The sequence below is a fragment of the Macaca mulatta genome, chromosome 10 (genome assembly GCF_049350105.2).
Source record: "Macaca mulatta isolate MMU2019108-1 chromosome 10, T2T-MMU8v2.0, whole genome shotgun sequence".
NCBI lineage: Eukaryota > Metazoa > Chordata > Mammalia > Primates > Cercopithecidae > Macaca > Macaca mulatta.
The window spans coordinates 104,924,743-105,068,921 of record NC_133415.1 but is presented as its reverse complement, the minus strand read 5'-3'; the positions used below and the strand labels follow the sequence as shown (position 1 = coordinate 105,068,921).

The following is a 144,179-nucleotide window of genomic DNA, read 5'->3' as shown; positions in this document are numbered from 1 at the left end:
GGAATTACAGGCACATGCCACCACACCCAGCTAATTTTTTTGTATTTTTAATAGAGACGGGTTTTGCCATGTTGGCCAGGCTGGTCTCAAACTCCTGACCTCAGGTGATCCACCCACCTTGGCCTCCCAAAGTGCTGGGATTACAGGCATGAGCCACTGCACCCGGCCTTCAGGTAGTATTTTTATAGCAGTGTGAGAACGGACTAATATAGTAAATTGGTACCAGGAGTGCAGCACTGCTATAGAGATACCCAAAAATGTGGAAGCGACTTTGGAACTGGGTAACAGGCAGAGGGTGGAACAGTTTGAAGGGCTCAGAAGAAGACAGAAAGATGTGAGAAAGTTTGTAATTTCCTAGTCTTGTTGAATGGTTCTGACCAAAATGCTATTAGTGATATGGACAATGAAGTCCAGACTGAGATGGTCTCAGATGGAGATGAGGAAGTTGTTGGGAACTGGAGTAAAGGTCACTCTTGCTATGCTTTAGCAAAGAGACTGGTGGCATTTTGCCCCTGCCCTGGAGATCTGTGGAACTTTGAACTTGAGAGAAATGATCTGAGATTGGAACTTATGTTTAAAATGGAAGCAAAGCATAAAAGTTTAGAAAAATTGCAGCCTGGTGATGCAATAGAAAAGAAAAACTCATTTTCTGGGGAGAAATTCAAGCTGGCTGCAGAAATTTGCAAAAATAACAAGGAGCCAAATGTTACCTGCCAATACAATGGAGAAAACGTCTTCAAGGCATGTTAGAGGTCTTCATGGCAGACCCTCCCAGCACAGGCCTAAGATCTAGGAGGAAAAAATGGTTTTGTGGGCCAGGCCCAGGGCCTTGCTGCTTTGAGCATTCTCGGGACTCGGTGCCCTGCATCCCAGCTGTGGCTAAAAGGGCCAATGTAGAGCTCAGGCCATTGCTTCAGAGGGTGCAAACCCCAAGCCTTGGTGGCTTCCACATGGTATTGGACCTGTGAGTGCACAAAAGTCAAGAATTGAGGTTTGGGAACCTCTTAGATTTCAGAGGATGTATGGAAATGCCTGAATGTCCAGGCAGAAGTTTGCTGCAGGTGTGGAGCCCTCATGGAGAACCTCCACTAGAGTAATGAGGAAGGGAAATGTGAGGTTGGAGCCCTCACACAGAGTCCCCACTGGGGTACTGCCTAGTGGAGCTGTGAGAAGAGGGCCACTGTCCTACAGACCCCAGAATGGCAGATCCACTGACAGCTTGCACCATGCACCTGGAAAAGCCACAGACACTCAATGTCAGCCCATGAAAGCAGCTGGGAGGGGGACTGTACTCTGCAAAGCCACAGAGGTGGAGCTGCCCAAGACCATGGGAGCTTTAAGATGTAATGACTTCCCTGCTGGATTTCGGACTTGCATGCAGCCTGTAGCCCCTTTGTTTTGGCCAATGTATCCCCTTTGGAATGGGAACATTTATCCAATGCCTGTACCCCCATTGCTCTTGCAAGTAACTAACTTCCTTTTGATTATGCAGGCTCCAAGGTGAAAGGAACTTGCCTTGTCTCAGATGAGACTTTGGACTTGGACTTTTGGTTTAATGCTGGAATGAGTTAAGACTTTGGGGGACTGTTGGGAAAGCATGATTATGTTTTGAAATATGAGAACATGAGATTTGGGAGGAGCCAGGGCAAAACAATATGGTTTGGCTGTGTCCCCACCCAAATCTCATCTTGAATTGTAATCCCCATCATCCCCATACATCGAGGGAGGAAGCCGATGGGAGGTGATTGGATCATTGGAGCAGTTTCCCCCATGCTGTTCTTGTGATAGTGAGTGAGTTTTCACAAGACCTGATGGTTTTATAAGTGTTTGGCAAGTTCTTGCTTAGTTTCCCCCATGCTGTTCTTGTGATAGTGAGTGAGTTTTCACAAGACCTGATGGTTTTATAAGTGTTTGGCAAGTTCTTGCTTAGCTCACACTCTTCCCAGCCACCTTATGAAGAAGGTACTTGCTTCTCCTTCTGTCATGACTGGAAGTTTCCTGAGTTCTTCCCAGTCATGGGAAACTGTGAGTCAATCAAACCTCTTTCCTTTATAAATTACCCAGTCTCAGGTAGTAGTTTTATAGCAGAGTGAGAATGGACTAATACAATACCCAAATGATAGAATCAGATCCAGTAAGCTCCCTGAGACCTGGAGAAGAATGTAAAGTTTCCAAAGCAAAAACCTTTGGCTACACACAAAAATCATCTGGCCTAAACTGTTGCCCTCATTCTCACCAAATCATCTCCCACACGCTGTCCCAGAACCGTTTCATTGTGGCTGGTCAGGATCACCGTGGGTGTGCATTTAAAAGGCAGATTCCTCGGTCCCACTCTGACCTTCTCAATCAAAATTCAAGAGGAGCTCTGAGGCAGGAGAATTGCGTGACTGAGGCAGGAGAATCACTTGAACCCAGGAGGTGGAGGTTGCAGTGAGCCGAGATCGTGCCACTGCACTCCAGCCTGGATGACAGAGCAAAACTCCATGTCAAAAAAAAAAAAAAAAAAAAAAAAAAAAACGATAATCAAAAATAAGAGGAGTTGGCCAGGAGTCCTGATGTAGGTGGTTTGTGGGCTGCTCTGGACAGACTCAACAGCACGTTGTGCCTCTCTAGTTCACAGTCTGGGGAAAGGTCTATCCTATCGCCACTGGGTGTGGCTATATGTTTTTGCTGTGAAGATTAAATGAGTCAATGTATATAAAACCCTTATAACGGTGCGGGCCAGGTGCGGTGGCTCATGCCTATAATTCCAGCACTTTGGGAGACTGAAGAGGGCAGATCACCTGTGGTCAAGAGTTAGAGACCAGCATGGCCAACATGGTGAAACCCTGTCTCCACTAAAAATACAAAAATTAGCTGGGCACGGTGGCAGGTACCTGTAATCCCAGCTACTTGGGGGACTGAGGCAAGAGAATCACTTGAACCCGGGAGGCAGAGGTTGCAGTGAGCTGAGATCATGCCATTGCACTCCAGCCTGGGTGACAGGGTGAGACTCCATCTCAAAAAAATAAAAAGAAAAACAGTGGTGCAATTACTTCACTGTTGCATATCATCATCATCGTCATCATTGTTGTTGTCATCATTGTTAATCTCCATCATCACTGTCATCCAATATAGATAACATTCTCATTCTATTCCCATTAAAAGAGTATGCATGTACACAGTTGTAGAAACTAATAGGGTTTCCCATATGTCCTGGTTTGCCCAGGACTCAAGAGGTTTCCTGGACATGGAACTTTTCGTTTTAAAACCAGATCCATTGGGCTGCCCTCCTAAGCTTTGTAGATTTAATTTTTGGCCTCAGAGCTAAGGATGCACTCTTGCATCCAGTCTGACATTATAGACGAGGATACAGTTGCCATTATGAGAGAGGGCTGGAGGCACAGCCCCTGGGCTTGAATTTTCATTCAAAGTTATTCAGAGGCTATAAAGTACATGAAACAATACCTAATACTCACTATGTCTTCACCTTGAGCCAGGCTCTCAAATAAACACTTCAATTATGTTATCTTTTTAATTGCCACTTTAAACTTGGAAGAGAGGTAGCATCGTTTTCCCCCTTTTACAGTGGTTTGGAAAAGTTAGGCAACCTCCCTAAAGTTCCCCAGCAAGTCAGTGACAGGTCATGAAGAGGAGGTATTGACCACACTCTGAACTTTGAAGTCCAACTTGTCAGTTCCATATTCGAAGAAATTATTTCAGAGACTGACACTTAATAAAACCTCAGGATAAAACTCTAATAATTATCAGCTTTCATTTGTGTAAACATTTACCAGAGCTAGGTGAAACAATTCTGTGGGTTGTTTTAGCACGGTCAACTTTAAAGTATACTTATAACCCAGAAATTTGTCTTTAATATCCATGAATAGCAAAAATAACCACATTTAAATTCACAGTCATTTTTTAATGATATCAGCAAGATGGCAGATTAGGCAGCCCTAAACTTTATTCCCTACAAGGTACCGACTCAAAAACAATATATGGTCAACAATACCTTTATGAGAACTCTAGAAACCAATTCAGATGTCACAGTACCCCAGACAAGCTCAAAGCCAAGAACAGCCACACTGAAACAGGTAAGAACAGCTATTTCATGTTACCTGTGATTACCCTTTCCCCAAGCTGGCATAGCTCCATACAACTGGGAGAAAAAGTCCAAATTCTGACTTATCCCTTGGGAGGAACAAAAAGAGTGGAATATAATCCAACGTTCTGGCGTTTGGAGGGGATGCCACAGGGACTGGTTTCTGTCTTGCCTGATTCAGAGTACTGATGGGGAATCAGCATACTTGGGTTCTCTGAGTGCCACTGAAAACAAAGGAGGGCTCAATGGCTTTTTGTAGCAATAGAGAACCTGCAGTGTCACAGGCAGACACCAGACTGAGCAAGACAAGGTACTGAAACAGAAACCCACAAACCTCTCTAATTGGTAAATTGCATTCACATGCCTAGAAAAGACACACCCCAGAAAAAGTCTGTGAGGCAGCTGGGTTGATCAGTCAAAGTCTTTTACTATACATGGCCAATTCATAAAGCGTGGGAGTGGTGGCTTTTTTTCAAGTGCACAAATCACAGAGAAAAATAACAAGGCACATGAAGAAACAAGATAATGTGGTCTAATCAAAGAAACAAAATAAATATCTAGAAACCAACTCTAAAAAAAATTCATCTGTGAATTACTCGATAATTTATTCAAAATAATTGTCTTAAAAAGGCTCAGCGCACAACAGGAGAACCCAGACAACTAAACGAAAACAAGAAAATGATACCTGAACAAAATAAGAATATCCATAAGAACAGAAAAAGCATTTTTAAAAAGAACCAAACAATTCTGGAGCTGCATAATATAATAAATGAATCTGAAAATTCACTAGAGGGGTCAACAGCAGACTTGACCAAGCAGAAGAAAGAACCAGCAAACTCAAAAACTCATTTTGAAATTATCAAGTCAGAAGAACAAAACGAAAAAGAATGAAGAAAAGCGAAGAAAGCCTAAATAACTTACGCGACACCATTATGTGCACCAATATAGGTATTGCAGGAGTCTCAGAAGGATAATAGAAAGAGAAAGGGGCATTCATAGAGCTTATTTGAAAAAATAACAGCTAAAACCTTCCAAATCTGAGGAAGGAAATGGGTATCCAAATTCCAGAAGCTCAGAAGATTCCAACTAGGATGAACCCAAAGAGGCCTACTGAGATGTATTACAATGAAGATGTCAGAAGTTAGAGACAAGGAGAGACTCTTGAAAGAAGCAAGAGAAAAATAATTAGTCATGTACAAAGGAGCTTCTATAAGATTATCAATGGATTTCTCAGCAGAAACGCTGCAGGCCAAGACACAGTAGGGTAATATTTCCAAAGTGCTGAAAGGAAAAAACTGTCAATCAAGAATACTATATCCAGGGCCAGGAGTGGTGGCTCATGCCTGTAATCCCATCACTTTGGGAGGCCAAGGCGGATGGATCACTTGAGGTCAGGAGTTCAAGACCAGCCTGGCCAATATGGTGAAACCTCATCTCTACCAAAAACACAAAAATTAGCCGGGTGTGGTAGCACACTGCTGTAATCCCAGCTACTCAGGAAGGTGAGGTAGGAGAATCACTTAATCACTTGATCATGCAAGGTGGAGGCTGCCATGAGCCAAGGTCAGCCAATGCACTCCAGCCTGAGCAAGAGAGCCAGACTCCATCTCAAAAAAAAAAAAAAAAAAAAAAAAAGAATACTGTATCCAGGTAAACTGTTATTCAAAGGTGAGGGAGAAATTAAGATATTCCCAGATAAAAGCTGACAGAGTTCATCACCAGTAACCTACCTTATAAGAATTGCTAAAGGGAATTTTTCAAGCTGAAAGAATGCTAGACAGCAACACAAAACCACATGAAAATATAAAACTCACTGGTAAAGGCAAATATATAGACAATTACAGAATCACGTAATCCTGTAATGGTGGTATGTGAGTCAGTTTTAATTCTGGTATAGAATTTAGAAGATAAAACCATTAAAAAACCGTAACTATAAAACTATGCCAATGGATACAAATTATAAAAAGATTTATTTGTGAAATTGAGAACATAAATTGAGGGGGGCATAAAGTAGAGTTTGTATATGCAATTAAAGTTAAGGCTGGAAGCAGTGGCTCACACCTGTAATCCCAACACTTTGGGAGGCTGAGGCGGATCACCTGAGGTCAGGAATTCAAGACCAGCCTAGCCAACATGGTGAAACCCCATCTCTACTAAAATTGCAAAAGTTAACTAGGCGTGGTGGTGCATGCCTGTAATCCCAGCTACTCGGGAGGCTGAGGCAGGGGAATCACTTGAATCCTGGAGGTGGAGGTTGCAGTGAGCTGAGATCATGCCATTGCACTCCAGCCTGGGCAACAGAGTGAGACTCAGTCTCAAATTTTAAAAAAAAAAAAAAGTCTTTTAAATTTTTAATATATTTAAATGTTTTTTTTTTTAAATTTAGAATACAGATAACATGATCTTTAGGTGTACAGTTCATGTGGAGAAAATGTGCCTAAGAGCAAAGCCCACAGAAAGGAAAGCAGAACTGGGAGAAAGCTAGAAGCTGAATGCATTGATGATCTGTTCCTTTTTCCCCAATACCACTAAACATCAGAAAATAGTCTTTTCTTAAGGTATAAACCCACTAGGTTAAAGGAAATGGGAAAAGCAAAAGCAATGAAATGGTGGAATCTGGCATGGGAAGAAATGTATGTTTCCATGGAAAACTACTCACTGACCATAAGACACCCTCCACACAATGCCATTCTGATTTTATGGGACCTCTTACAACTCTGTAAGCTGTAGATCCATTAGCAATGCAAAATAATTCTTGTCTATAGACTTGCAAATGGATTCTGTCCAGTGAAGGGGCAATTCTCCTCCTATCTCCTGCTCCCACACCCATCCATGGAAAAACCAGTTTGCCTTCTATGGTAGATAGAATAATGCTCCCACCCCCTGCACATCATATCCACAGAAACCGTGAGTATGTTACCTAACGTAGCAAAAAGGACTTTGCAAATGTGAAGAAGTTAATGATCTTAAGATGGAGAAATCATCCTGGGTTATCTGGGTGGGTCCACTGTAGTCAGAGGGTCTCTAGAAGGCAGAAGCTGGTGTGTCAGAGTCAGAGTTGATGTGACAATGGAAGCAGTGGTCAGAGAGATTTGCAGAGGCTATGCTGTTGGCTTTGAAGATGGAAGGGGCCACAAACCAGGGAATGCAGGCCGCCTCCAGAAGCTGGAAAAGGCAAGGAAATGGATTCTTCTCTCGAGCCTCCAGAAGGAAAGCAGTCTTTGGTCTTAAGATTTTTTTTACCACAAGAACTGTAAGCTAATAAGCCATATGGAAGGAAAATAAATCCTGATCTTAGCCAAAAGGCTGAGAAGCAATAGAAAATAAATCTTGGCACTCCAAAATCACTAAGACAAGGGAAAAGTCAAGCTGGGAACTATGTCAGGCAAACCTGCCTCCCATTTTATTCCTAAATAGGATAGTTACAAAGATAAAAAGCTATATACCTCCCTCACAATTTGCCCACAAGGAAATTCCTTGTGGACAAAGGACAGACAGAACTCAGTCATCCCTCTGAGGCTCACCAGAGACAAATGCATATATGATTACTTCCTCTGCCTTATTTTTGTGTAAAAATGCAGACTTAATGAGCCAGACTAAATTGTGTATTGAGTGGAAGGCTGATCAAGGACTTAAAATAATGCAGCCTTTTGTCTCTTTTCTACTTATTACCTGGAAGCCCCCACCTCTAGTTGACCCACCTAACCAGACTGAACCAATGTAATCTTACACATACCAATCGATGTTTCATGTCTCCCTAAAATGTACAAAAGCAAGCTGTACCCCAACTCCCTTGGGTGCATGACGTCAGGACCTCCTGAGGCTGTGTCATGGGTGTGTCCTTAACCTTCAGAAAATAAACTTTCTAAACTGACTGAGACTTGTCTCAGATATTTGGGGTTCACAGCCACTTAGTATTTTAAGCCACTAAATTTGAAGCAATTTGTAACAGCAGCAGTAGGAAACTGATACTTCTCTATTTGCAAATTCATTTCAAATTTCTGATCAGTGAATTTCAAATTTCTGATCTGCTCTTTGCGTTCTCCTTTGAGCTAGTTCTAACACCTCACCAGCTTCCCCATTCATGAGTTCAATAGAATCTTTCATGTGTGTTCATTTTTTTTCCTGAGAGTCATAATTTTACCTTTTAAAAAAAAATCTTTTAACACTAGAAAGTAGATGAACAAGCGATAACTGGAGTAGCAGACTCAGGAAAACTGAATCCCAAGCTGGCAGTGGGAAAAGCCAAAAAAAACAAAAGAAGAAAAAGAACGAACCCAGGTATCCTGAAGGGCCTTGAAACATTCAGGAATTAGTAGCACCAGATACCTCTGCAGGTTGGAAGCATAAGTGGGGCAAAAAATAGAGTGTTTGAAAATCAAAGAAAGAGTTAGATCCCAGGTTTCCTCCCCTATGCCACGGGCATCTGACTGTCTCTGTCCTGTTCAGATGACTGCACTTTATTCTTTTGAGAGGATAAAAGAGAGAGTCTCTGGACAGGGAGCTTCAGGTACAGGGACTAAGCAGGGGGTACAGGGGGAAGCTTATATACTGATTGCTGAGACCTCTGCAACCTTCCTTCCCTACCATGTCCCAAAAGCAATGGCAGGAGGGATTATATCCTCTAGGCAGGCGAGTGATCCAGTCTTCTCTGAGAAATGCACCCGGTGTAGAAAAAGGAAAACCAAATACACTGATATTTTGGAGCAGGTAGGACACGGCCCACCCAGGTCACCCTACACTGATGCTTAGGCTTGACAAGCAACCCAACCCTACCCTGTGTTCTCAGAATATCAATCAGCTCTTCAGCACCTCCTTCTAAAATAAGATCAGACTCCTAGCACTTTGGGAGGCCGAGGCGGGCAGATCACCTGAGGTCAGGGGTTCAAGATCAGCCTGGCCAACATGGCGAAACCCCATCTCTACTAAAAATACAAAAATTAGCCAGGAGTGGTGGTGTGTGCCTGTAATCTCATCTACTTGGGAGGCTGAGGCAGGAATCTCTCTAGAACCCAAGAGGCAGAAGTTGCAGTGAGCTGAGACAGCGCCACTGCACTCCAGCCTGGGCAACAGTGAGACTCCATCTCAATAATAATAATAATAAATAATAATAATAATAAATAAGATCAGATAGCCAAGGAGCACAAGACCTTTGAGCAGGCCTGAAAGACAAAGGCCAAAACAACCAAAGGGAAAAAAGGCAGAAGCCACATGGGTGAAACCAAAACCGGGCAGGAGGAAAAAGGTCCCTCCTTCAAAACATTAACATTGTCAGAGACGTAAGAGAAAATACCACACTCACGAAATAAGAATAAGATGCCAATTTGTTTTCATTCAAATAATAGAAAAGGTTCTGAGAAATTAAAAATATGACAGCAGAAATGAAAAATTAAATAGAAAGCTTGAAAAATAAAATTAAGGAAATATTCCAGAAAGCTGAGCAGAAAGACCAACACACGCAAATTGGGGAGAAAAGATAAATTTAAAACTGAGAGGATTAGCGCAAGAGTTCCTATTCCAAACACCAGGAGTTCCAGACAGAGAACAAAGAAAACCAGAAGGGCAGAAAAAATGTTAACAAATTGTCCCAGAACCCGCAAAGAACAGGAGTTATTAGATGGTAGGCGTATCACAGGCAATACGTGGAAACAGACCCAACCGATAAATACTATCATTAAGTTTTAGATTACTAAGGAGCAAGGAAAGTAGCTAAAAGCTGGTGAAAAAAATGAAGTTTCCATTAAGAGATGAAACAATCAGAATGGCATCAGAGTTATATCACCAGCAACATGAGAAACTCAAGGAAAACAGAGTAATACCTTCGATTTTTTTTTTTTTTTTTGAGATCCAGTCGCCCCGGCTGGAGTGTAATGGTGCAATCTTGGCTCACTGCAAACTCTTCCTCCGAGGCTCAAGCAATCCTTTCGCCTCAGCCTCCTGACACCTGGGATTAAAGGCACACCCCAGCACAACTGGCTTTTTTTCTTTTTTTTTTTTTTTTTTTTTGGTAGAAATGGGTTTCACCATGTTACCCAGGCTGGTCTTGAACTCCTGGGCTCAAGAGATCCTCCTGGCCCTATTTTCAAATTTCTGAGGGTCAATTACAGTCAGTTCTCATTACCTGTAAGTTCAATATTTGCAAATTTGCTTACCTGAAAGATTCTCCCCGGGGCCTGAAAGCTTAAGGGAATGAATAACTCCTCCCTTCTCAGGCCCACGCTGAAGGCGCAAGACCACTTGCGTCAGCAGTGTGCGTCAGCAAGATAGCAGAAGCAGGAAGAGGGCTGGCGGGAAGACACGTACCCCCTGAAGACCAAGAGAGAGGCGGTTCTGGTAAGCGTCACAGCTACGTCAGACACTTCCTGTTTGCGGGAGACTATAAAACCCCTGCCCAGTCCTCATTTGGCGCTGGCGCCGTTTTAGGCCTCAGCTACCGTGCGGCCAGCGCTTTTTATTAAAGCAGCGTGTTGCTCCACACCGCCTCGTGTTGTCTGTTGGCGCATGTTCGGGGTTCGAACCAATACAAGAGCCTTGGATTACCCACTAAAATTAATTTGCAGTCTCAAAATCAATGATCCCGGTGCTTTCATGGACGTGCACAGAGCAAGAAAAAAATTGACTTGCCCAATGCAAACATTCCCAGCTGAGGTTGAAGGGGGCAGCACTCTGCCTTGTTGTTCCACGACCTTACTGCAAGCTAGGGTCCTCTTCACAGCCTATTTGGTGCTGTGCTGCATCTTTTTTTGCATTTTTGTGGCTTTTCTTGGTGAGTTCACCGTTTAAAACACCACCCAAGCTTAGAAAGGAAGTTCAGTCTAGTGTTCCTAAGTGCAAGAAAGTTGCAATGTGCCTTACAGAGAACACCAATGTGTTAGATGAGCTTACTTCAAGCATGCATTACAGTGCTGTTGGCTGTGAGTTTAACGATAATGGATCACACTACACATTAAATAAGGTTCCTTTAGAAACACACGTAAAATAAGGTTATGTATTGATTGGCTGCTGAAAATGTTGTACCTGGGGTTCACAGGAACCTAACCCTATATTTCCCCAGGAACAATGGTTCAGTATTCACGAATTCAGTGTTCATGATGACTTTCTAAGAAAGTAAGAATCAACTGCACCTTTATAATGTATAATTCTGTTTTATTTTTAAATTTATAACATACGTAATGACTTTTTTCAGTGTACAGTTCTACAAATTTTAGCATACATATAGATGTGTTTAACTGTTATGGGAGTTATTAAATTATCTTAGGCAGATAGAGAGGAAAAGGAGACCTTGGGAAGTTTTCGTTGCTTTTAAAGCAGCTCCAAAAACGTTTCTTGTTTAGCAGGAAAGTCCCATTTGTTAGAGTCAGGCCGGCAACCTTTGATATGCAAATGCAGGCCATAAGAAACTGGGTCCATCCAAACATGGCAATTCCCACCTTTGTCCTCTTGCCCTTGCCCTACATGTGCCTGGCAACATTGCCACCCCCACATATCCCAAGGTGTATAGAACATCGTGGCAACTTTAATTTGCATATTAAAAGACTAGGGTGGGAGGGCCAGTTTTTTTGTGGGCCACGTGAATGACATGCCTGGTCAAACCAGTCCCCTGAGCCCTCTTCTAATCAGACACCGCCTCCTCCAGCCTCCTCATATAACTGGCTGGTATCTGCCACACTTGGGATCTCCTCTCTTGGCTTTAGAGGCCCTTTCCCTCTGTCTCTGTACAGGGGAGCTTCCTCCTTTTTTCTTGCCTATTAAACTCTCTGCTCCTTAAAAACACTCCACGTAGGCCGGGCGCGGTGGCTCACGCCTGTAATCCCAGCACTTTGGGAGGCCAAGGCAGGCGGATCACGAGGTCAGGAGAACGAGACCATCCTGGCTAACACGGTGAAACCCCATCTCTACTAAAAATAAAAAAAATTAGCCGGGCGAGGTGGCGGGCGCCTGTAGTCCCAGCTACTCCGGAGGCTGAGGCAGGAGAATGGGGTGAACCCAGGAGGCGGAGCTTGCAGTGAGCCGAATCACACCACTGCACTGCAGCCTGGGCGACAGAGCGAGACTCCATCTCACCAAAAAAAAAAAAAAAAAAAAAAAAAAAAACACTCCACGCGTGTCCATGTCGTTTTATCCAATTCATGTGAGACAAGAGCCCTGGTGTCCCTCCACTCATCGGAACCATATCATAACCACCACCAACATCAGAATACAGAACATTTCCATCACCCCAAAAAACTCCCTCCTGTGGTCCATTTGTAGTCAGACCCTCCCTTCACCCTTAAACCTTAGCAACCACTGATCTGTTCTCCATCACCATTGTTTTGTCTTTTAGAGAACGTCATATAAATGGAATCACACAGTATGTAACCTTTTGAAACTGCCTCTTCTTATCAATGTAATGTCTTCAAGATTCGTCCAAGTTTTTACATGTATCAATAGTTTGCTCCTTTTTACTGCTGAGTAATATACTAACTAGCATAGAATTTTAAAAGCAAATTATCAAAAAAGTATGAAAATATACGTTAAATCTTAAAATGTACCTCACTTGTGCATTGTCACAGGAGTCTACTACACCAAAAACAGGGTAAAAAACTGAAAAAGTGAAGACATGAAGTCCATAAAACCAGAGGATCTCTCATTAGGAAGAAATATAAGAAATTCCAGGAAAACTATGAACAAAATAGCCTAAGACAACCACTGCTCAGCTGCCCCAATCCAGATTGAAGAATGCTCTTCAAAAAGACCAAACTGATAGAGACTGTAATGTGTCTGAGTACGTTGAGGGGAGATTTACACAACCAGTGGTAAATAATTCAGATGAGTTAGTGCATAGAAAAGTAAGCAAACAAACAGAAAAGAATTTTTTTAACTCTAATGAAAACAAAAAGTTGTGCAGAAGAGGAAAAGTAATCAGAATGTACGATGGCTCAGCTGTGACTACTATTTACATAATGTAAACATTGAATATTTGTCTAAACATAATTACACCATAATTCCTTTGAGGCCTGGGAAATAGGGATGAGAAGATCTTTTTCATAACAAGCCTGGTAGAGTATTTAACTCTTTTTTTTTTTTTTGAGATGGAGTCTCGCTGTGTCTCCCAGGCTGGGGTGCAGTGGCGCGATCTCAGCTCACTGCAACCTCCATCTCCCGGGTTCATGCCATTCTCCTGCCTCAACCTCCTGAATAGCTGGGACCACAGGCGCCCACGACCATGTCCAGCTAATTTTTTGTATTTTTAGTAGAGATGGGGTTTCACTGTGTCAGCCAGGATGGTCTTGATCTCCTGACCTCGTGATCCGCCCACCTCGGCCTCCCAAAGTCCTGGGATTACAGGTGTGAGCCACTGCACCCAGCTGAGTATTTAAGTCTTTAAACTATGTACCTTTATAATGTAGATAAAAGTTGAAACTACATTTTAAATTTTAGGCCAGGCGCAGTGGCTCACGCCTGTAATCCCAGCATTTGGGAGGCCGAGGCGGGTGGATCACTTGAGGTCAGGAGTTCAAGACCAGCCTGGCCAACATGGTGAAACCCGTCTCTATTAAAGATACAAAAATTAGCCAGCTGTGGTGGTGGGCACTTGTAATCCCAGCTACTTGGGAGGCTGAGGCAGGAGAATGGCTTGAACCCGGGAGACAGAGGTTGCCGTGAACCGAGATCGTGCCATTGGACTCCAGCCTGGGTGACAGAGCAAGACTATCTCCAAAAGAAAAAAATTTTAATTTCACATGATGAAGCAAAAATAAATCATGGCTAAGAAAGAGAGAGAGTCATCCCTGATGATGTCTTACCAGAAGCCATCTCTGAAGCTAAAGTCATGTTCCCTCCTTTGTTTAAAGTCAGTTCAAATTTGGGTTTTTCCCATTAGCAACCAGGTGAATCCTGACAAATACAATAGGTAGGGACCTTCCATGCCAAAAAGCAGTACCGGTCTTCAATTAGGTCCTCCACTGAACAGTGCTGACAGTGCTTGATGCATGCAGTGTGGTCAAAAGGTGTTCCACCAGCCAGACATCTGCCTTACTGGCCAGTTGCAAGCCTTGCTGCTGTGTACACTGCCCGAGGGGCAATGGGGCTGCTGGGGGGATTTGTGTTCCAAATGCCAAGGAACATGAGATCCAAGCTAACAAGGCATTGGTGGGAAGTCTGGCCAGAACTCTTGCTGAGTTCCTTTCCAGGTAGTTGTTCTGATTTCTGTCTTTATATAACCTAGTTACTTCTGTACTTTCTCATCTGTTCCCTTTTAGTGAATCCAGGCTAGCAGCAGGGAATTGATCTAACCAGGCTTGTGTGTTCTGCCCGTGCGCACTTTACACTATTGTGAAATAGACAGTATTCCATCTAGAAAAATTCACTGGACTTGCAAGCCATCTGCATTATCACAAGAAATCCCAAATACCAACATTTGTCAATGAAAGAAAAGAAGATACTTACTCGTAAAGCCTTTAAATAAAATGTTAGCAGTGGGAATTTCTGAAAAGGTGTTTTAAAAATTAATTTTGGCGAGGCGCAAAGACTCATGCCTGTAATCCCAGCGCTTTGAGAGGCCAAGGTGAGAGGACCACTTCAGTCCAGGAGTTTGAGTCCAGCCTGGGCAAGATACTACCGCTACAAAAATAAAAATAAAAAAAAAAAATTAAAACTTAGCCAGGCATGGTGGCATGCACCTGTAATCCCACCTACTTAGGAGGCCAAGGTGGGAGGACTGCTTGAGCCCAGGGATTCAAGGCTGCAGTGAGCAATGGTGGCACCATGGTACTCCAGCCTTGGTAACACATCAAGAACCTGTCTCGGCCGGGCGCGGTGGCTCACGCCTGTAATCCCTACACTTTGGGAGGCTGAGGCGGGTGGATCACCTGAAGTCAGGAGTTCAAGACCAGCCTGGCCAACATGATGAAACCCCATCTCTACTAAAAATACAAAAAAAAATTAGCCTGGTGTGGTGGTGAGTGCCTGCAGTCCCAGCTACTTGGGAGGCTGAGGCAGGAGAATCGCTTGAATTCAGGAGGTGGAAGTTGCAGTGAGCCAAGATCACGCCACTGCACTCCAACCTGGGCAAAAAAAAAAAAAAAAAAAAAAAGAAAAGAAAAAAAAGTGTTATATTTGTATGTAGCTTCTTTGTACTAATAAAGCTTTTAGTGGATAGTGCCTATCAAATATATGGCCAGGTCGTCATTAAAAAGGCTTGAACAGAAATTGCCTGTAGTTACTTTAAGCATAAAATCTGACACAGGAAAGTTCTATCCATGAAAGCAAATTCAAGTTTCTCATGTAAAAAAAAAAAAAAAAAAAAAAAAATAGTTTTTATAAAAATGCATTACTTATTTCTAAAACTTCCTATTTTATTTTTTGTATTTTTTATACTTCAAGAAAACAACATACAGAAATACGATTAATTTCTGTGAACAGTATCCATATCAAAGCCCCAAATATTCTGCCATTTAACCTTGTGCTATACAATTGTTATTTTAATTATGTGTCCCAGTGGGAATAAGGTTGGGGAGAACTGTCTTACATTCTAAGGCCATTTATTATGATATTTAATGAAAAATCAGAAGGTAGGCAGTGCTAGAGTGAATTCAGTGGCTCAGCACTGTCAGCAAGAACCCAGTTTCTTTTCATCCTTCTACTCCACCGACCTCAGCGTCCCAGCTTCCTCCCAAGCTGCACAGGATGTCTACCACATGGCTGCTGCCGCCTTGGAAAAAGGTCTACCATGGCAATGACCAGACTAGAAAGGATGGAGGTGGGGAAGAGGGCAGACAAGGGCTTTCTTCTCACATGCCTCTTTCTTTCCAGGAAGGAAAATCATTCTCAAAAGCCATCAGGAGATTTGCTCTGTGTCTTATTGAGCAGAACTTGGCCCACTGGGAGCCCAATCGCTGGCCAAAGGAAATGAGATTGTCATGTATAGTTTACAGTGAGACTGGGCACAGCCCCAGACAAAGGCTAGTCCTGACTGATGTAACCAGTCTTAAGAGTTCCAGTAAACCCAGTCCTCTTCAGCTACTGGAAGGACTGATGGCATATCCATCTTGAGGTATACCCAAGAAAAGCTTCATGTAAGATGCTTGCAGCCAAAGGTGTCTTAACTGAAACACACAAACAAATCAACCAATACGATACACTGTGGTGAGTACAGAACAACAAATCAACCAAATCGATACACTATGGTGAGTGCTGGAGTGTAGCCACACTTAGGGATCTAGGGAGGGGATCCCAAATCAGTCTAGGCGATTCTCGAAGAAGTTCCACATAAGGCAGTTCTTCAGCTCAAATGGAAGCAGTAGAAGTGGTCCCAGGAAATCAAATGGGAAACAGAATTTCAGATGGGAAATAGAACAAACTACATGGTACAGAAGCTGGGAGGAACTTCAAAATAATTCAGTACAGTAGGAGATATTGGCTATGTCTGGGTGACATGACCACATTTGTGACCACTGGGATGGGAGACTGTGATTAATGTTATGTGAAATAATGGGAAACTATTTCCCCCAATGGAAATCATAGAACAAAAATTCTGTTATCAGAAGTAGGAAGGGGATGCCAGGCTGACCAAATCAAAAAACAACAACAAAAAAAAGTCCACTAGAGGCTGGGCGTGGTGGCTCACACCTGTAATCTCAGCACTTCGGGAGGCCAGGGTGGGTGGATCACTTGAGCTCAGGAGTTCAAGACCAGCCTGGCCAACATGATAAAACCCTGTCTCTAGTAAAAATACAAAAATTAGCCAGGCGTGATAGTAAGTGCCTGTAATTCCAGCGACCTGGGAGGCTGAGGCACAAGAATCCCTTGAACCCAGGAGGCAGAGGGTGCAGTGAACCAAAATCACATCACTGCACTCCATCCTGGGCAACAGAGCAAGACTTTGTCTAAACAGAAAGAAAAAGAGAGAGAGAGAGAGAAAGAAGGAAAGAAAGAAAAAAGTCCAGTAGAGTTAGCTAAATAACAATTCTCTGAATTAAAACCTAGCTCCACAGATCTCTAGATGTGCAAAAGTGGAAAACCCTTTCTGTGGCAGAGACAACTATCTATCAAAATTTGCCCCACCTTTAGTGTAGTGTTGTAGCTGAGAAGCTGCTGCTCATCCAGAGGCTACATTTCCCAGCCCTGCCCACTTGCTTCCATGATGGACCATGTGACTGGATTCTGCCAATGGCACTTAAGCAGGAAATAGATGTGTGGCAGACAAAGCCTGTGGGAAGTGAGTGGCCTTCTCCAAGTCAAGCCCCAAAGGATGACAGAGCCATAAGATGGAAGGGGTCCGGGCCTTTGATGGCGAATGTCCTACTGATGGTAACATCTATCTCAGACTGTTGAGAATGAGAAATAGGTTTCTGTGACTTCGAGCCTTTCTACTTGGGGGACTATTGATTTTTAGTAACCAGTGTAGCCCTTACTAAAATCCTTCTTAGGATATTTTAAAGAAAATCAAACACAATTGTATCAAATACAATTGTATCAAGTACAATTGTAAGCTCACACTCAAAAGTATTACATTCTAACTTCTAACCCGTGGGGGCTCCCAACAAGTCCACTCCAACTTTCAAATGTGCTCTTTGGCATTCACACTTCGTAACAAAGTATCCCCTTTGCCATCTCTGCATTGTATTTGCACCTCTTCTGAGTCAATAATTACATATTGTTAGCAATTTTTTTGGAGGTGGGTGTTAAGTATGTGATTTTGTTTATTTAAATTCAGATATGCAAATTAACCCTATGGAAAACCATATTTTACCTGTCAGATTGATAAAAAATCTGAGGCTTTGTGTGAGTGAGGCTATAGGAAACAGGTCCTCTAATAAGTTCTGGGTGGGAGTTCTAAGCAGTACCCCGTTGAAAATGTCAAAATGTTAAATGCACCTTTGACCTAGCAATTCCATTTTAGCAAATTAGTCTGCAGATAGACTCTTTCATGTACAGATGCAATTATAGATATTCATTACAGCTATGTTTATAGTAACAAAAAACTAGAAACAGTGTCCATTAATGAGAGTTGCTTAAATTTTAGTATATGTGTACATGTACAGTGAAAAACTGAATTTTTCCTAAAGCAATAAGGCAAATCTAGATGCACTGATAAGCAATATTTTTCAAGATATATTGTTGTGCAAAAAAGCAGGGTATAGAATGCTATTTGCATTAGAATATAATTTGTTGTTTAAAAAAAAGCGGGGGCGATGAATATGTGTATGTCTTTTTGTATGTATGTCAGAAAGTTCTGAAGAACAACCAAGAAATTGGTAACAATGTTGCTTCCTAAAAGAAATTAGGGGCCGGGCGCGGCGGCTCATGCCTGTAATCCCAGCACTTTGGGAGGCTGAGGTGGGCAGATCACGAGGTCAGGAGCTGGAGACCATCCTGGCTAACACGGTGAAACCCCGTCTCTACTAAAAATACAAAAAGCATTAGCCAGGCGTGGTGGCGGGCGCCTGTAGTCCCAGCTACTCAGGAGGCTGAGGCAGGAGAATGGTGTGAACCTGGGAGGCGGAGTTTGCAGTGAACCGAGATCGCGCCACTGCACTCCAGCCTGGGCGACAGAGCGAGACTCCATCAGAGGGGAGGGCAGGGGAGGGGAGGGGAGGGGAAGTGAGGGGAGGGGAGGGGAGGGGGAAGAGGAAGGGGAAGGGAATTAGGGGGCTGGGGAAGATTGAAGGGACATCCACTTTTCACTATATACCCTTTCATGCCGTTTGAGAATTTCTGTGTTGATGCATTAACTATATGAAAGAACAACAAAAAAATCAGGCCTGTGCATGCTTGCTTGTGTGAAATTATCCGAGTGAGTATATCATTAAAACACAGGTGGGCACACTCAGTTATGTGCCAGGCAAGACTCAAAGCCAGCTCTCATCAAAATGATTGGTTGTGTAACTACCACTTAATGCCCAGCGGGTTTAGTCTGGATCATATCTCATTACAGAGAGTTTAGCACTTAGGTTAAATTTCAAGTGTTTCTTCATTGTCATTTATGTTTACATAAAGGATTGCAGGCAATTGCTAAATATTGTTAGTGAATCAATTTTTGGAAGAGAAATTTCCCTTAGTCCCCTTCCAACATTTGGGATCAGGATTCAGTGACAGTGACGTCAGGAGGAGCTCACTGGAGTCACCTGAGGCGTCTCTCCGTGCTGTGCATGTCTGGACCAGAGGCTCCAAGATTCTGACCCCAGGCCCCTGGATGGTGCCCAAGCATATGTGTCCTCAACAAGTTCCCTTAAAAGTCTGAGGCACTCTCCAGTCTAAGAATCACCCATGGGGTGTCCAGAAAAGCAAGAATGAAAGTATAATCCCTGCAAACTTTAATACAGCTATGTCAATCAGGGACTAACCAGAGAAAGAGAAGCAATTCTAAGAATTTCAGTAAATGTAACACAGGGAATTTGATATCCAAGTGATGCAAGAGCTGAGAGATCAAATGGGAATGGTTAGGCAACCCAGACATTAACACCTGGAAGCCACTGCCTTTTCTCCCCAGGGAAGGTGACAGGGAGAGAGACAGAGGAAGGAGGTGGTGTTTTCAGAGACCACAGTCACCTGGCAGAAGGTGAGGCCACAGTGGTCCCATCCGATAGGATCTAGGGCCATGGAGGAGACACAGCCACTGCCACCAAGACAGAGGGGAAAAGGAGAAATACTCTGCCTTCTCCCTTCCACCCCTTACCCAAACCCAGCAGGAAGCTAGAAGCCCCCAGAACCCTGGATACAAGAAACAAGGGTCAGCATCCCTGACGAATAGCGGGAGCAAGGGAAGAATCACAGAGCGACAGCCTCTGGACCAGCCCACCAGCCTTCGATAAATGTATCATTGAAACCTTAGCCACAATTTTCTGTAGTACTTTCTAAGTGGAGAGATTATCTACGTAAGTACTTTTGAAAATGCCAAGCCCCAGGATACCCATTGTTGTTAGCCCTTGTCGAGAAAAATAAAGGAGGTTTAAAAATACGAGTTATCATAAAGTCTAAATGGAATCTATAATTTGCTGTATTCTGTTATTATGTCACATTTTTTCTCCGTATGTTTACTAGAAAGGAAAAAAATGTTTTCCTGTAATAGTTAAATGTTTGCTTTAATAGTTATATTCTGAAGCCATCTTGACAAAAGGCACATTCATTCATTCATCAACATATCTATCCAACCTTTTCTAAATACCATGCACTGTTATAGGTGCTGGTATACAAGGAGGAAAATAAAATTTCCTGCCTTGAGAATTGACGTTTTACTAACTATGAATGATTACTATAGGAAACTACGTATGTTAAAATACTTAGTGTTGAAAAATTTTGGTCTCTTGAAATTATAAACTACAGACGATTCCTGATGTAAAATAGTACTGTTGATAATTGTTCAACTTTATCATGGGTGTGAAAGTGATACCCATTAAGTAGAAACCCATACTTTCCATTTTGATATTTGAATATTTTCCTAGGATAGAGATATTCAGTGTGATACTCTCTCATGCTGCTGAGCAGCACCAGTGAACCATTCTGTTTTTCACTTTCAGTACAGTATCAAATAAATTACACAAGGCATCCAACACTTTGTCATAAAACAGGCTTTTTTATTTTATGTATGTATATATTTATTTATTTATTTTTGAGGTGGAGTCTCACTCTGTCGCTCAGGCAGTGTCATGATCTCGGCTCACTGCAACCTCTGCCTCCCAGGTTCAAGTGATTCTTATGCCGCAGCCTCGCGAGTAGCTAGGACTATGGGTGCATGCCACCACGCTCCGCTAATCTTTCATATTTTTAGTAGAGACGAGGTTTCACCATGCTGGCCAGGCTGGTCTCAAACTCCTGACCTCAGGTGATCTGCCCACCTCAGCCTCCCAAAGAACTGGGATTATAGGCGTGAGCCACCACGTTTGGCCAAAATAGGCTTTTTTAGATGATTTTGCCCAACCATAGGCTAATGTAAGTGTTCTGGGCATGTTTAATTTAGGCTAGACTAAGGTACGGTATTTGGTAGGTTAGATCTATTAAATGAATTTTCAACTTAAAACATTTCCAGCTTAAAATGAGTTTATCAGGACATAGCGCATCATACATAAGTTGAACAAGCATCTGTATTTTGTTAGAAGGATATATTTGCTCGAAAAACTTACAGTAATTAATTCAGTTACTATGTCCTCATTATTCTTGTTATCAACATTAGCAGACACCCCCCCCAAAAAAAAACCTGTGTGTTCTCTTAATACTTTAAGATAGTATCTGAAAGTCTCTTGCCAGAAATAATTTAAGCAGGTAAATGATTCTAATAGATTGATTTTAAAATACTGTGAAAATCTGTTCTACGGTTTCTGTTACTTGCCATCAGTGATTCTTAATTAATTAATTAATTAATTATTTAAATTTAGAGGCAGGGGCTTGCTCTGTCATATGGGCTGGAGTGCAGTGGTGCCATCACAGCTCACCGCAGCCCCAACCTTCTGAGCTAAAGGAATCCTCCCATCTCAGCCTCTTGTGCAGCAGGGACTACAGGTGCATACCACCACCCAGCTAATTTTGATACTTTTTGTAGAGACAGGGTCTTGCCATGTTGCACAGGCTGGTCTTGAACTCCTGGCCTGCCTCTCAAAGTGCTGGGATTACAGGTGTGAGCCACCGTGCCTGGCCAAAGATTCTTAACTAGCGTAGTCTTTTATTGGTCTTTTGCCTGAAGAAAATTTATTTAGGCTTTCTGAGACTAAGTTTCTGCATCTATGAAATAGTGATAATAGTGTCTACCTCTTCACTATCGTTCTGACAGTCAAGAATAATAAATTACATGAGGCATCCAACACTTTGTTATAAAATAGGCTTTTTAAAAATTTTATTTATTTGGACATAGTGGAGGTAATGTAAGTAACTTAGTGAAGTCTTTTAGTTAACAGAAATATTGAAACCATGGGGAAGGAGAAGTTCTTTTTTTCTATCAGAAACATGTTACACATTTTGGTTAAATTCAACATGACTCACAGGGGCAATGAATGAGGGAAACTGATTCTCGGCCTTGTTATCAAGAATAACAGGGAGGAATGGGGACTGGGGTAAATCAGAGAGGCTGGACTTCATCCACCAGAGCTTCTCAGACCCAGCCAAGGGTTACCATTTGACAATCCAGGCCCGGATTTGCCAGATCCTTCCATTTTTGCAAAAAGCTATAAATCCCAATTCTTATGAGAAATACATCAACTTTTAAGCACTGGTAACAAATTCAAATTTATTTTAGTTGCCAGATTTAGAACATGGAGTAGGATTACCAATATGTCTGCACCCTGCAAGACATTTGCCATTTCTATATTATATTTTATCTATTAAATGAGAAGTGGTCAAAAACTTGAGAACAGAAGAAATCGTGAGCTTTCTAGTCAAACAAAGGCTGTTAACTTTTCAAGAACTGTGATTCTTACTGAGAAATAGATCTGGATAGAATCCACATTGAAAAAAAATAATCTGAAAAAAGAAAGAAAGAAAAAGCCCTTCCACATGGTGTTGAAACAAGTTATTCTGGCAGCTCTTCAGGATGGCTGGCATAGAGAAATAATGTGTTCGCATGGGCCAATTAAAAAAGCTACTATGATATATTATGATATCTAAAAGATCATTAACGGCAGGGTCGTGGCTCACGCCTGTAATCTCAGTACTTTGGAAGGCCGAGGTGGGCAGATCACAAGGTCAGGAGTTCGAGACCAGCCTGGCCAACATGGTGAAACCCCATCTCTGCTAAAAATATAAAAAATTAGCCGGGCGTGGTGGCACATGCCTGTAGTCCCAGCTACTCAGGAGGTTGAGGCAGGAGAATTGTTTGAACCTGGGAGGTGGAGGTTTCAATGAACCAAGATCATGCCGCTGTACTCAGCCTGGGTGACAGAGTAAGATTCTGTCTCAAAAAAAAAGAAAAAAGAAAAAAAAGAAAATCATTAACAAACATCCAGTAACATAGCAAATAAATTATGATGCAACCCTATAATGAAATATTATGTGACCATTAAAACTAATGGTAGGAGCCAGGCGCAGTGGCTCATACCTGTAATCCCAGCACTTTGGGAGGCCGAGGCGGGCGAATCACGAGGTCAGGAGATTGAGACCATCCTGGCTAACACGGTGAAACCCCGTCTCTACTGAAAAAAAAAATGCAAAAAATTACCCGGGTGTGGTGGCGGGCGCCTGTAGTCCCAGCCACTCAGGAGGCTGAGGCAGCAGAATGGTGTGACCCTAGGAGGCAGAGCTTGTAGTGAGCCGAGATCGCACCACTGCACTCCAGCCTGGGCGACAGAGGGAGACTCTAACTCAAAAAAAAAAATAAATAAATAAAATTTGAGAGAACAGACATTGGATACACAAACAGAGTTCTCTATCAGAGGTATAATATTAGGCCAGGCGCAGTGGCTCACACCTGTAATTCCAACCCTGGGAGGCTGAGGCAGGTGGATCACTTGAGGTCAGGAGTTCAAGACCAGCCTAGGCAACATGGTGAAACCCCATCTCTACTAAAAACACAAACTTATTCAGGCTGGTGGCAGGCACCTGTAATCCTAGCTATGCAGGTGGCTGAGGCAGAAGAATCTCATGAACTCAGGAGGTAGAGGTTGCAGTGAGCTGAGACTTTACCACTGCACTCCAGCCTGCGTGACAGAGTGAGACTCCATCTCAAGAAAAAAAAAAAAAAAGAAGTATAATATTAATATTATGAGTACATATTGGTTTGAACCATATAAAATTATCATTTTTCAGTAAAAAATAAATATATCAGCAATTCATATGGTTCATTCTGTTACATTTCTACAGAAAAAAGCCTATAAAGAAATAGATATGCAGTGCATAAAGATATAAGTATTTATCTCTGGTTGGTGAGATCTCAGATAGCTGTGTATATTTCATGTGGAAATGAAAAACATGTAAACTGTAATTACATTTTTATAAAATATATGAATATGATTTATATGTGTGTATGCACACATACACACACACACAAAGACTTTTAGGAACATTCATCAATCAAAATGTTACTTCTGGGTAGTGAATTATAAGTGGGTTTTATTTTCTTATGTTTTCCTATATATTTTTTTTCAAATTCTAACCAACAATTTCTAATACTTTTGCAATAAGAAAAACAAGTATAGGGCCAGTGCGGTGGCTCACACCTGTAATTCCAGCACTTTGGGAGGCCAAGGTAGGCAGATCACTTGAGGCCAGGAGTTTGAGAACAGCCTGGTCAACATGGTGAAACCCTGTCTCTATCAAAAATACAAAGAAATTAGCTGGGCGTGATGGCACACACCTATAATCCTAGCTACTCAGGAGGCTGAGGTGGGAGGATCACTTGAACCTGGGAAGTGGAGGTTGCGGGGAGCCAAGATCGCACCATTGCACTCCAGCCTGGGTAACAGAGCAAGACTCTGTCTCTAAATAAATAAATAAATAAATAAATAAATAAATAGGAGTGTGTTGACCTTGATGTAGCTTATGTTGAAAAATAACATTTTTAAAAAGTATAAAAAGAAAAATAAGAAATGAAAATAGGACATTTTCAGACCAGAAAAAGACTGTTGCAGTGGTCAAGAAATTAGGGGCCTGGGCTCCTTCTAGCTCACTATTCTGCCATACTTAGAGTATCGCCTCATTCTCATAGTCCAAAATGGCAGCTGGAGCTCCAGCCATCATATCCTTATCCCAAGGAAGGAAAAGAGGAAGAGATAAAGAAGAAGGGACAAACAGCATATGCCAATGGTTATTTTAGGATATTTACAGTAATAGAGAAGGTTGGCTGGACGTAGTAGCAAAAGGTTAAAATGGAGCTCACGGAAACATGCATGAAATAATTTCACAACAAAAAATGAACTGAGGATGCCTGTGTGCCAGGCTCTGTTCTAGGCCTCAGAGGATACAAGGTAAATAAAACAGGCCAGGTCCATGCCCTCCTGGAGCTTACATGGTAGGGACACAGATAATAACCAAAAATCAATAAAAGATAATAATAGCTAGGATTTATGCCGAGTTATATGAGTCAGGCACTATTCTAAGCACTTTACAGATATAGACTGGTTCCTCCTACAAAACAACTTAATGAACTAGGTGCTACTGCTATCTCCAAGCTACAGAAAACTGGGACACAGAGCAGTGGAATCTCCTACTCAAGGTTAAGCAACTAATTCTAGTTCAGCAACTCCAGGATTTGCATGGCAGTGGAATAGCCTGACTCCAGGACCTACACACTTAACCACCAAACCAGTAAGGCCCAGACTTACATCATGATAAGAATTAGCTGGGGCACTTTTGAGATATTTGCAGATTACCAGGTCTTACCCCAGAAAATTCTGATGCAGTAAGCGTGGGTCAGGACTCAAGAATTCATTCCTTAGCGAGCCCTCCAGATGCTGCTTCTCTTCAGGCAAATGTGAGATGTATTGCTCTCAACAAAAGGAATCGTGACAATAGAAGTTAAAATGGTGACCTCTGCAGGATTGGATAGTGGGAAGAGTATTATTTTTATTTATTTATTTGTTTGTTTATTTATTTATTTATATTTTTTTGAGACAGTCTCGCTCTTGTCAGCCAGGCTGGAGTGCAGTGGCTCCATCTCGGCTCATTGCAACCTCCGCCTCCTGGGATCAAGAAATTTTCCTGCCTCAGCCTCTGGAGTAGCTGGGATTACAGGTATGCACCACCAAGCCTGGCTAATTTTTGTAATGTAGAGATGGGGTTTCGCTATATCGGTCAGGCTGGTCTCGAACTCCTGACCTCAGGTGATCTGCCTGCCTTGGCCTCCCAAAGTGCTGGGATTACAGATGTGAACCACCTTGCCCGGCTGGAATAGTATTATTGGCTGGGAAGGTGCATGAGGGAGCCGACCAGGGTTGGAAATGTCTGTCTTGGATGGGGGCTCCCCAGGTGTGCACATATGTAAACATTCATCAAGCAATAAAAAATAAATATTGCCATAAGCTGCGGTGCCCTCCTGGGTCATGTTAGCTAGATAGGTATCATGAAGGTGATGTGGTAGAGTCACAGGGGGAGTGAATACTTTAGGTAAGACACAGGAAGCTCTCTCCGGGAAGGTGACATTTCATTTGATGCTGGATGACCTAAAATAGTCAGTCCTGCAAAGACCAGGAAGAGCAATCCAGGCAGAGGGAGGGCAGATGCAGAGTCCCTGGGTCAGGAAGGGTTGGGCTTGTTTAAACAACAGCAAGGAGCCTGGGGGAGCTGGCTTGGGCGATGCAGGGTGAGAGTGATGTGATCTGCAGTGGGACTGGCAGACCACAGCCAGTTACATCTAGCTCATTCCTGCTCCAGGGCTTTTGCTCCCACCAGTTCCTCAGGCTGGAATTGCTCCCACCTCATCCTCACATGGCTGCACCCTCCCCAGCTCCTCGTTCAGATATTACCTGCTCAGAAAGGACTACCATGACCACTTCTACAGCCACTATTACAGCCCCATTTTATGGTCTTTGGAGCCCTTTTCACTAGTAAAATATTGAGAACACATGGACACAGGGAGGGGAACATCACACACCGGGGCCTGTCGGGGAGTGGGGGGCAAGGGGAGGGAGAGCATTAGGACAAATACCTAATGCATATGGGGCTTAAAACCTGGGTGAGGGGTTGATAGTTGCAGCAAACCACCATGGCACATGTATACCTATGTAACAAACGTGCACATTCTGCATACGTATCCCAGAACTTAAGGTTTAAAAAACAGGAAGTACTATATATCTGCATCTATCTATCTATCTATCTATCTATCTATCTATCTATCTATCTATCTATCTATAATTACAGTACTGATTTGATTATTTCATGTTGACTGCATCCCTGGCCTACCTCCAGTGGCTAGTCCAGTGCCTGGCACATCACAAACACTTGAGAACAAACAGCCGCTGCAGGCAGAAACTAAGCCTTAGAGGAAGCAGCAGGGGAAATCCCATTCGTTATACAAGCCATATTTACCGAGAGCCTACTATGTGTCAGGCACCAGCCAAGTCACTGGACTACATCAGTGAAGCAAAGAGATTTTTTTAATCCCCATTTTTACAGGGACTTACTGAAAATAAGGGGGAGGAGAACACAGATAATATACAATTAAATTCTATCTGTATGTGAAGATAGATATACATATTCACAGAGATACATATTATGTTCCATGTAGTACCTTTTAAGGACAAAGCAGGCCAGGCATGGTGGCTCACACCTGTAGTCCCAGCACTGTGGGAGGCTGATGCAGGAGGATGGCTTGAGGCCAGGAGTTCGAAACCAGTCTGGGCAACATCTCTACAAAAATAAAAATTAAAGTGAGCCAAGGTGGTGGCCCACGCCTGTTGGGAGGATTGCTTGAGCCCAGGAGTTGGAGGCTGCAATGAGCTAGGATCCGACCACAGCACTCCAGCCTGAGAGATAGAGCAAGACCCACTCTCTAAAAAAAAGAAGAAAGAAGAGAAGAGAAGAGAAAAACAGGAAGGAGACAGGGAGTGGTTGGGTGGGGAGGAGGGAGCTGCAATATTTGAATGATAAGATTAGGCCAAGCCTGGTCTCCCTGAGTGTGAATTTGAATGCTGACCTTCAGAGGCAGGGCAGACTCTATGTGCAAATGCCTCGAGGCTGGAGAGGTCTGAGGCTTGGGAGGATAGGCAGAGACGATAGGGCTGACTCAGGAGCCCAGGGGAGAGAGTAGTAGTAAGACATGAGGGACAGAGCAGAGAGGGCAGTGTCCTCAGAGTGTGGCCGCCGACCAACACTAGGGACATCACCTGGGAACTTAGAAATGCTCGTTCTCAGGCCTCGCCCCAGACCTACAGAAGCAGAAACGCTCGGGTGGGCCCAGCAGCGTGTGTTCTAACAAGCTTTTCAGGCGACTGTGATGCACGATAAAGTTGGCAGCTCCGGGAGCAGAGGTCCCTTCGCGCTACGACCCCAGCTCATCGCGGTCCTCTCAGTCTCCCTAGCGGGGCAGGGGACCCGCCCAGAGCTTTGCTGATTTGCCTAGCACTGACGCCCAACCTGAGTTTCTCCGGAGCCCGCCGCGCCCCGCGCACCCACCCCGCAACGGCAGCCGCACGCGGGTCTCCCCGCAAACCACCCAGACGTCCCCGGAGCAGCGCTGCTGCACTGCCGCGCTGGGGCCCGAAGCCTGGGGCTGCAGGTGCAAAAGGCGCCCCGAGCCGGGGAGGCCAATCGCGTCCGCGGAGAAAGCAGAGTGCGGGCAGGGGAGCATCCCTCGCCACCCACGGTCTCCCAGCACGCCGGGACGCGCGTGGCCATCCAGCTCCCCCGGGACGTTGGGGGTCTCCGCGGGCCTGGGCCTCGGGATTCGCCCGCCGCTTCCCCGGGGAGCCGCTGCTGCAAAGCCAGGTTGGGGCTCCGGGCCCGGCCAGCGCCCTCTAGGCAGCGGAAGTGCAGCTTGCTTTACATCCGTCCTCCCCGCCTCGCAGAGTTGGGAGAAGGCAGGGTGGGGGGTGTGGAAAAATAAAAGGAAAAGTCCTTGCACCATGTAGATCAGCGTCCCCCACTTTGGCATCCCGGCCGGCCGGGGATCTCTTAGTCTGCGGCCATGAACGCGAGCAGCGAGGGCGAGAGCTTCGCGGGCTCCGTGCAAAGTAAGTGCTTTTCCGGGCGCAGTGCGCGCTCCGGGGCCCAGTGCGCGCTCCGGGGCCCGGGCCCAAGCACGTTTGCGACGCAGCCAGCAGGCCCGGGGCCCCGAAATCGGGGTGACGGCTGGGAGCCGCGTCTCGGGGACCGCGGCGGGCGCGCGGTGCAGGGGGCGCCGGAATGGGCTTGGGGTGGGGGCGCACCCGACCTGGCGCAAGAAGCGGGGCGCCCTCCAGCCTTGCGAGACCCCTTGGAAGGGAACGGTGGGGGAGGGCACGCCGTTCAGACAATCGCCACCCCCTAAGGGCATTCCCGCCCCACCAGGCGGAGTTTGGGGCGGGCAGGAGAGAGGAAGGAATCTGGGGTAAATGGGGCAACACTGATGGGAAAACTTCTGCCTCAGTGGCTCAAAATTAGAGCCTGGAGATTGGGGGAGTCTCCAGGTCTCACGAGGTCCTGCCGGCTCATTGCAAGCCTTTTCCACATTAAGGGTGGATCTGAATGGGAAACGGGGCCGTGATCGCTTTCTTTGGGTTTAGGGTTCAGTTTTTATTTAACCGATGAGGACATCAGCGTTTTTCAAGTCCCTGGTTTCTCCTGGTGCATTGTTTCCCAAAGTGTGGTCCAGAGACTGAGTGCAATCAGCCACCTGGGAGCGAGAGCGTGTATTTTAAAACAGCTTTCTGGGCCCCACCCATTCAATCTCGGGGGTGGGGCTGGGGATCCGCTGTCCTTCGTAGCTGCCTGGGCAACTCTGAAGCACATGAAGTTTGAGAACCTGTCTACCAGGGGTTTGCAGAAAACCTGGCACATATTAAGCTCCCAGCTTGTTAGCTGCTACTGTTAACGGTTTGGAAGACACTGGGTCCCAAACTTCGCGGGGTATTCCTTGCATGACTGTGAAAAGCACAGATTTTCCTAAACACCATCCTCTTCACCCCACCCTGTTATGACTCAGTATCTCCTAGGTGGGGCTCAGATATGTCCATGTTTAAATAGTGTACCTCAGTAATAACCCCAGCAGGTAACATGCTGGGGGACTGGCGGGAAGGGGGGACTGTGCTGGTATGAGCACCATCCCATTTAATTCTCATAACAAGCCCGTGTTTTTTCTTGGAGAAATTAAAAACAAACAAGCAAACGAAAACCATGAATTAGAAACCTCTCTTCTCCCATTTTTCAGATGAGAAAACCCAAGCTTATAGTCACTATTGTTAAGTGACAATGTCAAGATTCTAACGAAGGTCTATGTCATTACTTTTGCACTTTGCACATACCAGTGACATTATTTGTTATTAAAATTATTCCGTTCTGGATGTCAGTCCTGTTCCATCATTAAGGAATCGTCAGCAATGCAAGCTACTTCATGTCTCACTTCCTTGTTTCCTTGTTAGTTCCATGGATATCTCAGTAGCTGCCAAGAAGAAAAGGTTTGGTTCCTTCCATCCATTGATTGCAAAGTGCTTAAGTGTATCTCTGCAAGATGGCTTATCACAGTGCTCAGCCCATTCTCCTTAGCAAGTGAACCAAATTGTATTTCTGAACAGAGATTTCTTGTCTTAGTTAGACCTGGGGAAAATTGGACATAATGTAAATATCTTAGAAATTTTCAGAAAATTTTGATGCATAATTTTAACCATATATGCACAAAGGTAGTCTTGTATCATTTAACTTGGGAAAAATTGGAAATTATGAAAATACCTTATTGTTGCTGAGAAGATTATGATGCATGGACACCATGGAATAATGTATTGCCATTAAATAATGATATATATGAAGAGATTTTAATGATATAGCACAATGTTTATGCAATATTTAGGAAAAAGGGGCCAGGTGGAGTGGCACTTTGGGAGGCCAAGGCAGGTGGATCACATGAGGTTGGGAGTTCGAGACCAGCCTGACCAACATGAAGAAACCCCGTCTCTACTAAAAATACAAAATTAGCCGGGTGTGGTGGCACATGCCTGTAATCCCAGATACTCTGGAGTCTGAGGTAGGAGAACCGCTTGAACTCAGGAGGCAGAGGTTGCAGTGAGCCAAGATCGCGCCCTTGCACTCCAGCCTGGGCAACAAGAGCAAAACTCCATCTCAAAAAAAGATTTTAAAAATTAGGAAAAGGATTAGTTTTACACTATTATCTGAATATTTATAATACTATGATCTTATGCAACTTTTTTTTTTTTTTTTTGAGACGGAGTCTCGCTGTGTCACCAGGCTGGAGTGCAGTGGCATGATCTTGGCTCACTGCAACCTCCACCTCCTGGGTTCAAGCGATTCTCCTGCCTCAGCCTCCTGAGTAGCTGGGATTACTGGCACATGCCACCACACCCAGCTAATTTTTGTATTTTTAGTAGAGACAGGGTTTCACCATGTTGGCCAGGATGGTCTTGATCTCTTGACCTTGTGATCCACCCACCTCGGCTTCCCAAAGTGCTGGGATTACAGGCGTGAGCCATCTTATGCAACTTTTAAGGGTAAAGAAAATGAATGGAAAAAAAAAAATTTTATGATATTCATGGCAGGCAGAGATGGAAATATTGAGTGATTTTCCCCTTCTTTTTAAGCTTCTTCTAAATTTTCTTACAAACATGAGTTATTTATTTATTTATTTATTTTATGTGAGATGGAGTCTTGCTCTGTCGCCCAGGCTTAGAGTGCAGTGGCACAATCTCAGCTCACTGCAACCTCCGCCTCCCAGGTTCAAGCAATTCTCCTGCCTCAGCCTCCCTAGTAGCTGGGATTACAGGTGTGTGCCACCACACCCGGCTAATTTTTTTTTTTTTTTTTTTTTTTATTTTTAGTAGAGATGGTGTTTCACCATGTTAGCCAGGATGGTCTTGATCTCCTGACCTCATGATCCACCCGCTATGTCTTTATTGAACAAATATTTATATAGTACCTTCTAGTACAGTGCCAGTTACTATGCTTTGCAGGTATTAATATAGTATTAACTATTGATATGATTAGTATCAAGAAATAATGTCGGCCGGGCACGGTGGCTCATGCCTGTAATCCCAGCACTTTGGGAGGCCGAGGCAGGCAGATCACGAGGTCAGGAGATTGAGACCATCCTGGCTAACACGGTGAACCCCGTCTCTACTAAAAATACAAAAAATTAGCTGGGCATGGTGGCGGGCACCTGTAGCCCCAGCTACTCAGGAGGCTAAGGCAGGAGAATGGCGTGAACCCAGGAGGCAGAGCTTGCAGTGAGCCAAGATCGCGCCACTGCACTCCAGCCTGGGCAACAGAGAGAGACTCCGTCTCAAAACAAAACAAAACAAAACAAATAATGTCCCTGCCAGTTAGGAATGAATTTTGGCTACAAGTAACAGAAACCCAAATTATACTGGTCTAATGAAATCTGGAACTGATTGATTGCAGTGTTGAATCAGGGGAATCAGTGAAATAAAGGGCAGAGCCCATAGGGGTCTCGGCATTTTCCTCATAGTTACAAGATGGCTACAGAAGCCCCAGCATCACATTTGCATCCAAAGCCAGAAGAAAAGGGGCACAGTGCTAGCCACATCTCCTCCCTTTTTATCACGAACGCCAAACTCTTCCCAGAAACTCCTCCAGCTCTGTGCTGGAGAAGTTCACAAGTATGTAGGGGACCAAGATTATTTAGACTAGTGGTTCTCATAGTATGTGTGTTGGGTGAGTATGTTTGAAATGTGCGGGAGGATCAGTTTTCATAATTCTTTTAGTTAGGATAGGAGGTGGCTGCTGGTTCTGCAAAGTGCAGGACATCCCTGCATATCAAATAACTTTCTTGCAAACAACGCGACTAGTGTCCCATGAGTAACAATGCAGCATGAACCATCACGTGGTTGGTTGCTATACATTATTTCTAATTTTCCCCAAGTTAAATAATACAAGAATACCTTTGTGCCTATATGGTTGGATAAAATTATGCATCACAATTTTCTGAAAATTGTTTTTTTTTGAAACAGAGTTTCACTCTTGTCCCCCAGGCGGGGGTGCAATGGTGGGATCTCAGCTTGCTGCAACCTCCGCCTGCTGGGTTCAAGTGATTCTCCTGCCACAGCCTCCTGAGTAGCTGGGATTATAGGCACGCACCACCATGCCCAGCTAATTTTTGTATTTTTAGTAGAGACGGGATTTCACCATGTTGGCCAGGCTGGTCTTGAACTCCTGACCTCAGGTGATCCGCCTGCCTCAGCCTCCCAAAGTGCCAGGATTGCAGGTGTGAGCCACCGCGCCCAGCCAATTTTCTGAAGATTTCTAAGGTATTTACATTATGTCCAATTTTCCCCAGGTTTAACTAAGGCAAGAAATCTCTGTGTGGAAATATGATACCTTGCTGCTAGGACACAATTAGGAGAAGTGGAAGGTGGAGTAGATACTGGGCCACAATTGCAAGAAGTGGAAAGTGGAGTGGATACTGGACCACCACTCAGCCATGTCTGCCACCATGCCTTTTCTTCCTACTGTGAATCTGGTTTGCATTAGAATTCCAAGCTGTTTGGAATTAATCTGTTACTTTCCCTTTGTCCCATGGAGTTCCAGGTGGCACAACGGTGCTGGTGGAGCTGACTCCCGACATCCATATCTGCGGCATCTGCAAGCAGCAGTTTAACAACCTGGATGCCTTTGTAGCTCACAAGCAAAGTGGCTGCCAGCTGACGGGCACGTCCGCGGCAGCCCCCAGCACAGTCCAGTTTGTATCGGAGGAAACAGTGCCTGCCACCCAGACTCAGACCACCACCAGAACCATCACATCGGAGACCCAGACAATCACAGGTACCGCTGCAGCATGGGGGAGTCGGCCAGAGTTGGCCTGGCTATGTCTCAAACACCTCCATGGAACTTGTTAAAAATATAGATTCCCAGAGCCCACCCCCTAGGGTTGCTGATTCATTATTTTTAACAAGCTCCACCGGGAAGCCAGCTGCCCAGCCAGGTTTGGGAGCTACTAGGTTAAAACGTTAAATGTTAGCAGTTTTAAATGTTGTCACATGTTATAAAAAACAGACCAAAAAAAAAAAAGATTTCTGAAACAAAAATCTGTATACTAAGGGAAAAAAAAGACTAGCAGAAAATACATTGCAATAAAAAAAAAGTGGTTGTTTTGGGTGGTAGAAGTATGGCTACAATCCTTGGGTTTGCATTTACTTGTGTAAAGGGCCAAAAAGCCTGTTGTTGTTTTAAAAAAAATCTCTAAACAGGCATTGGTATCTCCTCCCCCTTGTGCTGCTGATGAGGAAAACATCCCCGTTCTCTGTTGTGTACACTCACTCCACCAAAAATAAATTACAGATGGGTCCAAAATGTAAATGTGCATAAGAAAACCATAAAAGTCCTAGAGGAGATATACCCACAAACACATATACACACAGTTATACCTGTGTAATTTGTCTTAAGGGGCAGGAAGATAACTTTAAAATTATGAAGTAGCCCATTTATGGGATAGTCCTGGATCTTGTGGGGAAACAGAGAATGCATTCCTTAGCTAAAGGCATTTGATTCTAAAAAACGTACTAATATGCCTACCAAAGAAAGCGGGTTATGGACCACCCCCTCAAAGAAAAAGAATCACATATGTGATTGCAAATGAAGTTACAAGTTTTCTAAAGTAAAATGCAAAATCTAAAGACAATCAACTTGGGGAAAATTTTGTGGCATATATAATTAAGGCCCAATATCCCTCTTATACAAAGAACTGCTAAAACCAGTAAAATATAAAAAGTGCAAAGTGGAGGCCAGGTGCAGTGGCTCACGCCTGTAATCCCAACACTTTGGGAGGCTGAGGCGGGCGGATCACCTGAGGTCAGTAGTTCTAGACCAGCCTGGCCAGCATGCTGAAACCCCGTCTCTACTAAAAATACAAAAATTAGCTGGGCGTGGTAGCAGTCGCCTGTAATCCCAGCTACTTGGGAGGCTGAGGCAGGAGAATCGCTTGAACCCGGGAGGCGGAGGTTGCAGTGAGCCGAGATCGTGCCTTTGCACTCCAGCCTGGGGGACAAGAGCGAGACTTCGTCTCAAAAAAAAAAAAAAAAAAAAAGTGCAAAGTGAAAAGGTCACTGGATGATATACAGGGGACAACTGGCCATAAAGGGAGGTTTGGTCACCTTAGTAATTACAAAAATGCAAATCTAAACAAGGCTTGGGGAAGGACACTGATTTCATTTTCTGGGGATGTAAATTCTTATAACCTGGACGATGTTGTGATAGCTTTCAAATCTTAAATTTAAAATTTCTTAGTTTTAAAATGTACATAAAGACATTTATCCAATAAGCCTGCAGCTAGGTATTCATCCTATAAAACTTCATGAACAGGCTAGGCACGGTGGCTCACGCCTGTAATCCCAGCACTTTGGGATGCCAAGGCAGGTGGATCACCTGAGGTCAGGAGTTTGTGACCAGTCTGGCCAATATGGCAAAACACCTTCTCTACAAAAAATATGAAAACTAGCCCAGCATGGTGCCACATGCCCGTAATCCCAGCTACTTGGGAGGCTAAGGCAGGAGAATTGCTTGAACCTGGGAGGTGGAGGTTGCAGTGAGCTGAGATCATGCCACTGCACTCCAACCTGGGCAACAGAGTGAGAGTCTGTCTCAAAAAAACAAAAACAAAAAACTTCATAAACAAATGTACAAGGATATTCATTTACAGCATGTACTATAGAGAAAGTGGAACCTTTGTATGTATACGTCAAGAGAGAGTTAGAGATGGCCAGGTGCGGTGGCTCACACCTGTAATCCCAGCCCTTTATGAGGGCAAGGCTGGAGGATCGCTTGAGGCCAGGCGTTCAAGACCAGTCTGGTCCACATAGCAAGACCCCACCTCTACATTAAATTTTAAAATTAGTCAGGCACGATAGCAGGTACTTGTAGTCCTAGCTGCTCAGGAGGTTAAGGCAGGAGGATCGCTTGAGCCCAGGAGTTTGAGGCTGCAGTGAGTTATGATTGTACCACTGCACTCCAGCCTGGGTGACAAGTGAAACCCTGTTTCTTAAATAAAATAAAAATAAAAAGAGGGATTTAAATAAATAAATAAATATCAAAGATTCCAACCACGGAATATGACTTAGCATTGGAAAGGAGGAGATTTAGATCTGTGTGTAGTCACAGAAAGATTCTCAAGGCATATATATATAAAAAAAAAGGAAGCCTACATATTATATGGTCTTATATTTCAGGAAAGTTTCTAGAACAGGGATGGGGCAGGTGATGTAAATGAGAGAAGTTGTCTTTGGGGGAGGTGTCAGAGAGTGGTGGGGACTGTGGTGAAGTGGAGAAATCACACATGCCTCATCCAAAAGTGCAGCTGTTCTTTGGATCCAGCCAGTTAGATATTTCAGTTTTTCAGAGAAGCTGAAAATGTGAAATTTTCCAAATATAAAACTTTGTTGCCAAACAATACATCTCTGAGCCTGACTGAGTCCATAAGTTTCTTCTAGCTTGTTCTCAGAGAATGTTTACCCAATAGTCTGGAACTGAAGAGTTAGGAGCACCAGAAGTCAGGGCCAGGCGCAGTGGCTCACGCCTGTGGTCCCAGCACTTTGGGAGACCAAGGCGGATCACTTGAGGTCAGGATTTCAAGACCAGCCTGGCCAACATGGTGAAACCTCATCTCTAGTAAAAATACAAAAATTGGCCAGGCATGGTGGCACACGCCTATAGTCCCTGTACTTTGGAGACCGAGGCACGAGAATCTCTTAAACCCAGGAGGCGGAGGCTGCAGTGATAGTGCCACTGCACTCCCCACTGGGCAACAGAGTGAGTGAGAGTCCATTTCAAAAAAAAAAAAAAGTCAGGAAACCAACTTTCCCCTTATGAGGTATCTACTGGGGTGAGGTTTGAATTTTTTTGGCAATAAGCAAAGTTTTGTGGTTGTTTTTTTTTTTTTTAATGCATCCAAAATAATGTTTCTGCTGAGTTTTTTAAACATTAGACATTTTGAAATACAATAAAACTGATCCCCTTACAAACCTTAACAAAAGAACACTGAGATCTTCCCACTGTCTCCTTCATTCCCATCTTAAAGGAAGTCACCAAGAAAAGGTGAATACCAGAAAACCCTTAAAGGTGGGCTTGGTAGGACCTAATTATTTTGCACCAGGATCAAGCAAAGCTGCCTTTGGGGAAGGGACATGGCCAAGGTCCCATCAGAACTTCGGGACAGTCCTGGGACATGTGTTTTGCCCCTTATCCTAGTGGCCTTCTTCATGAGGACAGTGTTTGCTTTCTTGTCCTCAAAAACCAAAATCCCGGTACCTCTCACATTGGGTGGGAGCCATATAAAAATGGATGCCCTGCCGTGTGGGAAGCTTCCAGGCCCACACTTTTTCCTTGGGGCCGTTGCTTCTTTCTGGGCTCTGAGCCTTCACTGATGCTTTTTCCTTTGCCTAAAATACCTTTCCCATGTTGGCCTGGCTGATGCCAACTCCACCTCAAGACCTTAAGTTTCATGACAATCTTCACAAAAAAGGGTCTGCCTTCCTCTTGGGGACACTCCCCTCCCCTCTATATTGCAGCAGCCATGATGAACTCCTTTCTGTTTCTGGAATGAGCCACATTTCCTCCAGGCTCAGACCTTGCCTGTGTTGTTCCTTCTGCCTGGAACTGCCTTAATTCTTACATCAGAGCTGGGCTTAAGGGCATTTTCTCAAAGACCCCTTCCCTGTACCACTCACTCTTTTCCCAGATCAGGTCATGTCCCATATTTAAATGATTAATAGAGGAATGACTTTAAAGTCTATCTGCATCCCTGAGCTGTAAGCCCTGCTCCTGTTCACTACTGGATCCCAACACCAAGGCACTTATTATTTTTTGGGTGTGAACAACTGCTCAAATCTCATATACATCAGTGAAGCTGACCTCACAACAAAATAATGGCTCCCTTCTTTGTCCTCCTAGTTTTTTTGTTTGTTTGTTTTGTTTTTTGAGACAGAGTCTTGCTCTGTTGCTCAGGCTGGAGTGCAGTAGTACAATCATGGCTCACTGCAGCCTTGATCTCCTGTGCTCAAGCAGTCCTCCCACCTCAGCCTCCCAAGAAGCTGGGGCTACAGGCATGCACCACCACATCCAGCCAATTTTTAAATTATTGATAGGGTTTTGCTACGTTGCACAGGCTGGTCTTGAACTCCTGGGCTAAAATGATCCTCCCATCTTGGGCTCCCAAAGTGCTAGGATTACAGGCATGAGCCACTGCACCCAGCACTTCTATTTCTTTGTTCGAAGAAGTTTGCCCTCCTCTTAGCATTTCCACAGCCCTGCGATCATTGGATCTTGCCATGCCTGAGTTTTGTTGACTGCCCTGAATGCTCAGGCCAGTCCCGGAGTCCTGTTTGTGCCTGGCACACAGAGCCCTCCCCTGCACAGTGCTGAAGGGAGCCACAAGCTCAGAGACAGACTGTTGGACTTGCATCCCAATCCACCACCTAACAGCCGTAGGCTGTGGGCAAATCATTTACTCTCCCTTTCACTTACCAGTCCTCATCTGTAAAAAGAGGTTATAATACCTAATCATCATTGGGTTATTGTGAGAATTCTGCGATAATCCACATAAAGGACCTGATATAGAGAAATTGGGTTCATGAGCAATCGCTTTTATTAATTTTAGAGACTAATAAACAGGTGGCAAAAGGATGGTGAGATCTGCAGCGTACGTTGTCTCTGCCTGACTCAGCTGCTCCTCCTGATGGTTCCTGCCTCTGTGCCAACTAAACAAGCAGAATTCTGCTTTCTTTTCTTTTTTACACTTATTAGATTGGTTTTCTGGGTGCAGTTCCCCCTATTGTGCTTCAAGTTTCCGTTGACTGGCAGTTCCCAGACCTGCCTATGGACCAAGATCCCCTGGGAGCTTGTTAAGGATACCAGTGCCTGGGCTCCACCTCCTGAATCTGAATGTCTGGAGCTGAGGCTCAGGTATCTGTATTTTTAACAAGCTCCTGGGGGATTCTGGGTCTCAGCCAGGTTGGACAGTTATTCACGCTCAAAACCACAGTCCAACCCCCCAAATAGTGGATTTCTGCAGATATCCTCATCTGGACATTTTCCAGACTCGTTTGTCCTTGATTAAGCCAAACTGTTTCTCGCTCTTCTCCTATGTCTCCTCTGCCTGATAATACTTGGGTTTAAAGTAAAATTTATTATCTGCCTGCTAGCTTTGAAAGCTGCCCGTTGTCTGGCATATGATTTAAGGATTTTCATATGGGAGCCGTAAAATTAGATGTGGATGCTGGTGGAAATACATCCCATGTGCATTTTGCATTTTCTAAGTCCACGGCTTCAAATCATGGGGCTTTGGAGTCAGGTCCCTGAGTTTGAATCCTGGCTGCATAAGGCCTTAGGAACCCCATGACCATGGCAAATTACATTACATTCATTTCAAAGTGAGGCTAAAAGTAAACAGAGAGGGCTGGGCGCGGTGGCTCACGCCTATAATCCCAACACTTTGGGAGGCTGAGGTGGGTGGATCACAAGGTCAGGAGTTTGAGACCAGCCTGGCCAATGTGGTGAAACCCCATCTCTACTAAAACTACAAAAATTAGTCAGGCATGGTGGTAGGTGCCTGTAATCCTAGCTACTCGGGAGGCTGAGGCAGGAGAATCGCTTGAACCCGGGAGGTAGAGGTTGCAGTGAGCAGAGATTGCGCCATTGCACTCCAGCCTGGGCAACAGAGCAAGAATCCATCTCAAATATAAATAAATAAATAAATAAATAAATAAATAAATAATTAAAAAACAAAAATAAAAAAATAAGCAGAGAGGGCACAGGGTTTGGTAATGAAGAGTCTGGGGTCCTGAGACAGACTGCTTGGGTTCACATCCTGGCTGTACCACTTGCTAACCATGTGACCTTGGGCAGATTACTTACACCGTGTTTCCATTTCCACAATAGTAAAATGAAAGTGATGCTAGAACTCATCTACGAGGGTTCGAGCCAGGCTTCAGTGGGCCTCAGTGGGCTTCAGTGGGTCCTACATGGAAGCCATTTTGAGCTGTCACTGTTAGCTCTCATTACCAAATCAGGAGGCTGTGAAAGTAAACAAAACAGCACATGGATAATGTTAGCACAGAGCTCATGGCAAGCCCTCAGTCAATATTAATTGAATTGATCACTTGGCCAAGAATGATTTTTTTTTTTTTTTTTTTTTTTGGCCATTACTGGCTAATTCCTACTCTTTAAGTCCCAGGTTAAAAGTCACCTCTACCTAGAAGCCAGCTCTGATTTCCCCTTTTCCCTACTCCCACAATTAGGTTTCTGTTTTCTCAGCTAGCATGTATCACAATTGTTAACTAATTAGTCTTTAATTAGAGAAGTGAATTCCGACGTGATTCCAAGGGCAGTCAGCGGTGGTGTTTGCAGCAGCAGATACTACCATAGAGAGGGAGAGGGCCTGTGGCCAACTAGCAGAGAAAGAGGACAGCAGCCCCTGACAGCTAGCAGCCGTGATCAGCTGGGTCTTGGTATTGCTAGGAACTGGGCTGGCCCACAGGTAGGCCATGCTGTTCTACTGTTGAACATACACAGTTGTTCACAGTTTCACAAAACACCAACATCAGACCAGGCCACTCTGATCTTGGTGGGCAAGACGAAAATAAAACCACATCTGTCATCATGTGTGAGCCCAGACAAAATGGGAACGCTGTCCAAGCCACAAAATACCAAACGTCCTCCTCTCCTCTGTCAATCTGAGTGACAGTTACTTCTTTGCCTATTAAAATTTGAGTCTTGCTCTATCTAGCCTTCTTTCTCTCTTGATAATATTTATTAAAATAACAAATCATAGAATGAGCCCCACTTACTGGTGCCTCTGATGCAGGTTTTCTTGAACCTCCTCCAAAAGCATCTAACATGAGCCCAAACCTAAAATAAAATAAGTTCTTTCTAACACCTTCTAAGGTTTCCCTTATTGCAATGAGTAATAAACTTATTCAGCGACAGGGGTGTCTCTGTTGGTCTTTGGCCAGAGGACAATGACACATTTTGATTTTGGTAATTGATTTTGAAAGCCTTAAAAAAGAATCTGAAAGTTCAGTTTGGCCTGTGAGCCCCAAATTAGTGAGTGGCTCAATTTCTAGGTTACTAGACTGTAAATCTCCCTGCATGCAGAGACCTAATCAGTCTTATTTTCCCACAACCCAACACCAGGTCTGGCACATCATAGGCACTCAATAAAACAGCTATTGAATGAGGGCGGAAAAGAGCGGCTGTGAGGATTAAATGTGTTCATGTGTCTGAAGCACATGGTGCATATGGCATGTGTCCCATCAATGAGGACTTGGTGACGGTGGCTTTTATTAATGTAGCGACTAATAAACAGGTGGTGAAAGGATGGTGAGATCTGCAGTTTTCATGCTCCTGATGAAGACATACCAGAGACTGAACAGTTTACAAAAGAAAGAGGCTTATTGGACTCACAGTTCCACATGGCTGGGGAGGTCTCACAGTCATGGCGGAAGGTGAAAGACACGTCTTGAAGAGCAGCAGACAAGAGATAAGAGCTTGTGCACCGACACCCCCCTTTTTAAAACCATCAGCTCTCATAAGACTCATTCACTATCACAAGAACAGAGCAGGAAGACCCGCCCCCAAACTTCAGTCACTTCCCACTGGGTTCCTCCCATGACACAGGGAATTGTAGGAGTTAAATTCAAGATGAGATTTGGGTGGGACACAGCCAAACTGTATCAGTGGCTTTAGGGCTGTTGTGTGGCAAATGATGGAACTCAGATAATAGAGATGCTTGCCATTGGAGAATTCCAAGCCCCTCGGGGAGGGGAAGAGGATTTAGTTGTAAGACATTGAAGTCCGGCAGTTTGTGACAAGTGCCGTCTTAAAGGTGCGAAGAATTCACAGAGTCTGTTGGTTCCAACTGGGAAAGTCAGGGAAGAGAATTGTGAATGAAAGCAAATGTATAACCGGCATTGAAAGACCCATTGGCTGTTGGGAGAAAGATGGTGGGAAAGGGGGCATTTCCTAATGGTGGTTTGGAGGGGGTGGGGGAAGATTGGGGCAAGGTTGGAAAACAGTGGTTAGAGATGGCACAGGGGAACGTGGTGGGGGTTGTGCTTCAGCTTTGGCCTTTATTCTGAAGGAGCTGGGGATCCATAAAGTTCGTGAGCACATGAGTGATTTAGTAAGACAAACTATGTAGTGATTGCCAGGCTCTGGAAACAATAATAGCAAATTCTTATACAGTGCTTATTCTATGCCATGCACTTTTCTAAGTACTCTGTATGAAGTAGTTTTTCATAACCAAAAGTTAGGTAGTAATAATTATTATCCCCATTTTACCAATGATGAAACCGAGGCACAGAGGGGTTAAATAACTTGGCCAGATGACAGAAACAGAAGGTGGCAGAACTGGGTCTCAAACCTAGGCTGTCTGGCTGCAGAACCTGTGCTCTTAATCAGTACTGCCACTTAGTAAATTCCTCATTGCAACGTTTCTCAAACTTGCTTGTGCATAAGAATCATCTGAGCTTTGGTGAAAAATGCAGATATCCAGACCCTTCCTGGGGATAATATATTAGGGGGTCTGAGCAGGGTCCTGGGAATCTCAACCAGCCAGGGAGTGGTTGGGTCAAGTCAGATGCTTTCGGTTGCTTTTTTTTTGAGACGGAGGCTCGCTCTGTCGCCCAGGCTGGAGTGCAGTGGTGCGATCTTGGCTCACTGCAACCTCTGCCTCCCAGGTTCAAGCGATTCTCCTGCCCCTGCTTCCTGAGTAGCTGGGATTACAGGCGCCCGCTGCCACGCCCACTAATTTTTGTATTTTTTAGTAGAGATGGGGTTTCACCATGTTGGTCAGGCTGGCCTCAAACTCCTGACCTCGTTATCTGCCTGCCTTGGCCTCCCAAAGTGTTGGGATTACAGGCATGAGCCATCGTGCCCGGCCTCTGTTGCTCTTAACAACAGCAAACTAAAAGTGCACAGAACAGTTAAGACACGTATTATCTCTCATAGCCGAACAGGCAAAGTCAGTTCGGCAGCTCAAAGGTGCGGAGTTCTTTGCATCTTCCCCCTGTTCTCTGTGGTGGGCTTTTATCCTTTGCCCTCCCACCCTCCCCATCTCCGGATAGTGGCGGCTAATGCCTTGGGCATCAGATCTGTCAGGCACACCCACAAATAGGGAAAGGAGCAACTTATCTGTATCAGGGAAGAAATGCTCCCTGATAAACTCCCAAAATCCAGATCCTGCTGGCCAAAATTGGGACACATGGCTTTGCCCAGTTGCACTGTAGTGGAGGCAGCTAGGCTGCCAAGGGACAAAGAGAAGGGTCCTACCAGTGGAACCCAATCCCAAGCCCCTTCTGCAGGGCCACGTTCCTACCACTGCCCCGTTAAAGGGACTAGAGTGGCAGTTCTCAGATGCTGCTGTGCAAAAAATCATCTGGAAAATGTGTTTAAAATACAGCTATAAAGATATCTAAGCTTTACCCCAAATCTCTGCATCAGAATCTGTGATGCATGATCAAGTATGAGAACCACTCAACCAGAAGGGGTTGAAGGGATGGAAACCCACGGGCACTAGAGTCTAGTTCACAATAGCTGCTCAACAGATTTGAGGAATGAATGAACGGCCCACTGTGGGAGGGAGCTCTGTTCCACTTACGGTTTTTTTCCTATTTGGTGAAGTCCCAGTGTAGGGCAAGTTAATTTTCTGTTACATAGGACTGTTCATTTGCTTAGAACAGACCCCCCACTTTGACTATAATTCAAGCCAGAGGGGAGACTTTGTTTAGAAGGATATAGGCATAAGGGAGAATTACAGGCAGGCACGCAGCTGGATCTCAAAAAGAGATTGAACCAGAAGCTAGAAATATTTTAAGGTTTTCTAGACCGTACAGCTCAAAGGGCTTGTTGGAAATGCTGGGAAGGCAGAATCTCGGCCCCATCCAGAACTGCTGATCAGAATCCGCGTTTTAGAGAGACTGTGGTTGGAGAAGCACTGCTGCCCCCGTGACCATTCCCAAAGTTTATGCCTTCTTTGTTCAGAAGGAAAGTCCACACCAAACCTGAGCGTCTTAGTCCCAGTTTGGGTTTTTTTAAGAGATTAGGCGGTGCGGGGGAAGGTCTCACTCTCTCGCCCAGGTTGGACTCGAACTCTTGGGCTCAAGCTATGCTCCCACCTCAGCCTGGGTCATAGTTGGTACTTAACGGCAGCCGCCAATACGCCTGGCTGCAGGATTCAATTTCAGAGCAAGAGAGTCGATTGGCCCAATTGCTGTCAGGTGTCTTCCACTGCACCAATCAGCGATGGCAGAGCAGGGGTGTGGTCAGGGTTTCCACCAGGGCTCACCCCTGGGGAGGGGCGTTTGGGCCGGTCTAACGCCCACTGTGGACGGTAAAGGCGCTTTGGGAACAGCGTAAGTGAAAAGGGTGAATTTTCTCTCAGAAAGTGAATTCTTTTGGGAGCGGGGGTGGGAAGGGAGGGGGACGGAGTCTCGCTCTGTCACCCAGGCTGGAGCGTAGTGGTGCGATCGCGGCTCACTGCAACCTCTGCCTCCCGGGTTCAAGAGATTCTCCTGCCTCAGCTTCCCAAGTAGCTGGGATAACAGGTGTGTGCCAGCACACCCAAGTCATTTTTGTATTTTTTGTAGAGACGGGGTTTCGCCATGTTGACCAACCTGGTCTTGAGCTCCCGGGCTCAAGCGATCCTTCGTCCTCGGCCTCCCTAAGTGCTGGGATTCCAGGCATGCGCCACTGCGCCCTGCAGGATATTATCATATATTCAGGTCTCTTGCTTTTTTTGTGTGTGTTGTTTTTTGCAGTGTTGTTCATGCTTAGGATTCTCATTTAGGGTTCTTGATCTCCAGGCAAGTATCCCAAATGTAAACTAAGAATTCCCTATCTGGTGGCTCACGCCTGTAATTCCAGCACTTTGGGAACCCTAGGCTCTCAGATCCCTTGAGGTCAGGAGTTTGAGACCAGCCTGGCCAACATGGTGAATCCCTGTCTCTACTAAAATACAAAAATTAGCCGGGCGTGGTGGCGGGTGCCTGGAATCCCTGGCACGCGGGAGGCACATGCCACTGCCCTCCAGCCTGGGAGATAGAGCCAGACTCTTTCTCAAAAACAAAACAAAACAAAACAAGACAGTATCCTTAATCTGTAAAAAGCATTTACAAATCAAGAAAAAAATAAAAATTCCAATAGAAAAAAAACGAGCTAATAGAATAAACAGGAAGTTCACCAAATAAGGCATGTTATTGGAAGAATAAATGTTGAAAGGGAGTTTAATCTCACTAATTACATATAAAGGAAATGCAAATTAAACTCAAGTGATCTCATTTTGTCCTGTCAAGTCTCTCTGTGACAGCCAAGGTTAAGGGGAAAATGCAAATTATTTCAGTTTTCTGAAAGGATGTTATATAATCACCAAGTAATAAAACATTCGTACCATTTTAACCCAACTCTTCAATTTCAAGGAATGTACTCAAAGAAACGAGGGATAAATTTAAACTTCTGGACAGGTTTTACTCATAAAAGTCAATTCCTAGATATCTCCTCCATGCCCAAGAAAGGGAAATGGTTAATTAAACTATTCAGCAACCAAAATGATGAAATATTATGTGGCCATTAGAGGTTGTGTTTTCGATGAATGACAACATGATGTTTTAACATGGCAAATGTTTCATTAAAAAAAATAAAATGATTTAAGCCATGATCCTAGTTTTATACTTTAAAGATAGATTTTATACTTTTAAAATATATTTTCTTTTTTATTTGTTTTGAGACGGAGTCTCGCTCTGTTGCCCAGGCTGGAGAGCAATGATGTGATCTTGGCTCGCTGTAACCTCCGCCTCCCAGGTTCAAGCAATTCTCCTGCCTCAGCCTCCCGAGTAGCTGGGATTACAGGTACCCGCCACCACACCCAGCTAATTTTTATATCTTTACAAAACACAGACGAGGTTTTGCCATGTTGACCAGGCTGGTCTCGAACTCCTGACCTCAGGTGATCTGCCTGCCTCAGCCTCCCAAAGTGCTGGGATTACAGGCGTGAGCCACCGAGCCCAGCCTTAAAATATATTTTCTATATATAAAAGAGGTTAGTCCTTTAGCTGATCATTAATTCAACAAATGTTCTTTGATCTCCTCCCCTTCACCTCGTTCTGTGGTGGGTGCACGGGGAACAGTAATGGAAAGAAACAAGGGTCTGTCCTCACTTCACTCCTCCAACCAAATAGAAGAGAGAATAGTCATTAAATAATTTCTCAAGTAAGTATTTAATCAAACAAGGGTCTGTCCTCACTTAACTCCTCCAACCAAATAGAAGAGAGAATAGTCATTAAATAATTTCTTAAGTAAGTATTTAATCACAGTAGCGATAGGAGCTTTGTATAAAAAGTAAGGATGTAGGCTGGGCACCGGTGGCTCACATCTGTAATCCCAGCACTTTGGGAGGTCGAGGCAGGCAGATTACTTGAGGTCAGGAGTTCAAGACGACCCTGGCCAACATGGTGAAACCCCCATCTCTGCTAAAAATACAAAAATTAGCCGGGCCTGGTGGCGTGCACCTTTAGTCCCAGCTATTTGGCAGACTGAGGCAGGAGAATCACTTGAATCTGGGTGGCGGAGGTTGCTGTGAGCCAAGACTACACCACTGCACTTCAGCCTAGGCAACAGAGCCAGACTCCATCTCAAAAAAAAGCAAGGATGTGTATTGCCATGTTTTGACAGCATTGGGAAGTTTTTTCTTTTGTTTTTCTAGAGACAGCCTTGCTTTGTCACCCAGGCTGGAGTGTACTGGTGCCATCCTAGCTCACTGCAGCCTAGAACTCCTGAGCTTAAGCCATCCTTCCACCTCAGCCCCACAATTAGCTGGGACTACAGGCACACACCATCACACCCAGCTATTTTTTTGTATGTTTTTGTGGAGACGGCATCTCCCTTTGTTGCTCAGGCTGATCTCAAACTCCTGGTCTCAAGTGATCATCCTGCCTCAGCCTCCCAAATTGCTGGGATTACAGGCAAGAGCCTGGACAACAACAACAAAAACTTAGCCTAGTTTTTTCTTCTCTGCACTTTTCTATGTAGAGAAGAAAATCCTAAAATTCGTGTTAACTTTTATTTTGCAAAAATTAACATTGTAAGTTAAAAAGAGAAAAGGATTTATTAAATGGAATTTTTAAGTTGAAGAAGGGAAGGAGGAAGCAAATCAGATAGGGAGATATCAAAGCTGTCTTGAGATGTCTGAAAGGCAATTTGGTAGAAAAGGAGCTACGGTTGATTCATGTGAGCCCTAAGACGCCACAGAGACAAACTTCAGAGAAATAGATTTGGATTATGTATGAAATTCATATAATAGTCATACATTTTAAGCAGCATCATGATCAGACAACTCAGTATGTCCCTGCTACAAACCGGAACTAAATACAATAAGCAATTCTCAGATGCACACCTGAACACGCAGGAAAGAAGGGAAATCCCCTGGAGCCAGAAAACAAAACTAAAAGCAGCAGCAGGTGTATGAGGCTGTGAGCTTCTTGTATCGGGGACAGGGTCTGATCTCACTAAACAGGAGACTTGATTTTAATGGCCATACCAGGGTAGGGGCTGAAGCCCTGAGCTCTTGTAAAAAGTTAGACATAAGACCCCTACATAAAGAGGTGGCCCTTGCTGCATTCTCGGTGAAAAGAGGGACTAGAGAATATTCTTAGGGGGTGGGCAAGTCACGCCTCTACTGGAAGCACTTCCCCCCAAGGTTATGAGTCATCCCGCCTCGGCAGATGTGGGGCATTTCACTTTCTTCTAGGGTGCTCTGAGATTCCCCAAGGCTCATGTCACTCATTATGCCAAACCTGAATAAAGATAAATAATAACCTATTGTGCATGGTTACCATAATGTCCACTGAGAACTCTCAAGAACTTGCAGTGTGCCCGGCTCGCAGTACGCCTTATCCTTCCCCTGAATCTTTACTAGAACAACAAGATCTAAGCTCTGAGATCAGTGCAATATCCCCATTTTACCAACAAAAGAACTGAAGAGCAGAGAAGTGACTTGGTCAAGGCTCTACAGCTATCGAGTGGAGACAGAGGTTGGTCCAGGGTCAATCTGACTGTACACACACACACAGATACACACACACACACACACACACCCCTGTCAATAAGTGGCGACTCCAGCATCAAATCACATGCACATACCCAAGTTGGTCCAAGTTCATTGTGACCCCACACACACACACACACACACACACACACACTCACCTGGCGATGAGTGGCTACTCTGGCATCAAATTGCATACAAACACCCAGTTGGTCAGGTGCGGTGGCTCACACCTGTAATCCCAACACTTTGGGAGGCCGATGCAGGCAGATCACTTGAGGTCAGGAGTGTGAGACCAACCTGGCCAACATGGTGAAACTCCATCTCTACTAAAGATACAGAAACTAACTGGGCATGGTGGCAGGCACCATGACTGGGACTGAGTAGTCCCAGCTACTCAGGAGGTTGAGGCAGGAGAATCGCTTGAACCCAGGAAGCAGAGGTTGCAGTGAGCCGAGATCATGCCATTGCACTCCAGCCTGGGTGACACAGCAAGACTCCACCTCAAAAAAAAAAAAAAGAAATTGGGGAGGCCGAGCAGGTGGATCACCTGAGGTCAGAAATTTGAGACCAGCCTGGCCAACATAGTGAAACTCTGTCTCTACTAAAAATACAAAAATTAGCCAGGTGTGGTGGTGCATGCCTGTAATCCCAGCCACTAGGGAGGCTGAAGCAGGAGAATCACTTGAACCCGGGAGAGGGAGGTTACAGTGAGCTGAGATGGTGCCGTTTTACTCCAGCCTGGGCAACAGAGCAAGACTCCATCTCAAAAAAAAAATAAAATAAAACACCCAAATTGGTCCACGGTCAGTCTGACCATGCATGTGCACACATACACAGAGACAGACACATACACACACACACACACACACACACACCCCGGGGATGAGTGGCTACTCCGCCATCAAATCACATGCGAACAACCGAAGGGAATGAGGAAGGCCTCTGGTCGCCAGCAGTCCCTCAGTGATTACCATAAGCCTTTCCCTGGGGTGTCTCTGCAGGTCCTGCTCTTCACAGCAGATTCTAGAAAGGCCATGTGTGTGGGAAGGGATGCCCTTGATAAATCCAGCCAGGAGGCGCCAGCAAGCCGACTACCTGGATGAGAGTCTTCAGCACCGATGCCCCTTTGTTGCTATTGAATTCCGGACACCTGCAACAGAATAGTATTAATATAATAATTATATGCTTCCATGTTTTATATTCATATGTTACCTTCTCACTGAGGCCTTCCTGGACCTGCTTAAAAGTGCATGCCCACTGGACGCGGTGGCTCACGCCTGTAATCCCAGCACTTTGGGAGGCCGAGGCGGGCGGATCACAAGGTCAGGAGATCAAGACCATCCTGGCTAACACAGTGAAACCCCAACTCCACTAAAAACACAAAAAATTAGCCAAGCGTGATGGCGGGTGCCTGTAGTCCCAGCTACTTGGGAGGCTGAGGCAGGAGAATGGCGTCAACCCGGGGGGGCGGAACTTGCAGTGAGCGGACATCATGCCACTGCGCAAAGCAATACTCTGTCTCAAAAAACAAAAAACAAGCAAACAAAAAAAGTGCATGCCCACCAGCATTTTCTGGTTCCCTTCCCTGCTTTCTTTTTCTTTTTTCTTTCTTTTTTTTTTTTGAGACGGAGTCTTGCTCTGTCGCCCGGGCTGGAGTGCAGTGGCCAGATCTCAGCTCACTGCAAGCTCCGCCTCCCGGGTTCACGCCATTCTCCTGCCTCAGCCTCCCGAGTAGCTGGGACTACAGGCGCCCGCCACCTCGCCCGGCTAGTTTTTTTGTATTTTTTAGTAGAGACGGGGTTTCACTGTGTTAGCCAGGATGGTCTCGATCTCCTGACCTTGTGATCCGCCCGTCTCAGCCTCCCAAAGTCTGCTTTATTTTTCTCCATAATATTTACACCACCTGATTTACACACTGTGTATTGAAATACTTATTGCCTGCACCACTCCTAACTAGAATGTCAGCTCCATGAGGGCAGGGATTTTTGTCTCTTTGGGTCAGGGCTCTGTTTCTAGTGCTTAGAACAGTTCCTGGCACACAGTCAGTACCGTACCTCATAAACATTTGCTGAATAAATTAGTGAATAAAGTCAACAGCAACAGCAACTTTACATGCCTGGTTTCTGATGGTCACAACGTCCTAGGAGACAGGAATGGAAATTGTCCCCATTCTCCAGGTAAAGAAACTGAGGATCAAGGAGGTAAGACCTCACAGCCTAAGCTCTGGAGCACACCCTTTCTGGTCTGTAGCCATCTACTTTGGGATGACTCAGGTTACATGGGATTAGCCCTGCCCCCAAAATAATCCCTGCACCTGGGTTCCTGAATCCCTTTGCTGTTTTTTGTTTTTTTGTTTGTTTGTTTGAGACGGTCTGCCTCTGTCACCCAGACTGGAGTGTAGTGGCATGATCTCAGCTCACTGCAACCTCTGTCTCCCAGGTCCAAGCGATCCTCCTGCCTCAGCCTCCTGAGTAGCTGGGACTACAGGTGCGCACCAGCACACCTGACTAATTTTTGTGTTTTTAGTAGAGACAGGGTCTCACCATGTTGGCCAGGCTGGTCTCAAACTCCTGACCTTAAATGAGCCGTCCGCCTCAGCCTCCCAAAGTGCCGGGATTACAGGCATGAGCCACCACACTCGGCCGTTTGCTGTGTTTAACCTACCCACTCATGATGCTTCCTGCTTCCTCTCCAAGACACCAGAGCACAGGCAACAAAAGTGAAAATAGACAAATGGGACTACATTAAATTTTTTTTTTTTGAGATGGAATTTTGCTCTTGTTGCCCAGGCTGGAGTGCAGTGGCGTGATCTGGGCTCACTGCAACCTCCGCCTCCCAGGTTCAAGCGATTCTCCTGCCTCAGCCTCCCAGGTAGCTGGTATTACAGGCATGTGCCACCACGCCTGGCTAATTTTGTATTTTTAGTAGAGACGGGGTTTCTCCATGTTAATCAGGCTAGTCTTGAACTCCCTACCTCACATGATCCACCTGCCTTGGGCTCCCAAAGTACTGGGATTGCAGGTGTGAGCCACTGTACCCAGCTGGGAGTACATTAAATCTTAAAACTTGTGTGCATCAAAGGAAACAGCAGAAATGAAAATGCAGCCTATGGAATGAGAAAATATTTGCAAATTATACATCTGAGAAGGGGTTGATATACAAAATACTCCTGCATTTCCCTCTGCTGGGGCTTGCCCAGGCTTATGGTAGAGGACAGTTAAGAGATGGAGCCCAGCCAATCCCTGGGGAGAGCAGAAAGTGGCAGGAGGGTGAAGGGCCTACCATCTACCTTTCAAGAGAGTGCCGAGGAGCCTGTGAGCTGACTTGTAGGGAGGGCCTGGCCATCCATACTCACCCCACAGTGAACACCTTCCAGCACAGGAGGTCACTTGTACAGGAAGTTGTAGAGCAGAAGGTTGGGAGGCCATGGGAGTATGACCATGACCCAGCACCCTGGTTTTAGCACCAAAAGTTCTTGAGAAACCCCAGTCCAAGGCAAACAGGGATGGTTGATCATCCTAGCTCATGAGCATTTCAGCTGAGAGTTTGATGCACAAGTGCCAGAGTCTGGTTCTATTGAACTGTAATATATCCCCTTTGACATTTGTTGAGATTCAACCATGGCCACATCCTGTGCTACTGAATTCTCGTGTTAAACTTTGCAACATCCTTATGAAGTGGGCATGGTGATTATCCCCATTTATAGTGAGAAAACAGTTCAATGAAGTTACATGACTGGCCTGAGGTCACATCCACAGTGAATGGTCAAACCTGAGCTTATATCAGTTGGAAGATGCATTTTAACATATCGGAAACAACAATGCATTTTAGAATCAGTGAGATTTCTGTCAACCAACAGGCAGTCCAAAAACATTACTTGGCTGTGCATGTGAACAAACCTGATTTCAGTGGGTCACATTTTTCTCACCTCAGCTGCGTTGTGTGCAATTTTGGAACTATATGTCTTGAGTTTAATTGCTGTTTAAAATGTCTTCCAAGATGTTGCATAATGAATCAAGTTGAAGATGAAAAGTAATTGCTTACCCAGAAATGCCTGAAAACAGTAACAGGGGTAAATTTGATATTAATGAAGCAAATCTTCATTGTTGGAGGAGTGACTGCAATTGCACGTTCTTGCAAAGCAACAACCGAGAAAGGTGGAATTCCTCATATAGACAGAGCTGGGTTAAGTTCTACTGTCAAGATAGATGGAAAAGGATGGTCTCTGCTAGTACTTCTTAAACTTGAGTGTGTATCAGGATCACCTGGAGGGCTTGTTAGAGCACAGATTGTTGGGTGCACCCCCAGAGTGTCTGATTCAGTAGGTCTGAGATGGGGCCCAAAAAATTTGCCTTGGTAACAAGTTCCCAGGCAGCTCCAATGCTGCTGGCTAGGGACCATGCTTTGAGAACCCAAGCAGAGCAAGAGAAACCGGGAGAAATAGCCAGATCCTACAGAGTAAATGAAAACATTTCAACAGGAGGCAGGTGCAACTGATTCATGCATCAGAGATACTTGGCGTGAAGACAGGAAACATCAGTTTGTCGGAATCTTTCAGCTGACTTTAAACCGAAGCCCTTGACTTCCCTACACATATTTCCATTGAGAAAAATGGAAACTATGGCCTTACCCAAATACCAAATGCTGACAGCACCAAGGTATCATTTGACATGTATCAGAGTGATATGGTCACTACTGAAGGTGCCAAAAAGATGGACATCAGGAACCTGAGTTTCCTGCCAAATGTCCAAAGAAGTCAAGAAAAGCCCATTTGATAAATATAAAATAAAATACCTCAAAAAAGAAAGCGGTGTCATCATGTGTTTAATTGGCAGCCTTTTCATCGTATATGAAATTATGATGCATTTTACAATCTAAAACATCCTAGATTCAAAGAAATACAGTGTTTGTTTTAAGAGAAAAACATAACTAGTGCCTGGAGCCCGTGGCATGGATATTAGTGCTTTGGACAAAGCTAAAATAAATAGTGATGTTAAGCCTGTGCTGACTTAAATCATCTGTAAATAAACTGTCAAAAATGTCAAAGATGGTGTCTGAGTGACTGAAGTTTGGGAAACAGAATATTACAGTGGCTTTCAAAATCATCACTAAGGCCTATTAGCCTGAAAGGTTCACTCATTGAACAAGCCTCCATTGGTCATATTTACTCCATATTTGAAGACAAATCTTCTTGTGACAAATTACATTCTAAGAAAGATAGAACCAAAAAGAGAAAGAGGAGGGAAGGGAAGAAGGAAGGAAGGGGAGGGGAAAGGAGGGGAGGGGAGGGGAAAGGAGGGGAGGGGAGGGGAGGGGAGGGAGGGAAGGGGAGAAGGAAAGAAGGAAGGGAAGGGAAGAGAAGGAGGAAGGGAAGGAGGGAGGGAGGAAGGAAGGAAAGGAAAAGAAAGGAGGGAAGAAGGGAAGGGAGGGAAGAGAGGAAAGAAACATGCTTAAGTCCAGACTATAAATGTAGTTAGCAAAGTAGTCACAGAATTTTTTATAACAAAAAAATTTGAGACTGCCTATCTTGTCTTTTAAAATTTATTTATTTATTTATTTTTTGAGATGGAGTTTCACTTTTGTCACCCAGGCTGGAGTGCAATGCCATGATCTCGGCTCACTGCAACCTCCACCTCCCATGTTCAAGCAGCTCTCTTGCCTCAGCCTCCAGAGTAGCTGGGATTTCAGGCACCTGCCACCACGCCTAGCTAATTTTTGTATTTTTAGTAGAGACGGGGTTTCACCATGTTGACCAGGCTAGTCTCGAACTCCTGACCTCAGGTGATCTACTCTCCTTGGCCCCCCAAATAATGGGATTACAGGTGTGAACCACCACACCTAGCCTACAATTATATTTTATATTAAGTCTGTGTTTTGCTATTTTTTTTTTCTTTTTGCGTCAGAACCTCAGTAAGAGTACAAGGAAATTTTTTGAGGGGGGAAATGCTGAGGAGAATGTCAATTAGACTAGTTTTGCCCCAAATCCCTTCTATCAGTTCCCGTTTGGTGTTTTATTAGGATTTTGTCCTATAGCTTATGAAAACACCTAAGGCATTTGGCTGCAGCTAACAGAAAACTTACCTGGCATAAATTATAGAGACATAAATTATAGGGACATTTCTTGTTCATTTAAGAAGTCTAGGGCAGGCATGGTGGCTAACACTTTGGGAGGCCGAGACAAGTAGATCGTTTGAGCTCAGGAGTTTGAGACCAGCCTGCGCAGCATGGCAAGACGCCAGTCTCTACAAAAAATACAAAAATTAGCCAGACATGGTGGTGCATGCCTATAGTCCCAGCTACTCGTGAGGCTGAGGTGGGAGAATTGCTTGAGCCTGGGAGGCCGAGGCTGCAGTGTGCTGTGATTGCACCACTGCACTCCAGCCTAGGTGACAAAGTGGGACCCTATCTCAGAAAAAAAAAAAAAAGAAAAAGAAAAAAGTATAGATTTGAGTGGTTTCGGAGTTCTGACTCAGCATCTGATTTTCATGTTTACCCTTACGGTTATAGAATGGCTGCCACAGATCCGGGCATCGCGTCATCATTCCAGCATGTAGAAAGATAGGAAGTACGGCAGCCAGGGTAACAAGATGAGCTTTTCTCAACTGCGTCTTTTTCCATCTGCCCTGCCTACACTTTCCCTCCATACTATTTTAAATCAGGGAGGAAAATATTTTACAGAAGCCTCCCAGCAAATGCTGTCTAGTGTCTCATTAGCTAGAACTGGGTCACATGATCACTCTGAAGCCACAAAGGAGGCTGGGAAAGCAAACTAGTATGTGCATTCACTCTACAAAGAAAAGTAGGCAGAGGGCATAGCTAGAGGGCATTTATATTAAGAAAATTAATAATCACCATATCTTTTAGTTTCAGCTCCAGAATTTGTTTTTGAACATGGCTATCAAACTTATCTGCCCACGGAAAGTAATGAAAACCAAACAGCCACTGTCATCTCTCTCCCTGCCAAGTCACGCACCAAAAAGCCCACAACGCCACCTGCTCAGAAAAGGCTTAACTGTTGCTATCCAGGTAAAGGCAGAATTATGTTCTACTTGCGTAGAAGGTGTGACATTTAACCAGGCTCCAGGGCTTTTCCTCATGAGTTCCTGACAAGTGCTCATGGAAGTGCCCCAAACTACCTGGCATAAAAATCAGGGCCCTCTGGCATTTGCATCAGCACATACAACCTGTCTCCCACTGTCTGTGGTCATTCTGCACCTGGGTTCTAAGACTTTTCTAGCCATAGGCCTTTGAAGTGGAACTCATGAAAATTTCAGGTTGCTGTAAATTTTTTTCCTATGCTATAGCTTAGGACGACATCCAGTAAAAAATTTTCTTTCCTTACCTTGGTTTTAATGTACTTGGAAATAATATCGGACATACAGAAAGTTTGCAAAAATTGTACCAAAAAAATCCCTGTGTGCTCTTCATCTAGATTCCCCAAATGTTACCATTTTATTATATTTGCTTTGTCATTCTTTGTATATATACAATGTATATACAAGTGTAGTTTTCCCCAAACCATTTGAAAGTTGCTGACAATGCAATGCCCTTTTGTTCCTAAATACTTCAGTGTGTATTTCCTAAAAACCAGAATATTCTTTTAAATAACCACAGGACAATCATCAAGATCAGAAAAGTAACATTTATAGGTACTATTATCTAACCTACTGACCTTAGTCAGATTTCATCATCAAGTGTCCCACTGATGTCCTCTCTACCATTATCAAAAGAATGACATTTTCCCCCTCTGATCCAGTTTCCAACCAATTATTACTGATTGCATTTAGATTTTATGTCTTTCATTTCCTCTAATCAGGAACAGTTAAGCATTTATCTTTCATAAGCTTGACATTTTTGAAAAGTATAGGCCAGTGATTTTGTCAAAAAGGCCGCAGTTTGGGTTTGTTTGATGTTTCCTTATGATTAGACTCAGGTTACGCAGTTTTGGCAGGAACCACAAAATGACATTGTGTCTTTCCTGGTCATCACATACGAAGGCACATGAGATCTCTTTTTCCCCGTACTGTGGTGTTAACTCTTGTCACTTGGGTAAGGACGTTTCTGCCAGTTTTCTCCCCACTAAAAGTTACTAAGTTTCCCTGTATGATTAATCTTTCCTTTTTTTGTTTTTTTTTAGGTTGCCAATTCAAGACTGCTTATGGCATGAAGGACATGGAGCGGCATTTAAAAATTCACACGGGTAAATAGCATTTCTTTAGCACATATGCCCTCAACACCTGCTCTGTGCTAGGAGCCGGGGACCCACATAGGTCAGATGAATGATACCACTCCAAACATCACTGGCTGTTACGGGAATACAAGTCCAGATTTCAAAAAATAAGGTGCCATTTGTACACATGATTTTGGCAGAAAAGTCTTTAACATAATAAAATCCAGCTCTGGAGAGGATGTGAGCAAACTTAGCTAAGTGGGAATATGAACTGCTACAGCCATTTTGAAAATGATTCTGCCAAAATTAATTAAAATTTGAATGCACATATTCTCATTTTGAGGAGATGATCCTACAAGTGCATGTGTGTGTGTAATGATTAGTAAAGAGAGGCATAATGGGAGAGAAAAGAAACTGTCTCTTTTTTTGTCTTTTTCTTTTATTTTTTGAGACAGGGTCTCACTCTGTCACCCAGGCTGGAGTGCAGTGGCACTCGACCTGCCCACCTCAGCCTCCGGAATAGCTGGGACTACAGGCAGGTGTCACCACACCTGGCTAATGTTTTGTATTTTTTATAGAGAGGGGGGTCTCACCATGTTGCCCAGGCTGGTCTTAAATGCCTAGACTCAAGCGATCCATCCACGTCGGCCTCCCAAAATGCTAGGATTATAGGTGTGAGCCACTGCACCTGGCCAAAACTTTCCTTTTATGTATCTTTACGTTATATCACTGAATACAGTGGGTGTGTGTTATTTTTGTAATTTAGAAAGGAGAATTTAATAAATACTTGTTTTAAAAGAAGAGGAAAAGATCAATGCATGGGAAAAGAAAAAAGTGATGATTTCTGGTGATTTTATTTTTCTTTAATATATTATTTTTATGTCTCCCAGACTTTCTGCATGGAAAAGGAATTGCCTTTAGACTCTTTTTAAACAAAGTGTTAGATGCTCATATTCAAATGATACAGATTTAAATTTAAAAAGTATAAATGTGTATAAGATGCAGTGACTTTTGGCTTTGGCTTCACTAATTGCCCAACACCTGCTATTTAGCTTCAGCCTTTGGAAGATGAGTAGCCAACAGTTATTTCTTATATTCCTTGGCCATGACCAGTAAGTGCCTTATTGCACTGGGGTCACCATCATATCTAATCAGCCTCACAGTGTCATGCCATCTGGATTTGTTCTAATGATCCAAATATTAAGTTTCAAGTATTGATTGGCAAGCATTCTAGTGTAATAAGCAATGAAACTCTCCATGTGGGTTTCATATGTTGAGGTTTCATCCATCAAGCCATAGCATATTTGTTATTGAAAGAATAAAGTACTATAATTTTTGTTTTGTTTTGTTTTTTGTTTTTTGTTTTTCTGAGACGGAGTTTCACTCTTGTTGCCCAGGCTGGAGTGCAATGGCACGATCTTGGCTCACCGCAACCTCCGCCTCCCAGGTTCAAGCGATTCTCCTGCCTCAGCCTCCCGAGTAGCTGGGATTACAGGCATACACCAACACACTCGGCTAATTTTTGTATTTTTAGTAGAGATGACATTTCTCCATGTTGGTCAGGCTGGTCTCAAACTCCCGACCTTAGGTGATCCACCTGCCTCGGCCTCCCAAAGTGCTGAGATTACAGGCGTGGGCTACCGCATCTGGCTGAGTACTATAATTATTAATGATGATAGGGAAAGCTTTGTAAAAGTACAAGTGAGGGCCACAACTTTGTCTATTTCTGCAAATCCACAGAAAATATCTTCTACACAGTTAGCCCACCTGGTGTTTGTAGGATAGTTTCTGCATAACTGAAGTGTCTCTGTCTACATTTTCAAGTTTAAATGTATCCTCACCTTAGTTACCTTCAGAGAGTGGGGGCATGCTTAATTACCCCTGGGGTTGGGGTTTGGGGGAGCAACAGCAACAGAGCTCTTTACCAGCTGAGTTGGCCAAAAACCATTGAGCTCTGCCAACATCCAGCATCTGCCCAGTGTTGCAAATACCCAGTGTAGTGACCACAGGAACTACTGAGCCACTGACAATGCTGGTAAATTATTGTTACTGGGCTTTTTAATTTGATGACTAAAATTTTTTTGTTTTTGTTTTTGTGTTTCTTTTTTTCTTTTATTTTTTTTTTGAGACAGAGTCTTGCTCTGTCACCCAGGCTAGAGTGCAGTGGCACGATCTCAGTTCACTGCAAGCTCCACCTCCCAGGTTCACGCCATTCTCCTGCCTCAGCCTCCCAAGTAGCTGGGACAACAGGCACCTGCCACCATGCCCAGCTAATTTTTTGTATTTTTAGTAGAGACGGGGGTTTCACCGTGCTAGCCAGGATGGTCTCGATCTCCTGACCTCATGATCCGCCCGCCTCGGCCTCCCAAAGTGCTGGGATTACAGGCGTGAGCCACTGCACCTGGCCTACTAAAATGTTTAATAATAAAAATGCTTTTTTTTTTTTCCTTTTGAGATGGAGTCTCACTCTGTCACCCAGGCTGTAGTGCAGTGGCACAATCTCGGCACACTGCAACCACCGCCTTCTGGGTTCAAGTGATTCTCCTGCTTCAGCCTCCCGAGTAGCTGAGATTACAGGCACCCGCCACAATGCCCAGCTAATTTTTTTATTTTTAGTTCAGACGGGGTTTCACCATGTTGGCCAGGCTGGTCTCGAACTCCTGACCTCAAGTGATCTGCCTGCCTCAGCCTCCCAAAGTGCTGGAATTACAGGCGACAGCCACCGTGCCCAGCCAAAATGCTGATCTTTAATAAACGTTTAGATGTATTCTTAAATCCCAAATATTTATTTTATGATGACAGTGATCAGCTTTGGCTGACTATTTTAGCACTTGGCTAGTTACGATTTGGTCAGGATAATATTTGATATATAAAGTAAAAAAAAGAAGATCCTGACTCACAGCCACCTCCTTCCATAACCAAAAGTCAGCTGTCCTAATATACCTCTATGTCTCATTCTGAAATATTTGCATGCCTAGACCAGGTCTAAAAACACACACATTTAATTTTTTCCATGTCTTATTAAGTTAATACAATACACGCTATCAGTGCAACTTGCTTTTTTTCAATTACTTTTGCACATCGTTTCACATCACTATGTCATATTGACTTACTCTTTTTCGTGACCAAGTAAGGAATGGATTCAATAATTTATGCATATCCATACAGTGAAATACTTCAGCCTTAACAACCATGTTGTGGATATGTAATGATATGAAACAGGTCATAGAAATTACTGTAAGTGCAAGAAAGTAGTCAATAGGGAGGCAGTGCAGTGTTTGCCAAAACACAGACACACACACACACACACACACACACGCACGCGCGCGCAAGACAGTCCTGGGTTCTAATCCCAGCTGTTGCAAGGATTAAATATAGTAATTCAAAGGCACAGTGCCATTCAAAAAGTGTTTAAATTGATGTTAGCCAGGAGTTTTTATGTACCAAAAACATACACACACACAGATTGGAAAAATATACACCAAAAAGTTAGCAGTTGTTCACAGATGTCAAGTTGACATATGCATTAGTGAGGTTCAGATTAAGCTGCTGTAAGAATGAAACTGAAACACCAGCTCTAACAAGCAAGATAGGGGTTTGTATCTGTCCCGTGTAACTGTCCGGAGGTGAGCAGGCAGGTCGGGACAGGTGGGCAGCTCTGTCCTAGGGACCATCCAGGCACTTAAGTTCCTCCCACCTCATTCTGTTACATGACTCCACCATCTGCAGGTATGCCACCCTCACACGCTCACTCACCTGCCCTCACCCGCTCACTCGCCTGCCCTCACCCACTCACTCACCTGCTTTCACCCACTCACTCGCCTGCCCTCACCCACTCACTCACCTGCCCGCACCTGCTGCCTTACCCCCATGCCATGGCTAGAAGCAGGAAAAGAGAAAATGTAAAAGGCAAGCAGTTTCCTCTCGTGAAAGAGACACACTTTACTTTCTCTGCCATCGCTTCGATAAAAACTTAGTCACAGATCACACCTAGCTGCGGGCGAGGCTGAGAAGTGTAGTCTTTCGCTGGTCAGCCATGAACTCTGCTGAAACTTAGGTGTTCTAAATTTTAGGGTGCATCTCTGTTGCGAAAAGGAAAAAGGAGAGAGTGAGTATAAGAGAAAATTAACACAACTGTTATTATTTTACTTACCTATGTTTTAAAATTTTATTTTAATTGCCTTCTATTTTTAATTTATACAAAATGTATAAGAAATTCATATTCATCATTTAAAAAATTCAAGTAATATCAATAAGGAAAATGGAAGAAAATTCCCCTCTCCCAAGATGTTAGCTCTTTGCCAATCATCCACACAGTGTTTCAGGGTTCTCTGGATATTCTTTGGTGGTTGTATATGACTTTTTTCGTAAGGCAGTGGGAAATAAGCCTTTTCCTTTTTTAATCTCATTTCCTGCTGCCATCTGTGTGTGTGTGTGTGTTTGAAGGAGACAAACCTCATAAGTGTGAAGTCTGTGGCAAGTGCTTTAGCCGGAAGGACAAGCTGAAAACTCACATGCGGTGCCACACGGGCGTGAAGCCCTACAAGTGTAAGACGTGTGACTACGCCGCTGCCGACAGCAGCAGCCTCAACAAGCACCTGCGGATCCACTCGGACGAGCGGCCCTTCAAATGCCAGATCTGCCCCTACGCCAGCCGGAACTCCAGCCAGCTCACCGTCCACCTGCGATCCCACACGGGTGAGTCCCGCCTGTTATTTGCTCTCTACACTTCCTATGGCATAAATCATAAGCACCTTAAAGCATTCAGCCACGATGGAAGAAATCGAGTTGGAACCTTTGCTCATCTCGTTGTTTGCAGTTTTGTTTTGTTGTTGTTGTTGTTGTTGTTTTGTCTTGCTCTGTTGCCCTGACTGGAGTGCAGTGGCGCTATCTCAGCTCACTGCAACCTCCACCTCCTAGGCTCAAGCAATTCTTATGCCTCAGCCTCCCAAGAAGCTGGGATTACAGGTGTGTTGCACCACACCCAGCTAATTTTTTGTATTTTTAGTAGAGATGGGGTTTTGCCATCTTGGTCAGGCTGGTCTTGAACCCCTGACCTCAAGTGGTCTGCCCACCACAACCTCCCAAAGTGCTGGGATTACAGGCATGTTGTACCATGCCCAGCTAACTTTTTCTGTTTTTAGTAGGGATGGGGTTTTGCCATATTGGTCAGGCTGGTCTTGAACCCCTGACCTCAAGTGGTCTGCCCACCTCAGCCTCCCAAAGTGCTGGGATTACAGGCATGAGCCACCGTGCTTGGCCCATTTGCAGTTTTGCTTTTCAGCTGCCTTGAAGAGCCTTTCTCAGTAAAATAGGAGAAAACCATGAAGTTTATAGCTTTATACATATGTATATCTCTTTATATAACTTTATAACTTATTCACTTGTAAAGTATGTAATTGAGGAGGTGCACGAAATAAAATACAGGTATAAGTCATGTATCTTTGATAAATTCTGCATAATGATTAGGCATTCCAGTCATTTTTGAAGCATCCTCTAGTTCAGCATGGAACAGCTTGACCAAAAAACATACAGCAAAATTAGCAGGGTAGGTAACTCAACAAATTACATACTTCTTTCTTTTGGTGTATCAGTTAGATAAAGATTCCATAATGCTGCGATAACAACCATGAAATCTCAGTGTTGTATTATAAACATTTGTTGCTAACATACTTTAGGTCAGCAGGAAGTTGACTGGACAACTCTGTTGATCTTGGCTTGGCTTAACCACATGTGTGGGGAAGGCTGGGTGCCTTCCAGATTTGCCCGGGGATCTGCTGACCGTGGGCTGGCTGGCTGTCCACTGGCCTTGCCTGAGGCAATCTGGCTGTGTTCTGTGCATCTCTCATCGTCCTCCCGGGACCATGGACTAACCCGGGCTTGTCCTTCTCATGAGGATGGCAGAGGTGCAAGCAAGGAAGCCCCAGTGTAAGCCCATTTCAAGTCTTTGCTTCTATAAGTTGTCAAGCATCACATTGGCTAAGGCAAGTCACATGTTTCATCCTGGTGTCAAGGGTGGAACTGAGCTCACTTACAGTGAGAGGTCGTCACAGTGTTACGTGGCAAAGATCAGGGATGCAGGGAAGGTGAAGACCTGGGACCTTTTTTTTACTTTTTTTTTTTTTGAGATGGAGTCTCGCTCTGTCACCCAGGCTGGAGTGCAGTGGCGTGATCTCAGCTCATTGCAACTTCCACTTCCTGGGTTCAAGTGATTCTCCTGCCTCAGCCTCCTGAGTAGCTGGGATTACAGGTGCATGCTGCCATGCCTGGCTAATTTTTTGTATTTTAGTAGAGATGGGGTTTCACCATGTTGCCCAGGCTGGTCTCAAACTCCTGAGCTCAGGCAATCCACCTGCCTCACCTCCCAAAGTGCTAGGATTACAGGCGTGAGCCACCTCGCTGGGCTGAATTGGGACCGTTTTTGCAAACAACCACAGTCCACCTTTAGCCTCACCATCATTCACATCTCTCTGACAGGCAAAATGCGTTCACACTTTCCGAAGAACCCCACAAGTCTCATCCAATCATAGGATCAGCCTTAAGGACCACAGTTGTGTGATCTCCCTTGGGTCTGGATATGGTTTCTCTTCATCTAGAGATGGTTGAAATAAAAAACAAGTTGTCTGTCCTGATACACCCAATATACAGTGGTAAAACAAAAAGCCAAAATAATTACCATAATTCTACCATTTGAAAGTAGTATAAGACACATGCACATGTATATTTATTGTGGCAGTATTCACAGTAGCAAAGACTTGGAACCAACCCAAATGCCCATCAATGATAGACTGGATAAAGAAAATGTGACACATATACACCATGGAATACTATGTGGCCATAAAACAGGTTGAGTTCATGTCCTTTACAGGGACATGCATGAAGCTGGAAACCATCATTCTTAGCAAACTAACACAGGAACAGAAAACCAAACACTACATGTTCTCACTCGTAAGTGGGAGTTGAATAATGAGAACACATGGACACAGGGAGGGGAACATCACACACTGGGGCCTGTCAAGGGGTTGGGGGCTAGGGGAGGGATAGCATTAGGAGAAATACCTAATGTAGATGACAGGTTGATGGGTGCAGCAAACCACCATGGCACGTGTATACCTGTGTAACAAACCTGCACATTCTGCACATGTATCCCAGAACTTAAAGTATAATTAAAAAGAAAGAGAAAGAAAAGAAAAAGAAAAAGAAAGAAAGAAAGAAAGAAAGAAAGAAAGAAAGAAAGAAAGAAAGAAAGAAAGAAAGAAAGAAAGAAAGAATAAAGAAAGAAAGAAAGGCAGAAAGGCATTTGTCAGTCCCTGGTCCATAGCATTTCTGAAATTCTTTTGGGCACATGTTCCCAGGTTCCCCCTACTCAGGGGATAGGGAATGTTTCTTGATTAGGCCTTGGCTCAGCTCTTTGGTTCTTAACCCTGCCCATTGGAGCATCCTTTCCATCACTTTCCTAAGCTACTTCTAAAAAAGATTGCAAAATGTACCTTTGAGAAACTTTCTCAGCTTGCTTCCTGTCTGCCAACAGCTGGAGGTCTTTTACCTTTTGTTTTAGTAAGGCTGGTGACAGTGTTGCTGGTAGAGCTGTCTTTAAAAACTGTGTGAGTTTCCTATGTATCCATTTGCCAAAAGCGATACCCACAATTCTTTTGGAATCTTGCCTCTTCTTCTAAACTCAATTATAGGTACTTTTGGCATTTAACCTTCTGTGGGTTTTAGGAGTCCTTTGTCCAGCTGAAAGAACATACTTGGCACCAACTTCATTCTCACCATTCTTAATTCCCTTTTGAAGATTTTAATAAAGAGTCTTACATTTAGACACCTTATTTCACATTTGGTCTTCACTCTGAGACTAGTTTCTTAGATTGATCTTTGTCCCAGGCTTTTGTCTTACCTGGGAAAGCTGGCTGGAGAAGCTGGCTGGAGATGAGAAACTATATCCAGTAAATCTTTGACTTTCTGTCTTCCCTCTAAATTCTGCTTAGTAAATGTCCAGTTCTTTTTTTGAGTTTGTCTCTTTCTTGTAGTCTTTTATCATATGCAGCTTATAAGACACTTTCACTGTTCTGCCTAGAATTTATCTCTTTATTCAAGTCCAAAACTCATTATGTACATTTTCTGTCTTCTAAGCTACCATGAGTGACAATCTTACCAAATGTTTGCCATTAAGTAGTGTGCATTGCCATTTTTCCAGCCTCCACATGCAACCCAATCTCAAAACCAATGCTCTGTATTTTGGTTCTCTGTTATGGCATCACCCTTTTTCTAGATACCTGTATCTGTATCCATTGTCTGTTGTCACAGCGATGCAGCGTAATAGCCCACAAAACCTCAATAGATGCAATATGCTTTTTCTGTTCACCTGTGAGGATCAGCTGGGCAAAACCAGCTGACCTTGGCTGGGCTCTCTTATTAGTCTGAGGATCTGCTGGTTATGGACTGGCTATCCACTGGCCTTGGCTGAGGAAATCAGCTCTGCTCCATATGTCTCTTGGTCTTCTCCTGAGACCAGCAGTAGGTAGGCCAGGATTGACCTCATGGTCATGACCGAGGTGTAAGCAAGCAAGCCCCAGTGCACAAGTCCATTTCAAGCCATTATTTGTTTCAAGTGACTAAATATACCTTTGGCTAAATCCAATGACATGGTTGAGGCTTTTATCATGGATCATGGGAGAACATCCTAATGACAGGGCAGAGGCCGTGCTACTAGGAGGGGTGGGAGGTGGGGAGATGTGGGAACATTTTAGTAATCTACAGCAAGTTAAGACATTGGCATAATCGATGCCCCACTGATTTGCTTCAGAAATTTCCCCCAGCCTAAGTTAGAGAAGCTGAACAATTCATGTATGAAAATGGTTCATTTTTATTTACAAGGATGAAGTTACTATTTATAGCAGCATCTTTAAATTGGTCTAGAAAACGTGTGTTTTTCAAAAATTTAAATGTGTGCCATTTATGCATGGTCTTCGTGGAATGTTCATTTTCCCTTTTATAAATCTGTGGCACTTGTAAAACTGTAAATTAATAGGATTTTGTTTTTACCCTTTCGGTGATTTGATAGACTACATCAACACTTGTTTGAGTAGCAACCCAAACTCAAGGAAGATCTGTCAGCTTAAATATATGTCGCTTATTCATCCAACATTCTTTAAACCTCACTATGTGCCAGACACAGTGGGAATCAGGTAGTAGGCAAGAATGAACATAGTCATTAGGTTTGAAGACCTTAGTGTCCAGTGGGACTATTTGCCCAGTATACTTCATTAAAGTAATGTTTATGGTTAAATTTAAAAAAAAAAAAAAAAGACAAAGGAATTTATAACCTTTGCTTTCATGCCAAAGGGTGTTGTTAAGCTCTGCAACTTAGCTGTGAGATTTGGTTTTCTGGATTTTCTGGGTCTCACCTCTGCAGATTGCTAAAGAAGTGAAAAAAGACTGTCGCTATAATTTTGGCAGGGATGTAACTGGAAAACCTAGTAAAACATTCTGGAGCAAGGATTCTGACTTTGAGTCTACAGACGTCTGCCCCTGAGAAATCCATGAGTAGATTTGGGAGGGAGGTCCTTGGATGGGAAAAAAAAAAGTCTTCATTTTCACTAGCCTGTATTGAAATTTGACATGTCCTTCGATTATGAAAACAGGCAACCAATCTGATAACAGTGCATGTAAAGTTGTCGCCAGTGGAAATCAAAAATCTCTTCATAATGATTGCTGCAGATAGAGTAAAATATCTTTTACACTCCTCTTTATTTAGAAATGACTGTAGTTACTAGACCTGCCACTAGGTCTGATTCTTGAACACATTAATGAAACACACACATTGGCATATCACAATTTTTTTTTAATAACTATTTTAATATAATTGGTTTCTTTTATATTCCTATTGGTTCTTCTTTTAGTTTTTTTTGGTACATTTAAAATATTATCTAAGAAGGGTTCCATGGACTTCACTAAACTGCCAAAAAGGGGTAATGGCATAAAAAAGGTTAAGAACAACATTCTAAGGCAGCAAAAGGCCCTTTTTCTGAAAAGGGCCAGATAGTAAATATTTTAGACTTTGTGGGCCATGCAGTATCTGTCACAAATACTCACCTCTACCATTATGGCAGGCAAGTAACCATATGTAAACAAATATGCGTGGCTGTGTTTCAGTAAAACTTTATTAATAGAAACAGGCTATGGGTAGGATCTAGCCCAGAGGCTGTAGCTTACTGTTCCTTGTTCTGGAGTTTAATATGCATGATCTTGGTGGTATTCAGTCATACAAAGCATTTTTTTAGGTTTATGTTTAGGCCTCTCAGTGTTCTAGAAGCTTGTTCAATTGCCCCCTGCCATCTTTGTTTGCATTCTTTAAGCAGCTCATGGTGAAGTAGCAGATCCTATGTCAAAAAGCTGGAACACCATCCCAGTCTTGTGGGTTTATGTCCTAAGAAAGCAAACATCTGTTATATGTACAGATAATTACCTAGCATCTAAAGATACCAGATTTGGAGTCAGCCTGGATTGGAATCCAAGCCCTGCTTTGCACTACTGGGTGACCGAGAACAAGTTATATAGTCTCTCTGGGTCTCAGCCTTCTCCTCTGTGTAACTGTGTTGAAAAACAATATTAATAATAGTACCCACCACAGGGCCATCTTCCCAGCATCAAGCGAGACCACGCTTGTGGAGTGCTCAGCATAGCGCCTGCCATCCCGGAAGCCATTGAAGAATATTAGCTGCTATTTTGCTTACTTAAACAATATTGAAATGAGGGGTCGCCAATTTGCTTGAATTGTCATTGCCTCAGATAATTTGGACTTGGCATTCATTGAGGAAGTAAATTTGGAATATGATATCCATTCAGATGTTTGCAGTTTCACTTGCCTTGCTCATCTTTCAGCGAATATGAATTTTTTTAAAAAAAATCAAGCAGCTGGATTTTGTAACTTCACAAATAAAGAACGCAGCTGGCAATATGGGATAAATAAATTTTGTGCAATAAACACATCTTTATTAATAAAGATCTGCATGAAATAGAAGCTGGGTGTTTCCATCATTGTAAAACCATACTCCAATGAGTGCAGCACGGAGCTGACCCGTTCGAAAATGTATTGTTGAATCTGTTACAACATGTAACTCAGTCAAACTCAGCGGGTTGTGCCAAAGTCTTCAACTGTGAACCGTTAACTAGCAGAGTGGGCACATTAACAGTATGAAAGATAGTTTGAGTGTTCTAAAGTATATAACAAGTATACTTGTAAATCTTATTTTATCTGGGACAATTAAATTGCTCTTTTCGATCTCCCATTTTTCTTCTGGGTTTGATACCGGTGGTGGTGGTTTGGGTCTGGGGAAAGAAAAAGAAACCCTGCCCCTGTTCCCCCACTCCCAGGGGCTGCTAGAAGCTGCAGTTAGAAGGTCTGCACCCACCCACCTTGTATAAGCGATTTTCTGGTGTGTGCTTCGGGGGGATCCGCTGTGGTTGTTGCCTGCCTGTTCTTATCGAAACTCACCTTGTGTTGACAGGGGACGCCCCCTTCCAGTGCTGGCTCTGTAGCGCCAAGTTCAAAATCAGCTCGGACTTGAAAAGGCACATGCGGGTGCACTCAGGGGAGAAGCCTTTCAAGTGCGAGTTCTGCAACGTCCGCTGCACCATGAAGGGGAACCTCAAGTCGCACATCCGCATCAAGCACAGCGGGAATAACTTCAAGTGTCCGCACTGCGACTTCCTGGGTGACAGCAAAGCCACCCTCCGGAAGCACAGCCGCGTGCACCAGTCGGAGCATCCCGAGAAGTGCTCGGAATGCAGCTACTCCTGCTCCAGCAAGGCCGCCCTGCGCATCCACGAGCGCATCCACTGCACCGACCGCCCTTTCAAATGCAACTACTGCAGCTTCGACACCAAACAGCCTAGCAACCTCAGCAAGCACATGAAGAAGTTCCATGCGGACATGGTTAAGACTGAGGCTCTGGAGAGGAAGGACACGGGCAGGCAGAGCAGCCGGCAGGTGGCCAAGCTCGATGCCAAGAAGACTTTCCACTGCGATATATGCGACGCCTCCTTCATGCGGGAGGACTCGCTCCGCAGCCACAAGAGACAGCACAGTGAGTACAATGAGAGTAAGAACTCGGACGTGACCGTCCTCCAGTTTCAGATCGACCCCAGCAAGCAGCCCGCCACGCCCCTCACTGTGGGACACCTCCAGGTACCCCTCCAGCCCAGCCAAGTGCCCCAGTTCAGCGAGGGAAGAGTCAAAATCATCGTCGGGCATCAGGTGCCACAGGCGAACACCATCGTCCAGGCTGCCGCCGCTGCAGTGAACATCGTCCCGCCTGCTTTGGTGGCCCAGAACCCAGAGGAACTCCCGGGGAACAGCCGGCTGCAGATCCTGCGCCAGGTCAGTCTGATCGCCCCTCCTCAGTCCTCGCGGTGTCCGAGCGAGGCGGGCGCAATGACCCAGCCGGCTGTCCTGCTGACCACTCACGACCAGACGGACGGAGCCACTCTGCACCAGACTCTCATCCCCACGGCCCCAGGTGGTCCCCAGGAAGGCTCTGGCAATCAGACTTTCATTACCAGTTCGGGTATTACTTGCACGGACTTTGAAGGCCTAAACGCCTTGATTCAGGAGGGGACAGCAGAAGTGACAGTGGTGAGCGATGGAGGCCAGAACATCGCAGTGGCCACCACTGCGCCGCCGGTGTTCTCCTCCTCTTCCCAGCAAGAACTACCCAAGCAGACCTACTCCATCATTCAAGGGGCAGCCCATCCAGCTTTGCTCTGTCCTGCTGACTCCATACCAGATTAGTGCTTAAAAAACAAAAGGAGTGGGGGAAAGGAATTGAGAAAAAGAAATCATAAGTAGAATTCTCTAAAAGGTTTGCTCTTCATGTTTTCTTTGTTTTGTTTTGTTTTTGAGACGGAGTCTCGCTCTGTTTCCCAGGCTGGAGTGCAGTGGCGCAATCTTGGCTCACTGCAAGTCAGCCTCCCAGGTTCAAGCGATTCTGGTGCCTCAGCCTCCCAAGTAGCTGGGACCACAGGTGTACGACACCATGACTGGCTAATTTTTGTATATTTGATAGAGACGGGGTTTCATCATGTTGAACTCCTGACCTCAAGTGATCTGCCCACCTCAGCCTCCCAAAAGTGCTGGGATTACAGGTGTGAGCCACCATGCCTGGCCGTGGTTTGCTCTTAATATTTTTAAGGATGGCTGTGAATCCCCCTGGCCCCATAATAAATTGTAATTTTATACTGCTTACTATAATTTTTTTAACACTGTAACAACTTTGAGACCACCTCTGAATCGTCACATCATACTGTTGTAGAATCTTAAATGTTACCAAGGTGATTCCAATGAGGGGTTGGAATTAAATGCATTAAGTAGTGAATATATGTGTTTGTTTCCAACTTGATTTTCCAACTCTGGTAAAGGTTTTTGTCCATCTTATTAAATTTGTGTAGTAAATGGTACTTCCCAGCCTCTCTTTTGCCCCATTCTGGAATACTCCCCAGAGTTTGGGGGGATTCATGTTTTCCACATGTAAGCCTGTTGGCATGAAGGACCATTTTCTACATAATGTGACATGGATACTTGACCCCCCAAAAACAAATGTTTAGTGCTAATGCGCAGCAAATGAACGGTTCCCTAATAAATTGATATCTGATTAAAATATACCGAATGTTAATGATTCTTTAGAGCCAAGGTCGGATTTGGGAATGATGGGGTGTGAGTCATTAGTCAAAAACAACCTGAAGCAGCAAAGGTTTTTAATCCTCTCATAAATATCACACAGTCATCTTACCTCCTCCACAGTCACATTAAATAGATGTGGTACCTAACGTGATAAAGTGATCCATCCCACTGTCGTTTTCATTTTGAAACCTCAGACTGACAATCCTGGCATTTCTGTTTAGATGCAAAAATGATCAAAGTTTCTACTAACAAGACAGAATTTTCTAGAATAGCATTTTTGAGATGTTAATATCTGTGCAGAACCCAGATGAGTGGACTGAGAGCGTACCTAGATTTTTTCCAGAGCATAGGTTGTATTGAGAAGAGGAAAATTCAAATTGTGCGGTTTTCCGTTGAGATGCTGTTTGATCAGTAGGTGGTGCCAGAGAGCAAGCTAGAATCACCCATGCTTGTACCTTAAGCCATTCTCTAGTGGTGTAATACCACTCATTTCTGCTGTCAGCAAGGATTGGTGAGAAGAGGTTACTCTTGCGACAGAAGCATATTTAGAATATTATGAGAATACTTAGATACATTTTTGCCACTTTTATTCTTCTTTCTTTGATCCATAATATTTGAACACAATTTTGATGACTTGCTATATTATATTTGCCATAATTTCTTTATTTTCCTATCATCAATGATAATAGTGAGTTATTAGCTATGGTTTTTGGTAAGAAACAGAAAAGGCTTACAGTATACAATGTTAGTGATTTAAATAATTTTGTCACTTCAAACTCACTGCTTACAACCCTTTAGAAAACTGTTCTGCTTTTGAATTTCAGCTGGGAAACTTCCATTGTCCTGGTCCTATTTTCTACATCTTTCTTTTTTCCCACTTTTTTCAACTGTAAAGGATTTTTTCCTGATTATAATGTGTATTCAAGATAGAAAATATGAAAAACAGAATATTACTAGAAAAAAATAGAAGTTACTAATAATCTTACTGTCCAGATACAAACTATACAGACTGTAACCATTTTGATGGACTTCCTATCAATCTTTTTTTTTTTTTTTTTGAGACAGTCTCTCACTTCGCCCAGGCTGGAGTGCGGTGGTGCGATCTGGGCTCACTACAAGCTCCACCTCCCGGGTTCACACCATTCTCCTGCCTCAGCCTCCCGAGTAGCTGGGACTATAGGCGCCCACCACCATGCCCGGCTAATGTTTTGTATTTTTAGTAGAGACAGGGTTTCACCATAGCCAGGATGGTCTCGATCTCCAGACCTCATGATCTGCCCACCTCGGCCTCCCAAAGTGCTGGGTTTACAGGTGTGAGCCACCGCGCCCAGACCCTATCACTCTTTTTTTATGCTTATGTATATATGTTTTCTACTCCAGTTATAAAGTTGTAGTTTAATTAAGCATAATATTTTTATATTCTATATTTCTTTTTGCATCCTTAGATCTCTACCTACCAGCTGCCTTCCATATATATACATACACAAACATACATACACATGCATGGACATGTACACACATGCATATTTGATTTGTTGGTTGTTTTGTCTCTTTACAAACTACAACAGTAAAACTTATTCTTTGGAATAAATTACACACAGAATTGTACAAACACCAAGCCAACAACTTCCAGCCCCTCCATATTCTCACCCCATCCAAGGTAAGTAATGTTAGGTGCTCTGTATTCTTACCAATATACGTGGACTCAAAAGATAACATAGAAAACGTTTTCCTAGTTCTACAGTAATTGTATCATACTCTGCACATTTCTCTGCAACTTGCTTTGATTATTCCATCTATAGACCTAGTTTTTTTAAACAAACGTTACAGACATGCCAGGGTTTAGTCCGTCATCTTGCTATTATGATTATTAAGGTTGTTTGAGGAATAGTTTTGTCATTACAAACTGCCCCAGTAAACTTTCATATTCTGCTCTTTTTTTTTTTTTTTCTGTAAGTAGATTCGAAACAGTAAGTTTCATGGAGCTTGCATAGTTTGTACTTACATAAATATGGATTAATTTTCACAATGATAGTCTCATCCATGATGTGGGCCTAACTACCTTTGGAAGTTTTGTCAATCTGCTGTGTGAAAATGGTTATCTGGCCTTCATGCACTCCCCTAGCTGGTGGTGTGGTCTGCGTTTTCTGAGACATCTCTGCATAGGCTGGTTGACCATGTGTGCTACTCTCTTCTGTGAACTTAGAACTCTTACTGCCTCCTTTTTCTCCTTGGCTGTTGGGAAGTTGGGAACACTAACCCGACGTCAGTCACACATTGCTGAGTTTCTTCCCCTCCTGTCATTGTGTTTTGACTTTACTTGTGGGGCTGTCACCATATAAAAATGACTGTCTTTTTCTGTGGTTAGATGCTCCTGTCGCTTCATTTGTGGCACCTGTATTTTCTAAGAACATCCATCCTTCCCCTGAGATTAAATTGGTTTTCCCTTTGGTGTTTTTCCTGCTTGCTTGTTTGTTTTTCAATGGCTCCTTGCTGCAGCCAGAATTCTTTTTTTTTTTTTCCTTCTTTTTTTTTTTTTTTCTTGTTTTGAGACAGAGTCTGGCTCTGTCTCCCAGCCTGGAGTACAGTGGCACGATCTCAGCTCACTGCCCGCTCTGCCTCCCAGGCTCAGGCAATTCTCCTGCCTCAGCCTCCCAAGTAGCTGGGATCACAGGTGTGTGCCACCATGCCTGGCTAATTTTTATATTTTTAGTAGAGACGAGATTTCACCATGTTGGCCATGCTGGTCTCAAACTCCTGGCCTCCTGTGATCTGCCCACCTCAGCCTCCCAGAGTGCTGGGATTACAGCTCATGCCCAGAACTCATATTTATATGTTATGATGAACAAGTTTGACTGTCTGCTTATGCCAGAACCATTTGTTAAATATTATTTTCCTGAAAACTGAAATCCTAATTTAACTCATGTAGATAAAGTTCACAAATATACTTCCAGAACTTCTTTATTCTGGAATATTAGAGATCTGAGATTCCAGAAGATGATCTGGCTTGCTAACGTCACTTATTTGATCATATTAGCATTAAGGTAAGCTTAATCTTTTAGACTTACAAACTTCCCCCAGCTATTATTTTCCAAAATTTTCTTAGCAATTCTTAGATATTTATTCTTCCAAAGGAACTGTTATTTTATCCAGTACCTAAACCACCCCCACCAAAAAAGAAAACCTTTTGGAATTTTTTATTGAAATTGCATCAGTATTTTATATGAACTTATCAAAAGAATGACTATGAAAATATTAAGTCTTCTACCCAAAAACCTTTATTTAACTCCTATTGTAAACATTATTCAGTCAAATTATGTAGTCTATTTTTATTATATAAGGTCTGTGTTTCTTTTTTTTGAGATGGAGTCTCGCTATGTCATCCAGGCTGGAGTGCAGTGGCGCAATTTTGGCTCACAGGGTTCAAGTGATTCTCCCACTTCAGCCTCTTGAGTAGCTGGGATTATAGGCGCCTGCCACCATTCCTGGCTAATTTTTGTGTGTGTATTTTTACTAGAGATGGGGTTTCGCCATGTTGGCCAGGCTGGTCTTGCACTCCTGGCCTCAAGTGATCCGCCTGCCTCAGCCTCCCAAAGTGCTGGGATTACAGGAGTGAGCCACCGTGCCCGGCCCTGTGTTTTTTTATTATTCCATAATTTTATCATAATTGTGAATAGGAATTTTTGTATTTGTTGCAGACATCAAGAAAAGCCAAAATAGACTATATTTGTCTATATTAAAGAAAAATTCTCAGTAATGAATTGTATTTATTAGAAATCCTTGGTCTCTGATAAATATGATTTATAATTATCTGATGTAGTCTTTTATTTTCATATTGTTTTATCTCTTCCCTTAGAATATTTTTACTACTTATTTTGTTTTCTTGTCCTGTTGCTTTAGCCAGAACCTCCAAACAACGCTGATACAGCTGGCATCCTTGCTGTGATTCCTAATTCTAACTTTAGAATTTTCCAATGTAATATACACCACTCCTTTGGATAATGGTTTTTATATACTTAGGTCATTTTCTTCTGCTCCAGTTTTCACTTAGAGTGAAATCGCTTGAACCCAGGAGGTGGAGGCAGCAGTGAGCCAAAATTGCGCTGCTGCACTCCAGCCTGGGCGACAGAGCGCAACTCCATCTCAAAAAAAAGAAACACAGACCTTATATAATAAAAATAGACTAAATAATTTGACTGAATAATGTTTACAATGGAGTTGAATAAAGGTTTTTGAGTACAAGACTTAATATTTTCATAGTAATTCTTTTGATAAGTTCATATAAAATACTGATACAATTTCACTTATCAGGGTAGCTTGCTGAATTTTATCAAATATCGCCTTAAAATCGTTAGCCATAAGTATTTAGGTTTTGCACTTAAATATGTTGACACAGTGAATTCGTATAGCATATACCCTGGTATGTTAAGTCACCTTGCATTCCTGGAACAAATCCTCTTGGTCATGTTGAATTATTCTTCCAAAACACTGCTGGATTTCATTTTCTAATATCTTACCTGGAAGTTTTACAACTCTAGCCATTTGCTGCGTAATGGCATTTTGGTCAACAGATTGCATATTACAGTGGTGATCTCATAATAATAATGGAGCTGAAACATTTCTATTGCCTACTGATATCTTGATGATCCTGACCCTGCATAGGCTGAGGCTAGTGTGCATGTTTGTGTCTTAGTTTTTTTTTTTTTTTTAAGTTGAAAAAGTAAAAGAGAAAAAAATAGAAAAGGCTTGTAGAATCAGGATATAAAGAAATAATATTTTTGTATGGTTATATAATGCTTGTGTTTTCAGCTGAGTGTTATTACAAAAGACTGATAAGAGTCAAAATCTTTAGAATTAATACATGTATAAAGTAAAAAAGTTACAATAAGCTATACTTAATTTACTACTGAAGAAAGAATTTTTTAATAAATGTAGAGTAGTCTAAGTGTACAGTGTTTATAAGGTCTACAGTAGTACATGGTCCTGACCTAAGCCTTCACATTCACTCACCGCTCACCCACTGACTCACCCAGAGCAACTTCCAATCCTGCAAGCTCCATTCATGATAAGTGTCCTAAACAGGTGTACCATATTTTTATCTTTTATACCATATTTTTACTGTACTTTTGTTTTGTTTTGTTTTTGAGATAGGGTCTTACTCTGTCACGCAGGCTGGAGTACAGTGGCACAATCACAGCTCACCTCACTGCAGTCTTTACCTCCCCAGGCTCAGGTGATCCTCCCACCTCAGCCTCCCAAGTAGCTGGGACCACAGGCATGTACCATGACGTATTTTTTTGTAGAGATGGGTGTTGGCATGCTGCCCAGGCTGGTCTTGAACTCCTGGGCTCAAGTGATCTACCCACCTCAGCCTCCCAAAGTGCTAGGATTACAGGCACGAGCCACCACGCCTGGGCTGCAGTACCTTTTCTATGTTTAGTTATATTTAGATAGACAAGTACTTACCATTGTGTTACCATTACCTACAGTACTCAGCACATTCACGTGCTGTATGGATTTCTAGCCTAGGAACCATAGACTACGCCGTATTTCTCAGAATGGATCCCTGTTGATAAGTGGCAATGACTTGTATACACATACATGCAGCTGGTCTCTAGTTTTCTTTTTTAGTGCTATCTCTGATTTTTGCTTGTTTCTTACAGAACTCTAAAAATAAATTGGAGCTTGTGCAACTCTAAAAATACACTGGAGCTCTTCTCTTCTTTTTCGGTGACCTGCTATAGGTTGACTATCTCAGAAATTACCTGTTCTATTATCTTGGCTGATAGTCTTTTTCATTGTAACGTTCTTAACAAACTTCCCAATTATTTTCTGTAATTAGTGATCTGTTCAGGTCGTATATCTTATCTGGATCAGTTTTAGTAGTTTATATTTAGCAAAAGAAAAAAAAATCATTTACTCTGCTCTAAATTTTCAATTTTGCGGCCCTATGATTCCATTTAACTTTCTTTTTAAAATATTTTAATAACTTTGGCATTTGGGGGTCCATCACCTTTCTTGTTGCTACTGGTTTTGGGGTTTCCTTTTTTATTGTTGTATTTTTAGTCTTCTACTTAGCATGCTAAGGGTTTACTTATTTAGTCATTTGTATTAAAGTAAAAGTAGCACTTTTGCTTTTATTTATTTCTCTACCCTCTCCCATTTCATTCATTTCAGCTTTCAGCTTTTTTTTTTTTTTTTGAGACGGAGTCTCGCTCTGTCACCCAGGCTGGAGTGCAGTGGCGCAATCTCAGCTCACTGCAAGCTCCGCCTCCTGGGTTCAAGTGATTCTCCTGCCTCAGCCTCCTGAGTAGCTGGGACTACAGGTGTGCACCACCACACCCAGCTAGTTTTTTTGTATTTTTTGTAGAAATGGGGTTTCACCATATTGACCAGGATGGTCTCGATCTCTTGACCTCGTGATCCGCCTGCCTTGGCCTCCCAAAGTGCTGGGATTACAGGTGTGAGCCACTGCTCCCGGCCTCAGCTTTTAGTTTAATAATTCTTTCCCCTGCTTTTCTTTCATTTTATTTTGTTATTCTAGTTTCATATATTAAGTTCACTTATTCAGTCTTTAGCAATAACAATATTTAAAGCTATATATTTTCCATTATGCATTCACCTGTGTTAAAAGATAATTTTTTGAGTTAAAATCATGACTGTCATACAAATATAAGATTAGCACATGTCAAGTATTCATTAATTAAAGGAGGAATCTGTAAGATACAACAGGCTCAAAGGAGAATCAACAAATGCATGATTACATAGGCAATCAGGAATGCTGAAATAAATTCACCAACAGATGCAAAACTGGTCACTATCTCCAGAGTAGTAATCAGTTGCGTTCCATCAAAAGAAATCTGTTTGCAGTGCTGTGGATGAGTTATTTGCAACACTATCTGTTTCTGTAACCTGCAAAGTTGTAAAATGGTCAGGCACGGTGGTTCACGCCTATAATCTCAGCACTTTGGGAGGCCAAGGCAAAAGGATCACATGAGTCCAAGCATTCCAGACCAGCCTGAGCAACATAGGGGAGACCCTCTCTCTACAAATACTATCCAAAAAAAAAATTGGCTGGGCGTGGTGGTGTGCACCTGTAGTCCCAGCTACTCTAGAGGCTGAGATTGGAGGATCACTTGATCTGGGGAGATTGAGGTTTCAGTGAGCTGTGATCATGCACCACCACTCTCTAGCCTTGGTGGCAGAGTGAGACCATGTCTAAAAAAAAAAAAAAAACCTAAGGTGTAAAATAGCTCAAAACCATTAAAGGGCACTAACCTCTATAGAAGCAGATAATCCAGAACCAGGAACTGACAGGATACCCTGTCATCTTTTTTTTTTGTTTTGAGACGGAGTCTCACTCTGTCACCCAGGCTGGAGTGCCGTGGCGTGATCTCGGCTCACTGCAAGCTCCGCCTCCCGGGTTCACGCCATTCTCCTGCCTCAGCCTCCTGAGTAGCTGGGGCTACAGGCGCCCGCCACCACGCCCAGTTAATTTTTTTGTATTTTTAGTACAGACGGGATTTCACTGTGTTAGTGAGGATGGTCTCGATCTCCTGACCTCATGATCGGCCCGCTCTGGCCTCCCAAAGTGCTAGGATTACAGGCGTGAGCCACCGTGCTCGGCTGATATCCTGTGATCTTTATTGCCTACAAAATCATTCAAAAATTTTCCTTATATCCATCCCCATAAACTTTTGTATGACATGCCCTTCTTTCCATAAACTTCTAGACTTTGTTATTTCAGTTTTGGGAATGGTTAGTTGGTTGCTTTGAAGGGGATAGGACCAGAATCCAGGGGTTCTGTAAAGGTACGTTTCCTATTTTGCAAGTACGGGCATATTTCGGAGATATTGTGAGTCTGGTTCCAGACCACCACAATAAAGCAAATATCACAGTGAAGTGAGTCACACATATTTTTTAATTTCCCAGTGCATATAAAAGTTATGTTTATTCTATACTAAAGTCTATTGAGGGCACAATAGCATTGTGACTTTTAAAAGTACATACTTAAATTTAAAAATACTATGTTGCTAAAAATTGCTGACAATCATATGAGCCTTCGGCAAGTTGCAGTCATTTTGCTGCTAAAGGGTCTTCCTCAATGCCAATGGCTGCTGACTGATCAGGGTTGTGGTTGCTGAAGGTTGGGGTAACTGTAGTAATTTATTAAAATAAGACAACAACAAAGTTTGCCACATCAATGGACTCTTCCTCTTTTTTCCCTTTTTTTTTTTTTTTTTTTTTTGACGGAGTCTCGCTCTGTCACCCAGGGTGCAGTGCAATGGCGCGATCTCAGCTCACTGCAAGCTCTGCCTCCTGGGTTCAAGCAATTCTCCTGCCTCAGCCTCCTGAGTAGCTGGAACTATAGGCGTGCCCCACCACGCCCAGCTAATTTTTATATGCTTAGTAGAGATGGGGTTTCAACATGTTGGTCAGGCTGATCTCAAACTCCTAACCTTGTGATCAGCCCGCCTCGGCCTCCCAAAATGCTGGGATTACAGGTGTGAGCCATCGCACCTGGCCTCTTTTTTGCCTTTTTTGGTTTAAATTTAAGGGGTACAACTGCTTGCAGTTTTGTTACATGGATATATTGCATAGAGGTGAAATCTGGGCTTTTAATGTAACCATCACCCAAATAATGTACATTTTACCCATTAAGCAATTTGTGTGTGTGTCTGTGTGTGTGTGTGTGTGTGTGTGTGTGAGATGGAGTTTCACTCTGTCGCCTAGGCTGGAATGCTGTGGCGCAATCTCAGCTCACTGCGACTTCCCCTGCCCGAGTTCAAGCAATTATCCTGCTTCAGTCTCCCATGTAGCTGGGATTACAGGCACGTGCCACCATGCCCAGCTAATTTTTGTATTTTTAATAGAGATGGGGTTTCACCATGCTGGCCAGACTGGTCTCGAACTCCTGACCTTAGGTCATCTGCCCACCTTGGCCTCCCAAAGTGCTGGGATTACAGGCGTGAGCCACCACACCAGACCCATTAAGCAATTTCTTATCCCTTACCTCCCTTCCACCCTTCTGAGTCTGTAATGCCTATTATTCCACACTGTATGCCCATGTATAAACATTATTGAGCTCCCACTTATGAGACCATCCAGTGTTTGACTCTCTGTTTCTGAGTTATTTCATGTAAAATAACAGCCTCCAGTTTCATCTGTGTTGCTGCAAAAGACATAATTAAACCTTTTCATGAAAGATTTCTCTGCAACATCCAATGCTGTTGGATATCACTCTACTCATAGTAAGACTGCTTTCAAAATTGGACTCAATCCTCTCAAACCCTGGCACTGCTTAATCAACTAAGGCTAAGTAATATTTTAAGTTGTTTGTTGTCATTTTCACAATGTTCAGAACATCTTTACCAGGAGTAGATGCCATCTCAAGGAACCACTTCCTTTGCTCAGTCATAAGAAGCAACTCCTCATCCATTCAAGTTCTCTCATAAGATTACAGCAATTCAGCCACATCTTCAGGTTCCACTTCTAATTCTAGTTCTCTTGCTATCTCCACCATCTCTGCAGCTACTTCCTCCACTGAGGTCTTGAACTCTCTCAAGTTCATTTATAACGGTTGGAATCAAGTTCTTACAAACTCCTGGTAAGGTCGATATTTTGACCTCCCCCCAGGAATCACGAATGATCTTCATGGCATTTAGAATGGCGAATCCTTCATCTTGATGTTCTGGTGAAAAAAAAAAAAAAGAATAGTGAATCCTTTTTAGAAGGTTTCCAATTTACTTTGCCCAGACGCATCAGAGGAATCACTATCACAGCTATAGTCTTAAAAAATGTATTACTTCAATAATAAGACTTCAAGGTCAAAATTACCCCCTCATCCATGGGCTACAGGTTGGAGGTTATGTTAGCAGGCATGAAAACAACATTTGTCTCCTTATACATCTCCATCAGAGCTCTTGGGTGACCAGGTGCATTGTCAATAAGCAGTAATATTGTGGAAGGAACCTATTTTCTGAGGAGTAGGTCTCAACATGGGGCTTAAAATATTCAGTAGACCATGCCGTAAACAGAGGTGCTGTCATCCAGCCTTCATGGTTCCATTTCTAGAGCCTAGACAGTAGATTTAGCATCATTCTTAAGGGCCTTAGGATTTTTGGAATGGTAAATGAGCACTGGCTTCAACTTTAAGTTACCAGCTATATTAGCCCCTAACAAGAAAGTCAGCCTGTCCTTTGAAGCTTTGAAGTCAGACTTTGACTTCTCCTCTCTAGCTATGAACATCCTAGATGGCGTCTTCTTCCAGTAGGAGACAGTTTTATCTACATTGAAAAATCTATTTAGTGTAGCCTCCTTCATCAGTGATCTTAGCTAGATCTTCTGGGTAACTTGCTGCAGCTTCTACATCAGCACCTGCTGCTTCACTTTGCACTTTTATGATCTGGAGATGGCTTCTTTCTTTAAGCCTCCTGAACCAACTTCTGCTAGCTTCCAATTTTCTTCTGCAGCTTCCTCAGCTCTCTCAGTCTCCATAGAATTTAAGGTGTTAGGTCCTTGCTCTGGATTAGGCTTTGGCTGAAGACAATGTCGTGGCTGGTGTGATCTTCTATTCAGACCACTCAAACGTTCTTCACATCAACAATAGGGTGTTTCACTTTCTTATCATTCATATGTTCACTGGAGTAGCACTTTTAATTTCTTTGCAGAACTTTTCCTTTGCATTCACCACTTGGCTAACTGGTGCAAAAGGCCCAGCTTTCAGCCTGTCTTGGCTTTCAACATGCCTTCCTCACCAAGCTTAACCTTGTCTAGCTTTTGATTTAAAGTGAGAGACGTGGGACTCTTTCTTTCACTGGAACACTTAGAGGCCATTATAGGGTTATTAACTGGCCTAATTTCAACATTGTTGAGTCTCAGGGAATAGGGAAGCTCAAGCAGAGGGAGAGAGATGGGAACAGCTGTTCTGTGGACCAGTCAGAACACACAGTACATTTATCAATTAACTTCGCCATCTTATATGGACATGGTTCACGGCACCCCGAAGCAATTACAAGAGTAATATTAAAGATTACCAATCACAGATCACCATAACAGATACAATAATAATAAAAAGCTTGAAATGTGAGAATTACCAGAATATGACACAGAGAACCAAAGTGAGCACCCGCTGTTGGAAAAATGGTGCCCATAAGACTTGTTCGATGCGGGCTTGCCACAAACTTCAATGTGTGAAGAAAAAAAAAACAAAAAAAACCTGGGCATCTGCAAAGCAGAATAAAGCTAAGGACAATCAAACAAGGTGTGCCTGGATTACAATTTGTGAAACTATATTTTGGCTTTTGGTTTCTGATGTTACTGGGTTTTGGCCTGAAAATGTGACCTGTAAAATAAATATTTTTCTCCCTCATTATGCCATTTTCTTTGTTTTGTTTTTGTTTTTTGTATTTTTTTGACTTTTATTTTAGGTTTAGGGGGTACGTATGCAGGTTTTTTACCTAGGTAAATTGCATGTCATTTGGGGGGGCAGGTTTTTTACCTGGGTAAATTGCATGTCACTGGGGTTTTGTGTATAAATGGTTTGGTCACCCAGGTAGTGAGTATAGTACCCAGTAAGTAGTTCTTCAACCCTCAACTTCCTCCCTCCCTCCACCTTCAAGTAGGCCCCAGTGTCTGTTGTTCCTATCTTTGTGTCCACAGGTACTCAATGTTTAGCTCCCACTTATAAGTGAAAACATGTGGTATTTGGTTTTCTGTTCCTGCATTAATTCACTTAGGATAATGACCTCCAGCTGCATCTATGTTGCTGCAAAGTCCATGATTTCATGTTGTTATGGCTGTGACGTACTCCATGGTGTACGTACCACATTCCCTTGATCCAGTCCATCACTGATGGACATCTAGGTTGGTTCCATGTTGCTATCGTGAATAGTGCTGTGATGAACATACGCGTGCATGTGACTTTGGTAGAATGATTTGTACTAATGGGATTGCTGAGTTAAGTGGTAGTTCTAAGTTCTTTGAGAAATCTCCGAACTGCTTTCCACACTGGCAGAACTAAGTTACATTCCCACAAGCAGTGTACAAATGTTTCCTTTTGTCCTCAACCTCGCGAATATCTTTAGTTTTCTGCCTTTTTCACGGTAGCCACGGTGACTAGTGTGGGATGGTATCTCACGGTGCTTTTGATTTACGTCTCTCTCATGATTAGGATGTTGAGCATTTTTTCATATGTTTGTTGGCTGCTTGTATGTCTTCTTATAATTTAATAGTTTTCTGTATGGCTATTTACATGACCAATTTTTGTACGTATTTGGTGATTATTAGAGAAGAATATATAGTCTCTGTAAAGTTTAAATGTTTATGAATTATTCAGCTCTTCTAATCCTTTCTTAGTTTGTGTCTATTTGGTAAACTCTGAAAGAAATATTTTAAAATCTCTCATGAGGATTGCATTTTTAAAACCAAGCTTTCCTTATATTACCAGGGTGCTTTTTTAAATTATATTTTGCCATATGTTATTTGATGTATACAAAGTTTGTAGCTATTCTATGTTCTTTGTCATTTTTTCCTTTTATTCTTATGTACCTGTTCCTTCTATTTAATAATAGCTTTTGGCCTTAAATCATGCTTTATCTCATAATAACGTTCTAAGTCTTATTTTGTATTTTATTTCATTTGCCCGGTTCATGTCTGCCCATTCTGTTATTCAGTATCTTTCTTTATCAGCCTCCCCTTGTCTTTGATAGGAGAATTCAAATCATTTGTATTTATTACAGTAATATATACGTGCTATTATTCACTTCCATCTTATTTAGTATTTGCTATTTATTAAAGTTTGCAGTTTTCTCCTTTTTCCTTTTTATTTCTTTTCTCTAGAAAGGTATATATTCATCTCCATTCTGCTGACAGTTACATTCCAATTTTTTGTGTGTTGGTTTTTTTTTTGAGATAGGGTCTGTGTCTCCCAGGCTGGAGTGCAGTGGAGTGATCTTGGCTCACTGCAGCCTTGACCTCCCCAGCTCAAGTGATCCTCCCACCTCAGCCCCCTAAGTAGTTGCGACTCCAGGTGTGTGCCTCCGTGCCTGGCTAATTTTTGTTTGTTTGGTTGGTTTGTTTTGTAAAGATGGGGTTTTTCCATGTTTCCCAGGCTGGTCTCGAACTCCTGGGCTCAAGCAATCTGCCCACCTTTGCCTCCCAGAGTGCTGGGATTACAGGTATGAGCCAGTGCACCTGGCCTACTTTCCAATATCTAACAATGATTGTGATTGTTAAATATATATTTGCTTACTGCTGTATAAAAAGTAAACATTAGCCATGCCTCAATCTTCCATTAAGAAATTCTTCCCTGATGAGAGGAAGCTTTTGGACTTCATCTTCTACAGCCCCTATCCTCAAATTCTGAGTTTTGCTGAGATGACTTATAAGTTTATTTCTAGGCTTTTGTTAAGTTTTGCCCTATGGGGCAAACTTACATTCAGATTCCCAGTCAGTTTACCATCTCCATTTAGATTTAACCAAAAATTACTGCATTCATCGTTCACCATTGTTTCTTACATCCTTCAACTTCCGTATGTTGTGCCTTTACTCTGATTTCATTTTCATTTGGTTAGAGTACTTCCTGGAGTATGCTCCTCAGAAGGGCACATAGGTGGGACTTCTTTTGTCCTGGCAGATGAATTATATCCTTGGACATAACATTCTTTTCTCTTCAGTAGTCATTAAACTCTGTTCTGGTGGAGATGAAAAGTTGAATCCCAATCTGATCCATTTCTTAGATGCCCTAGGTCCTGTAGCCCAGCAAAGTTGAGACAAAATCATGGTGTTACCAGGGAAAAAAAACAAGGCAGTGGCTCATCCTAGCCAGTCAGGTTGAGAGAATCAGTTTCTGAAACTTCTTAGATAGAGAGCGGGCCTTGAAAGTAGGAAATATTATTAAAGTTAAAAAATTATCATTTATTTCATCATACTTCTCCGCAACAAAATTATGGCTATATAAATTGAAATTCACATCTTTTATTTTCTATGATCAGAGGGCTCCAAGCTTTAGACATTTCTTCAATATCAGATTACCATTAGGGTCAGGCACAGTAGCTCACGCCTGTAATCCCAGCACTTTGGGAGGCCAAGGTGGATGGATCACCTGAAGTCAGGAGTTTGAGACCAGCCTGGCCAACATGGCAAAACCCCATCTCTGCTAAAAATACAAAAGTTAGCTGGGTGTGGTGGTGCATGCCTGTAGTCCCAGCTACTCAGGAGGCTGAGGCAGGAGAATCACTTGCCTGGGAGGCAGAGGTTGCAGTGAGCTGAGATCGTGCCACTGCACTCCAGCCTGAGTTGACAGAATGAGAATCCATCTCAAAAAACAAGATAATTAGGAATTTTGACCAAAGCAACATACATTTATTATATAATTTGAAAAATAGTTATTAAATATAAGCAATGTACTGGTGTTTTTCTATTTTAATGAGGTAGATAGGCCTGGTTTTTAGTCAGCTTACATATTCTTTATGAATATTACTTTTTTAAAAAACTGTTTTTCAGCAGTTGCTAGAATGAGATACAGTTTATTTTCAGTTATGTGTCAAATTCTCTTTTATTTATGTAAACTCTGAGTTTTATTCACATAAATAAGAATATAGAAATACAAATTGTATTATTATAGCACTATTTCTCGATTATTTTAATTTCTTCTGAATTCTGTGCCAGAAAATCACATATTGATCAGTTATTAATTGGGTCAATTTTGTTAAAAACAAAGAACTGAAAACAACCTGGGTTTCTTTTCCAATTATGGAATCACTTGCCTTCTCAACACTGACGCTGTGATGTCTCAGATTTCATGGCTCCGGCCACTGGTTCAGTATGGTTTGTTAATAATGGGCCACTTTCTCTGTGTGTTCTTAGGTGATCAGTTTTAGGAAAAGGTATGCCTAGAAGTTAAGGATCTGAGAATTGATGTCCTTAATCATGCCTGGTTTTGTTTGTTTGTTTGTTTTTGAGAGAGAGAGTCTCCCTCCGTCACCCAGGCTGGAGTGCAGTGGCGTGATTTCAGCTCACTGCAACCTCCACCTCCTGGTTCAAGCAATTCTCCTGCCTCAGTCTCCTGAGTAGTTGGAACTACAGGCACCCACCACCACGTCTGGCTAATTTTTGTATTTTTAGTCGAGGCGGGGTTTCACCATGTTGGCCAGGCTGGTCTGGAACTCCTGACCTCAAAGGATCCACTCACCTCAACCTCCCAAAGTGCCGGGATTACAGGCATGAGCCACCGAGCCCAGTCAATCATGCTTGTATATACTGAAAATCTTGGCAGGGGGCAGTGATTCATGCCTGTAATTCCAGCACTCTGGGAGGCTGAGGCAGGAGGATCACTTGAGCCCAGGAGTTTGAGACCAGTCTGGGCAACATGTCAAAACCCTGCCTCTACAAAAAATACCAAAACATTAGCTGGGCTTGATGGCACATGCCTGTAGTACTGGCTTCTTGGGAGGCTGAGGTGGGAGGACTGCTTGAGCCTAGGAGGTCAAGGTTGCAGTGAACTGTGAGCCATCATCATGCCACTGCACTCCAGACTGGGCAACAGAGTGAGACCATGTCAAAAAAAAAAAAGAAAAAGAAGAAGAAGAAAGAGAAAGAGAGAGAAGGAAAGAAAGAAAGAAGGAAAGAAGGAAGGAAGGAAGGAAGGAGGGAGGGAGGGAGGGAGGGAAGGAAGGAAGGAAGGAAGGAAGGAAGGAAGGAAGGAAGGAAGGAAGGAGGGAGGGAGGGAGGGAGGGAGGGAGGGAAGGAAGGAAGGAGGGAGGGAGGGAGGGAAGGAGGGAGGGAGGGAGGGAAGGAAGGAGGGAGGGAGGGAGGGAGGGAGGGAAGGAAGGAGGGAGGGAGGGAGGGAGGGAGGGAAGGAGGAAGGAAGGAAGGAAGGAAGGAAGGAAGGAAGGAAGGAAGGAAGGAAGGAAGGAAGGAATCTTTGCATATTTCCACAATACAAAACCCTCAATTTGAAGACCTTTAGCCATAGAGCAGGAGTCAGCAATGTTTTTTCAGTAAAGGGCCAGATAGTACGTTTTCAGCTTTGTGGGTCGTCTCTTCTCTGTTGCAACTATTCAGCTCTGCCGGGTAGCAGGGAAGTAGCCACAGTCAATATTTGGGGCAGTAGGCATGGCTGTGCTCCAATAAAATTCCATTCATAGGCATTGAGATTTCAATTTCATAAAATTTTCACCTCACAGAATTTAATTTTCTTTTGATTTTTGTGAACCAGTTAAAAATGTGAAAACCAGACCAGCCACAGTGGCTCACATTTGTAATCCTAGCACTTTGGGAGGCTGAGGCAGGCAGATCACTTGAGGTCAGGAGTTCGAGATCAGCCTGGGCAACATGGTGAAACCCTGTCTCTACCAAACATACAAAAAATTAGCCAGGTGTGGCGTGCACCTGTGGTCCCAGCTACTTGGGAGGCTGAGGTGGGAGGATTGCTTGAGCCCAGGAGGCAGAGGTTGCAGTGAGATGAGATTGTGCCACTGCATTCCAGCCTGGGTGACGGAGTGAGACTCCATCTCAAAAAAATATAAAAATAAAAATAAAAATGTGAAAACCATTCTTAGCTCACAGATCATACAAAAAACAAGTGGTCCATAAGTTCAAATTAGATTGAATTTATATTTTATTTTATGACTTCCTTTTATATTGGAATGGAGAATTCTGTTTAAAAACTAGACCACCTGTAGGGTTTTTTATTGTTGCTATTGTTGTTGGTACGTGATTAAACAAACGTGTGAGACCCTTTCCTGAAATGGTCCAAGTCACCCCGTATCCTGTTGTGGGAATGGCCTATAAACTCCTGAAAAGGCATAAGGCAGTTTGTGAACCTTGATGCCACCCTTCCTCAAGCATCACAAAGAAGCACCTTTGGGCTGAAAAGCTGTCAGTCCCCCAGTGGCTCTGGCTTAAGTCACAATGACACTTGATTAAAACAGGGTGCTTGCCACCAAACTGAGATATCTTAATAACCTCCTGCTTGTATAAATCAGTGACTGCTGTAAAACACCTGTGAATTCGAGTTCAGTTTTTCAGTGGCTTACTTCGGAAGGCTTGGCTTCCAGACACAGAACAGGCAAGCTTCTTTCCTGACTAGATGAGAAATTTAGCAGAGAGGCAGTCTGGATAAAATCTGACTTTCATTCAGGAGTGGATCCAGTTTTTGTGGGGCCTGAAGTGTATGCAAACTAGGGAGACTTTTTAAAAAAAAAATGTAAAATTACCAATACAGGAACTTAAAAGGGGCCTTGGGGAGCCGAGGGATCCTGAGTTGCAGCATTCTCACAGTAAATCTGCCTTAGCATTTAGTTCTCAGTGGGGTGAGTGCGTGATTTCCTGCAACAGGGAAAAGTCCTCCTTTTTTTTTTTTTGAGACAGGATCTTGCTCTGTTGCCCAGGCTGGAATGCAATGGCATGATCACAGCTCACTGCAACCTCCACCTCCCGGGCTCAGGTGATCCTCCCACCTCAGCCTCCCGAGCAGCTGGGTTCACAGGCGTGCACCACCACACCCGGCTAATTTTTGTATTTTTTGTAGAGAAAGGGTCTCACAACATTGCCCAGGCTGATCTCAAACTCCCAGACTCAAGCGATCTACCCACCTCAGCCTCCCAAAATGCTGGGATTACAGGCATGAGTCACCATGCCCAGACATTTCTCCGTCTTGAAGAAGGGAGAAACCACTACCCGAGGCGCATTAGACCAAAAAGGGAAATCCCTGAAGTAGGCACATCAGGAAGCCAGGTCGCATGTTCTCGTTAAGATAGTTGCTGTTCCAGGCCGGGCACGGTGGCTCACACCTGTAATCCCAGTACTCTGGGAGACTGAGGCTGGCAGATCACCAGGCGGGTCAGGAATTCGAGACCAGCCTAGCCAATATGGCGAAACCCCATCTCTACTGGGGGGGAAAAAAAAAACCTACAAAAATTAGCCAGGCCTGGTGGTGCGTGCCTATAATCCCAGCTACTTGGGAGGCTGAGGCAGGACAATCACTTGAACCCTGGAGGCGGAGGTTGCAGTGAGCCTAGATCGCACCACTGCACTCCAGCCTGGGTGACAGAGTGAGACTCAGTCTCAAAGAAAAAAAAGGAATGGAAAAAAAAAAAAGAGGTCGGAGGTCCTTGTGGAGTGTTAGCTTCTGAAAATTTTGTTCATTTCTGGAGAAGAAATGCCACGGTTATACCATGTATATAAGACGATCGTGTAGTTTATCATCTAAGCTGGGACACTTTTGAAAGTGGTAAAGACGGTGGGAGACCAGGTGGAAATCAGCCCTTGCTGCTGACGGAAGACCAAGCTCAGAAGCTGTAAAATGGTGACTAATGCTGCCCTCCAGTGGTGGAGTGCAGCAACTCAACACAAGGCAGTTTAGAATTTCACCTCCCTCCGGTCAGTTTCCAAGAATAACAAGTCACGTGCCACAAAGCAGATCGGTTGGGTTTTTCCCCCTAGCAGTTTAGGTATACATTTATTAATACTGTAAATGTGTCCATCTTTATCAATCTGTTCTCATCCCAGCTATATGATTTTATTCCTGTCCTCATGTTAGTCGCTATGGTAGGCTAGATAATGGTCTCAAATTCTGTACTTTCTTCAGCTGCAGAATATTTACCCACCTTGTCCATTGACATTATGGTGGGTGGAGTACCACCATAATGGGGCAAAGCCATTTGACTTGCTTTGGCCAATGGAATATCAGTGGACCTGATGGGAACAGGGGCTTCATTATTATTATTACTATTATTATTATTTATAGAGAGAGTCTTGCTATGTTGCCCCGGCTGGTCTCAAGCTCCTGGCCTCAAACAATCCTCCTGCCTTGGCCTCCCAAAGTGCTGTGATTAGAGGCGTGAGCCTCCACATCTAGCCCAGGAACAGGGGCTTTCAGTGTGGCTGTAGAATTTGACACAGCCTCTTGCTCTGGAGTGATCTGCCTTAGAACAGACCCTGCATAACTGATGGCCTAAGCAGAAATGAACAGACATATGGAGCAGACCTCAACCCAACCCACAGGCCACAGCCAAGCTCCACAGAGCCACAGTGAACTCACAGACCCAGGAAAAAAATAAATAAACATTTATGTGGAAAACCACTGAGATTTTGAGGTTGTCGTATAGCAAAAACTGTCTTAAACAGTAGTAGACTACTAGTGAATATCCTCAACTTATTATTTCCTACTGAGATGCTGAAGACAGTGTTCGATATCTGGATAAGTGAAAATCACGTTTTCACTACAATACTGCTTTGAAGTCACTCTCAACACAAGTCTGGTGAAAACAGTATTTGTCTTTGTAAAATTTCTTCCCATCCTGTCTTCTTGTCTTGCTTCCTGTATTAATCCATTTTCATACTGCTGTTAAGAATTGTGTGAGACTGAGTAATTTATAAAGGGAAAAGGTTTAATCAACTCACAGTTTAGCATGGCTGGGGAGGCCTCAGGAAACTTACAGCCGTGGCAGAAGGCGAAGGGGAAGCAAGGCACCTTCTTCACAAGGAGGCAGGAAAGAGAAGTGCCGAGTGGAAGGGGAAGAGCCCCTCAGAAAACCATCAGCTCTTGTGAGAACTCACTATCATGAGAACAGTATTGGGGAAACTGCCCCCAGGATCCAGTCACCTTTACCTGGTCTCTCCCTTGACACGTGGGGATTATGGGGATCATAATTCAAGATGAGATTTGGGTGGGGACACAAAGCCTAACTATATCACTTCCTTTAAAAAAAAATCTTCCCTTTAAAAAAAAAAATTTCTAACCATATCACTTCCTTTAAAAAAAAATTCTGGGCCGGGTGCGGTGGCTCACGCCTGTAATCCCAGCACTTTGGGAGGCCGAGGCCGGCGGATCACAAGGTCAGGAGATTGAGACCAGCCTGGCCAATGTGGAGAAACCCCATCTGTACTAAAAATACAAAAATTAGCTGGGTATGGTGGTGCATGCCTGTAATCCCAGCTACTCAGGAGGCTGAGGCAGGAGAATCACTTGAACCTGGGAAGTGGAGGCTGCAGTGAGCCGAGATCAGGCCACTTCATTCCAGCCTGGCAACAGAGCAACACTCCATCTTAAAAAAAAAAAAAAAAAGAAAGAAAGAAAGAAAAAAGAAAAAAAAATTCCGACAAACCTAACCATATAACTTCCTCTTAAAAAAAAAAGAAAGAAAAAGAAAACTTCTTTCCACTGACAGAAAACCTGCCCATAGGAGTCCCCACCCAATTTGCCCACCACCTGCTTGCCTCCGTACGGTGTCTTTCATTAAAGGCACTGAGTTCCTTATTGGCTCTAAGACTCAGCACCTCACAGGAGAAGATGCAGAAAAGGAATAAGGTGTTGGAGATGCCTAAGCTTTTATGAGACTTTACATAAAATCCTAAAGAGGATTCTATTCATTTTGGGCCAAATCCAAGTTACCATGTGTCTCCAGAAGGAGAGTCAGACTTCAGACTGATTTGAAAGACTGATATGTTGAATACTCAATGAGAATTTACATTTTTCTCAGTATTAAAATTTCTTGCACCCAACCAGCAGTCATCTTTACAGAGCATCTTTCAACCTAATCTGGTGTAGACAGTACAGACGCACCCAAATTACCTTTAAGCAGGCAGGTGCTGTCATTCAAAGACCTTTTAAGCCTGAGTTGTAGTTTTAAACAGGCCCATGGAGAACTAGACTGATTGACAGTAGAGGGTAATGGTTAAGCGAAGGGCTCCGAAGTCAGAAAGTAACTGGGTTCAAATTCCAGCTCCACATCTTCCCAGATTATCTGACCCAGATGAGTGAAATAACTTCCCCCAATTTGTTTCTTCTCTATAATGGGGATAGTAAAAGTACCTACCTTATAATGTTGTAGGGAAGAATTAAATAAAACAATACATGTTGTGGACCGGGCGTGCTGGTTCACACCTGAAATCCCAGCACTTTGGGAGGCCGAGGCAGGCACATCACCCGAGGTCAGGTGTTTGAGATCAGCCTGGCCAACGTGGTAAAATGCCGTCTCGACTAAAAGTACAAAAAGTAGACAGGTGTCGTGGCGGGTGTCTGTAATTCCAGTTACTGGGGAGGCTAACACAGGAGAATCACTTGAACGCAAGGGGCGGAGTTTGCAGTGAGCCGAGATGGCGCCACTGCACTCCAGCCTGGGTGACACAGTGAGACTGTCTCAAAAAAAAAAAAAAACATGTTAAGTTGTTAAGTACCTGGCACACAGTAGGCAGTCAATTAATGTAGCCATGTTCAATGGCAGCTCTAATCATTTGTTTTCCCAGTATATCTTGTGTTAAGCCATCGGTGGCTTATAGTTGTCATCATTAGGGCTGCTCAGGTCCACCGTCTCCCTGTGCAGAGGCATCAGTCATTATGTTCATCTCAGTGGAAGATAGTGACCCACCCTGCATTGTACAGGCTGGCAGGCACCAGCTGCTCCTCCCACGTCCTAGTAGCTGGACAACAAGCATGGAATGTAGGCTTGGCCAGGCAGCTGCTGCCACCCAAGACCAAGGAAGCACACAAAACTGTGGGAAGAGATTAATATTTGTTCGCAGTAGCAGCATTTCAGCAGAGCTTTAACTAGTGTATGATGGCTGCTGCAGGGTTTCTGGGCAGTGGGGTGCAGCTTAGGGGCTCCCAGTGCATCAGTTCCAGTATGCCGCCAGGAGCATCATAGGCAGTCTTGGAAGAGTGCCTTGGTCATAGTTATGGCTGTTAGGCCCGCCTCACTTTCTGCCCATCACCTGAGCCTGGCTCTCCTCTCCTCCCATTGATGATCTCAGCTCCTTCATATGCTGCTATAAATTTCCACCCTGGTTTAATTGGTCAGTGTTAGTTTCTGGTGTATGTAATCAACAAACTGTAGTTAATACATTCCCAGAGAGAGAAGCTCTGGTTGCATCTGTTGTCACCAACAGTGAGGACTCCAGTTGGGCTGAATTTGTGACCATACCAACGTAGAATTCATTGCTGTGAGCTCAGCCCTTGCCCTTGTCAAGGACACCAGCTTAGATGGTTTCACGTGAACAGTGCAAACAAAACTTGGTGCTTTTATGCTGAAAGATTCCCCAGCACACCACGAATGCTTTCCTTCCCTCTGAGAGCTGGATGTGCTTCAGGGCTGGCCTTTGATTTCATCATAGTGGTAGGACTTTGTAAAGTAAAAATTTTTAGGCTGGGCGTGGTGGCTCATACCTGTAATCCCAGCACTTTGGGAGGAAAAGGCAGGAGGAATGCCTAAGCGCAGAAGTTCCAGACCAGCCTGTACAAAAAAAAAAAGAAAGAAAGAAAGAAAGAAAATTAGCCAGACATGGTGGTGCAAGCCTGTAGTCCCAGCTATTTGGGAGGCTGAGGCAGGAGCAATTGAGCCTGGGAGGTCAAGGCTGCAGCGAGCAGTGATTGCACCACTGTACTCCAGCCTGGGTGACAGAGCAAGACCCTGTTTCAAAAAAATAATAATAAAGTAAAAAATGTTTGCTTTTTTACAATATTTTTGTAAAAAGCGTCAAACATACAACAAAGCTGAATTTTTTAGTAAACACTCAATACCACAAAATTGTTTCATTCACATGTTACTATTTTGCTTTACCATATGTCTGTCTATTACAGTAAATTTTTCATTGAAAAGTAATACATGCACAGGGTAAAAGAAATTCAGAGATTTCAATGTGATATGCGGTGAAAAATTATTCTCCTTTTCGCACTGAATTTCCAACTCCGCTCCCCAAAAGCAATCACTTGTAGTGGCTTCTTTTGTGCATTTTCAGAAAACTTCTGTCCAGACACAAGCTTATTTTTCTGTTTCAGTTTTTTTCTTCATCCTTTTTAATGGGCTCTTACTCTACATAGTGGCCAATAGTCTGACTTTTTTTTTTTTTTTTACATTTAACAATGTATCTTTTAATCAGAATTCATTTAAGAAAAGTTTACTATCCCAGCACTTTGGGAGGTCGAGGCGGGCGGATCACGAGGTCAGGAGATTGAGACCATCCTGGCTAGCACAGTGAAATCCCATCTCTACTAAAAATACAAAAAATTAGCTGGGCGTGGTGGCGGGCACCTGTAGTCCCAGCTACTTGGGAGGCTGAGGCAGGAGAATGGAGTGAACCCGGGAGGCAGAACTTGCAGTGAGCCGAGATCACGCCACTGCACTCCAGGCTGGGCGACAGAGCGAGACTCCGCCTCAAAAAAAAAAAAAAAGAAAAGAAAAAAGTTTACTAAGCACCACTGTGTACAAGCTACTTCTCTGTAACAGACATGCCACCCTCTAGGGGCTGGAGATTCAGAAATCACTCATGTCAACTCATGCGAAACCCATTCATTCTTAAAGTGACTTTGAAACCAGGGCTCCAATGCCTATGAGGCCCAGGTACTAACAAAACAGTATGAAGGTATCTGCAATCAAATAATATATGTTAGGCTGGGCGTGGTGGCGCAAGCCTGTAATCCCAGCACTTTGGGAGGCCGAGGCAGGTGGATCACGAGGTCAGGAGATCGAGACCATCCTGGCTAACACGGTGAAACTCCGTCTCCACTAAAAATACAAAAAATTAGCCGCGCGTGGTGGCAGGCGCCTGTAGTCCCAGCTACTCGGGAGGCTGAGGCAGGAGAATGGCATGAACCTGGGAGGTGGAGCTTGCAGTGAGCCGAGATCGCACCACTGAACTCCAGTCTGGGAGACACAGCGAGACTCCGTCTCAAAAAAAAAAAAAAAAAAAGTTATATTTACACTATACTGGAGTCTACTAAGTGTGTAATAGCATTATGTCTTAAAAAATAGTGTACATGCCTTAATTTTAAAATACTTATTGCTAAATAATGCTAGTGACCATCTGAGCCTTCAGTGGGTCATAATCCTTTTGCTGGTGGAGGGTCTTGCCTGGAGGTCAATGGCTGCTGACCGATCAGAGTGGTGGCTGCTGAATGTTGGGGTGGCTGTGCCAATTTCTTAAAATAAGACAACAATGAAGTTTTTCTGCATCAATTAACACTTCCTGTCACAAAAGATTTATCTGTAACATGCAATGCTGTTTGATAGCATTTTAACCACAGTAGAACTTCTTTCAAAATTGGAGTCAGCCTGCTGGGCGCAGTAGCTCACGCCTGTAATCCAGCACTTTCGGAGGCTGAGGTGGGTCACCTGAGGTCAGGAGTTCAAGACCAGCCTGGCCAACATGGTGAAACCCTGTCTCTACTAAAATTACAAAAATTAGTCGGGCGTGGTGGCACATGCCTGTAATCCTAGGTACTTGGGAGGCTGAGGCAGGAGAATCGTCTGAACCTGGGAGGCGGAGGTTGCAGTGAGCCGAGATCACACCACCACTGTGCTCCAGCCTGGGCGACAGAGTGAGACTCTGCCTAAAAAAAAAACAAAGAAAATATGTATAGATTGGAGTATGTGTTTAGATCTATATATCTATGTGGGCCTTGCTTTTTTTTCTTTAATGCAATATATCTTAGAGATCTAAGCATGCTTATATTCATAAATCTGGCCTGGTATTTCATGATATGGCTAAACCTCAGTTTAATGTAGCCACTTGCCTATTGTTGGACATTGAGGATGGATCTTTCTTCTTTTTTTTTTTTTTTTTTTTTTTTTGCTACAACAATGACTTGCAACAAACATTCTTGGACATTCTCCCTTGTGTGCCTGTGCAAATGTTTCTCTGGAGGAGAATAGATGGAAAGCAGAATTGATAGATTGGCAGGACATATTTAAAAACGTATTGCCAAATTGCCCTCGAAAGTGGCTATAAACATTCATGCTCTCACTAGTAATGCATTAGAAAACCAATTTCCCTGCACTCTTGCTAACAGATGTTCTGAGTGTTTTTAATTTTTATTGATCCGATAGGTGAAAAGAACAGTGGGAATGAGCTTTACTAGCCATTCCCTTATAATTAGTAACCCCTTCCATGTTTGTTGCCCTGAATCTGCATTTAACAAGATCCCCGGGTGACTCCTCTGTCCATTAAAGTTTGAGAAGCACTGAAATCAGAATGTGACTTTTAACAAGGTCCCCAGGTGATCTGTATACATGTTACATTTTGAGACACACTGGCATCAGAATCTGCATTTTAACAAGATCCCCAGGTGACTTCTCTGCACAGTGAGTTTGAAAAATACAGCATAGGCATGGAATAGCTGGCTTACACTCAGCATGTGTGTGTGTTTAATCTTTTCTATCGGGACAGGCGAAAACTAGCATTTCCGTTTATTTGAACTAACATTTCTTTAATCATAAGTGACCTTGAACATTTTTTTTTCAAATTTTTACATATCATGTTTTTCTTATCTGGGAGCTACCTAGCCCCTGAATCTCCTTAACTTGCTTCAAACATACCAAAGTTGGTCTCTTAAAAGAATCTTTGCTGTTGCTCCTCCCTCCCCTGGGAACGCTCTCTCCCTGGTTCCTTCTATGGCTGGCTATTACATTCGTGTTTTAGCTCAAAGGTCACTTATAGCGAAAATCAGGTACCCACCGCTACCACCCAGTCACTCCCGATCACACTACCACAATATTTTGATCATAGCACCTATTGTTCTCTAAAGTGACCTTGTACATTCTCTGGTTACTTCTGTGAATCCCTTCTGGCTCTTGTCTGTCTTTATCACTCTATCTCCAGCACCTAGAACAGAGCCAGGCAATAAAGTGGGCTCAAAGAATTGTTATCGAATGAACTAATGGTGGCTCATGCCTGTAATCGCAGCACTTTGGGAGGCCGAGGCAGGTGGATCACCTGAATTCAGGAGTTCGAGACCAGCCTGGTCAACTGTCTCTCCTAAAAATGAAAGAAAAAAAAAAAATAGCCAGGTATGGTGGCGAGCGCCTTGTAATCTCAGCTACTTGGGAGGCTGGGGCAGAAGAATCGATTGTATCCAGGAAACAGAGTATGCAGTGAGCCGAGATCACACCACTGCACCCTAGCCCGGACACCAGAGTGAGACTTGGTCTCAAAAAAAAAAAAAAAAAAAGAATTCCTGACAAGTGTGATGATCAATAAATAAGATTTGTTCCTGTCTAGTTTTTTTTTTTTTTTTTTTTTTTTTTTTTTTTTTTTGAGACAGAGTCTTGCTCTGTTTCCCAGGCTGGAGTACAGGGGCACGTTCTCGGCTCACTGCAAGCTCCACTCCCCGGATTCACTCCATTCTCCTGCCTCAGCCTCCCAAGTAGCTGGTACTACAGGCGCCGCCACCACGCCCGGCTAATTTTTTGTATTTTTAGTAGAGACGGGGTTTCACCGTGTTAGCCAGGATGGTCTGGATCTCCTGACTTCGTGATCCACCCACCTCAGCCTCCCAAAGTGCTGGGATTACAGCATGAGCCACCATGCCCGGCCTCCTGTCTAGTTTTACACCCCTTTGGGGAATCATTTGTGCCTGGATAAACATTTATTTGTTCATTCTGGTAGTCACAGTAGAGAATGGTAGTATTAATGATACAAGTTTAATGAGGATGCTTAGGAAGGAGAACCCAGCCAGGCATGGTGGCTCGTACTTGTAATCCCAGTACTTTGGGAGGCCGAGGTGGGAGGATCACTTGAGCCCAGGAGTTCAAGACCAGCCTGGGCAACATGGTGAAACACATTCTCTACAAAAAAAAAAAAAAAAAAAAAAAAAAAAATTACCCTGGGTGTGGTGGCATGTGCCTGTAGTCCCAGCCACTTGGGAGGCTAAGGTAGGAGGATCACTTGAGACCTGGAAGTTGAGGCTGCAGTGAGCCAAGATCATGCCACTGTACTCCAGCCTGGGGAACAGAGAAAGACCCTGTCCCAACAACAACAACAACAACAACAACAACAAAAAGGTAGGAGAACACAACCAGGGTGCCCACATCCCCAGAGGCCCAGGACAATCAGAAACAACACTGTATTGATACTTTGTTATTATCTCTTTCTCTTTAAAAAGAAGAGTAAGCTTTCCTCATTTAATATGTGGATTGAAACTGTGAAAGCATGGGAATTCTGCAACTCAGAAGAGTGGAATAAGGTCACATGTGCTTGTTTGCTTCAAATCTATTTCCATGTAAAACAGTAACTGTGCCTAGTTAAATGGAATAACCAATTACAGATGAGTGCTACTTTCATAGATAACTATAACTCTTACCCCATTATCACACCAACTGTTAATACTTAGAGTACTACATGTACGTACTACATTTACGTACTACATGTCGTTCTGTACCCATTTACATATATAAATTCACTAATCCTCAAGCCACCTTTGGCATTGCCATTTTATTAATGAGAAAAATGGGACACGGAACAGCTTTCTCGAGATCACACAAGTGGGATGTGAACAGAGCCAGAGCGAGGAGCAGGGATTTTTTTTTTTTTTTAGATGGAGTCTTGCTCTGTTGCCCAGGCTGGAGTGCAGTGGCTCAATTTTGGCTCACTGCAACCTCTGCCTCTTGGGTTCAAGCGATTCTCATGCCTCAGTCTCCTGAGTAGCTGAATTACAGGTGCTCGCCACCATGCCCAGCTAATTTCTTGTATTTTTAGTAGAGATGGGGTTTCACCAGGTTGTCCAGGCTGGTCTCAAACTTCTGACCTCAAGTGATGCACCCTCCTCGGCCTCACAAAGTGCTGGGATTACAGGTGTGAGCCACCGTGCCTAGCCAGAGCCAGGATTCTAACGCAGGCTGGCTCCAGAATGTGCCCTTAGTTACTACATTATCCTGCCTCTGGAATCTTTATGTTTGTAAAGAGAGGTAGAGTGGCCAGGAAAATCTGTTGTATAATTCAGAAGTATGCTGTTTATCTCTTGGCAAAATACTTAAGCATTGTGAGAATTACAGATATTCTCCATTTTTCTTCTACAAAGCGATAATGTTTGAAAATTTATTAACTTTCTGTGTGAACAAAGGGGATTACCTAACAACTATTAAAAAAAAAAAAAATCTGCAGGCTGGGCAAGGTGGCTCACGCCTGTAATCCCAGCACTTTGGGAGGCCAAGGCAGGCGGATCACCTGAGGTTGGGAGTTCAAGACCAGCCTGACCAACATGGGGAAACCCATCTCTACTAAAAATACAAAATTAGCCTGGCATGGTGGCACATTCCCGTAATCCCAGCTACTCAGGAGGCTGAGGCAGGAGAATCGCTTGAACCCAGGAGGCGGAGGTTGCGATGAGCCAAGATCGCACCATTGCACTCCAGCCTGGGCGACAGAGCGAGACTCCGTCTCAAAAAAAAAAAAAAAAAATTGACGGCTGACTTGGGCCATTCTCCACTACAGTTTCCCCACCTCCCGGTTGCGGAACCCAGCGATATGGCTGCTGCCGTGCCCCACTCCGCGTCTCTCTCCCCCCACTGCTTCCCCTTCTCCTGGGCTTCCTGCTCCTCTCCGTCCGCATGGCGGCAGCGGCCTGCACACCAAGGGTGCCCTTTCCCTGGATACGGTCACTTTCTACAAGGTCATTCCCAAAAGCTGATTCGTCTTGGTGAAGTTCGACACCCAGTACCGCTATGGTGAGAAGCAGGATGAGTTCAGGCGTCTTCCTGGAAACTTGGATTCCAGCGATGATCTCTTGGTGGCAGAGACGGGGATCTCAGATTATGGTGACAAGCTGAACATGGAGCTGAGTGAGACATACAAGCTGCACAAGGAGAGCTACCCGGTCTTCTACCTCTTCTGGGAGGAGGACTTTGAGAACCCAGTCCCATGTACTGGGGCAGTTAAGGTTGGAGCCATCCAGCGCTGGCTGAAGGGGAAATGCGTCTATCTAGGGATGCCTGGTGGCCTGGTGGCCTGGTGGCCTGGTGGCCTGGTGGCCTGCCTGCGTACGACGCCCTGGCTGGGGAGTTCGTCAGGGCCTCTGGAGTGGAGGCCCGCCAGGCCCTCTTGAAACAAGGGCAGGACCACCTCTCAAGTGTGAGGGAGACTGAGAAGAACTGGGCCAAGCAACACCTGAAGATCATAGGGAAAATCTTAGACCTAGGGGAGGACTTCCCAGCATCAGAGATGACATGGATCGCCAGGCTGATTGAGAAGAACGAGCTGAGTGACCGGAAGAAGGAGGAGTTCCAGAAGAGCTTCAACATCCTAACTGCCTTCCAGAAGAAGTGGGCTGAGAAAGAGGAGCTGTAAAAAGGCTCTCTGTGGTTTTCCAGGGTTTGGTAGGGGTGGGGAGGGAAGAGTTAACCTGCTGGCTGTGAGTCCCTTTGTGGAATAGAAGGGGGTGGTGGGAAAAGTCGTACTAACCCACGATTCTGAACCCTGAGTATGCCTGGACATTGATGCTGATGTGGCCATGCTTGGGATGTCTCTAGCTGATCTGGGGATAGCTGGAGCACTTACTCAGGTGGCTGATGAAATAACCCCTCACAAGGAACTGGTGCTATAGAGAAGAGTTAGGAGTATACGGCCCAGATCTTTGACAGGTGTAATTCTGGTTCAATTAAAGTTTCAGTGTTTTGTTTAAGTGGGGGGGAAAAAAAATCAGGACAAAGGCAATATATGAAGAAGAGGAAGTAACTAGTTTTCAACAGAAACATCCTATGGAGAAAGTACTTTTAAATGCATGTTTGGTCATGATTCCCTTGTTATGTGATATTGTTGCTGAAAACAATGAAAAGTCACCTATGAGAACCTCAATCTATGTGTTTAAACTTAACAACAGGTTTTTTGTTTGTTTGTTTTAGGCGGAGTTTCGCTCTGTCACCCAGGCTGGAGTGCAGTGGCACAGTCTTGGCTCCCTGCAACCTCCGCCTCCTGGGTTCAAGTGATTCTCCAGCCTCAGCCTCCCATGTAGCTGGGATTACAGGCACGTGCCACCACACCCAGCTAATTTTTGTTATTTTTAGTAGAGATGGGGTTTTGACATGTTGGCCAAGCTGGTCTCGAACTCGTGACCTCAGGTGATCCACCCACCTTGGCCTCCCAAATGCTGGGATTACAGGCATAAGCCGCTGCACTCAGCCAGCAAACAGATTTTTCCAGCCTGTTTAAACATCTTTTAAAAAAAGAGCTTCCCTGGGTTTGAAATCCATTTGTTCCAGGTACAATATAGTGATGTGTCTTCTTCACTTTAATTTGCAGAAGCTCCTGGTTATGAGGGAAGATGAAAATTTACTAGCTGGATTTCAACAGAATAGTCAACCTGTGTAATTGGCAAATGGGACTGAAAGAGGAGAATCATGACTGATTATGCATAGCCAATGATACTTTGCTTTCATTTGCATCTGTAGACCCTGTAAGATTTTTTATTTTCAGATATTTAATTTTGAGCCTTGAAATAAAGCCATTAAAACCAAAACCAAACATGGTGGCCCAGCACAGTGGCTCATGCCTGTAATCCCAACACTTTGGGAGGCCAAGGCAGATGGATTGCTTGAGGCCAGGAGTTTGAGACCAGCCTGGCCAACATAGTGAAAGCCCATCTCTACTAAAAGTACAAGAAATTAGTCAGGCGTCATGGTGGACATCTGTAATCCCAGCTACTTGGGAAGCTAAGCAAGGAGAATTGCTTAAACCCGGGAAGTGGAGGTTACAGTGAGCTGAGATCGTGCCATTGCACTCCAGCCTGGGCAACAAGAGTGAAACTTCGGCTGGGCACGGTGGCTCACACCTGTAATCCCAGCACTTTGGGAGGCCCAGACGGGCGGATCACGAGGTCGGGAGATCGAGCCCATCCTGGCGAACACGGTGAAACCCCGTCTCTACTAAAAATACAAAAAAATTAGCCGGGCATGGTGGCGGGCGCCTGTAGTCCCAGCTACTCGGGAGGCTGAGGCAGGAGAATGGCATGAACCCAGGAGGCGGAGCTTGCAGTGAGCAGAGATCGTGCCACGGCACTCCAGCCTGGGCGACAGAGCTAGACTCCATCTCAAAAAAAAAAAAAGAGTGAAACTTCGTCTCAAAAAAACAAAACAAAACAAAACAAAAAAAACACAAAACCTTAATTTAGGACTAGAACTCTGGATGTTTTGCAAAAGAGTAAAAACAATTTTTTTTCAAAAATAAGACTATCAGTTGTCGTTATATTTGTGGAACACATTTACAATTTTCAGTTTGCTTTTGGTTGTAAGTATACCGACATGGAAAATGCAAGTCAAGACTATACTGAGACCCCATTTTATGTCAATATAGTTGGCAAAAATCAAGACATTTTATAATCCTGAGTGTGAGAAAGAATGGGCTTCACATTTTGGGTATTTTGTTTGTTTTCAAGACAGGTTCTTACTCTGTTGCCCAGGCTGGAGTGCAGTGGCACAAACATAGCCCACTGCCTCAGCCTCCAAGGCTCAGCGTCCTCCTGCCTCAGTTTCCAGAGTAGCTGGGACCACAGATGTGTGTCACCCACCCAGCTGATTTTTGTATATTTTTTATAGAGACAGAGTTTTGCCATGTCACCCAGGCTGGTCTCAAACTCCTGAGCTCAAGTGATCCACCAACCTTAACTTTCCAAAGTTCTAGAACTACAGGCATGAGCCATTGAGCCTGACCTATGTTATTTCTTATACCTTGCTGGGGAAGTATAAGTTAATACAATCATTTTGGCATTATCTCTTATACTACCCCAAGGTATATATTCACTCATGAGAAACTCTGACACTTTTTAGAAAGATCAAAGCAGCACTGTTCACAATGGCAAAGACCTGGCAAAGGCCCATGTGCCCATCAACAGGAGAGTAGGTGAAGAAACTGGCATTTTCACACAGTGGAATATTTACAGAGCAGTCAAAATCAATTAAACAATGACAGCAATTTGGATGATCTTAGCAAAATAATATTAAGTGAAAAAAAGTTATTCTTGGAAGATTATATACCCTTTTATATTCTTTAAATATTAAAATTGTATTTTTTTAAGGAATAAATGTAGGTACAATAAAACGTGCTAAAGCAAATGAATGAGATCTGTAGGAGTCAGGCTGATGGTTATTCAGTTGTAGGGCAGAGGAGGAGAGGGGACATCAGGAGGCCATATAAAGAGAGATGTAGGTTGTGGTTAAGGTCCTACTTCGGGGCAGTAGGTTCCCTGGTACTTATTATGTCATAATAAACAGGGTGCAAGCAAGCAGCCTAAAAAATGTAGGCAGGTGTACAAGTGTAGGCTAACAATAGGGCAGTAATAATACCTCATGTACCAATGATTGATTGTGTACACCTGAGGTGAAATAACAACAAAGCAATACAAACACACGTACACACCTCAAGCAGTATAAGGGGGTATCAGATGTCTCCCATATCCCTCACACACCCCTCTTCAACTTCCCCAGAGGCAACCACTGTTTATCTAGTCTCCTCAAAAGGAGACATGATAAACATGAGTGTGTGTGTGCACATATACATTATATATATATATTTTTTTCTTTTTTCTTTTTTTTGAGATGGAGTCTCACTCTGTTACCCAGGCTGGAGTGCAGTGGTGCGATCTCGGCTCCACCTCCGGGTTCAAGTGATTCTCCTGCCTCAGCTTCCCCAGGAGCTGGGATTACAGGCGTCCACCCCCACGCCCAGCTAATTTTTTGTATTTTTAGTAGAGACAAGGTTTAATCATGTTGACCAGGCTGGTCTAGAACTCCTGACCTCATGTGATCCGCCCACCTCAGCCTCCCAAAGTGCTGGAATTACAGGCATGAGCCACCACACCCGGCCACGTGTATATATTTTCAAATGTCTTTACAGATACGTGTAACTACACATACATCCCAAAGAAGACTTGAAGCGTTGTTTTTTTAAAAAAGTTTAAGTCTCGGAAATGGAACCTGACATGACTTCACCCGGCATTACACAAATATCCCTAAGTCGATTCACAACCTGAAAATCAAAGGGAAGTTTGAGGAAAACAGGTCAGCGTTTAAGAAATGGAAACAATTAAGCAAAAAATGCTGTTCTCGCAGGCCCTGCCCCGGGGTTCGCCAATGTTCACCTCATAGAAGGCTCATTACAGATGCTGCTAACCCCCCAGGACCGGGACCCCGTAAAACTCATACGCTGCGCTGTTAAAAATACCGATTCTCAGGCCCCGCCCCAAAAACTCGGAGCAGAGCCTGGCTGGGTCTTTTTGAAACAAGGGCCCCCACGTGATTCTCAGGTTCGGGCAAGCTTGGGGCACAACCCTGTCTTAAGTAACTCCCCAATTTGAAGAAAGTAAACACCTGGCGTACGTAGGTGGCTTTCTTACTCCCCGTTGGATATCATTTACGCGGCGCAAGGAGGGGTCTCCCTCGGGTCTCATCGAGGTCCCAGCCAGTCTGAGCACGAACGCTAATTAGCTCAACCCCCCGAGGACCACGCCTCCGTCACCTGCCGGTTGGGGCCAGCGTCGGGTTGGCCCCAAAAGCCCTCCTGTGTGGTCCAAGACCCAGTGCGCCCGAGTCACGGGGCGGGAGCGGGCGCGTGCTGTATAAAAACACACATTCCTGGCCTCGGCCACCTGAATCCAGAACTTTCGGAATCTGCATTTTTAACCCTGTCCTCCAGGAACATGTTCTCCCTGCAGTTGGAGGGACACACCAGAGTGTCTCCAACTCTTTTAAAATTTAAATTTGGGTATGCAGCCAGGGTTGAGAGCCAGGAGTGGAGGTCGTGCTTCTCAGCTTGGATGCACATCAGAATAACCTGTGTGTGTGATGGGGGTGGTGAGGGAGGGAGACGGCTTTTAAAAAATATATATCCCAATGCCCAGGTCCCAGCCCAGACCAATTAAGTCCGAATCTAAAAGCGCAGCCTGTGCAGCGCTGCAGCCACAGCCTCACCTGGGAGCTCGTTAGAAATACAGGAGCTCAGGCCCCACCCCAGACTCACTGAGTCAGAATCTGCATTTTAACGAGATCCCCAGTGACTCGTGCGCACATTAAAGTTGGAGGAGAGCTGCGCTTCTGAAATTTTAATGGGCCAACGAATCACCTGGGGATCTCGTTAAAATGCAGACACGGTTTCTCAAACTTTAATGTGCATGCGAATCACCTGGGGATCTTGTTAAAATGCAGATTCTGATTCAGCGGGTCTGGGGTAGAGCCCGAGAGTCTGCATTTCTAACGAGCTCCCAGGTGGCGCGGGCTGCCAGGGCGCGAACCACAAGTTCACCGGACTCCTGGGGTCTTGGCTCCAGGCCAATCAGCCGTCAGGACTCTTGATAAATCGCCCTGCTCGGCTGATGAGCAGAATTGCCGGGACATGCGCGTTCCAGCCGAAGGGGGGTAATTTCCGAACTCCGGGAATTCGTTGTGTGAAGTAGGCCACTCCTAGGGACGCGCGGGGAGCCCCGTCCTCGCGCCATGTCGCGGCGCAAGCAGGCCAAGCCCCAGCACCTCAACTCCGAGGAGCCTTGCCCTGCGCGCCGGGAATGTGCGGAGGTGGCCCCGCAGGTGGCGGGGGAGCCGGGTGAGTAGCGCTGCTGGAGCCCCGCCCGGGGGCTGGGGGTTGGTGCCCAGAGGTGCTCTGGACCCGCGCGGGTACGAGGACCGGGCAGGGGGCCTGAAAGGGCGGGCGAAGCGTCCGGCGCAGAGTCCAGGGACTCGGACCTGGGCGTCCCCGAGCCCCGCCTTTGTAAATTACATCCTCCTGGAGTCAACCGGTTCCCCTTCCCCGCCTGAATTCCTCTAGCCACTCCTCTCAAGAGCTAGTCAACGAGTTTGCCTCCCAAACACGCTGGAAGGATGCTCAGAGGACCACTCAGAGGCTGTTTTCGGGGTCCCCGGCCCCCTTGGCACTAGGCTTCGGCTGCGCGCCTGGAAGGTGGCTCCTTGCCCTGGGGTTACGGTTCAAATGCGTTGTCCAGGGAAGGCCTCACTGAGAAGTGGACGTTCGAGCGAAGACCAGAAGGATGGGAGGGAGCGAGCCGTGCAGGTACCCGGGGGAAGAGCATTCCAGGCCGAGGGAACGCAAGCGTAGGGGCCCAGGGCGTCAGCGCTGCTGTAGCCGGAGAGGTCACTGGAGGCCGGAGAGGTGATGGGGGCGGGGGGTGGGGGGCGGCCATGAGCCCGGGTAAGAGCTCTGCATTTTATCTGAGCGAAGTGGGAGCCGTGGTGGGGATAGAGCAGTGATACTGTCTCACTTAACAGGCGGCCCCCACACCCCCTCCTCGGCTGCCACGTGGACACAGGATGTAGCAAGGAGATCCTCGGCTACCCTAAGCCCCCTGGGCAGCATTTTTCGTCCGGGGATCCTCCGCTTCAGAAGAGCCTACGGGAGGGGACCTTTTCTCGCTCGCCGAATTCCTCCCGCACATTAGGGACCCCCTCGCCCCTGCCGGTTCCCCGCCTCCATTGGAATCTCGGGGGTGGGGCTGGGGAATCTGCATTTCTAAGGCGCTTCCCTTTTTGCTTATTTTGAGCTTAGATTAAGAGATTGCAGGTTCCTACTTTCTCCTCGGCTCCCAGCTCCCCGTGGTTAGCCGATACCTTTCCCTTAAGAGGGTGAGGAAAGGAGTTGTAACTGGACTTCCTCTTCTCCCCCGCTCTTTCCTGGCGCGGAAAGGAGGATGTCGGGTCCCCTCTCCGGGGAGGCTCACCCCTCCAGAGACGCAGGCTTTCCAACTTCCGCATCAACTTCCACTACAGTCGGTCTGGTGGGCTTTGACCACACCTTCCCGAGGAGGGGGTGGAGGGGAGTAGTTTAATGAAGGCTCTACTAAACTAATAACTTGTATGTTAAAATAAAGTTTGTCCGGGTGGAGCTACCATAACCAGAATAGTATAACCACCCTTGTGCCCAAGGCCTGGGACGGAGATAGGCAGGTGGGACTTACAGCATCCGCCCCCTTGGGGGGAGGGGCGGGGCTCTTGCTGATCTCTGCGCCTAGGGGAAGCTGGGGAGGTACTGGGGATGCTGAGTCTTTGTGGGAGGTGTTTATAGAAGAGAGTTGCTGAATAACCCCAGGCTGGGGTTGAAAGCCAGTTCACTGAGCTACTTTGGATTCCTGCAGCAGGCGCTGCGACGCGCCTTCTGGAGCCGCACCCAGTGTTTCGGGCATGGGGAGGGTGTTGTGCGTCCTGGAGTACTGAGGTGCCTTCTGTGGGAGCAGGACGCAGACTCTGCCGGCCCAGTAGTGTGTCTCAACCCCAGCCACCACTTCGGAGAAAAAGCCGTCTTCCAGCTGACTTTTTATCCTAGCATCTTTGGTCTGTGACACTGGCAAGGGGGGTACATTTTTTACTAAGGTTGGGCCACTCTTAATTTGCAAGTGTCTTTGCAACTCAAGTAGCTTTTGGAGGAAAATAAAATGGAAAGTAACTAGTAGACTTCCTGTCCCACCAGTAAAATGACGGAGGGGCCAGAGGAACCTTTACTGAGGGAACATCATCCGTTTCCCCAGGGGTTAAAACCCTCGCGGTGCTCACCTGGTTTCTAATTGTCAAATGTGGCCTACCCCCACTTCCAGAGGCCGAGGGCCTCCCCGCGCTGCACCTTTCCTAGGAGAGTGGACTTCGGCCCTTCCTTGGTTTCCTAGATGTCTAAACGTAAAAATCTGAGGCTCCTCACACCTCATCAGAGGCTCTATCTGGGTCATCCTTTAACCCACCTCTTATTTTCTAGTTTCCATTGAAAACACGCGTTTTTCTCCCTCTGAGAATCTGGTAGAATCTTATGTATTATCAGTGAATAACACTAATAGCATTTATACAGTATTGACTAACACACGAGGTTCTCTTATATATACTAAAGAACTTCATCTAAGCTAATGAGATGGCCATAATACCCATTTCACAGATGTGGAAACTGAGGAACAGGGAAGTTGAGTATCTTATCCAGGGGGACACAGCTGATAAGTGGTAAAACTTGAAACTTACTGGTTTCCCAGTCTATTCCCCAAACCACGGTGTTATACAGTACCTCACTTAGATTTGTTTCCAGTGTTGCTTGACTTCTGTGGAATTAGTTTCATGGTTTTCTCCTATGTGAGTTGCTAAGCAATGAGGCTTTGTGTCTTCCCCTGAGGGCCATAGGATGGGTTGCAGATCTGGCAAGTGTGGGTTCCAATGAGCTGAAAACTTCCAGTCCTGCAGCCTTTAGCATCTGAGCCAGTTTCTTGCTCACAGAGTAAGAGTCTCAGAAGTATGGTTCCGGCCGGGCGCGGTGGCTCAAGCCTGTAATCCAGCACTTTGGGAGGCCGAGACGGGCGGATCACGAGGTCAGGAGATCGAGACCATCCTCGCTGACACAGTGAAACCCCGTCTCTACTAAAAAAAATATATATATATACAAAAACTTAGCCGGACGAGGTGGTGGGCGCCTGTAGTCCCAGCTACTCGGGAGGCTGAGGCAGGAGAATGGCGTAAACCCGGGAGGCGGAGCTTGCAGTGAGCTGAGATCCGGCCACTGCACTCCAGCCTGGGCGACAGAGCGAGACTCCCTCTCAAAAAAAAAAAAAAAAAAAAAGTATGGTTCCCAGACCAGCATCGGCATCAATTGGGAACTTGTTAGAAGCGAAAAATCACTGGCTCCACCCCATACCTACTTAATCAGGAACTCCGGAGGGGGAGCCTATGCCACCTGTGTTGTAAGCAGCCTTCTAGGCAATTCTGATACACGCCAAATCGTAATGTGTTGTGCTCCAGAGTCACCTGGGGATCTGGCTAAAGTGTGGATTGGTTCTGTAGGCCTGAGACTCTGCTGCTTTTTTTTTTTTTTTTTTTTTTTGAGATGGAGTCTCACTCACCAGGCTGGAGTGCAATGGCACGATCTGGGCTCACTGTAACCTCTGCCTCCCAGGTTCAAACGATTCTTCTACCTCAGTCTCCTGAGTAGCTGGGATTACAGGCACATGCCACCACACCTGGCTAATTTTTTTTTTTTTTTTTTTTTTTTTTTTTTTTAGTAGAGACGGGTTTCACTGTGTTAGCCAGGATAGTTTTGATCTCCTTACCTCGTGATCTGCCCGCCTTGGCCTCCCAAAGTGCTAGAGGATTACAGGTGTGAGCCACTGCACCCGGCCGAGACTCTGCATTTTTAACAAGCTCTCAGGTGATGCTGGTGCTCTAGGAACCGCCCTTTGAGTAGCAAGGACTTGCAAGTAATACAGCAGAATCCTCTGGCAAGTGCTTCAAAAATGCAAGTCCCTGAGGCCAGGTGTGGTGGCTCATGTCTAATCCCAGCACTTTCGGTGGTTAAGGTGGGCGGATTGCTTGAGCTCTAGCAATCTAGCTCTAGATTGTTTGAGACTAGCATGGACAACGTGGCAAAACCCTGTCTCTACAAAAAAAATAACAAACTAGCCAGGTGTGGTGGTGCATGCCTGTGGTCCCAGCTACTCGGGAGGCTGAGGTAGGAGGATGGCTTGAGCCTGGAAGGTGGAGGTTGCAGTGAGCCATGTTGGTGCCACTGTACTCCAGCCTGGGTGACAGCAAGACCGTGTCTCAAAAAAAAACGCAAGTCCTTGGAATCACAAATCCCTACTTGATCCACACTACCACCCTCTGCCTGCCCTAAGTTTTCAGTGACTATAGGGTAAGGCCTGGGAAACTACATTGAACCCATGATCTAGTTGATAGTGACAGTATCAGAATTACACTTGGAAGAAACATTTGGAGTAGGACTAATGCAGACTTTCTCAACCCCAGCCCTATTGACCTTTGGGACTGCATCATTTCCTTGTGGGGGCTGTCCTGCACACTATAGCATGTCTAGCAGCATCCCTGGCCTTCACCCACTAGATGCCATTCTCACGCATGCATGCAAACAGAAACATTGACAATTGAAAATGTTCCCAGGCATTGCTGAGTGTCCTTTGGTGGTAGAATGGTCCCCAGTTGAGAGCCACTGGACTAGATCACTTGTTAAGGGGCTTCGAGCACAACTGCTAGGATGTGAAATCTGTAGTCCTCACTTGTGACATCTGAAGCCACATAATTGCATTTACTCAGACTGAGCACTGTACTGAGAACTTATATTTTTTCATCTTGTTTAACTCTGCAGCTCTGAGGCATGTATGTTGTCTCCTTTTGCAAATGAGTAAACTGAAGCTCAGGTTAAGTAGCTCTCCAGTAGCACAGCACATGGCTGAGCAAACCCTCTGCCTAAGACGGAAGCCCTCACCACTGTGCTGTACAGCTTCTCATGCTAAGATTCCTTTACCCCCACAAATCCTCCAATAAAAGTGAAATCCGCCTCTTTTAATAACCTTGGAACAGAGAAAGTCCCAGATCTTGGCCTATAATTCATAAGCTAGTCAATCTTTTAAGACTTTAGATGACTGCACACAGTGGCTCATGACTATAGTCCCAGTACTTTGGGAGGCTGAGGTGGGGGATCACTTGAGGTCAGGAGTTCGAGACCAACTTGGCCAACATGGTGAAACCCTGTCTCTACTAAAAATACAAAAATTAGGCAGGCGTGGTAGTGCACGCCTGTAATCCCAGCTACCTGGGAGTCTGACACAGGAGAATTGGTTGAACCCAGGAAGCAGAGGTTGCAGTGAGCTGAGATCATGACACTGCATTCCAGTCTGGGTCACGGAGTGAGGCTCCGTTTCAAAAACAAAACTTCAGACCTTGAGAGGACCTTTTTTCCTTTTAGATTTAAGTCTATTTTGAGATATTTCAGAATCTTCTAGGAGTATTTAATCTTTGCTATAGGAATTTTAAAACCTACATATTAGATTGAAACATGAAATTATTTGACCGTCTTGGCTAACAAAAATGGCGATTTCACATAGTTCAACCTTCCTAAAAATAGAATAATATAGTGAATTCTCACCTACTGATCCACTTCAACCATTAATTACATGTGGCCAATCTCATTTCTCCTTACGACAGCTCTCCTCCTGCCCTGGATTATTTTTGACGAAAAACTTACACATCATACAACTTGTAAATGTTTCAGCATTCATCCTTAGACTATGGGGAATGCTTTTTAAGCTCTAATTCCATTTTCACACCAAAGTATAAAGCACTTGTAGCAAAACTCCAGCAAGTGAGCACACGTCTTACTATCTCAAACAGCTTTTCCAGTGTACTCTAATCAGGAGTCACAGTGTTTTCGACCATCTCAAGTCTCTCAGTCGTTGGTTTTTCTCCTCTTCCATCTTCTTTCAAGTTATTTGTTGAAACAACTGTTTTATCCTGGAGATCAGTGATGTGTGGCCTGTGACCTTTTGCTGAACTGAGGCAAAACAAATCAGAAATCCAGAGTAAGCATCTTAAAAACAAAACTTTGATATTGCCATGTCATCCAGCTTTTTGCTGTAGGTAACGATGTTTGGGCTGTTTTCGTCTTATTCCACTCTCTCCTAATTTGTGTTTATTATATTTTACAGAAATATCAGCCTGGGATGGATTAGAAATTGTTTGGAAAAAAACTAGTCTTCACACCATTTAAGAAGTACTCATATATTACTTTTTTTAGTTTGGATTTTGCCAGTTTCCCTGTTACGTGACAGTGTCCTGTCCCCTGTACTTCTTGGAAACTGTGGTAAGGGGAAGAGGACTTTTGCAAGACAGAGCATACGTGGCTTTTTTTTTTCCCCCCCTTTTCCTTAAGACAGAGTCTTGCTCTGTTGCCCAGGATGAAGTGCAGTGGCACGATCTGGGCTCACTGCAACCTCTGCCTCCCAGGTTCCAGTGATTCTCCTGCCTCAGCCTCTCGAGTAGCTAGGACTACAGGCACACACCACCACGCCTGGCTAATTTCTGTATTTTTAGTAGAGACAGGGTTTCACCATATTGGCTAGGCTGGTCTTGAACTCCTGAGCTCGTGATCCACCACCTCGGCCCCCCAAAGTGCTGGGATTACAGGCATGAGCCACCGTGCCTGGGCACATGGCTTTCATTTTTGTTTTTAATTATTTCTGGAAAGGTGAAGGAAGGTGAAATAAACTTAAACCTATTGTATTCTAAGACTTAGCATGGTGGTTATAACTGAAAAACTAAGCAAAACCTTATGCCTCAATTTCAGCTTCAGAGCTTGATAAGGATGTTCCAAAAGCAGCCTGCCTCTCAACTGAAAGCAGTGACACTCAGAAGACCCCTGTCATCACTCTTCCCTCAGAGGCAAGGGAGCAAATGGCCACCCTTGGAGAGAGGACATTCAACTGTTGCTACCCAGGTAAGAATAAAACCCAGCATTCTGAGCCAAGTGCTGATATGTAAGCCCTGCGTGAATCCCCGAGCTGCCTGCTCGTGTTACTCTTGCATGCTGATAACATGCGAGCATCTACATCAGCACACACAGCCTTCCCTGTGGGGCCTAAGAGTCCTGTAGCATCCAGAGCTCAGCGTGGAACTCGCCAGAACATTGGATTCGTAGGAGCTTCCATCCTGAGGTTATACATATACAGACACTTTTTTTTTTTTTTTTTTTGAGACGGAGTCTCGCTCTCTTGCCCGGGCTGGAGTGCAGTGGCGAGATCTCAGCTCACTGCAAGCTCCGCCTCCCGGGTTCATGCCATTCTCCTGCCTCAGCCTCCCGAGCAGCTGGGACTACAGGCGCCCGCCACCACGCCCGGCTAGTTTTTTGTATTTTTTAGTAGAGATGGGGTTTCACCGTGTTAGCCAGGATGGTCTCGATCTCCTGACCTCGTGATCCGCCCGTCTCGGCCTCCCAAAGTGCTGGGATTACAGGCTTGGGCCACCGCGCCTGGCAACTGTTTTTTTTTTTTTTTTTTTTTGGAGACAGTTTCACTCTCGCTGCCCAGGCTGGAGTGCAATGGCGCGATCTCGGCTCACCGTAACCTCCGCCTCTCGGGTTCTGTCAATTCTCCTGCCTCAGACTCTCAAGACAAGGTCTTGCTCTGTTAAGGCTGGAGTATAGTGGTGTGATCATAATTCACTGCGGCCTCCAACTCACTGGATGCATGTGATCTTCCCTCATCGGCCGCCTGAGTAGTTGGGACTACAGGCATGCACCACCACGTCTGGCTAAGTTTTTTGTTTTAAAAGTTATGTGCCTCTGAAGCTGTATTCGAGAAATAAACCAGATTACGTTTAAGCCACTGAGAGTGGTTTCTGAAAGAACAAACCAATATCCTCCCTCAAACACACAAGTATAGGATTTGTACTATAGACTAAGGGTTGGCAAAGTGTTTTGTAAAGGACTAGGTGCTATTTTAGGGAGGACGGGCCTGGTGGCTCATGCCTGTAGTCCCAGCATCTTAGGAGGGGATGGGGGTCTCTCTATGTTACCCAGGCTGGTCTCAAACTTCTGGCCTCCAGTGATCCTCCCACCTTGGTCTCCCAAGCTTGGGGATGGCAGGCATGAGCCACCACACTCAACTGAGGTTCTCTTTTAAGAATTGTATTTTTCAGGCCAGGCATGGTGGCTCACTCCTATAATCCCAGCACTTTGGAAGGCTGGGGCAGGAAAATCACCTGAGGTCAGGAGTTCGAGACCAGCCTGGCCAACATGGTGAAACCCCATCTCTACCAAAAATTCTAAAATGAGCCGGGCGTGGAGGCAGGTGCCTATAATCCCAGCTACTCGGGAGGCTGAAGCAGGAGAATTGCTTGAACCCAGGAGGCGGAGGTTGCAGTAAGCCGAGATCGTGCCACTGCACTCCGGCCTGAGCAACAGAGTACGGCTCCATCTCAAAAAAAAAAAAAAAAAAAATTGTATTTTTGTTTTGTAGGTTGCCACTTCAAAACTGTGCATGGCATGAAAGACTTGGACCGCCATCTCAGAATCCATACGGGTAGGTATCCACTCTGTTCAACAGCTCAGTAAGAAGATAGGAAGTGAATGTGAATTAAGCACTAGGGACACAGTAATGAACCGGACGGTCTCTGCCTCATCTGCCTCGTGAAACTCAGTCTAGTAGGGTGGGCTTGGGAGAAGGAACGAAGGGCTATGAGATGAAGATGAAGAGGTTGCCAGGATGAGCTACACAGAGGCCTGTGGCTATAGTAATCTTAGAAGAGGAATAAAGTAGCTTCTTAAAGGTGCTTTCTTTTAGGGCAGCGAGCGCTGAGAAGACAAATAAGATGTGCTGAAGCAAAGGAGTGCCATGATCTATACCAGGGGTCTACAAACTGCAGCCCATGGGCAACTCCAGCCTGTTGGCATGCTCCTTTGTTTACCTATTGTTTGTAGCTTTCTGGCCTTACAAGGGGGTAGTTGCTACAGGGACTGTAGGGTGCACAAAGCCTTAAATACTTTTTTTTTTTTTTTTTTTTTTGAGACAGAGTCCCACTCTGTCACCCAGGCTGGAGTGCACTGGCACAATCTCAGCTCACTGCAACCCCCGCCTCCCAGGTTCAAGTGATTCTCCTGCCTCAGCCTTTTGAAATAGCTGGGATTACAGGTGCCTGCCACCATGCCCGGCTAATTTTTCTATTTTTAGTAGAGACGGAGTTTCACAATGTTGGCCGGGCTGGTCTCGAACTCCTGACCTCAGGTGATCCACCTGCCTCGGCCTCCTAAAGTGCTGGGCTTACAGGCATGAGCCACCAGGCCCGTCCTCCCTAAAATAGCACCTAGTCCTTTACAAAACACTTTGCCAACCCTTAGTCTATAGTACAAATCCTATACTTGTGTGTTTGAGGGAGGATATTGGTTTGTTCTTTCAGAAACCACTCTCAGTGGCTTAAATGTCATCTGGTTTATTTCTCGAATACAGCTTCAGAGGCACATAGTCCACAGCTGGTCCAGTGGCTCTGCCATCCTGGACACGTAGCTTAGCCTCTGGGTCTGAGGCAGGTGCTGTAGTTCTCTGCATCTCTTAGCCAGCGGGCAATGGAAGCAGACCAGGGGGCCCACGGCATGCCTCCCTCGGGCTGTAACTCAGAAGCAGCGGCCCTTGTGACCTAGGGGAACATGAGCGGGACTTAGTCATGGCCACACTGAGCGTCAAGGGGACATGAGGGATGGTTTTAGGAGGGGCAGCACATGCCCAGATGAGCCTCTGGAGCCCCTTCACTGAGAGGACAGAGATTTTTGGACAAAGATGGCGGTCTCTGTCCAGAAAGATGGGCATTGTAATGTTATAATAGAGGGTCACTTTTAATAGAGGCCCTATGTAATATTTAATAGAGGGCATTATAATAGAGGGCCACTTTTGCCTGGGGACGGTGCCTCATGACAAGCGTGTTAGCAAGGAAATGTTTGATCTTCACCTTGAAAGACAGACTACCAGGGTGACGATGTCAGTGAAAGCATGCAGGTTCCGGAACCCTTTGAGGAAAGATGAGGCAGCTCAATTTAAGGAATTTCAGAGTGGGTGACTCTATCCTGAAAATAACTTGAGCGCTTGTTCTCAACTGGGGCTAGGCTACTGCCATTCAATGGGTGGAGGCCAAAAATCTTAAAATTCAGAAGATAACCTTCACAAGAATTAAAGGCCTGGAACGTTCACTGGGCTGGGGTCAACCCCAAGAGATGTACAGGGGCTGGATTAATGTTTTCTTGAGGTACTGCAGAGCATGCTGGGGGTCCAGGACATATAACGTAAGGCCTTGTTCTTGAGTGGGGGAAGCAGACACGCCTCCCTAGTGTAAGCAAACTTAGGCCACTTCTCTGGGCCCAAGGTGACTGCTTTAGTTCTCTGAATGTAACTAATGGAAAGTAGGAGAAGAGGCATGGGGGCCTCACAGTATTCCTCCCTTGGGGCATGACCCAGAAGTCGCATCCTTTGTGACTACTGGGACTCATGTAATGGTGGTTTAAAACCAAAGTATTTCTGCCCCGTGATGTTCCAGGTGTAAGTGATCAGGCTGGTGTGGGACCGGCCTGGTGGTTTCAGGGACCCAGGCTCTTGCGTTGCTTTGTCATCCCCAAGGGTGCAACTCTCATTAGCCTGCTCCACAATGGCCTCCTGCCACCTTAAAGGCACATCGCTTGGGCTCGCCTGTTTGGCCAGAACTTAATCACATGGCCACGCCCAGCTGTGGAAATGAAGGCTGGGAAAAGGAAGTTTCTCCTGTGTGGTCGTGTGCCCAGCTGCAAAGAAGGTTCTGTTACCAAGGGAAGAGGGGAAAGGTCAGGGTGTCTCTGACCCAGCTGTAAGTGGGAGGCAGCGATTCTAACACGTGGTTCTTTTGGATTGCCTAAGAAAATTAACATATGCAAATAAGTTTTCTGTTTATGACTTTGTACTTGACCTTGTGTGCCTTGGCTTTGGTGCTTCAGTTCAGCTTGAAGAGTAGCAGTCAACGCAAACCATCTGTCTTATTTCCTCATTGTGGGCATGCTTTGATGTCGCCATCGTTGTAGGGTTAGAAGCCCTGGGATTTTGGTTGAGATCACTTATGGCATTCAAGTTTATTCCTAGCTTTCTGAGGTTGGTTTTCTGAGGTGTGTGTTTAATTGGGAATAGTCGTTGCATTTCAAATGTATTGCGTTTTCCTTTTTATTTATTTATTTATTTACTTTTTTGAGTCAGGGTCTTGCTCTGTCGCCCAGGCTGGAACACAGTAGCGCGATCAGGTTCAGGTGATCCTCATGTCTCTGCTTCTCGAGTAGCTGGGCTACAGGCATGCCCCGTTACACCCAGCTAATTTTATTTTTATTTTATAGTGATGAGGTCTGTGTTGTCAAGGCTGGTCTCAAACTCCTGGCCTCAAGTGATCCTCCTGCCTCAGCCTTCCAAAGTGCTGGGATTACAGACGTGAGCCACCCATCCCCCGAGCCCTGTATCGCTAGCTCCTGTGGCATTTATTTAGCTTCGTAAAGAAGATTGATTTGTTTGTACTTTTTTCCCACTTTGTATTTCTTCATGTGGCATTGGTATCAGATAGCTGTTATAAAGTGAGCTGAAGCAAAATCTTTCTCTATGCTCTGAAACAGTTGACTATGGAAAAGCCTTTCCTTGAAAGTTTGGTAGAACGTGCACACAATCCCCTCTCTGCTCCAATCCTTAGGAACATAGGAGGAGGTATAGATTAGGCTGAGATAGCAATGTCAACCTCAGTGACAACTGAAGACTGCTCCGTATATGCCGTTGTCCCCCACAGTCACCCCAGCTGCATTCCTTGTGGTCTTCTCTCCAGGACCCAGTTGGTAGATCTGCCTCTGTCCAGAACAGCCAGATGAAGGCATTCTTGACCTTTGTTCTGCTGTGCACTGCTGGCAATTTGGATGGACTCTTCTCAAAAAGATGTCTTTAAATCTAATAAGATATATCACATTTTTAAAAACCATATTATTATATAATCATCAATGTTAAATGTGCAATTTTCATACTTTAAACCCTTGCTACCCAAACTGGTACAAAGACCAGAAATGTCCACTTCAGCCGGGAGCTTGGTAGATCAAAATGCAGGAACCCAGGCTGCACCGCAGACCTCCTGAATCAGAATCTGCATCTTAATGAGACACTCCCAAGCCCAGGCGGTTAATATACACAGTAGTCCCAGAGACCTGCATTTAATGTCAGGAGCCTAGTGGCTAGCAAGTTAATTACCCTAAGTGCAGAAGTGAGCATAAGTGATAACTTGGAGAACTACAGCGAGTGTAATGTGGTACAACCACATTTCAGGTCCATTGACGAGCGTCTCCAGCACTGTTGTTAGTGTAGTTCATTGCCTACATCCATAATTGGAGGCAATGCTAAACTGGAGCTAGAGGTAGGGAAGATAAAAATGTAATCCCATATCAGATCTTAGACCGTGAAATTTACATGCAGACCCCAGATAAAAATCTCCCGATGGCCGAGCACAGTAGCTCATGCCTGTAATTCCAGCACTTTGGGAGGCCGAGGCAGGTGGATCACCTGAGGTCAGGAGTTCAAGACCAGTCTGGCCAACATGGTGAAACCCATCTCCACTAAAAATACAAATATTAGCCAGGTGTGGTGGCGGCCGCCTGTAATCCCAGCTACTTGGGAGGCTGAGGCAGGAGAATCGCTTGAACCTGGGAGGTGCAGGTTGCAGTGGACCAAGATTGCGCCACGCGACAGAGTGAGACTCCGTCTGTAAAAAAAAATTGTTAAATCTCCTGATTTGGAACACTGCAGGGTATCTTGGGCAAGAGAAACAAGTGTGAGGAACCACACAGTGGCCCTTGACAACAATTCTTGTCACTTTCTGTCATATTTCATTAGCCAGCGTATGTCATGCCCAAACCAGAGGCTGCTGGGACAGCGAAGCATAATTCTCCACAGAATTTACAGCACATACTTGCGAACAATAAACAATTCACCTTGGAGAGTAGATCTTTAACATAATTCTTCATTGTCACCAATCTGTTTCATTTTGGGTTGTTTTGTTTTTGAGAGACAGTCTTCCTCTTACCGAGGCTGGAGTACAATGGTGCAGTCTTGGCTCACTGCAGCCTCTGTCTCCCAGGTTCAAGTGATTCTTGTGCCTCAGCCTCCTGAGTAGCTGGGATTACAGCCATGCACCACCATGCCTGGTTAATTTTTGTATTTTTACAGTGGAGATGCTGTTTCACCATGTTGGCCAGGCAGGTCTCGAACTCCTGACCTCAAGGCCGATCTGCCTGCCTCGGCCTCCCAAAGTGTTGGGATTAGAGGTGTGAGCCACCACACCCAGCCTGTTTTTGATCTTTTTTTTTTGGGGGGGGGGACAGAGTCTTGCTCTGTCACCCAGGCTGGAGTGCAGTGGCGCGATCTCACTCACTGCAACCTCCGTCTGTCAGGTGGAAGCGATTCTCCTGCCTCAGCCTCCTGAGTAGCTGGGATTACAGGCACGTACCACCACGCCCGGCTAATTTTTGTATTTTTAGTAGAGACGGGGTTTCACCATCTTGGTCAGGCTGGTCTCGAACTCCTGACCTCGTGATCTATCCACTCGGCCTCCCAAAGTGCTGGGATTACAGGTGTGAGCTACCGCGCCCGGCCTTGTTTTCGATCTTTTAATCTAGACTTTGTAATTTTACATCTTCCTGGACCATCACCCATCTTATCCAGTCTTCTAAATTTATTGGGGTAAAGTTCTGCTTAATAGTCACGATTGACTTTGTGTATCCGTAGTCCCCTTCTGCTTTTCCAAAGTCCGTTGGAATGGTTTTCAACTAGGTACGATTTTGCCCCCCAGGGGAACAATGTCTGGAGACATCTTTGGTTGTCACAACTGGGGAAGGAAGGGTTCTACTGGCATCTGGTGGGTGGAGGCCAGGGATGCCGCTAAACATCTTACAACGCAGAGGAAAGCACCAAGCATCAAAGAATTGCCAGTACTGTTGAGATTAAGAACCCTGGTCTGTTGGTATCCTCTCTTTTTGAGCTAAGCCTTCCTTCTTTAGCACCATTTTTACCTTTATTGATCAAGTGCTGTACGTAGCCTCAATTCTGTCTTTTGGTTTCTTGAATTGCATACTGTGCACTTGATTTCAGCATTTTGTTAAAAATGAACTTAAGTCTACAAACTTCTTTAAAGCCATTATAGGCTATAGGCTTTTTTCGTTTTGTGTTTTGTTTTGTTTTGAGACAGAGTTTCACTCTTGTTGCCCAGGCTGGAGTGCAATGGCGCGATCTCGGCTCACCGCAACCTCCACCTCCTGGGTTCAAGCGATTTTCCTGCCTCAGCCTCCAAAGTCGCTGGGATTACAGGCATGTTGCCACCACGTCCAGCTAATTTTTTTGTATTTTTAGTAGAGACGGGGTTTCTCCATGTTGGCCAGGCTGGTCTCGAACTTCCAAGCTCAGGTGATCTGCCCGCCTCAGCTTCCCAAAGTGCTGGGATTACAGGCGTGAGCCACCGAGCCCAGCCACGGCTACAGGTTTTGAAATAGGAAGCTCTTATCTGTGTCTAGAGTTTGTAATCTAATTTTGACAAAAACCGTCCTAAAAGACATTCTAAAACTTCCAAGCTGACATTTTTGAAAATGTCATTTGTGAAGCCATGTTATACTCATAAAAGTTTGACTTATATCTACATACTGAACTCTCTCATCCATATGAAGTTTTTAATGAATTTCACCATGATTTCTATTTTGCCTGATGCTAAAATTGATATTCCTACTTTTTAAAAGTATTTTTCTAGAATTTCTTATTCTGTTCCTATCACTTTGATTTACGTATCTTCAGAGCATTTAGTGGCTTTTTTTCTTAATTTAACTTAAATATATTTTTAAACTTTTATTAGAGATGAACTCTCCCTATGTTGCCCAGGCTGGTCTCAACCTTCTGGCCTCAAGCAATCCTCCTGCCTCGGCCTCCCAATGTGCTGGGATTACTGGTGTGAGCCACAACATCTGACCTATAATTTAGATCTTTAAGAGGGAAATGTAATACGTTTTTGTTTATAATATTTAGTTTGACATCTAGTTATCTGATATTTGATGTGATTTTTATTTTATGCTGTTTGGTTTTTTTGTTTCATTGAGACAAGTTCTTGTTCTGCCACCTAGGCTAGAGTGCAGTGGTATGATCAGAGCTCACCTCCTGGGCTCAAGTGATCCTCCCACCTGAATCTCCCAAGTAGCTGGGACTACAAGGGTATACTACCACACCTAGCTAATCCTTTTTTTTTTTTTTTTTTTTTTTTTTTGGTAGAGATAGGGTCTCACTATGTTGCCCAGGCTGGTCTAGAACTTCTGGACTCAAGTGTTGGGATTACAGATGTGAGCCATTCTGCCCAACCAAGTCTTTTTTTTTTTTTTTTTTGAGATGGAGTCTCCCTCTGTCACCCAGCCTGGAGTGCAGTGGCGTGATCTCAGCTCACTGCAACCTCCTCCTCCTGGGTTCAAGCCATTCTCCTGCCTCAGCCTCCCTAGTAGCTGGGATTACAGGTGCACACCACCATGCCCAGCTAATTTTTGTATTTTTAGTAGAGACGGTTTCACCATGTTGGCCAGGCTGGTCTCGAACTCCTGACCTCAGGTAATCCCCCCACCTCGGCTTCCCAAAGTGCTGGGATTACAGGCGTGAGCCACCGTGCCCAGTCGCCCCAACCGTCTTTTGATGGTTGTTTTTCTCTTGTCTGAAAGCTATACTTTTTCCATTGTACTATTTTCTCATATTACCATCTTACCTTCACCATCACCCTTATCTTTTATTCTGGTGTACACTGTTTAAGTGTGATACCAAGTCATATATCAACTATCTTCTCCTCTCACTGAATGCTAATTCAAGTATAAGAATCTATTAAAACAGTTTCTATAGAAAGTTGAAGAGCCTGTTCCTATCTTGACAGCATCCACTGTTCTGAGGAGCTTTATGCTGATATGAGCATTTTGCTGGTGGTTTTCTTTCTGGAAGCTTCCAGATCTCACCATTCTTAGGGTTCTGAAATTGGACCACCCTGCTTCTAAATAAGATACATGGCTGTCTTTAGTGTTGGGAAATAATTCTTCTCTGTTCTGTCCTGGACCATCTAGAATGAGTTTTCGTGTCTTAGCTTTTGGCATCTTTCCTCTTGTCCTTTTGGGAGATTCTTTAACTGTATCTTCCATTTCTAAGATTTTTCTTAATAGATGGTTTTTTGTTTTTGTTCTGTTATTTTATAAGAGCGGTTTTAGGTTCACAGCAAAAGTGAACCTAAAGACCAGAAGATAGATATTTCACATATGCCCCTTGCTTCTCCATATGCACAGCCTTCCAACATTACATTGAGTCGTGCATCTTTACAATAGATGAACCTGCACTGACACAACATTCACAACATTCTCAACCAAAGACCATAGTTTACAGTAGGGTCCATTTTTTTTTTTTTTTTTTTTTTTTTTTTTTTTTTTTGAGACGAAGTCTCGCTCTGTCACCCAGGCTGGAGTGCAGTGGCGCGATCTCGGCTCACTGCAAGCTCCGCCTCCCGGGTTTACGCCATTCTCCTGCCTCAGCCTCCCGAGTAGCTGGGACTACAGGCGCCCGCCACCTCGCCCGGCTAGTTTTTTGTATTTTTTAGTAGAGACGGGGTTTCACCGTGTTAGCCAGGATGGTCTCGATCTCCTGACCTCGTGATCCGCCCGTCTCGGCCTCCCAAAGTGCTGGGATTACAGGCTTGAGCCATCGCGCCCGGCCGGGTCCATTTTTTTTGAGACGGTGTCTTGCTCTGTCACCCAGGCTGGAGTTCAGTGGCATGATCTCCGCTCACAACCTCAACCTCCTGGGCTCAGGTGATCGTCCCACCTCTGCCTCCCAAGTAACTGGAACTACAGGCATGCACCACCACACCCAGCTAATATTTTGTATATTTTGTGTAGAGACAGGGTTTTGCCATGTTGCCCAGGCTGGTCTCGAACTCCTGGGCTCAAACGATCCACCCACCTCAGCCCCCCCAAAGCACTGGAATTACAGGTGTGAGCCACCGCACCTGGCCAAGTTGCACTCTTGCTGCTGTACATTTGTGGGTGTGGACAAATGTATGATGACATATGTCCACCAATAGCTGTCATTCAACACTCTTTTTGCTAGTCAACTTATTAGAACTTTTATTTTGATGTCCATAGTTTTCATTTCGCTAATTTCATTTCTTCCCTTTGTTTTAGTAACTAAGTTCTTGACTTGGGCGTGTCTTTCTGGTTCTGGCTTTCCCCAAGCATTTGTTTATTGGGTAAACTAACTTTTATTTAGATATCAGCCTGGAATGGTTGGGCTTGGGGGTAGTGATGAAACATGGCTGGATGGAAATGTTCTGGGTATGTGATCTTCTGCTATCCTGGCATCTCTAACTACCAGGCCCTTGGATTCTTTTTCTGACCTCAGCGCCCTTTGACCAACAGCCTAGGGGGAGATGGCGTGCTGCTTGCTGTTTGCAAGAAGTGAGAGGAAGGGGTCCATCTGATCCTTCTCCATGTGGTTCATGAAGCTGTCCAAGATCCCTACAGCTGCCACTTCTTATCCTGAGTACTTCTATAACAACTGCCATTTTTCCCAAGCAGGGTTTGGCCTATAATTTCCTCCATCAATCTGATTTTTTATGTCATCTGTCCCTTAGGATTTCTGAGCTATCAATGAATGATACACATTCTTGTTTCCCAACATGCTGATGTAGACTTCAGTATCTTCCTCTCTCGGTATTTGGACAGGAGGAGGCAGCACACCCATATGCCCAGGCTACCATCTTGGTCAAATCTCTGTAGCCATCTTGACCAAAAAACCCTTAACTTTGACTCCTTATGTGTTTGAAGGAGACAAACCGCACAAGTGTGAGTTTTGTGACAAGTGCTTCAGCCGGAAGGACAACCTGACCATGCACATGCGGTGCCACACCAGTGTGAAGCCACACAAGTGTCACCTGTGTGACTATGCTGCCGTGGACAGCAGTAGCCTCAAGAAGCACCTGCGGATCCACTCTGACGAGCGGCCGTACAAATGCCAGCTCTGCCCCTATGCCAGCCGCAACTCCAGCCAGCTCACCGTCCACCTGCGATCCCACACGGGTGAGTCCCTGACCAGGAAACCTCAGTCCCTTACTTTTTCTCTAATTTCTTAACCTTCATTTACTTAACCCAAGCAACTTAAATGACTTGGTGTGGTAGAAGTACAAGAATTTGGAACTTCTATGATAATTGTGAGATTTGTCATTTTTCTGTTGCCAAAACAACAGCTTTTGGTAAAATATGACTGACAGCTGGGTTTTATATCTTGACTACATGGAATCCAGCTGGGGTGGATACCCACTATAACTGCCAAGAAGGTAAGGATTTATCTCCAGTCAGACCTATAAACTAGATGTTTCAGTAAATGTACACACTGATTGCATGGCTTAATTGGGAATGTAGCAAGATCCATTAAGTATAATTAAAAATCACAAACTTTTAACCTTAGGAACTTCCTTCCTTTCTTTATGGGAGCCTACTGAAGTGATAGGACCAACTCATTGTGGCATGGAAAAATGGGGTTTGAGATATTCATAAGGATGTTCATAAGTTGAAAATTTTCAGTGAATTCCTGGAAAATGATGAGCAGACAGGAACATAGTGATGTTTAAAATTGAGTATAGAAAGCTGTGTCCCAGCAGACAAATGGGAGGCAGCCATACAGTTGGGAGCCAATGTTCCAGCCAATATCCAAGTGCCCTGAGGGCTCTGAGCTTGGAACAAGCATGTAGACAGCCAGGGCCACAAAGCTTGGGAGACTAGCCAAGGCCTGGCAAAACTGCCCAGCTAACCCAGTAGCAGGTGAAACCTCTGGCATCCATGTCTAATCATTAAACCAGTCTACCTTCCCAAATATAGTCAACCAAGGATCATAAGTCATTTATAGGAAATGAACGGAATAAAATGAGCCAAGTCAATAACTAATCCTGGAAGTAAGAGTACTTGGGTAATTTTCACATTCTAATTGGTGTCTACCCACTGGCAGAAATGTTGCATCCAAATAGAGACCTATGAAGAGATAATGAGAACAAAGAGGTATGAAATAAAACTAGGATTGCTAGCTATAAAATTAGTTTCCCAGAGATTAGGGGGGAAAATTGAGTGAGTGAACTGAGAATAAGAGTCAGTCCTGAAGTCTGGTTTCTGACCAGGTCTAGGAAGAAAAGAAAATGGAAGTGAGAAGAAAATAGAGTGAAAATAGAAAATCAAATGAGAAATAAAGTCCGTAATTCTAAGGGGCCAGGAGAGTAAAAGTGCTCACAAGATTCCAATCAGGATGGAAGGGAGTGGACAGGGGACATCTGTATCTAGAAATATGTCTGGGGTAGTATTGGCTTCTAGGAGACAATGGAACAGTGCCCTCAAGAGTTGGGAAATGATTTTGAACTTAGAATTCTATACCCAGCCAAATTACCTCAAGTATGAGAGCAAAATAGAATGATGTGCAAGGACTCAAGACTTTACTGCCAGCCACCATGCTAGTGGGAGTTACTAGAAGATAAACTCTAGCAAAGGAAGGGAGAAAACATCTGGCATGAGATATTTGATATGTGAATACCTGAATATGGCTAACTGGGATTGCAGCAAAGAGAAATATCAGGCTGATACTTGTATAGAAGGTCAAGAGAAACTAAATCAGAAGCTTTAAAAATCCATTAAAAAAATTCCTTGTGAAAGTTATAAAATTGTGAGAGTGGATGACTTCTGAAATTGAGATGCCTTTTTTCAAGAAATACAATCTAATCAAGAAGCAAGCTAAAATGTGCCCCCAAATGAGCAGCATGTAAGAAAAGCAAACAAAATTATATTGATGGGTTACCCCATCCACTGGCCCGAGTGTGACAGCAGACTTAGAAGGAAGTGATTGTAATCCTGGTGCAGTGTTTGGCTCTGAATATCACATTCCTAGTCACCATTTAAATTATTTATAATTGGCTTCTGAACTTGAAATCTGAAAATGATTAAAGTATGAGAATTCACCAGACAGAATGGAAATTTTTTTTACTTAAAGGTGAAAAGAAAGCTGCTTCTAACAAGTGAGGAGTTAAGTGTGGAGAAGAGGAGTGAATCCTCAAAAAATCTCAAGCTGATGGACTAAGATGTGAGGCTACTACTCAGCTAAAAGCGCAAAAGTCGGCCGGGCGCAATGGCTCACGCCTGTAATCCCAGAACTTTGGGAGGCTGAGGTGGGCGGATCACGAGGTCAGGAGATCGAGACCATCCTGGCTAACATGGTGAAATCTTGTCTCTACTAAAAATACAAAAAAATTAGCTGGGTGTGCTGGCAGGCGCCTGTAATCCTGGCGCTTTGGGAGGCCGAGGCAGGCAGATCACGAGGTCAGCAGATCGAGACCATCCTGGCTAACATGGTGAAACCCTGCCTCTACTAAAAAAGTACAAAAAGTTATCCGGGTGTGGTGGCGGGCGCCTGTAGTCCCAGCTACTCGGGAGGCTGAGGCAGGAGAATGACATGAACCCGGGAGGTGGAGCTTGCAGTGAGCCAAGATCACACCACTGCACTCCAGCCTGGGCAACAGAGCAAGACTGTCTCAAAAACAAAAAAAAAGTGTAAAAGTCACAACCACCAGAATGCAGGGAGAGGTTAGGGAAAGGATGGGTGTGTAGGATAAGATGCTTATCTTTGTGTATATTCAACTGATGTTTAAAGCAACAACCTTCAAAACAACTAGAAACCCTTAGCAATGTCTCCAGGGAATGGGACTCTAAATTAGAGAGTAGACCATGGCTCTTTATTATTTGTCCCCTGCTGCCATAATTATGCATTAATATTATAAATAAAATTCAGCGTGTAGTTATAAAAGTAAGAAGCTTTCACTTGAAATACAAGCTCAATAACTGATGTCATATAGATTAAACACTATAGTAAGCATCTTCACAGGTCTTAGCTTGATTTGAAGCAGTTGTTTGTAATTTAAATCTCACCTCTTCTTGCACATTCAATTCCGGGATGTCAAGTTAAATGGGAGTTTAGATTTGAAACTGAAGGGGTCATCAAGAATATGAACTTGAGTGCCATAGTGCCTGGGTTCCAAATCCCTGCTGTTTGACCTAAGTGAAGTAACTTGATCTCTGTGAGCCTCAGTTGCCCCATCTGTAAAGTGGGAGTAACAGTACCCACTCATAGGATTGTAGTGAAGATTGCATTAATATGCACAACAAGTGTTGTCCTTAGGAGGTTGTGGGTAGAGTTCACAAAACTCAGCCATCTCACTGCGGCCAAGTGTGCTGAGGCAGGTTGGGGTGGGAGGGTCTGTTTTGCCTGCCTATTCTAATGGAAACACACCTTCCATTGCTAGGGGATACCCCCTTCCAGTGCTGGCTCTGTAGCGCCAAGTTCAAAATCAGCTCGGACTTGAAAAGGCACATGATCGTGCACTCGGGGGAGAAGCCTTTCAAGTGCGAGTTCTGCGACGTCCGCTGCACCATGAAGGCGAATCTCAAATCGCACATCCGCATCAAGCACACCTTCAAGTGTCTGCACTGTGCCTTCCAGGGCCGGGACCGCGCTGACCTCCTGGAGCACAGCCGGCTGCACCAGGCCGACCACCCGGAGAAGTGCCCAGAGTGCAGCTACTCCTGCTCCAGCGCGGCCGCGCTGCGCGTGCACAGCAGAGTCCACTGTAAGGACCGTCCCTTCAAGTGTGACTTCTGCAGCTTCGACACGAAGCGGCCCAGCAGCCTGGCCAAGCACATCGACAAGGTGCACAGGGACGAGGCCAAGACGGAGAACTGGGCCCCTCTGGGCAAGGAAGGGCTCAGAGAGAGCAGCTCTCAACATGTGGCCAAGATCGTGACGCAGAGGGCCTTCCGCTGTGAGACCTGCGGCGCCTCCTTCGTCAGGGATGACTCGCTGAGATGCCACAAGAAGCAGCACAGTGACCAGAGCGAGAACAAGAACTCAGACTTGGTCACCTTCCCACCGGAAAGCGGTGCGTCGGGGCAGCTCAGCACCCTGGTCTCCGTGGGGCAGCTGGAGGCTCCCCTAGAGCCCAGCCAAGACCTCTAGCTCAGCCGAAGGGGGTCGTCAGCTGTCGGAACTTCTGAGCGGTGCTGTTGCCCAGCCCTCCAAAGGTGTGAAGCCAGTGAGACAGGTTTTGGGCACCCCTTGCGGGGCTGGCCGCTCCAACTTCACAGGCCTCCAGAGGCGATGGCTGGGGCGACAGTGATGAAAGCAAAACAGTGCTGTGGAGACACTTCTCGCATTTGTCTCTTCCCTCCAAGGATTATCTGAGCAAGTCGACTTGGTCATTCAAAGGAGGGGTCCGCCGAGCCCTGCTCTATCCCATGGGGATAGCTTTTACGTAATGAATTCCAATTTTAAAACTGATCCATCTCTGATGGAATTATTACACTAGTTAGACGATATAGAAAACTAAAACTAATCTCTATAGTGGGAAGGGTTAAGGTGAGGAAGGTGTACATGAAGGGTCTGGGGTTGCTGGAAAACGTCTGTTTCATAACCTGGGTGATCGTTCTAAGTGTTTGCCTTACGTTTGTGTGGTTTCTTTTACCTGTTGTCTTACAATAAAAAAGGCAGACTCATGGTAGCATGATGTAAGGAATACTCAATTTTGCAGTCCTCCACAGACAGTTATGGTGAGAGGTTCTCCATCCCCAGCCCCCACCCCATTCAGTAACTTAATTATAAATGCACCTTGGATTTCTCAATGAGTTCCTACTCTAGTAAAACGAAATGCAGTTTGATCTGGAGGTGGCGCCAAAGATCAAGCTAACTAGCCCAGCCTGTGCTTGTCTGTTGTGGAATTCAAAATTCTGTTTACTTCTATTTGGAGAGAGAAGTCCAGGGGGCCCAGTGGGCCCTGAGCTTGGTGCTGGGATATGTGATACGTGGGACAGCCTCACACCAGCATCTGTTTCATCACCGAAAGCATTTAGTGTTTGCTGAACTGACAAACTACTGAAAATCCAACCTCTTCTCATAGATGGATCTTTAGGAGGTTATGAAATCTCAGTGGATATAATACTTACCCAAAGTTGCTTGGTTTCTACTTTTGGCATCTTTCCTCCAAATACTCTTTTTTAATATAAATTCTTGTGTGCCCTCATCAAGTTGAATATCTCTGGAATTGAAACAGATTAAGTGGATCCATTGTTCTTGGTAAACTAGGAAAAAAGGATGTAAAATTTTATAGATTGTATGGAAGGGACTATTTCACTCGTGAAATAGAGGTACCTAGTTTGTTAATAGTGGTAGTTTAGGTAAATCTGATTCCGTTGAAGTTTTCCAGCAGGGTGATGGTGTACTACTGCTGAATCTCTATTGTAAGAAGAAAAGAGACCCAGGATAGAATTAGTCTCTTTGGAGATAATGGTTTTGATCAAAAAGTGATTACTGAATGCTGGCGCGATTGTACAGTTGCTATTGTTACCTTTCTGCTGTTTGTCGTTGAGTCTGATCTGCATTTCTGTTCTAGAAGGTTGTTGACATTTCAAGTGGGAACCCATAGATTGAAATCACATAAGCGTTCCTTGTACTTCTTGTTGTAGCTCTTTAGATAAAGAGGAAAGATATCAGCCTTTTTAGAAGGCTTTTTTGTTGTTGTTATTAACGGCTGTATGGACTTTAAGGGTTTTATATCTAAGCTGGTATCACCCAGCAAACTTGGATTCCCAGTAAAGCAGAGGTGAGTAAAAAGCTATGAACCTAGTATTAAATACTTCAGGCAATGAGGGGGCCATAAAGTTTTTTGCAACTACTCAGCTCTGTGGTTTTAGTGCAAAAGCAACCATAGATTGCAAGAAAAAACAAATGTCTGTGTTCCAATAAAACTTTACAAAAACAGGTGGCAGGCTCAATGTGGCCCATGGCCCTAGAATATAGCAAACTCTCCTGCAGAGGACTTTGCTCTGAACTGGCAAGTGTGACTTGTAAAACACGTTAAAAGATACCAAATTTTCTGGCAGAGACACAAATGGATTTGCATAAAGCTGAGAGTGTAGTTCAAGAGAATAAGGCTGAATGAGTATTATAAAAAACTTGGGGAAACTGAAAAGAATTTTTGAGACTGGTAAGAATTCCAACATTCAGAAAAGTAGGCTCAGAGGGAAGTCTAGGACCAGGAAACTTCTAGGAGTCGGGGTGGTCTTGTCTTACCGTTTCTAGGAAATTAGAAGGGGGCAGTGAGTGGAGTTAAATCATTCAGAAGTGGGGGCTGAACTGGCTAAACCTGCTAGAATGAGACTTAACATGTACAGGTAATGATCAAATAAAACAGCCTTAATAGAAAGAAGCAGCTAACATGGCACAGACCAGAATGGCAATTCTTATACCAGCCTCCATTTGCAGAGCCCTCTGGATCTGGAAGAGGAAACAGAGTGTTTGCAGTTTGACTTCACCTGAGCCCCGGGGATCCACAAACTTTTCCAGTTAAGGGCCAGATAGTAAATGGTTTTTTTTTTGGTTTTTTTTTTTTGTTTTTTTTTAGACGGAGTCTCGCTCTGTGGCCCAGGCTGAAGTGCAGTGACCGGATCTCGGCTCACTGCAAGCTCCGCCTCCTGGGTTTATGCCATTCTCCTGCCTCAGCCTCCTGAGTAGCTGGGACTACAGGTGCCCGCCACCTCGCCCAGCTAGTTTTGGTTTTTTTTTGTATTTTTTAGTAGAGACCGGGTTTCACCATGTTAGCCAGGATGGTCTCGATCTCTTGACCTCGTGATCTGCCCGTCTCGGCCTCCCAAAGTACTGGGATTACAGGCTTGAGCCACCGCGCCCGGCCATAGTAAATGTTTTGAGCTTTGCTGGTCCTACTTGTCATCAGCTCTGTTGCCCCTCCTGTTATAGCACAGAGGCTCCAACTCAGCCACTGTAATGCAGCTACAGAGAATAGGGAAGGAAATAGGTTTGGCTCTGGGCCAATAAAACTTTATTTATAAAAAGGACATGATTTGGTAGGCCAGTCTGTTAACCCCTGAGTACAAGCAACAGGATGATTGGCCTTGGATAAAAGGCAAGGGAGAAATGTTAACATGAAATTGTGCCAGCATCAGTAATGAGTGTCTATGGTCCCAGCTACTTGAGAGACTGAGCTGGGAAGAAGTATTTGAGCCCAAGGGTTCAAGTCCAGCCTGGGTAGCAATACGACTCCATCTTTAAAAAAATTTCATGGGGCCACTTTAAGGAAGGTGTTGCTTCATGCCACAGACAGATGAGTTTCCCGTCAGGTATTGGGGAAAACTGGATCCTTTTGATTTTTACTCAGATCAGCTTGTAAAATCCCCATTGAAGAGCAGAAATCAAGGCGATCTCCTGCCACTCTGCTTAAGGTTTTTTGCTGCCTTCTAGACACTACAGAGCACAAATAGCTTATTTGTCTCCCTGTATTTAACCTCTTCTAAGAAAGCAGATGAGCCTCAATTCAGGTTGCCATCATGACTCAGCCAGGCACTGCAGTAAGAACTTTAACTGTCTGCAGGTGTTTTTCTGTAGGGTGAGGCACTCGCCTGGGACATGAGACTTAAGGGAGTGCTGAGAACTCAGTCGCCAAAAAATATCTTAATGCCGATTGGCAAATGGTGGCCTCACAGGTCGTCTGCTTTGTTTTCGTAGTTTTGTGGAAAGTTGGCCTGGGATTAGGGCAAGTCAGGGCTGTGCAAGCAGAGTTGGATCCCGTGATTAGAGTTCTGACATCCTGTTCATTGTAGGTTTCTTTTGCATTCATTTTGGTTTTTAAAAAGTTGCATTATGGTATTTATCAGTTGAGATCTGGGATACCACCTTAAATGTGTGCCTGAGGCCATGGCCTCTCCCACCCCACCAAGCCCCTGTCCCTCGTTTAAATGCAGAAACTGAAGGATAAGGGGAAGAAACTTCCTAAAACATAACAATTTGACTCAGTAATAAATTGGGTTAGGGTTGTGACTTCTTAGAAGTCTCTTTTTTTTCCTTGAGATGGAGTTTCATGCTTGTCACCCAGGCTGGAGTCCAATGGTGCCATCTCGGCTTACTGCAACCTCCGCCTCCTGGGTTCAAGCGATTCTCCTACCTCAGCCTCCTCAGTAGCTGGAATTACATATGCCTGCCACCATGACCTGCTAATTTTTTGTATTTTTAGTAGAGACGAGGTTTCACTATGTTGGCCAGGCTGGTCTCGAACTCCTGACGTCGTGATCCACCTGCCTCGGCCTCCCAAAGTGCTGGGATTATAGGCATGAGCCACCGCGCCTGGCCAAAAGCTGCCTCTTTTAAATATTTAACTGACAAAGACTGTGTATATTCAGTGTCTATAATGTGTTGATTGGAAATACCTAAGCATTGTGTAATGACTACCACAGATCAACACAGCCACCACAACCCATGCTGTGCCTTACAACCCAAAATTTGTTCATGTCATGACAAAGATTGTGCCCTTTGATCAACATCTCCCCATTTCCCCCAACTCCTGGCAACCATCCTTCTACTCTGAGAAGCCACCTTTTTTTTTTTTAGTTATAAGCTAATGCAGTTGAAGATGGGGAATCCCTGTCTCGTTCAGCTAGAGGGATGTCACGTGAGTCTGTTTGCTCTTCTGTAAAATGGGTCGTGCCTGGCATTTGGCCTAATGATACAATCTACTGACTTAAGAGAAGTTGGCTCCCTCTGTCTCCCCCACTGCCTGGGCCCTGCTTGCTTTTTTTCTTTTATAGGGGGAGGAGGAATAACCAAGATCTAGGTACTGTGGCCTTATGATCAGCAGGGATCATGACTTGTATCTTCCCATGCCCCCCACCACACACATCTTTAACACATAGTCCCAGATGACACCTTAAGCTCCAACCAGGACAGCAGGTCGTGTCCTTAACGCTGCTGGAAAGTCACACATAAGCTGCTGCTTGCCTCCCCACCTAGTCACACACCATAGCTCTACAAAGGACGCGGGGAAGCAGGTTCCTCTGGAGTGGGCTGTGCCGGTTAAAACCTGGAAGGGGAGATGCTGAACCCATGAGCATCCTCTGCTCTCTGCACGGTAAGGCAGGCTCATGGGGTTGGAGGTATTAAGCACGTGATACGGGTCCTAAAGACCCTGAGGTGTTCCGTTCGCAAGCAGTTGTCTTATCGGGGCTTTATGGGGACAGTTTTGCCTGCTGCTTGTGGATGTTGGGCCATGACAGTCTTCCAAGGCATCCTAAGGCTCTACTCCAGTAGCACTCAACCGCGCCTGCCTGCTGCGATCCCCTGGGAGCCTCTTTGGTGTTTGAAATCTCTCGGGGGGAGCTACGAGGGCACCTCTACTTTCTAAAGTTCTGCAGGTGATTGTAGTGTGGAACCAGGGTGGGGAAGAGTCGCACGAGTTGGAGATGGACCGTGTTCACGGGCTGTGCTGTCACAAAGGGCCCCATAGTCAGGAGGCCCCCTGTGCGGTTGCATGTTCTGTCACCAACTGGAAATTGCTTAATTTTTTGAATAACAATTTTGAAAATGTTTTGCATGGAGCCTTGCAAATAACATAGCCAGTTTTCTGAAGACAAGGGCATACCTAAGCCTGTCTGCATCACTAATAAGCTGTGGGAAGGCCCTTTGACCATTGAAATCAAGACTCCTGGATAGGGGTGACCATCCAGGTCTCTGGATGGGAGGAACAAGCCCTGGCGCCCACTAACATTCACTAGTGTCCGCTTCATGATTTTGATGGGACCTCACAATGGAAAGTATTTGCCTTCATCTTTGCGAGGCAAATTGATCTTCAGAGACATTAACTCACTCAGCGTCATGCAGCTGGTACAGGGGAGTCTAACCTGCTGTGCTGGACCCGGGCACCTGTAGTCTTTCTCCACTAGCTTCTTCTTTTTTTTTTTTTTTTTTTTTTTTTTTTTTTTTTTTTTTTTTTTGAGGCAGAGTCTTGCTCTGTCACCCAGGCTGGAGTGCAGTGATACTCACTGCAGCCTCTGCCTCCCAGGTTCAAGCAATTATCCCACCTCAGCCTCCCGAGTAGCTGGGATTACAGGCACATGTCACCACGCCTGGCTAATTTTTGTATTTTCAGTAGAGACGGTTTCACCATGTTGCCCAGGCTGGTCTTGAACTCCTGACCTCAAGTGATCCGCCCGCTTCGGCCTCCCAAAGTGCTGGGATTAGAGGTGTGAGCCACCATGCCCAGCCTTCCACTAGCTTCCTTAACCTCTCACCTTAGTCTAGGGCGTCTCCCATTGGCAGAGGTGGGCAGCTCAGGAACAGAATCATGAGTTCTAAGTGTTGAGATAGAACAAAGTCTTTTTTGCAAGAATGATGAGGTCTATAGTAGGATGGGAAAAGATTTCAAATGTGAGTATCATTAGGTTGGAAAAATGTCCCTGGGCTGCCTGTGTGCTGGGGAAAGTGTTGCGGGAATGACCAACGTTGCATTCCCCCAACATAGGTTACAAAATTATAAATTTTGCTCAAATGCTGATCTCTGGTAACCAAACATGGATTATTTATGTGAGTTTCACTGGCCACTTGAGCTTGAGAAGCTACTCTTAGGAGACACTCACGATTGCATCTCGTTTACTCCCCACAGGCTGCTTCACATGCTTTTTTTTTTTTTTTTTTTTTTTTTGTAGAGATGGGATCTTGCTTTGTTGCCCAGGCTGGTCTCAACTCCTAGCCTCAAGCTCTCCTCCCCACTTGGCCTCCCAAAGTGCTTTTTACAGCTGTGAGCCACTGCACCTGGCCCAATCTTATTTCAATAGAGATGCAAGTGAAGGCATGAGAGACAGAAGCCTGTCTGAGGTCAAGCAGCTTGTCAGGATTAGAACCCATGTCTTGGGTCTCTGAGGTGGATCCCCTTTCAATACCCCATGCCCCTTGCTTAGGAGACCTGCTTTAAGACACAGCTCATTCTGAGTCATGGACCCCTTTGGCAATTCGATGAAATCCGTGAATCTGCTCAGCGATGTTTAAAAGAATAAAATGCATAGGTTTGCAAAAGGAACCATTGCCATTAAAATAGTTATCAAAATATTTTTTAAATTGTTAGGTGTGTTTTTATTAACATTAAACACAAGCTCAGGCAGCAGATCTAGTAACTACTTTTATTTTGAACTAGCAATCTACAATGGCCATGATGTTATATGAAAATATCCAATTTGTTTTGTTGACTAAAGCACAGGTTGGCTAATGCTACTGTGATTTGGTGCCTACATCCAAAATTGGCAGAAATACTGGATTTCATTCAGAGGCTAGTGAAACTAAAGATTCATTTTCTGGCCAGGTGCAGTGGCTCATGCCTGTAATCAAAGTACTTTGGGAGGCCAAGGTGGGCAGATGACTGAAGGCCAGGAGTTTGAGACCAGCCTAGGCAACAGAGTAAGACCCTGCCTCTACACAAAATTTTTAAAAATAAAAGATTTTCACACACAAGTTCCTGGACTTGCAAAATTCCATACACTGTCCCCCTGACCTCACGTTAGATCTCTGATGTTAAGGCTGGGCACAGTGACTCACACCTATAACCCCAGTACTTTGGGAGGCCGAGGAGGACAGATCATTTGAGGCCAGGAGTTCGAGACCAGCCTGGCCAACATGGTGAAACCCTGTCTCTCCTAAAAATACAAAAATTAGCCGGGTGTAATGGCATGTGCCTATAATCCCTGCTACTCAGGAGGCTGAGGCATGAGAATTGCTTGAACCAAGGAGGCGGAGGTTGCAGTGAGCTGAGATCACACCACTGCACTCCAGCCTAGATGACAGAGCAAGGCTCTGTCTCAAAAAAAAAAGTCTGATGTTAAAGGAGTTTCTGGGATCCAGTTTTCTTGGTAAAATTTTGACTTGCAATTGCTTCCATCTTAACCAGAACAAGTAGAACCAGCATTTGAATACTTATTCCCCCCCACATAAACAAAACAAAACCCTTCGGGCCAGGTACAGTGCCTCATGCCTGTAATCCCAGCACTTTGGGAAGCCGAGGTGAGAGGATCCCTTGAGCTCAGGAGTTCGAGACCAGCCTGGGCAACATGGTGGGCCCTCATCTCTATAAAAAATAAAAACCCTTGCATTTGGGAAGGATTCTCCAAACAGGGCTCTTTGTAATACCTCTCTATTAGTCTTTTTCCCATAAACTGCTCTTAAGATGGTTCAATCTCCATGTGTTAGTTTGAGGGACTTAGGCATACAGAAAACAAATGTACATTTGTCAGTCCCAAAATTCTAAAGGCATTGCACTAGTGCTGTTTCTCACGCTGTGCGATATATATTTCTTGAAAGGTCACAAAAGAATGATTTCATCCTAATGCCAAGGGCAGGATTTTTATCCCATAGCTGGGAGGGGCAGCACATGAATAACTTAATTCTAGTACCCAGCCCAGTGTCATCTGTACTTGTTAGCTTTGAGCATCCTTTTGATAAACTATCTCTTTAAGAGAAATTGATTCTCTGTGTATAGTTCTTTTAAAAGGCATAGACGTGGCCGGGAGCAGTGGCTCATGCCTGTAATCCCAGTGCTTTGGGAGGCCAAGATATGAGGATTGCTTGAGGCCAGGAGTTTGAGACTAGCCTGGGCAACATAGGGTAGACCCCGTCCCTACAAAAAACTTTAAAAATTAGCCAGGTACAGTGGCATGCATCTGTAGTCACAGCTACTCGGGAGGCTGAGGCAGGAGGATGGCTTGAGCCCAGGAGATGGAGGCTGCTATGATCTATGTGATCCCACCACTGCACTACAGCCTGGGCGACAGAACTTTTCATGAATGAATGAATGAATGCATAGACAACCCTGGATTTTGAGAAAAACCAAATATTAACTGTACTTCAGTTTTCCATTTGTCCCTGGTTGCAAGAAAACAGTTTTTATATCAATGTTTAAGAGAATGGTGCAGATGTCACTTAGAATTTTTAACCTTTGAAAGAATAATTTTTATTCTAGATACTCTTTTCTTCACTAATCCTAGCCCAGAGCCATAACTGCACCACTGTATACCAGGTTGGGCAACAGAGAAAAACCCTGTTTCCAAAAAGAAAAAAAATTCAAAAAGCGTTCTTAGCTCATGGTGGTAGATTACCTAAAAGAGGTGGATTACCGCTGGAGAAACTGGGCCAAGCATACAAGGGCTTTTTCTGTATTACTTCTTACAACTGCACATGAATCTACAATTATCTCAAAAATTTCAATTTAACTAGCAGGTTATTGGCTATTGTTGATCCATAGGCCATAATTTCCTAACTCCTGCTCTAGCCGGTCAGAGCAGCTTATGAAATATGGTATTGAATTTTAAACTATTGCTTTAAAAATTTTTTTTATTAATACATGATATTTGTGATTATAGGATACACGTGATATTTTGTTACATGCGTCGAATGTGTCATGATCTAGTCAATGTATTTGAGGTGTCTATCGCCTCGAGTATTCATTTTTTCTTTTTGGAGACGGGCTCACTGTGTTGCCCAGGCTGGAGTGCAGTGGCACGATCTCTGCTCACTGCAACCTCCACCTCCCAGTTCAAGCAAATCTCCTGCCTCAGCCTCCTGAGTAGCTGGGATTACAGGCGCCCACCACCATGCCTGGCTAATTTTTGTATTTTTGGTAGAGATGGAGTTTCGCCATGTTGACTAGGCTGGTCTCAAACTCCAGACCTCAGGTGATCCACCCGCCTTGGCCTCCCAAAGTGCTGGGATTACAGGCATGAACCACTGCACCTGGCCAAGTATTTATCATTTCTATGTGTTGGGGACATTTTAAGTCCTCTCTTTTAGCTGCTTTGAAATACACAATACAGGTCGGATACGGTGGCTCATGCCTGTAATCCCATCTTTTTGGGAGTCCAAGGTGGGCAAATCACGAGATCAGGAGTTCGAGACCAGCCTGGCCAACGTGGCGAAACCCTATCTCTACTAAAAATACAAAAATTAGCTGGGCATGGTTGCAGTTGCCTGTAATCCCAGCTACTCGGGAGGCTGAGGCAGGAGAATCGCTTGAACCCGGGAGGCGGAGGTTGCAGTGAGCCGAGATCATGTCAGTGCATTCCAACCTGGGTAAAAGAGCAAAACTCCATCTCAAAAAAAAAAAAAAAAAAAAAAAAAAAGGCCATGAAATACACAATACATTTTAGTAGCTATAGTCAACCTACTCTGCTATTGAACATTGGAACTTATTCCTTCTAACTGTATGTTTGTATCCATTGATCAACCTCTGTTCACCACCCTCTACCCCAACACCCACAGGCCCTTCCCAGCCTCTGGTATCTGTCAATCTACTCTCCATGAGATGAACTTTTTTTTTTTCTCTCTCATATACAAGCAAGAACATGCGTATTTGTTTTTCTGTGCCTAGCTTATTTCACTTAACACAATGACCTCCAGTTCCACCCATGTTGCTGTGAATAACAGGATTTTATTCTTTTTATGGCCAAATAGTATTCCATCTATATATGTACCACATTTTTATCCGTTTGTCTGTTGATGGACACTGAGGTTGATTTTACCTTTGCGTTGTGAATAGTGCGGCAATAAACATGAGAATTAAACTGCTCTTATTTCTCAGATTGTTTTTGACATGAACACAGTATTTGTGATTTTTTTTTCTGATATATGCTGTTCCCAAATATTGGTTTATATTAAGCTCAAATACAAAGGCCTTTGTCATCTAGTTGTGGGTATATTTAGAGACTGTAGTGTTTCTCAAGAATATATATAAATGATATGAAGTAAATTTACATATATCAAATGTTCATCCCACTACAAAACTAAACACATCTTTTCTAAATAGGAAAGCCATTTATTTATTTAATTTATTTTTTGATATGGAGTCTTACTCTGTCACCCAAGCTAGAGTGCAGTGGCACAATCTCGGCTCGCTATAACCTTCACCTCCCAAGTTCAAGTGATTCTCCTGCCTCAGCCTCCCAAGTAGCTGGGACTACAGGCGTGCGCCACCACGCCAGGTTAATTTTTGTATTTTTACTAGAGACAGGGTTTCACCATGTTGGCCAGGCTGGTCTTGAACTCCTAACCTCAAGTGATCCGCCCGCCTTGGCCTCCCAAAGTGGCGTGATTACAGGTGTGAGCCACCAGGCCTGGCCAGGAAAGCCATTTATAAAAACTCCTACATCCTTAAAACATTTTGTCTTTTAAAATAATGTGCTTTTTTTTTTTTTTTTTTTTTTTTTTTTGTCAAGCGATACCTGGGGATGTATAGGAAAACATCTCTTTTCACTCTCCCTGATTTTACCTCCCAAAAAGCAGTCATCATTAATAGTGTCTTGGTGTATTTGTAAAAGTTTGTGGGGCTTTTTTGAGGTAAAGTCTCACTCCATCACCCAGGCTGGAGTGCAGTGGTGCAATCTTAGCTCACTGCAACCTTCGCCTCCCGGGTTCAAGCGATTCTCGTGCCTTGGCCTCCAAAGTAGCTAGGATTACAGGCACATGCCACCACGCCTGGTTAATTTTTGTATTTTTGGTAGAGACAGAGTTTCACCATGTTGGCCAGGCTGGTCTTGAACTCCTGACCTCCAGTGATCTGCCCGCCTCGGCCTTCCAAAGTGCTGGGATTACAGGCGTGAGCCACCGTGCCCAGCCAAAAGTTGTGATTTAAAATTTGTCGTCGTGGCTGTTTTTGTGTTAGCTGACAAATTAACAATTACAGGAGCTACCAGTGCCAGGTGTTGCTGTGAGTGTCACAAACACCTCAGCATCATCCAGCAACTTTCCAACGTAAGTGATGCTGACCCACATTACGGAGGAGGCTCCCGAAGGGCAGAGTCATCAGACATCAGCAGGTAGTGCTCCCAGGGCATTTTGCGATGCCTCCCTCTAACCACCCTACCTCATTCCTACACACCAAGCAGCAATGACTCTTCTCATCGCCATCTTGTGAATGACACCTCTGCTCTCTCTCTCTTCACTGCTTCCATCAACACATGGGCCCCACCTGAGAAGGATGTGCAGTACAACGTTCCTGCAAGGGTCACTGCCCGTCACCTTGGAGACACATTCCCGTCTGTCATAACACGTTGCTTGTGACCGTCTCATTAAAGCTGCTTAGTTGGCTGGCATGGTGGCTCATGCCTGTAATCTCAGCCCCTTGGGAGGCCAAGGCAGGAGGATCACTTGAGCCCAGGAGTTTGACACCAGCCTGGGCAACAGAGTGAGATCCTGTCTCTATAAAAAAATAAAAAATGAGCTGAGCATGGTGGTGTACACCTGTAGTCCCAGGTGCTTGGGAGGTTGAGGTGGGAGGATCGCGTGAAGCCAGCAGTTGCAGGCTGCAGTGAATTGTTATCGTACCATTGTACCCTAGCCTGGGCAACACAGACCCTATCTCCAAAAAAATAAAAATAAAAAAAAATGGTTTGAACTATGTGGGTCCAGTTATATGTGGATTTTCTTCCTCTTCTGCCGCCCCTGAGACAGCAAGACCAATCCCTTCTCCTCCTCAGCCTACTCAATGTGAAGATGATGAGAATGAAGATTTGCATGATGATCCACTCCCACTTTTCTCAGTAACATTTTCTTTTCCCTAGCTTGTACTATTGTGCGAATTCAGTATGTAATACATGTACAAAATATGTGCCGTTGGTGCCCCTAATCCCTGCATTGTTTGAGGGTCAGTGCACTGAGGATGGACTGATGATCTGCTCTTCTTTTCTTTAAAATTATTCAAGATTTAAGAATTGTTCTTGGGTAAGCCAAGACTAAAACAGCACACATCACCCTGACCTTTTCCTCCTCCTCTTCCTCCTCTAGCAATAAAACTTTTTTTTTTTTTTTTTGAGATGGAGTTTCACTCTTGTTGCCCAGGCTGGAGTACAATGGCACAATCTCGGCTCACTGCAACTTCTGCCTCCTGGGTTCAAGCAATTGTCCTGCCTCAGCCTCCCAAGTAGCTGGAATTACAGGCACCCACCACCATGCCCAGCTAATTTTTGTAGAGATGGAGTTTCACCATGTTGGCCAAGCTGGTCTCGAACTCCAGACCTCAGGTGATCCACCCGTCTCAGCCTCCCAAGTGTTGGGATTACAGGCGTGAGCCACGGTGCCTGGCCAAAACTTGCATTTTTATATCCAGTGGGCATGGTTGACTATTAAAATAATTCCACATTTGTTTTATTCGACTATTTGCTGCAAATCAATAGTCCTTCATCTGGAAAATGGAGACTATAGTGAACAAAACACATACCCTGACAGAGGTCACCCCAGCTGTGCAAAGCAACATCTATTGCTTGTTGGCCAAGAATGCTGGATGGTGTATTAGTCAGTTATTGCTAAGATAATGCCCCATAACAAATCACCCCCAAAAGCCCAGGGCCTTACAGCAAGTGCTTATTTTTCTGGCTCATGATTGAACAGGGCAGCTCTGTTCTAGGCTTCTGGGTAACTGGGCATGGCTTCAGATTTAGATTGGATTCAGTTCTATTCCCTGGATCCCTACATTCTCCCTGGGTCAACAATGACTGATTTTCTCATGGCAGATCACAGGAGTGCAAGAGGGCAAGCAAACTCACAAAACAGGGTAGAGCCCCTCTTTGCATCATGTCTACCAATGTTCCACTACCTAGAGCAAGTCCAGCATCAGAGGGTGGGGAAATATACTTTGTGTGCAGTGGGAGAGCCCTGCAAATTTATATCACAAAGGGTGTGCACAAAGAATCCTATCCCAGGGAAGTAAAAACTGGCCCCAATAGTCTTATCCAGGGATCAGCAAACTACAGTCCAGGGACTAAGTCTGTCCTGCCACCTGTTTTTGTAAATAGTTTTATTTGAATCTCAGTCTACATGGAGATCATTGTAGATTCACATGCAGCTGTGAGGAATAATAAAGAAATATCTTTTCTACATTTTGCCCAGATTTCCCCACTAGTAATCCACCACCTTTTTGGGGGTTTTGTTTTGTCTTGTTTTTTGAGACGGAGTTTCACTCTGGTCGCCTAGGCTGGAGTGCAATGGCGCAATCTCTGCTCACCGCAACCTCCGCCTCCCGGGTTCGAGTGATTTTCCTGCCTCAGCCTCCCAAGTAGCTTGGATTACAGGCGCCTGCCACCACGCCTGGCTAATTTTGTATTTTGATTAGAGGCTGGTCTCGAACTTCTGACCTCAGGTGATCCGCCCGCCTCAGTCTCTCAAAGTGCTGGGATTACAGGCGTGAGCCAGTGCCCCCCGCCCAATGCCTGGCTAATTTTTGTATTTTTAGTAGAGATGGGGTTTCATCATCTTGGCCAGGCTGGTCTTGAACTCCTGACCTTGTGATCCACCCACCTCAGCCTCCCAAAGTGCTGGGATTATAGACATGAGCCACCGCGCCCGGCCTGAATATTTTTAACTTGGTTTTCTGCCACTCTCTGGAAAGTACTAGGGTGACAAACCGAAAAGAGCTTTTTATAATGCAATTTGTGAATTGCATGTAATCTGTCCTTTCTAGATGTGAGTCTGGAGAACAAACTGCCTTCCTGGGCCGGGCGCGGTGGCTCACGCCTGTAAGCCCAGCACTTTAGGAGGCCGAGACAGGCGGATCACGAGGTCAGGAGATCGAGACCATCCTGGCTAACACGGTGAAACCCCGTCTCTACTAAAAATACCAAAAATCAGCCGGGCGTGGTGGCGGGGCCTGTAGTCCCAGCTACTCGGGAGGCTGAGGCAGGAGAATGGCGTGAACCCGGGAGGTGGAGCTTGCAGTGAGCCGAGATCGCGCCACTGCACTCCAGCCTGGGCGATGAGCCAGACTCCATCTCCAAAAAAAAAAAAAAAAAAGTATTAATATTGTATTGGGAGACAGTACACTAATGTATTATTGGTATTTTCATAAGAAAAGAAAATATTATAAGTCACTCATTTTCATTATATGCATTAAATTCATGTATTATACAGAAATGTTGGAAAATACAAAATAATATGGGAAAGTAGAATTACCTATATAATCTAGTCCCAAATCTATAGGCCACTACTGCTAACATTTTGCTCTATTAGCCTTTTGCTCTATTATGTTTTTACATCATTGTATGGTATATGTTAATGTGTGTGCAATGTGAACGTTTTCTTTTCCTTCTTTGAAAACTAATATGGCATTTCTTCATATTATTATATATGACTTAAAAACATGTTACTTGACCATTACTCTCTTGGTAGGCATTTGGTTTTCTTCTCATTTTTTTTAAGAGGTAGGTCTTGCTGTGTTGCCCAGGTTGGAGTGCAGTGGGTATCCACCGGTGCAGTCGTAGCTCACTGCAGCCTAGAACTCCTGGGCTCAAGCGATTCTCCCACCTCAGCCTACTCCATAGCCAGGACTGTGTGTGCCACCTCATCCTGCATTTGTGTAATTAAAAATAATGTTGTGTTTATCATCTTAATGCTTCAAGCTCTTTCCGTATATAGGGTTATTTCCTTCAGATAGATTCCCAGAAATTGAATTAATGGGTTAAACGTTATGAACATTTTTAAGGCTTTTGCTAAACATTGCCAAATTGTTTTCCACAAGGACTATAGCGGTTTACCCTCAGCAATGGTGAAAGGCCAAAATGGTGACTGTCCCGTTTTCCAAAATGCATATTCTTTTGTTAAGTACTGTGCTAATTTAGATAAGCTGATTATTGTTATAGCATTAATAACTCAATGACATTAGTAAAGAATTTTTGAAAATCCATATGAGATCATATTTTTGCATTGTTTAGGTGATATATAGTATATTAAATAAAAGCATACCAAAAATATCAAGGATCATGAGTGTTCTAATGACCAGGTGTCAATATACGTATATAAAATCTACCAACCCCTTAATCAGACAACATAAGTGCTATAAGCATAAAATCATTTGAAGTTTCACCATTTTTGTACATAACCATTGTAGTAATCAGCAAAAACAGGAATTATTTAAAATCTTTTTGTTCCCCAAATGTTGGGAATTTATCCCATAGGCCTTGCTTTGCTGAATCAATACTCAATATCAATTGTGTATGAATCACGGGACTCGGCAAGGGCTGTAATTCTAATTGGACGGTGATGTTCACAACAGCCAAAAGCTGCCAGCACAATTGGTTTTTGGTGATGACTCTGCTTGAAAATTGCCCAGCAGGGAACCATTTCCAATTGATTATCTTTCATTGCTAATAGCCTCAAAGTCTGTTTCCATTCCTATATTTAAATGTAAATCTTGATCGCCGGACAAAGCAGTGATCAAGGAAAGCCAATGGAGTGGGCGCCACAATAAAATAAATGGACAGCTTTGCCGGATTTTCAGTAACTCTGAGGGCAACCTGAAAATTGGAAATGCGCAGCGGTTGACAAAGCTCCTTATGTCAGAAAATGAATGGGAGCCGCCTTGGGGAGGGGCGAGGGCGGGCGCTGAGGAAATCTTCCCCCAGAGATCCCTTAAAACTTGACATATTTAAAATGAAGGAAGGAGAAATGCACAGGCAGTCTATTTTTTTTTTTTTTTTTTTTTTTTTGAGACGGAGTTTTGCTCTTGTTGCCCAGGCTGGAGTGCAATGGCACAATCTTGGCTCACCTCAATCTCCGCCTCCCGGGTTCAAGCGATTCTCCTGCCTCAGCCTCCCAAGTAGCTGGGATTACAGGCGCCCGCCACCATGCCCGGCTAATTTTGTATTTTTCTTTAGTAGAGATGGGGTTTCTCCATGTTGGTCAGGCTGGTCTTGAACTCCCGACCTCAGGTGATCTGCCCACCTTGGCCTCCCAAAATGCTGGGATTATAGGCATGAACCACCGTGCCAGTCCCAGGTAGTATCTATAAAAGGCTACTCATTGTACCCTTATTTCTGTAACCTCGTTTCCTTATTTGGGAAAAGATTCAGCACTGCTGCAAAGTAGTTTAAGAATAGCTAAAAATGTGTGATATGAATAATCCAATAAGGGCATAAGAGGATATAAAGATTACATGTGGCTTGTCAATTTCGTTTTTTCAAATACCGAATCCTGGCACCCAACATTACTGTTCTTATATCTGTAGAACGGGATTATTTACAATCTAACTAAAAAACTGACACCAAGAGAACAAAACCTTCAGTACTGTGATCTCACCACCAAATGCCTGGAATGATACCATAGTTAACAAGAAGAAGGTATTGTCCATAATATTTTTAAATAGAAAATAGACAAGTTGGTGCCTTAAGTTCAGAAATACTTATTAAGCACATGTTATGTGCCTGGTCTCGTGCAAGACAACTGAGAAATGCAAGAAAGGTAAGCATCAGCACATAATTGTATTCCTTTTGTCTTTTTTTCTTTTTGAGACAGAGTCTTGCTCTATCACCCAGGCCTGGAGTGCAGTGGTGCAATCTCAGCTCACTGTAATCTCCGCTACCTGGTTTCAAGTGATTCTCCTGCCTCAGCCTCCTGAGTGGGATTACAAGTGTGCACCACCACGCCCAGCTAATTTTTGTAATGTTAGTAGAGACGGGGTTTCACCATGTTGGCTAGGTTAGTCTTGAACTCCTGATCTCAAATAATTTGCCCGCCTTGGCCTCCCAAAGGCCTGGGATTACAGGCATGAGCCACCTAGCCCAGCCCTTTTTGTTTCTTTGTTTTTGGAGACCAGGTCTCATTCTGTTGCCTGGGCTGGAGTACAGTGGTGCAATCATAGCTCACTGCAGCTTCAATCTCCCAGGCTCAGGTGATCCTCCTGCCTCAGCCTCCCAAGTAGCAGGGACCACAGGTGTGCGCCACCACACCTGGCTAATTTTTTAAATTATTTGTAGAAATGGGGTTCTCGCTGTATTGCCCAGGCTGGTCTCGAACTCCCAAACTCAAGTGATCCTCCCGCCTCAGCCTCCCAAAGTGCTGGGATTACAGGTTTCAGCCACTGCACCCAATCTATATTCCTTTTAAGTAATTGTATTTCTTATTGTTATACAAATAATATATGTTCATTTTTAAAACAGTTAAACCTTATATATAATTTAAGAAGAGAAAGATGGAGGACAATTTAATAAAGTTGGCTGGGAAAACAATTATCAATTTGGAAAAAAAGTAGTTAGTTTCCCTACCTTACTCTACTTGTAAAAATAAATCCTGGACCATGTGCAGTGGCTCACGCCTGTAACCCCAGCACTTTGGGAGGCTGAGGTGGGCTGATCACGAGGTCAGGAGTTTGAGACCAACCTGACCAAAATGGTGAAACCCCATTTCTACTAAAAATACAAAAGTTAGCCGGGCATGGTGGTGCGTGCCTGTAATCCTAGCCACTCAGGAGGCTGAGGGAGGAGAATCACTTGAACCCAGGGGGCGAAGGTTGCAGTGAGCTGAGATCACACCATTGCATCCAGCCTGGGCAACAGAGCGAGACTCCATCTCGAAAATAAAAAAATATATAAATCCTCACTGATTAAATAACAAAACCTAAAAAGCAAAAACTGTGATAGTTGTGGCAGAAAATATAGAAGCATATATTTATGACTTTATTTAAAAGAAAGAAAACCATCAAATAAAGAGATTTGACACCTCCAGATTTAAAACAGCAATAATGGTAATGGTAATAAGACCCTAATAGGACTGGCTGGGTCACACCTATAATCCCAACACTTTGGGAGACCAAGGCAGGTGGATCACTTGAGGCCAGGAGCTTAAGACCAACCTGGCCAACATAGTGAAACCCTATCTCTAGTAAAAATACAAAAAACTAGCCAGGTGTTGTGGTGCACACCTGTAATCCCAGTTACT

General features: G+C 44.4%; 1 protein-coding gene, 1 long non-coding RNA gene and 1 pseudogene across 7 annotated transcripts; 2 read left to right on the top strand and 1 right to left on the bottom strand.

Annotated features, from left to right (window-relative positions):
• Positions 1-22,809: 22,809 nt before the first annotated feature.
• LOC144332191 (uncharacterized) lies at positions 22,810-28,943 on the bottom strand. The gene is made up of 3 exons (XR_013400054.1): positions 28,857-28,943; positions 27,216-27,334; positions 22,810-22,943 (listed from the first exon to the last, which is right to left on the bottom strand). It is a non-coding gene; the product is annotated as an uncharacterized LOC144332191 (long non-coding RNA).
• Positions 28,387-126,159, top strand: ZFP64 (ZFP64 zinc finger protein). Of its 6 annotated transcripts, none has more exons than XM_077948237.1 (9): positions 28,468-28,656; positions 33,176-33,409; positions 54,537-54,698; positions 55,810-55,872; positions 60,289-60,540; positions 110,336-110,485; positions 112,005-112,067; positions 121,400-121,651; positions 124,909-126,159. In XM_077948237.1, exons 1-9 carry the CDS (start codon positions 28,611-28,613, stop codon positions 125,616-125,618), a joined length of 1,932 nt encoding a protein of 643 aa, XP_077804363.1. In that variant the 5' UTR covers positions 28,468-28,610; the 3' UTR covers positions 125,619-126,159.
• Positions 97,688-98,599, top strand: LOC700055 (endoplasmic reticulum resident protein 29-like; annotated as a pseudogene).
• Positions 126,160-144,179: the final 18,020 nt, after the last annotated feature.

Excerpts from the sequence above, each read along its gene's own strand:
- ZFP64 (XM_015148759.3), top strand. The coding sequence starts at position 28,611 with ATGAACGCGAGCAGCGAGGGCGAGAGCTTCGCGGGCTCCGTGCAAA. Across the intron at positions 28,657-33,175 it reads CTTCGCGGGCTCCGTGCAAA|GTGGCACAACGGTGCTGGTG; the intron begins GTAAGTGCTTTT and ends ATGGAGTTCCAG. Across the intron at positions 54,699-55,809 it reads GCTTAACTGTTGCTATCCAG|GTTGCCAATTCAAGACTGCT; the intron begins GTAAAGGCAGAA and ends GTTTTTTTTTAG.